This window comes from Pseudopodoces humilis, chromosome 1, assembly GCF_049639895.1.
Source record: "Pseudopodoces humilis isolate 2021_Gansu_Grassland_sample_001 chromosome 1, ASM4963989v1, whole genome shotgun sequence".
NCBI classification, from domain to species: Eukaryota; Metazoa; Chordata; class Aves; order Passeriformes; family Paridae; genus Pseudopodoces; species Pseudopodoces humilis.
Genome location: NC_142200.1, coordinates 38,795,149 through 38,918,380, shown reverse-complemented (window position 1 = coordinate 38,918,380; position 123,232 = coordinate 38,795,149). Strand labels below are relative to the sequence as shown.

The window sequence follows — 123,232 nt, the reverse complement described above, 5'->3', positions numbered from 1 at the left end:
ATTTCCCTGTAACTTTTCTGTAACCTCAGAGTGAGGCATACTGGTTGAAAGTATGCATCTATTGAATTAACAGAAATGTAAAGAGGGGAGAAATAATTGTAATAGTGATTACTTTTTTTTTTTTTAACAGATTCCATCAGGTATTTAATGAACTATGAGGGTAAGCATGACATCTGTGCCAGGCAAGGTAACAGAATCTCCAGCAGAGGAATCAAAGTAGTGAAGCCAATGTGCCTCATTAAATATATAAATTAAATATATATGCAAATAATATATTGCTCCTGGATATACCTGTATACAGTTATATTTAATTTACATATTCTTCTATGCCACACAATGGAATAAAGGCAAAACATTAACACAAAGTTACTATAGCTCTGTAAAGGGCAGTCATGTCTCACACCCCTGCAGGGCTCTTCGTGTGTACAGACAAGGTGTGTAAGGTGTGGTATTCCATCCAACAGCTCTCCTGAATTAAGAAGGAAAGTCTGGGCATTGACTCATAACTCTTGAATGAGATACATACAGCAGAGGGTTGGAAGAAATTAACAGCTTTCAGAGTACAGAAGGGTCTTCAACAGAGTGCAAAAAGCATCTGGTTGAAGTCTGTTCTATTCAGCACACCCAGAAATGTTTGAGAAAGGAGGTGAATAGTGTAGTGGAAACTTTGCTTGTGACAGTGTTACTCCTTTGACAAATGCACAGTGGAATTGTGAACCACCTTGTTAGAGGGTGGGGGGTAAGCTACAAAGATTCACATGTGCTCTTATCGCCCCTCTTCAAACCCTTGGGCACATCTGAAAATTTTCACCAGTGTGAGTCCCATGAGGCACTCTCTGTGTGAAGGAACTTCATTGAATTTCAAGGGAAAACTTTGAGAAAGGAAACAATTGTACAGTTATTACAGGAGCCTGACTTGTGTGCCTGTCATTGCTACGACAGCAAAAGGCAATTCTCAGCAATCAGTACAAACCCATTCTGTGTCATCAGCTTGGAGCATCCCATGGTGCCTTATTTGTGCTGGTTGATTCTCTGGATCTTGCTAAAGGAAATTACTGTAAAAGTGCTGTGCGCCTATTTTTTTGGCAAGCATCTATCCTTTAGGAGTCAGGTGTGCAAAACAATTCTCATTTAGCTATTTTTGGTCACATCAGTGCTTGTCCATTAACTTCTGGCAATGCAGCTTCACTTGAAGTTGCTATGTTTAGATGACTTTATTGATGTGTGAAACAGAGTGAAAAGTGAAAAGCACATCAGCATGCAGGAATAAAAGTCATCAATTTCCTGGATCAAAAAGAATAAGAATGCTCAATAGTTTAATACTAGGAAATTAATGCAGATGAGTCATCCTCACACTGAAACTACAGACAGCTGGATCGTGAGAGTATTTTTCTGTTCTCCTTTCTTTCTTGTAATAAGAACAATGTATCATTGTCTATCACATATTCTCCAAATTACAGAGGTGTTTTGCACACCTGTCATTTAACCTTTCAGCATTCTGTGCATCACCTGGCTCCTGCATGTCTGCACAAGTATTTAACATGTATAGAAGAAAATGCTTTGAAAGTTTTTCCAAGTAAAACATGCTTAGAAGGTTAGAGAAGTGAGCACACTTCTCTAATTCACAAAACATTAAAATATTTTTTTTTTCTCTTCTAATTGTGGAGGGTTGATGAGGCCTCCTTGCACGGAAATAGAATATGAGAAGATGTGGAGTACTTCATTAGATATTTGTCCTAAGGAATTATAGCAAGATTGGCCCATTATGAACTGAATTTTTATGGCTTCATCTGTCTTTGTTTTCTCCTTGTATTTTGTCTTCATTTTATTGTGTGTGTCATGGTGGGAAAACATTATTTTGTAAGTATCCTTTTTAACAAGTAACTCCTGCTTCCTGCAGTGGATATGGACTTACCTGACTTCTAGGTCATAGATCATTTGATAGATCATAGATCACTTGGATCGTTTTTCTATTAAATTAATCAGATTCTGGCCCAAAGGATTTGGCAAAGCTAATATGCCAGAGTTGTGCATATGTTATAATAGGCAACCTTCTGATTGCTCCACCACCTCTTTGAAATTAGGTTTTACAAGCTCAGTGAAGGAACCACACACAACTTATCTGCAATAGGAATGATCTTTTTGAAAGAAATAGAAACTAACATGTTATTGTAATATATACACCTTCTATTTTTTCCCCTAGTATAATGGAACAATGCTGTAATGCCAGAAAATTGGAAGTGAAGGGCTATGCAAAAACAGGAACAGAAAGGCCAGTGCAGTACTGTTTGTAGTCTTGAGAAATACTTTATCTGGGGTTAAAATAGTAGAGTGTATTACTTTAGGGAGTAGGGACACGTGTCTCTGTCTTATGTACATTCCCTTCTCTATTGAAAGAAGACTCTATTGAAGAGTCTCCAGCCACTCTTTGAGCCCACAGCATCTCCTCCTTTCACCTCCACCTGTTGCTTTGTGCCAACAGCTTTTGTCTGTACATGGGGTTCCACACCTGGAGGTGTAGGATTGGTCTTCTCACAGAAATTGCTGCCGTACCAGGTGAAATAAAGCTTACCTCTGAGCTAAGTTTAAAAAAAAAAAAACAAAACAAAAAACGCATACATGCAAAAAAAGCCAACCAAATGAACAAACAAACAAACAAACCCAAAAAACCCACAAACAAACAAACAAACAAAACAAACAAACAAAACAAACAAACAAACAAACAAAAAACCCACCGAAACCCAGTGCTGCTGGTGGTAAGCCTGGCTAGAGGACAAAAAAAAAAAAAAAAAAGTTGTTTTCCTAAGCCTCAGCAGCAACTCTGACAAAATCAGCTGATTACTGGAGCTTATGCTACAGCTTTCTGTAAGACAGTTTACTGTACGATGACTTCTACTGCAATTTGCCTTGTCAAACTTCATTGGTCTTAGTTCTTCTCCTCAGCATTCACTGGATTTCTCTCAAAAGAGGACAGAAATGTGACCAAGGCAGCTCTTCTCACATGAGATGCTGTGTGGGCAGAGGTGTTATATCTACCTTGTATCTACAGTGCTGAATTGTCAAAACTTTGGACTCTTGGTAGAAGAAAAATGTTGGGTTAGACATATTTTTCATCTTGAAAAAGAACGTAAGCAATAGCAAGTGAATGATGTCAAAAACCTGCCAGACCTCTATACAGCTGGGAGAAATAATCTATTCATAATCTACCTGGAGTCTTAGTCTTTATATTTAATTTAAAATTAATAATTACATTTGTCTCTATCCTGAGACATGGCTGCGGCTCATGTGCTGTTTTCACTGGCGCTGCAAGGATTACCAGCAGGCCATCTGTTCAGCCAATGAGGAAAAACATGTGATTGGCAGGTACCACTGACCTAAGACAGACATCTCCATTTGGTGCTGCCTGCAGAGTATAACTGTGTGCTGAGTTCCTTCTTCTTTCAAGTTGTAAATGAAACACATTCACTCTGAGGTGATAAAAAGTGTCTCATGGTTGTTACGGCTTGTTTCTCTGGTGTGTTCAATCACTCTGTGCCTGTCCTTCTCCTTTGCAATTTACTAAAACCTACAAAGTTGTAAATCTAATCTCTAAGCCGGCACATGCTGAAGGGATGAGACACTGCAGATAATGGGGGCAGATAATCCTGTTTGTCTCCAGAACTGCAGAGGCTGCAGGAAGAACTGCCAAGCTACAAGAGGCCTGGACATTTGTCCATTGGTTTAAGGAAAGACAATCTTTATGTTGTTGTCATTCAGCCCAATGTCAGGGATTTGGTTTAGTCTCATCATTAAATATAAGTCGTGCTTTTCCAAGACAGGTCATTGTAAAATTTGATTCAGGAACAGCCTTTTTATTTCTCGATGTGGAGGCAAGTTGTGCTTTACTTCAGGACTCACAGCTACCATGCAGATAACTGTCAAGCAAAGGAGAACCTCCAAAATGAAGATGAAGCAGATATTGCAGCTGCACAGTGGATTTTCAAGGTAAGAAAAAAAGGCAGGATTAGTTATCCAAATGTCCTGTAGGAGGGGGTGAAATGGTGTATCTGGAAAAGAGGAGAAAGAAGATATTAATGTAATGAATAACAGCTATAGGCTGTTTATCACCAAGACATCACTATTCACGTAGTTTTCCTTTTTCCTGAGCCTCATCCCCTGCCCTATGTTCCTCAGCATGTTGCAACCGCAGTGACAAAGGAGGTGGTGATCTGCCTTCCCACTAAGTGTCTGCTTTAAGAATATAATAAACACATCCATCTAACAAAAATTATTCATATTTTGTGAAGCTAATCTGTTGCTAAAAGGGTGAGGGAAAATATGTTGCTTCGTGGTGTTAAGAAAATGAAGAGTTCTGCAGTTTTTACTGATACTATGTCAGATTATTTTTATCGATAGTTGACAAAAGATGATACGCCAAAGAAATCAAACTGCATAATACTGAAGTCTACTAGGGAGTTACACTAAATCCCCTTTAGTGAACCTGTAGAGTGTTCCTTAATTAAAAACAATGGTCATGTATCTTCTAGATTTTGTCAAAAGCCTGAAAGTTGCCTGAGGGTTGAGCTGATACTATTTATTTATGCATGCACCTATGCAGCACAGCAAGAGAGACAAACGCAAGAAACTGTATCTTATTAAAGCTCTGGGGCAAAAGTGGTGCACCATTATGCATGATAGGGAAAGAATGTGATAGCAAAATCCTGCACTCCTGAAACCACAAAAGTTGTCTTTTTTCAGACTTAAAGCCAGCATAGAGAGCAGCTAAGGCATCCAGTTGAGTTTGTTGGCAGGGTTGGTGAAAACTAAGACAGGGAAAGAAGCCATTCCCAATTCCACATCTGCTTTACAAATATTCAAGTTAAAGCTAAAATTGATCTCTCCATCCCATTTCCTTAACCAAAGTATATCCACTTCTTAGATGCCATTTCATTTGAATTATAGGAATGCACTCATCAAGAATCCTAAATTACTTTCATTGCTTTTGCTGATAGGAAATGCTCAGCCTGGTTTGCTGCTGTCAGAAAACTCTTTCTGATAATGAAAAAAGTACACTCTGTTCAGAATTTCATGTCATTCTGTCCTGCTTTCTGTCCATTTGGCACATGAGCCTGGGGACTTCTTGACCCTCTTGAAGGCAAAAGGGGTTTTGTCATAGGCCCAATGGCTCCTGAAGTTAACCATTGACAGTAATAGTTTCTGAAACTCAGATACTGAGTTCTTCATAACTCATGTCCACAGTCATTTCTCATTTAGCCATCCTTTAATTCACTCCAGGTGAATTGTACCCTTCAGCTTGCTGATTGCTTTTGGGTTTATCACATGAATTTGTAGTTTGTTGCTGAGTCTCTGAGAACATGGTACACAGGACTGAGTCAGCAGCCTCACAGAGGATAAAGTATTATTCCTCTATTCTGCAAAGGATTTATCTTTAGAGGGACGTAAATGCCAGTAGAAGGTTCAGCTACTGTCCACAGTTCATTAAACAGCACTGCTGCCGGCTTCCCTTCTCCTGTTTGCTATCTGTCCCATTTACTTTGTTTAGTGCTATTGTTTCTAAATGCTGCAGCTCTACTGGTGTGGCTCTCATCCCTGGTAACAGAGACAGGCTGCAGGGACTGCCCAGGAGATGCCCTGTAAAGACTTCCTGAGCTCAGTTGAGTTGCAATTGCTGTGATGTGGAAGCTCAGGTATGAGGCTACATTCTCTGGGGAAATATGTTTCCAAAACTTCATAAACCATATCAGCAAATGATCTATTCACATATGTAATGTAAGCAATGTTACTGTTAGCCAATGAGTCTGCAAGGATTGTGTTAGTGGTAGGAAGTCAGAAGACTTACTCGTCTACAAGTGTGTACAGCCCTAAGGCTGGGGAGCTAAAATAAACTGCAGGCTTTACTTTACGTGGGAGGGAAATGCCTTTCTCTTTTACTGACAGGGAACCACGGCACAGAGGCTTTATATGAATTACTAGTATTATTTAGGAAAATAAATTGAAGTTTGCAAGGTTCAAGGCTAGTTTGTCATTTACACTTCCAGAAGAGAGGAGATCACATTAAAATGTTTGGGTTTGGGTTTGGTTTTTTTTTAAATAATTCCTGGTGGCATTGAAGTGTACAGAAAATTCAGGTTCTTTTTGGTAAAACATTTATTTATGTGACACTGGTTGCTATAGAGAGATTATGTTCTTAGACCTGTAATTTGTGTGACTGACAGGGTCCTTGATTAGACTGATTCCACAGTCCTCATTATTTCCCATGTTCTTTTCCACTTTAGATGAGATTTTGGATTTGATACTTCTCAGTGTGACTTGTGGCTGCTTCTGAGAGCAAGCTGGCATCTAATTCAACATGCTAAAGAGTAAAAAAGCCAAAATATCAAATAAATATTTCAATTAAAAAAACAACTAAAAACAAAAAAAACCAACAAAAACAACAAACCTAAATATTTTAACGGAACAATTGAATTAAGTTTATTTATTCTTGAGTGTGCTTTCAAAGAGAAACTGAATTACAAAAAAAATGTTTTTAAAAAGTGGTAGGCAGAGCTTAAAGGCCTTTTAAATTCTCTTCATGACATTTAAATTAACTCAGTGAGTTGTTTGTTTCTATCTCCATTTGCATTGCTTAAAAAGCCTTTCTCTCTGGCATGTTTGCATTTTGATTTGTAAAAGTGTTAAAAAACAAAAGTGAATAAACTGCTTTTTACCACTATCAGCACAAAGATACAAGGACATTCTTAACCCAGATCTAACACAGGTGCATTCATGTGTGCTCCCAAGGAGCTTTTTGCAAGTAAACAAAATAAAATACCCCAGAAACATTACACTGCGTAGGGAGATAGAGAAAGGTTTCAAATAGATCACAGTTTTTTCCTTTATGGACAAAATTCAGCCAAAGTCCTGTTCACAGTGTTCATTGCTATCCTTTCTTCCGAAGAGGGTGAGAATGTTCCCCAGAGAGCTGCCACAGTACACAATCATGTCCAGATTACACCTGGATAGAACCTGTTTCACTTCTATAGCATAATTGTGGTTTATAAGCATACAATCTCCAGATTTGGTTGGGTTTACATGAATAATGCACCTACAGACAGCAAGTGACGGGGCAAGTGCAGATAAGAAAGCAATGTCAGGGCTCTGAGGGCATTAATAAGTGTTCATGGCCCTGAGCAGCCTCAGCTGGGGCCTCCACCCTCACCCATGGACCCAGCAGCTCTGTTTAAGTTTAGCCCACAAGGCCTGTTCCCTTGAGCTGAGCCTGAAGGAGTGATGGTCTCCAGTCATGGCCATGTAGTGGAGCCTCCCACCCTGGGCTGCCTTCCTGGTTTGACCTTGGTTGTCACTTGTCAGTGTGGGCTTGCCTGGTGGTTGTGGGACCTGATCATAAATCTGATCTGAGGAGTTGACTCCCACCTTGCTGTGATACTGTTTTATGATCTGGATCTTTCTTGAATTTGTGTTCAGTTTGCCTTGCTCAAGTAGTGGGGGTGGGATGTGGGATCCCTTTACTTCCAGCTCACCTTCTTTGAGAGAGCAGCCTTGTTCTTGCTAGGGGTTGAAGCAGAATCCTTTCCAGCTTTCTGCCATTTGCCTCACCTGCAAGGGCTTCCTTTCCTCCACAGGACATGGAGCAGAGAGGTGAAGAGAAGCATAGTGTTAAGTGAGAAGGTATGTGCCAAGGAGACACAGAGAGCAAATATTAATCCTCCTTAAACAATAACCTGTAGGCTGAGGCACAGTGATACCTGGTTATACCAGCATGGCTTTTCTGCTTGCCAAGTGCCATCCATTTAAATTCTGCACAGGAGACCAGGCAGAAATGGAAACAGCCTCAAGCATGCTGTCTGAAAGAGCAGCCTCAGGGAAATATGGCATCCTTTATGCTTTGTCTAGCTGATCTCAGCTCTGCAGGAATCCTTTGAGCCTGGAGATGTCCAACATTATTCTATTAAATGCTTGTAATGTGAAAGTCTCTCATGACCACACATAGCTCACCTAAATTATTTGGCAACTGCTGTGAATCATAATTTCTTTGATAAAATTGGAATCCATTCACAAAAAAATTCCAGAAAGGTCAAAAATCATATAAGTTGTTATTTGCAAAGGAAGACATGGCAGTTGAGTAATTGCACAGCTTTTATCCAAGTATTCCAGTGTCTTCAGCTGATGAGTGCTGTCAGTCATTAATTGCTATTATTCTTAAAAGTCCCTCTGAAGTCAGATGTTGTCTTTATCTTTTATAAGAATAGGAAAAGTCCTGGTATTAGTAAATGTACTCACCCTTTTCAGTCAATATAATTCCCACCAAGTACATTTTCATGTCAGGAATGTTTATTTGCTATAGTATGTTTTTCATACTTAGTCACGGTAGCATATGAGTGTCTGAAAGCTTGTGATTGTCAGAGGGTGTTGAGAACAAACCAAGCAGTAGCTTATACCAAGAACACACTTCTGTTCTTCTGAACAGGTCTTGTACATAGTTAAACAGGATGAAACATAATTTAACAGTCACATATTATCTCTTATGTTTGAGATGGGCACAAACTGTATAGCTGGGGATTGAACCACTTTCAGATGCAGCCAGCATTCTTTGCTTAAGCCAAAATGTATTCTTACATAGCAGATATAAAATTGATATGTTTGATGCTCTGTTTTATTCAAGAGCAAGGTCTCAAAAGGAGACAGAATTCTGGGAGAGATATAGGAGTATTATGGGGCATTTAGGACCACCAAGTTATGAGCAACTAGTCATACTGATAACTTCTTTAATGATACAGTATATTGTTTGATAGGGAAAAGAGTGGGTATTTTGCCAAATAGTTATAGATTAAAATTAATAAAGTAAAATCATATGCACTTAAAGGTAAGCAAAGTTATTTCTAGGACAAGCTGGAGAACATTATCTCTCTATTATACTCTCTGGTGGTTAATTTTGTTTTCTGGACATGTATCCTTTACAACAATAGTATATCCTGTCCCTGAAGTGCTTTCACTAGTTCAGAAAGGGCTAGTCCTGCACATTTTACAGACTCTGTCAGCCCTTACGTGACCTGCAGTGTTGTCTTGGTATCAGCTGGGATAAACTTAATTTTCTTCCAAATAGCTGGTTGAGAGCTGTGTTTTGGATTCAGTGTGAGACTAACATTATTAACAAAGTGAAGTTTTAGATGTTGTTAAGCACTGTTTGCCCTAAGTTAAGGACTTTTCCATTTGCCATGTTCTCTCAGTGAGTGGGTGCACAAAAACTGAGAGGGAGCAAGGCCAGGAGAACTGACCCAAACTGGCCAAAGGGACATTCTATACCATAGGGTATGTCATGCCCGGTGTATAAGCAGGAAACAGTTGTCCAGGAGAGGCCATTTCAGCTCTGTGGGTCCTGCTGGGAGCAGTGGAGGAGCACAGGGTACTGTGAATGGGGCACCCTTCATCAGACCTAGCCTTGAAACACATGCAGTGAGCCACTGGCTTAGCTTTTGTCAGTGCATGGGACTCATTTTCACTACTTGCTGGCTAACCCTGCACAGCCTTGCAGAGATCTTTCATGTTGGGTTTGGGGTTTTCTTCCCACATTTTCTCTAGGTGTCCATAGTATATTACTCTGTTCCAGGCAGCTCAAAACATTAAATATAACTCTTTAAGACATTATCTTTTAATCTTTAGCATTATGCATGAAAGAACAGGTGAATGTGGCTTAAGCAACAGTTGTTCTATCAGACAGAAAAAGCTGTGGGCTTTTACTGTAGGGGTGGTGGGACAGGTTTCCTAGAGAGGTTTTGAAGTCTCCATCCTCAGAGGAATCCAAACCCTGCTCATCACAGATCTAGGAAGCCTAAGGAGCAGGAGGCAGAACTAGACAACATGAAGAGGCTCCCTTCCAATCTCAACTATTCTGTGAAACAAAGAGCTCTTCAAAGAGTCTTTATTTTTAAAGAGTTCTGTAATTATATAGCATAATAATATTTTTAATTCATAAATTCTATTTTCTTTGCATCCAGAAACACTTCTCTGAGAATAGCTGGCTGTATTGCTCAGCATTGTCTATAAGCCAATAATAGCTGCATCGATGGCAATCACAGAGCATTCTTTTGTAAAAGTTCTCAAAATAATAATGTGCTACACATTAATGAGTGGATTACTTGCATATTAATGGTGTGCAAATTTTCTAGTCCTCATAGATAATTTGTATTAATTTGCAATAATGTGTTTTTCTAATTTAGTGATTTACATATTTTACTATTGAAATAGTCCTAAGGCTTCCTTTTCACATGTGCACTTCTGAAATGGGCAAAATGCAGATTCCTAGGCTGATTAAGATATTACTGTCAGAAAGAATTTAATGACTATAAAAACCAAAAGGCAAAGTGCTTTTACAGTAGTTCTGGAAATTTTTCAGCAAAACACTCCTAGACTGACCTGAATTACAGAGATTGTTTTTATTAATATGCAATGTCCCTCCCTAAGTGGAACAAAATGTCATGCTGATTAATAAATAACCTGCTCTGCCTAAGTCTAAATCAACTCATTTGAGATATGGGTAACTGCAGATTTACAAATACATTAATTTACTACATGCTTTCACCAGTAAGAATTAACAATTTAGATAAAGGACACTGGGAAAAGCAACTTTTTTCTGGAAGACCATGGAGACCTTTTTAAAATGGCTTCTAGTCTGGGTGTCTGGGTGTCAGAAGGAATTTACTTTTACTGTATGGTATAACTCTCAAGCTCAAACCTGATGAAAGCAGATGACTTCCTGTAAAATACAAAATTAAAATGACGTACCTTTCTGCATCACCAGCCCAGTGTAATGGAATTGGTGCTGCTCTGACTTGCAGTTCAGCCTCAGTGCCATGATGTGATAGAAATCACCCAAGTGTAGCATTCCCATTGTACTCTGGTTTATTTCCAATACAGCTTATTTCTAATTGAAAGAGGAATTTGTGTACGGGTTTTTTCAACTCATTTTTCTCAGGGATTTCTGAGTGCCAGAGGAATCCTGAAGTACCAGGTTAGCAAATCCTTCCACTGGAAGAAACCAGAATTATTTGGGGTGCAGTATCATGGTAATCAGAGGGCTGGAGCAGATCTCCTATAAAGACAGGCTAAGACAGCTGAGAATGTCCTGCCTGGAGAAATGAGGGTTCCAGGGAGATCTTAGGACTGACTTCCAGTACCTAAAAGGGGCCCACAAGAAAGCTAGAGAGGGACTTTATACAAGGTGATGGAGTGAAAGGGCAAGGGGAAATGGCCTGAAACTGAAAGAGAGTAGGTTTAGATTAGATATGAAGAATAAATTCCTGACTATGAGGGTGGTGAGGCACTGGAAGAGGTTGCCCAGAAAGGATGTGGAAGCCCCATCCCTGGAAGTGTTCAAGGCCAGGCTGGATGGAGCTCTATGAAATTTGGTTTAGTGACAGGTATCCCTGTTTATAGGATGTGGAAGACTGGAAATGGATTGTTTTTAAGGTCTCTTCCAACCCAACTCATTCTATGATCTAAGGTTATCAAAGACAGTTCTGGGTGGGAGTTTGAAAGTATCATCTGACATTTGCTGCTAGGATCAGCCTAAATATCCATGCCTGCTGTTTAAATTCATTACTCCTTGCTGTATATGCTATGAACATGAAAAGTAATCTACTCCTTCTCCTTGTCTGTTTGTATACAATGCACACTGTCCAAGATGCATTTCTCATGAGTGATGCAAAGACACAAAAATCATGATTTCCACACATGCTTTTTCACAGGAATTTCTTTCCACAAAAATTTCAAAGACTTTACAGGAAAATCAATGTTTATTTCAAGCCTTCTAATACTTAGTCCTATATTTGCTGGCCCCTTCTGCACAATAACAGGACAGATTTTTACTCCCCTTTATTTACATCTTTACATAAAGCAGCTTCAACCAGTCAAAACAGAGATGCAGAATAGGTCAGAATCCTGTCACAAATATCTTAATTTAAATGTCCAACTCCACATTGCCAGATGACAGCTAGGTGTGTCCGTCTGAGAAGGTCAAAGCCAAAGCCATGCCAAGCCAGGAAATGCAAGGGAGAGACTAACACACTTCTCCCAGAGACCATATGGGGGATGAAAACACCTTGTTTATGTACAGTGTGAGTAACTGTATATTTCTTCACAAGCATTAACATTTAAAAGTGAGACAGGCAGAACATTATTTTTCCATCAGACTCATACAAAACAGGGGCTGAGGGGTAACATTTGGGAAATGGCAAGGATCTCTGAGCAGGTGAACTGGTGAAGCCTGGCTTGCAGCAGTCTGTGCCTGCTTCCTGACAGTTCTGGATGTCTCAGAAGGCTTGGCCTTTCCCAAAACCCCTCCCTGTCCTAATGCTGATTCCAAAACTTTCAGGAAATTAGATGCTGAGATTTTTAACCTAACAGATATTTATTCTACCACCTTATGTGGTTGGAAACAGCCCAGGAGGCTAATTGCCTTCAGTATTATACTTCTAGTGTCATTCTCAAAATAAATCTGATCTAAAATACCGTATCAACAGTTAAAGGTAAGAACAGGCTAAAATAAATCTGGAGCTGCCCAGTGATGCCTGCCAAGCAGCAGCTGATTGTCTCACAAAATGTCACATCATTTTTTCTGGATCACTGTAGCAAGCACTTAATTACTCTCACAAGAAGGATGAAATTATTTTCAGGAGCCTAGAGATGTCAGTTTATGCTGAGGAACTCATACAGAAAAAGAGGAAAGGCTCAAATTTATTTTGTTATTTATTCAGTTCCAGTTGTGAACACAGCTTAATTTCAGGAAGTAGCTGTGATTTTTCTTGTGACATTTTGTGTGATATACTTTAGGAGTAAATAAATAAGAAAACAGTTCTCACTGTTCTGTTGACTTCACTGTTTCCTTTGAGAATAATCAAGTTTAAAGCAAAAACAATGGGTCAGGCTTAGACCAAAATAGGATAAATTATTAGTTCTTGAACTGTGTAACAATTTATTATGAGAGAAAGGCAGATTATAATATTTTAAAGTATTAATTTTCTTGCATTGCAGTGCTTCATTTTGTAAAAATGCTCTTTTCTTTTTATTACCAAACCTTCTTATGAGACAGTTGCCTTTGGGAAGAAAATCTCCTTTCAGAGCATCCTCGCTAATACTGTAGTTTGGTATCCCAGGTGAGCTTTGGCACTCACACCCTTTGTGACTTTTGGTACTTGGAACTCATGCTCAGATTTGCAGAGTTGCTCAGACTGTGCTGGAGAAGCTGCTGAGTTGCTCCTCTCTGACCCCTTGTCCTGTTTATTCATTTGCAAATTCTTGCTCCATTTGCTGATTTACATTACCCAGAATTCTGCATGGTAATGCACTGGACACCTATAACATTTATATCTGAATATGAGCTCTAAATAACAGGGTTAAACGGTGTTTCTCAGTTGACATCCAGATCTTCTGAACGGTTTGGCATGGAATAGTTTTCCAGTCATAAGACTGACCAAGTGAGTCACAGCCCCTAAAAACCAAGGACATTTCTTCCAACTAGCATAAACTAATGTTCACTGAAATGTTTGATTGTGAAAGACGGTTGCTATTTTGATGACAGACTAGTCTTTCTTGCTGTACTGCATTTATTCTGTTCATACAGACTCTGTGCAGATAAATGCATGTGCTTCATTTCAGTACAAGAATAGCATCTTATTGAATGATTTACCTCCTTAGTAAGAGATTATTCAAGGAAACTCCAAGGCTTTCTATTCACTTCCACAGGCATACTCACTTCTACATAACAGGGATAACCTGACCTCTTTAAAAGCATAATTGTTGGGTACCACTGGTGAATCAGTACACTGGGATAGATAACACCTGAAGTTTTCCCCTTCTCAAAATATGTTCACACCTTCTCCTCACTGTCATTCTTATCAAACCAGTTCCTTTTCCTCTCATCATCATTCATATGTCTTTTTAAGATGCTGGATAAATACTCCTGGTCACCAGCTCAATCTAGTTTGCAGAGTAACACAGAGTTTTCTCTTCATGCAGCACCAGCCTGCAACCTTCTTATTGATACTGCCCTTTAACCTCATACTCTTCAGCAGTCTCTCATTGCCTGCTCTTTATTCTTTTGTTCTTTTTTTCAAAGGAATTATAGTGTATTTCTCCTTTCATGTTCTCCACCACCAGTCCTATAAGTGAATTATATTTTCTCCCACCAGGCTTTTAACATGGCTGCATAATTTTCCAATTGATCCATATTTTATAAGGTCCAAAACCTGATGAAAATTAATGGCAGAAATCACGGTGCCTTTCTCAGGAATCTTGTCAAGCTGGAATGTTACTGTGCAGCCACATTGTGAACCAGGCTTTCAGACTCACTTTGAACTACTCAAAGGCTCTGAAACCTCGATCTGTTCAGGAACACTGGTTGCAAATTGCCCCGTTAATCTTCCTGTCTGAATCAGCTCTGGAATGTAACCACAATGCTCTGTAAGACCTAAAAATTGCATTCCTGGCAGTTTTGATTCCTTCTTTAATTTAACTATATTTATTACCTTGCAAGCACATGTGTTAAGGATCCTGTGTAATAATTAGGTTATGTGTGACCCAGAATATCAGAGATACTTCTGCAGGTCATGGTTGGGTAGGTACCTCTTGAGTGACAGTGATACTACAAAGATATTTTTACTTTTCCTATCATGAAAAAAAGAGAAATATTGTTACTCCAATTGATCATTTAATTTCCATACGGGCAGAGAAGAGAAGCCCTAATAGCACAAGGAGGAATAGTGCTTTGGCTCGAATCCTTAAATGTTGAGGCTCCCCATTCAAATTGTAGGTGCACAGTGACACCTTCTGGAAGCTTGTAATGAGCATCCCTGAAACGTTTCCTCCATCGTCTGGAAACTCCCAATTTTTGTATGTAGAACTGAATCTTCTTCAGATCAACATATTGACCAGAGATCTACTACAGGGTCTATCATGTCACTGGCACATACACTAACAGAATATAGTCATGATGGAAGAGATCTTTCATTTTAAATCAAGCCTGACCTGTAGGGATTTTCACTGATTCCAAATAACTCAAAAGTTTATGGGGCAAAATAGTAGAGGATAGAATTAAAGTTGTATGCTAAGCTCACGGTTTAAAACAAAATGTAGTTGGCATTAAATTTTTAATTATTTAATGTCATACATCAAGTGAGAGGATCAGAGAATATAGTAAAGATTCAGCTGTGTGTCACATTGCAGTTTCTAATTAGATCTTCTCTGCCCAAGCCACCACCTTCCTGTGTAGTCTGCAAATCCACCAAATACTCTGCATCACCAAGGATTTTGAGCACATGAGTTGGGCCACAGAGCACTGTCTGAAGGCTCACAAACCCCACAGAGCCTGCACCCATCAGAATGGATGAGAATGGGGAGCTGAACCATCACTGAGCTGACTCTGATGCTCTGAAACCTGGCATTCGGTGCTATTACTGGAGAACATATCCTTATCTCTGATATTGAATTCCATCTCAAATGTTATTTCTCTTTTAAGTTTCCTCTGCCTTAGAAGCAATAAAGATGTGATATGTAGGAGTGGAAAAGAAACAGAGTTGTGAGTGGAGACAGCAGAGGCTTCCTGCAGCTTTGGAGCAGACACTGACTGATATAAATACTGAACCTAAGGGTTGTGTCAGAGCACACATATGGGAATGGACAACCCTGAGAAAATACATCACCCTAGAAAATGACCTTACAGTGATGAAATAATTATCAAAGCACTAAGCAGAGTCACCAACTGCAAAAAATTGTGCCTGCACTGAGATCTAAATCAAGTCTAACCACTTTGATAACATTTCAAGCCCTAATGTAGTGCAGTCACAGGTTTTAGCATCAGATCTTGAGGAAATCCTCAAAATCTAATCCTCCAGCAAAAGGCTAAGAGACACCCTGTGACTGCATGAATGACATGACAGTGGGACTTTGACACTTTGGTTTACACAACATAAATTCTACTGATTAATTAACACACTGCTATCGGTGTTGATGAAAAATGAAATACTAACAGGCATCCCTACACGTAGGACATCTTAGTTAATGCTCTGTGGGACCATGCTACTCTATGGTTGGTCTTACATGTTTGAAGACACCAGTTTATTCATCCTCCCATCAACACTGAATTATATTTCCTACTTGAAATCAATCAGTGATAGATCTAAAAAGAAAAGTGGCTTATGCCTGTAAGAAAGTGATGTTGAAAAAATACAGATATTTAAAAGGTCAGCAAAGCTACTTCCCATAATATCACTGGTATTATGTTCACTTCAAAATATTGCTATTGAAATGCATCTTTTATTTTATTTTTCTTTTTACATTTTTAGTTTTCATTAAGGGGTAAGGGAAAGCAAATACTTGAATACTGCTGATACATAAAGAAAATTGAAGTTCAGCTGAAGTCCCTGGAAACTCATTCTCCTTCTGAAAATATCTCCTTTCCCAGAAAAGCCCACCAGTCTTCAAAATGATTTGTAACAAGTGCACTTTAATGTCAATGAAAAAAGTAAAAAATGGCTTCTTACTCTCTGTTTGAATTGCTCCCTCATTCACTATGAATCAGCTCCATTCAATGGTCTAGAAACTCTCTTTTTAACAATTTAAGGGAGTAGGAAACACTGAAATAGACTAGAACACAAAAGCTGCCATACAAATGTGTCCGACCTCTCCTTGGGCAGGGAGCAGAAGTTCAGGTATGAGAGCAGGAATCAGCCCTCACACCTTAAAGGCAAACAGGCCCCAAAAGAGCTGACACGTGCATTATGTCACCCATTGATGTGTGACTGCAAGAATGTTGGAATACAATGTTATTAAAATACAGGTACATGTTCTGTATTATCTTTCTTATCACCTGTTCTGAACAGTGAGAACAAATTAAAAAGAAAAAAAGAAAAAGGTGCCATGCAAGTTTTCAGTAAAAAGTAAAATAAATATAAACAATAACAGATTTCCTCATTTCCACAAAGGAAAAATTAGGAAAACGTGTAAACTGGACAAATTTGTAGAAAGAGGGAGGGTGGAGTCTAAGAAATATCCAAAGGGACAACATTAAATAGCAAAGGTACCCTCATATAAAACCATCCCTTTCTGATTTAGAATAAAAAGAAAACTACTGCATGCTGAACAGAATTTCCTCCTAAAAGTTTATCAAGAGCTTATAAGTCTAATGTGAAATATTCAGAAAAGTTAAGTAAAGGGTGGAGATGTGTTTTCTATTGCCTGCTATACTAATATTGAAACCAGATTTCCTGATTTATTATTTACCTTGTGTGTTACAGAAAAAAGGTGTCACTATATGGGATAATTAAATTAAATACACAGCTCACATGTAAGCTCTCAATTTTCCATAACTGATTTTTTGAAACAGAGATAAATGCAAGGTTAAATGCTCCCATGCCTTGCTGGATTAACTTTTGGCTTTCTCTCTGTCCCTGTGAAAATGAATTAACCTGAACAAAGTAGAACAGTGTAGGGGACTGAGAGTGAGGTCACAGAGACACATGCAGAGCAAGCTACTCTGATGACTGAGGGAACTTGCTTTGCATGCTCACATCCCTTTAGAGAGAGAGAACGGGTTCCAGTCTGTGTCTCTCTACTCTAAACCCCATTTCGTCAAAGTCCAAGCCCTTGTTTATGCAGTTCTGTCTCAAGCAGCTGGACATCAGCCTGCATCCATCACTCAGGGACAGAGGAGAAGATGACTACATTAACAATTTTGTGAGGACTTCATGCCTCCACACCATTCAGCTGTTTCAGGATGTGGTTGTGTACACATGCAGTGATGCAGAGGTCCCTGCCTGCAGAGAGAGACAGCATTGCCTACAAACCCCAATCACTGGAAGATAGTTAGCTTAGGTGGCTCTGTATATCTAACACCATTTATGCTAGAGAACAAAAATACTGTATTTTTATACAATACTGCCCACCATCACTATGCGTCATGAATTTTGAAAAAAAAAAATAAATATATAGCCTTCTTTAATAAGGTGTTAGCTAGAACCATGAAGGGTTTGGGTTAGTAAGGACTTTAAAGATCATCTCATTCCAAACCCCCTGCCATGGACAGGAACAACAGATCATGACTCTCCTGAGACAAACGGAAAGGCTGATGAAGTAAGAGCATACCTTCTAAAGGGGTTACACTCTGCCAGCATTTTAAACCTGAATTTGATCAAGCATTCCTGCTAAGATTTAGGATGCCATCTGGGACTGTAGTCTCGAGTGGTCTTAGGGGAGTCACATTTAGTCACCAGTCTGAGAAATGAATGCCTTTTCTGGTAAAGTTACCAAGAGATGAATTCAAAGGCCAGTGGTGTTTACAGGTGTTTTGAGCTTGGTCTTAAGCCACATCAACAGCCACCCCAGTACACTTACTGAGACTTTGTTCCCTTTTCTCTGCCAAGAAGTGAGGCAGTGCCATTTAGTCCTACTTATCAAACCTATAATATCTCCATAGGTCCTGTCTGGGCCTTGGCAATTGTAGTTTGGCACAGAAATCTGTTCAACATCTGTTCTGTGCTTTCTGCCACAACCAAAAGGGTAGAGATTTGCCCAAAAGGGCTCCTTGCCACGGGGCAGGAGGAATACTGGGTGGGGTTGTGGAGTGGGAATCAACCTTTCTATTTTTTCTGCTCTCCTGGGAACATTGTCCGGTTTCTGCCGTAGTTCACCTCTCCAAGCAGACCTAGGGGAACTCTCTGCTGCTAAGCAACAGAAGCTCTCCTTCTGTGTAGGAATGGCAGCTTTCCCTGCTCATTTCAGCTCTAACAAGCACCTTCCCTGGCATCAATGGCACCACAGCCATGTTCTCCCACTGCTGTAGCAGTTTCTTTGGCCTTCAAGGGCAGCACCATCACTCTGGGAAGGGTTTTCTTCACACTGTGTGGACTTCGGTTCCTCTCTGTCTCTTTGGTGTCTGGTTGTAGGCCAGAAAAAGGGACAATGTTTTGGGACGGGCTAAACCTTGATGAAAGAATGAAACCCCAAACACAAACAGTTAGAAATCATTGCTAGAGAAAAGGCAAGCAGCGGTAATTTTTGTCCGTTCCTGCTCAGGGCCCATGCTCCATCAAGGTGGCTCCATCTCTGCAGGACAATGGCACTCAGCAAGGAAGGGCAAGGTCATGATATCCTGACGGCCGCAGATCAGGGCGGGCCCGCCGAGCTACCCGGCCAGGGCGGGAGGCAGCTAGGTTCAGGACCCTCCGGTCAGGTTCAGGACCCTGGACAGGTCCGGGAGGCAATGGCTCGGTTCCGCTCCCCGCCGCCGCTGCAGCTCCGTCCGTCGTCTGCGGCTGGCTTTTCGGGTGGGGATTTTTTGGGGGATGCTCTTTGGGTGTAGGTTTTAAGTGGCCAAATTGGTCCCCGTGCTCCTCTGGTACTGTGGGCAGCCCCGAACCGCAATGGGCACTGGCTGGGTACGAGAGCTGTCCTCCAGCCCTCACCTGAAGGACCGGTTTAGAAAAGTTAAAAAGACAGAGTGTACATGGGGGCAAAAGGGGGAGCGAGGACAGCAGGGTGTGGGTTCACGGCTGTCACCTCTCCAACCCTCATCTTAGCACCGTGGGGTTCTGCTGGGTGTGCTGGCCCCCCGCCTGCCCTCTCGGTGATGCTCACTTTGTGTTTCTCTCTCTTTCTCTCTCTCTTCCCGCCCCGTCCCTCCGCTCCCACACCTCCCCCGCTCGCCGCAGACTCCGAGGCCTGCCAGGCCCCTCGCCTCGCTGTCAGCTCTGCTCTCCAGCCCTTTCCTGCGGCCGCAGCTCCCTGCCCGCCGGCCTTGCCCGCGCTTCGTCTCGGCGCCCCGTCGAGACGTCCCGGAGCCCCGCTTCTGTCCCGCGGCCTTGGCGGCGCTGCTGGCCGGGAGCGGGGCTCCCGCCCGCTGCCCGCTCGCCGCCCTGCTGCGGGGCCGCTGGGCTGAGCCGCCGCCGGCCCCCGCCCCCGCCCCGCCGCCGCCCAGCCGCCTCCCCCCGGAGCGCCGGAGATGCCCGGCGTGCCACGGAGCCGCGCCGCCGCAGCCCCGCGCTGCCCCCGAGCCTCCCGGCGCCGTGAGTACCGCTCCTGGGCCCGCGTCCACCCCTTCCTTCTCCTCCTCCTCCTCCTACTCCCCGCACCAGGGAAGCCGCTGTCCGCCCACGTGCCCTCAGCCGGCACCGGCGTGGGAGTCTCGGGGGCGCAGGGCGAGCTCCCGCGGCAAAGCCCCCGGGCGCCACAGGGAAGCCCGCTGGTCCCATCTGCCATCCCCAGCGCCCCCGGGTCCGCTGGCTCCGGCAAGGAGGCTCCTGCGGCCGCCCTGCTCCGCACCCGGTGCGCGGGCGGGAAGGGAACAGCCCCGACGGCAGCCGGGTGCCGAGCTCCGGGATCCGGGAACGCGTAGGGCGTTCACGCACCGGATCAGTCTTGGTTTCACGGGAAGACAGTGTCGGTCTGCCCGGGAACGGCAGAGGTACTAGCAAGCCGCAGTCGTCCCATTAACCCTTGTCCCGGCAGACGGCTGCCCGGGGGGTGGAGGCGGCGGATCGTTATAGGTGAGAGAATCCCCTAAACGTGGCGATGTTCCTAAGGGCGATCTGAGGAGCGGGGTGAGCGCCCAGCCCGGCGGCCCCCGGCACACGCCTCGCACGGAGCCGCGCTGCGCGGCTGCCGCAGCCGTGTCACACCTGCCCCGCTGAACGGGAGAGCGAGCCCGGGAGAGCCCGGCGGCGGCGAGCCCTGCCGGGAGGCGGCTAAGAGAGGGAAGACGTTTATCCTAACACGCAGTTACTTAAAATGCGAGCACGTTCCAGCTCCGGGTTGAGAAGCCCGGCTCTCTTGTTTGGCATCTGTGAACACTGAAGCACCAGCACCGAGCCCCACGGCGGCACCGCCGCCTCTCCAAGCCCTTCCCACTCCCTCCCATCAGCGCGCACACACACACACACACACACACACACACACACACACACACACGCACACACCCAGAGACACACGCACACACACACTCTCCACTCACACGCTCTCACGCCGGTCTCTCCGGCATTTCTCCCTGCGGCGCCTGTCCCATGGCTCCCCCCGCGCCCTGCCCAGTCCGCCGCCGCGGTGCGGGCGCTGCTGCGTTTAATCCCTTTGTACACCGGCCCTGAGCCGTAGCAGCCCCCCTGTGTTCGCCTGGCCAGGGGCGACCCGGCGCCAGCCCATCCCGTCGGGCCGTGCCGGGGCGGGGAGCGCGGGCTGCCGGCCTCGCTCCCTCCGGCTCCAGCCACGGCGAGCGAACCCACCCGCGGCCGCACCGTGAGACGAGCCCGAGGGGGCCGGGCGCATGCGTGGGGCTGGCGAGCCGCCGCTCCCGGTCGCCCAGCCCGCCGGGACCGGAGGGGAAGCGTGCGAGGACGCCCGGCCGGGCTCCGCCGCCGACACCGTAAGTAGCGCTCGGTCCCGCTCGGCGGCAGCCGGACACCGCATCCCGCGCTCCGGGAGGGCTCGTCGCCGGCAGCCGCGACCCCCGTGCCGCAGCTGGAGCCGCCGAGGGTGCAGCGGGACGGGACGGGACGGGACGGGACGGGCTGCGCTGCCGGCGGTGGTCCCCGCGGCCGGGGCTGGACAGAACCTCCCCGGGAAGAACCACCGGGACTCGGCGCGAAAGGCGTTTCCCCCGCTCTCCCGGAGAGTCTGGAGCTGCAAGCCGAGAGCTCCCGGAGCTCGGGTTCTCACCTCCATGTCCCTCCCCAGGGGCTCCCCGCGCAGATCCCGGGTAGCACCGTGCTGACCTCGGCTCCGGGAGCGGGGTCAGGATCCCGCCTTGGGAAGGGGTCGCACCCCTGGCCGTGCCACCTCCCTGGCCCCAGCGCAGGTAACGCCTCGGCTCGGCCCCGCCAGGCGCTCAGGGGCCCTTCTGCCTCGTCTCACGAGTGCGGCCGAAGATGAGTGTCACCCGTGCCCCCGCCCCACCGCGAAGGGGATCCCGCGGTGCGTGTGCTCTCGGAGCCCGGGGCTCCCCTGCCAAGTCAGAGAGATAAGCAGCAACAGGCGAGTTCTTCCGTAGAGAGTCTTCCAGTACCAGCCTGCCTCATCAAGCATCCTTAGAGAAAAGAAAGCTCTTCCTGAGCTCTGACATTAGGTAACGTCAGTCGGTAAGAAAAAGCAGGTAAAAAATTGGACACAAATACAGAAAGTTAGATAGGATTATCCTTGTACACTCCAGTAAAAACCTACAGTAATTTAATAGCGGTGTAATTTACTTGATGCAACCGTTCCATTATTCCATTTTTGCTGTTGAAAAATGTAAAATGAAAACTTCTCCTATGGCACTTGTCGCTATGACATAATGGCAAGGAGTCTCCTTGTACCTCTGTTGCACAAACAGAATGTCACCATCGAATCCAGTGTTCTGCAGAGCTATGGGCTGTGGAGGCAGCTACATGACTGCTGTATTACAGGGCCAGAAGCAGTACACACCAGTTCGACTAAACAGAACACCAGAATCATCATCCACTAGGAGATTCCTAGTTGTGGTTCCTAAAATTAGGAACGTCATATTAAAATTAGGAGTGTCTCTCTAAAGTCAGAGCCAACTGAATGTAAAACTAGCACTATGTTTTATAAAATGTTCAAAGGTGAGAGAACAGTTACTTTATTTCCCCTTTAATTTTTTATCTACTCTTCACATCTATACTTACTTTGATATCTTTACTCTGGGTCCCAAATTCTTAATAATGGAAGCATCACCTAAGCTGTTATACAACTCTATACCCCTTGTTTAGAACAGTGAACATATTTCAGAGAGAGTAGTGATGTCTGAGCTTGAAGTAGCGGGAAGGAGTATTCAGGCTGTGGGTGCCTGTGTCACTTGGAGCTCAGGTCAAATGTTGATGAACTTGAAGCATATAAGCTACTATCAGTACTCAGTCACCCACAGAAACTCGTCCCATCTTTTTGTCACTAAGAAAAGTGATAAAGGAGACAGCCAATCTTGGAAATACTCCAGAGATCTCCTGGCACTCAGAAGTAAGAGGATTCTTAGCTGGAGGTTCATTACTCCTCACTTGCTGTTTCCAAAACTTTTCAAAGCCAGGTGAAGCAAAGAAGCCCAGAAAGTGTCATGGCCAAAGTGAATGTGTGCTAAGCCGAATTCTGACCTTCCTTCAGCATTAAATTCAGTTCGGTACTCCTCCTCCTGTCTGACGCTGCCGGCTGGCACTACAGCCGAGCTCACCAGGCAGAGGGTTGCTATCACAGTGCCTGCCCTGCAGAGCAGCCAGATGCCAGCGTAGTACAATCCGAAGTGAATCGCGACAATCGGAATCAATAGGAAACAGTGTGTGAATCACCGCTTAATGAACTCCGGGGTGAGTCATCCCGATTCAAACCAGCTTTCAGACCAGTACAATGTCAGTCAGCTTCTCACACAGTTCAGTGTGAGTCAGATCTCAGCACCGAGTACAATGTGAAATGAGTCACTGACTAATACAGCGCCATGTGCCTCCAGTACTCAGTGCGAGTTGTCAGAGCTTCTGTGTGATATGAGTCACTTCATAGTACAGTAAAACGGGCTTTTTGGAGGCCATTCATAATTAAGCACAATGCAACCAAGCTCTCAGGAGGAGATAATGGGAGTGAGCAGAGTAAACTGCTACAGGCACCAGTTTCACTGCACAGTAGAGGGGTTTGTAAAATATTAGGATGAATGTTTTTTTTAAATGTTATTGTTTCTTACAACAAGCTGCAGGAAAGTAACTAGAAGCCATTACTTTCTCTGACATCAGAGCCAGCAAAAGCAGGGTTGAAGCAGTGGTAAAAATCCCAGCACTGGAGAAGCCTGTGGAGTTTTATGTTGGTTTTTCTTCCAAGAGAGCTGATCAGTCAGTGTGACTGACATACATCCACTGAGGCTGACCCCAGATGCCACAGAAGTCGAGGCAAGGGATTCTGACAGTTTGTGCTGTGCAGAGGAGAAGATCCTGACACTGATTTAACTTAATTGCAGTTTGCAGTGACCTCGTTTGTGAAGGACTCAGCATGGGATAAAGTTATATCCATACTTAAATTCATACTGCTCCACTGTCACAGCATCCACATAATCAGCTGGACAGAAAAAACAGGTTGCTTTTGTTGCTTTTTCTATGCAACTGGTAAGGAATTCTTTCATGTCTTTCCCTTATTACTGGAGAAATAATGACAGTGACCCTGTTAATTACATGTTGAGTAACATTTTCAATGAAGTCTCATGATAAAATCAAAACTAAAGAAATTCTTTATCCAGAGGAGATATAAGACATCTCTCTAAAAAACAAACAAACAAACAAACAAACAAACAACCCAAACAAAAAAAAATCCACACAAAAATCCCATTGAAGCCCCAAGTAACTCGGTTTCTAACAGGAAAGTCAGATTTTACTCAGAGAAAGACTTAAGTGCAGGAAGGTTTTGGAGAGAATGGCCTCGTGTGGTGGCCAGCTGGGCAGAACTGAATACCAAAGAAAAAAGAGCAGAAGACATCTAAGGCATTGGTAGAAAAATACCTGTTACCGGTGACATGATCAAGGCACCATTACCTGTTACTATGTGGGTGTGACACCCTTTCAGCCATCCCTTTGGAAATGTAACACAATGCTTTCAGCTGGGTAGATGAATGCTCCTCTGAGCTTCTCTGGAAAAATAAAGTAAAACAAGCAAAGGTACTCAGTTTCTGGACATTTGACATGAAAGAGTCCCAGAGCTGCTAGTTACAGGATAACACTTTCACTTGCAGCTTTATCCACTGAAGCCTTTAGCAGACTTGGGCACAGCAGTGAAGCAAAAAGCTGATTTATTCTATGTGCTGCCAGTCTCCCTTCTGCTAACCTCTGTCTTGCAGTTACAAACTCTCAACCATCTCAGCCACCCCACTACAATATGTCAAATCTGCAATAATACAAGATAACTTTTGAGGAGCTCTTGCTCTTAACCTACAAAAGTGGGCAATCTGATAACTATGCCTAAAGCATGTGCATATGTGTGGGCGAGTTCATTAACATATATTAGAATTCTTCTCTGTCTAAAATAGCACACTGCTTGATGCAGAAAGCCTGCTTGTCACATTTGTCAATGAAAAGGAAGAAGCATGAGCATCAAGTTTCCTGTTCATATTTCAGTTGACGGTGAACTGCCACAGGCTTCAGTGGGAGTTTGTTGCAGCCCCAAATATATCTGAATTGTTAAAATATAGATTTAGAGATTTATTTGGAACTTGACCCCAGTTGCAAGCCTCTTATGACATTAGTAGATAAGAACAGAATCTCTTCCAACTCACTGGTTATCATTACTGGGAGGATCCAAAGTCAAAGCAACAACTGTGAGAGTTACATAACCTCACCTAAAGCTTGCTGACACCAAGAAGTGGCTTTCATTACTTTAGTGGAGTTTGGGTCAGGCCTGAAGTATTTACTGAAAAATAACTGGACTATATGATCCACATCTGTGTCCTCACTCCAAGTGGCTGTCAGCTAGTGTTCCAGCAGAAGGCTTCCCAGGCTGTGGAATTACTGGGAAAGCTTCATGCTGTGGCCATGCAAATCAGCCCCAAGGACAAGCTAAAGGCTTGCACACCTGCCTGATTGTAATGTGTACAAGGAGGAAATATTAAGTCTCAGTAATTAAGTTTAAGTAATAGAATCTTTGCACTTAGAGCTGAAAAAATGTCATTGTGTTTTAGTATAAAGTGGGGATAAAAGTATAAAGTTTTAGCTACAATCTTCTGTGTATTCCTGGGTTTGGGGCTTTTTTAAAATTTGGTTAAGGTTTTGTTTTATTTTTTAAATTTTCATTTGTGGCTTAGATTTTAAATATTCCTCCTTTGAGAATGCTATTTTCTTAGTAGCCCACCTTTCTGCTGAGAAATTAGCAAATACTATAAATGTTACAACTAAGCCAAATATCACCTGAGGTGTTTTTAACCAGGGAAATAATTTTCACTCCTGACCTTTACACTCCTTCATGTTTATAAGGTTATATGGAGAAATGCTTCATAATCTGAATGTCAGATAAGTATGCTTTGGAGTGGAAAAGATATGACAGACATTCTTATTTCACCACCTCAACATTACTCTTAAGGCATACAGTGATTTTGCCACTATTGTCAAAAGTAGCATCTCAGATGTTTGCTTAAATCCTTGGACTTTTTTTAAATTACTTATTAGCATGCAATAATATGAGCACATACTTTTTTACATGATTTTATATGAGATAGATAGATAGATAGATAGATAGATAGATAGATAGATAGATAGATGCTATCTAGTGGGATAAGAAGCAAGAAGAAGAATTAATGCCATTAATTTTCCTTTATTTTTGTTTCATTGCTCTTTTAGGGACAATTTTATAATGGACTAAATTTGTTGTTATTATTACATAGAGATGGACATCTCTTTCCTTGGGAGATGCAGAAACTCTGCACCTAGGCATCTGCAGAGATGCTACATTAGACTGACTTGAAATAATGGACCAACTGGAGACAAGCTCAAACCCAGTTCTCATTTAAGTATTTGACTAATTGGCGCTCTCCATGTGGAATTTGAATGGTTCTGTGGATTCTTCCAGGCAGGACACTCTGTGCCTAGTCAAGTTCCTTTGTGTTCCAATGTGCTGATTAATATCCTGCATGAAGAATATCCAGAATCTCCAAAGCTACAAAATCAACCCAATTCTGCACAGACTGCAGGAAGTCAGAGGAGTGGCTAGTCACTGGTCCGTAGTCACAAGAAACTTCCTGCAGATGCAAAAATGCTCATGCAGGACAGACTCATGCACAATTTAGGGAGGTAGATGATTTGTAGCTCTAGACAACCACCAGAGATGGATCATGTGCACACTGGAGCGGTCCCAAGGCACATGAGACAGCTGGGTGTAGGATCTGAGCAGTAATGCATGTCCCAGAGCCTCACATGCTCAAGCCAACACCACCACTATGAGGACCTGTGCAACAGAAACCCCTCTTTCCATTTATACACTGACTGTCCCATTCAAGGATTTGATTCCTCACAGTGAGTCAATATTGGCAAAATTAGACCCTACTGATTATTTGTGTTATACCCAGAAACTGGCTAATACCGTACCCAGTCTGAGTATAAGCAGAGCATGAGATGGTATGGGTTGAAGTCCTTTGGTTAAAAGTATCTTACATCACCCCATCACTAACCTGAAAGTATTTTTGGATTCCTCAGAAAACATGTACAGGATAACAGTCCATCTCCAGTTTTCTAATCCTCAGTGTTTTCTTCTCTAACACATTTTCAAACAAGGCACATTGCTGCTTCAGATGGTGGGGACAGAGAAGGCAGACTCCAGTCCTTAAAGTGCAGAGAACATCCAGTACAGAGGGTTCTCATACAATTTTTTCATTCCCATAACACCTTCAGAGAGGTCTGGAAATCTGATGTCCCAAATTAACAACTGTAAAATTACATGACTAGAAGACCCTTTCACTACAAGGTCTAGAAATACCCTCTCCTTTTTGCCCTGAAGGATCCTGAAGGCAACATAATAGCCATCTCAATTCCCAGAGAGCCACAAACCAATCAAGCAATTGCTTAAACTGTTGCCAATGTGGGCTCTACTATAAAGGAGCAAGGAATTTTGTTAATCCCTGCAAATAGTGTTCACTGGAGTAATTGATAAATCTACTACCCATTCCTGCACACAGCAGAGCTCAAACCCAGCAACTGCCTGGCAAGGCTCACTACACAGCCCTGGTGGCTGCAGCAAGAAGCAGCAAAGTGTGAGGGAAAACTTCCATGTCCTACAGTGAAATTCTGGATATATTAGAAGCAGCCAAAAGATACATACACACATAAGATAAGGCACTTGTGAAGTCAGGTAAACAGTGCTGAGATAGATCACTTATTGCTTGTTCTGTGAACCTGACCAGCCTGACACGGTTTTGTCCTATGGGACTTAACACCATGTGCACCAAAGGAGCTTCTACAACCCTGTAATAACCTGCATCACTGCTCAGCTCTCTACCTTGCCATCCTGTAACATGGACCCTGGATTGTATCTAGCCCAGGCTAACTCATTATTAATTTGAAACAGAGATATGAATGTGTGAAGATAAAATATCTCAGAATTAGGCTATACAAACAGCACAAGTCTGAATCCAAGTTACATTTTTGTAACCAATAATAATTGTTGTGTACTGTCCAAAGCAGCCTGAAATGTTGTTAGATATATGGTCCTTCTAAAAATGTTTTATATGCTATCCCTCTCTAATTGAAATGTGAAAATGCTCCATTTAAAAAAAATATAGGTATCTGGAAGAAAATTAATACTTATTAATTCCATTCATGTGAATCTGAACCTGACAGAAAGAAATCTGATTCTACAAATGCATACTACACTTCTGTTAAGATTCCACATTTTGAAGCAAGAAAGGTTGGGGAGGGGGAGTTGGAAACTATGTTATTTTTCTCATTTTCTATTCCTGGTCATTTAGGCATTGCTTGTCAGATTGGGCCTTCAGAGTTTCAAAACGGGTTATAGTTTCTAGCTATATTGTTGTTCTTGTATTTTATTCCACCTGATACACAGGTGCATCTTCTGCTACCATGTCATGCATTTTTCTCTTGGGAGAGTGGGTGGTTCTCACAAATACAAAAAAACTATTAAGCTCTACAAGACAGAAATAAATTCAAAATTAAAAAAAAAACCCACAGTAGCCAAAGTGCAGCAAAATATAATGCTGCACTCTGCTAAAATAGCATTCTTTCTTCTCCTGACACTTCTGTTGAGTCCATGACACAATCTGTACATTCCCCCTCAAGTTAAAACAATAGCATTTTCTAAACCTGGATGAACATTTTAGAAAGGAAAACAACTTTTAACCCTCAAGTATTTATCTCATTAGATTCAAGTCTGATATTACAGATTTTAAAAAAAGAACTCAAAATTGTTAGCAGTTAATTTTAATTCTCCTACAATTGTCATGGCCTCAAAAGAAAGTTTAGCAACCTGAAACAAACCTACACACAAAGGGATCTCGTGACACAGGAGGATGACTAGCTATGTATTCAAAAATCAAATACAAATAAAATGAAGAAAGCCATACTCATCTTTGTACAAGTTAGCATCAAAGACATCTGTCACTTATATATGGCAGAACTTTCAGCATAACAAGGAGAGCACTATTAAGTGCTGCAGAGCAAATGTAAAGCTCAGAGATAGGTCAGAAATGAACAGGGACTTCAAGGGGACATATAATTTCATCAACTTATCTGCACAATCTGCAAAATGCAGTCTCCAAAAAGGCTTCCTACAACTAGGCAAAAAAACCAACCAGTGCATCCAGCAAAAATTATTTCATGCTTTCTTCAGGTGGGGGGAGTTCAGTGAAAACCATGTAATTCTTACCATCTAGTTTTGTGTTTCCTCCTTATCTTCACAGAAGCACAGAGAAAAATGTTTTCAAAAACTGTGGCAGTCAGACCTTCCATGGAGAAATGAGCATTGGCCCTTCCCCCTTTGCTACAAAGGGAACCAGCAGGTTTGAGACAAAAGGCCAGATTTTCAGGAGAGCTCAGGTGTCTTACTCAAGCATCATGAAGCCTGTGCATAATCAGGTGAAAGGAAAAAAAAAAAAAAAAAAAAGGAAAAAAGGCCCTAGCTGCTGCTATTCTGTTTATTCTGCTATTTTCTTTAGGATGGCCTTGAAGTCAAAACCTCAGGAAATCCTTTTCAGCTCCTAGGCTTATATACCTCAGTGCCAAGAGCTCTAGCTCTCTAAGACCCCTCACTTGTACCTTTTGCTCTCTGCATCACCACTCCCTTCTCATTGTATTCCCACACTGTGAAGAATTCATTAGCCCTTTGCCTTCCATCACAGCACTTAAATGAGTGACTCTTCCACAGGATTCAACACCTAAGAACTTCCATGGGGGAAAAACAGTGATTTAGCTTTTCAGTTCCTTTGAGGCTGTGGACTTCAGCACTTCTGGGTAAGAATTTTAAAGCAAACAAAAAAAGAAAAAAAAGAGAGATGTTTCTTACTTCTCCCTTCTTTTGTTGCTTGCAGCCCATGGGATCAGAGAGGACGGAGATACGCAAACGGCAGATGGCTACGACCCCAGAGACCCCAGGTGCTGCACAGGCTCAGCTCAGCACAGGAAATCGAGGGTCCAATGCCTGCTGCTTTTGTTGGTGCTGTTGCTGCAGCTGCTCATGGTAACCCCTCTCATTCAAGCCTCTAGGGAACAGAATAGCAGGGAAGGAACACATAGCTCCTTCATAGGACAACATAAGCTACAGAAAACACTTGTATAATTCTGCAAATCTGGGACACAAAGTGTGCTCTACTACTAGACACAACCTTCCACACCAGTGTACTTGGTCTTTACCCTGCCATTGAAATAACAGGTTTTAAAAGAAATATCTGTATAGTATCTCTATTGCTTTTTTTTGTCAATACCTGTGTAATGTCTATTTTGTGCTGGACAGGGTCTCCTCAGCACTGAGCTTCTCAAAGGCTCCCACAAAAAACTGAAAGCAATACCAGAATATGTCACAGCTTTAGATTTAGATTTTGGCCTTGACAAGCAGCACTGAAGATGTTAAATGGAGTTAGGAGAAGGTAAAAAAGGATTTGTAGGTCAGGAAATGAATAACCAGGTGCCCAGCACTCTTCTTTTCCCCTGAAGGTAACTGGATCTGTTGTCATTAATTAGTACTGCCAACTGATGGCACCTGCAACTTGTATGAAGAGAATCATGGGACCAGAAACTTTAAACATGGTACATATTTACTGAAGATGAGGAGCTATGCAGAAAAAATTCAGAAAAACTCCCATTACAAAAGTCCCACTCCTGTTAAGGAAGATTTCTCAATCAAAGCAAAAGAGAGGGAATCACTTGGTTCCTTAAATTAACAATGTGTTCACCTTCATTTTTGTATCAGCTCCTCCAGATCCATGTGATTTAATTCTCAACTTAAAAAGTAAATTTACTCAAAAGCCCTGTATCTGCATAGGGTAAAGTGTTACTTAATGGGTGAGAGTAGAACTTGCATTCACACAAGCCATAGAGTTCAGCCAAAACACTGACAGCAAGTGGAATGCTTCTTAGAAATTCATTGTCCACCACATAAATACTTCAGAGCAAGCAAACCTGGCACTGAGGTGATGGGAAGTGGTCATAAATAACCTTATAGCTTGGGCTAGGAATCTACTCCACTAATGTTGTTTTCCAATAGCACCTTGTGGCAAATGCTTTGGAGAACACCATTAGAAGGCAAAGGAAGAGAAGATTTATCATTTCCTTGCTATTGGTACTCAGCTCATCAGAAGCCAAGACACACAAAATTCTGCCCTCCCTAATGCAAATAGTGAATATTTTGCAAGAACAAAATGCTGCTTGGAGGTTTGGGGTTTTTTGTGAGAAGCCAAGAACTCTGCCTCTGACCCTACCAAGCTTTTCAGCAGGTGCTTAGAGGTAAACTAAGATAGAATTTAGAGAGACATTAACACTCTTCCTGTACAAGATCAGTTTGCTACCTATTGCATCGATGTTAAAACACCCCACACAAATTCCAATGCCATTTCAACAGCTGTCCAGTGCAACTGCAAGTGGTTCAGTTCAGAGCTGCATTACACAAAAATGTTTTCAAAAATTTTTTTACACAAAAAAATGGTTTTCCATTAAGGGAAAAATAAGATATTTTTATCTACTAAGTCACAGTATATAAAATTTGCATTTTACCTTTTAAATTGTTGATAAAGTGGTTTTTGGGGTTTTTTGTTTGGTTTTTTTGTGATTTTACTTGGTATTTTCCTGGATGCTCCTTTTCTGTGCATCTCACTATTCAAACAATTCAAAGAAAGCAATTTACTCAATAGGGTTTGTGAAAGTACCCAAATTTCATGATGCTTAAAATTCCTATTTGCATTTCAGAATCATCTGGGAAACCAATACAGGCTCAGAAACAGAGCAGCTTGTTTCAGCTTTAAAATAATTTCAGATTTTTTTTTTTTAACAATTGTTTTCTAGTAGCAAGAAATGCAAAACAAACCGTAATTAAGCTATTTATATTCCCCATTCATAGACCATTTCCTCAAAATAGCCTAAGCTCTTGGAACAGAAAAATTATGAATAGGAATAAAAATAACAGTCTCCATGAGTCATGCAGCTGAGCTGCTGAACATCCAATATTCAGCATATTCTTAATAGTAGATTTAGAATGAACTGAAATGAGTCTCTCAGCTGGATGCTCAGAGCCTGTGTCCATTCCTGCAGTCAAACCCAAGCCTCCAGCCTATTACTCTTCCAGATCCCAAGAGGATACCATATTGCACTGGTCTCTTTATTTTTACTTGTAAATTTCTAGGGAAAGAGCCTACCTTTAAGTAATTTTCTGAAGCATGGCATGTTTTCTTAGGGACGCTTTTGTCATTTCTTTGGTCTTTCTCCTTTTCTATGACTGTATTCCTTGCTATTGGACCTGTTGGTTGCCCTCAATCCAAAATAGCTCTGACAAGAGTATCACTTCCTGTCTGTGTGTGAGGAATACATATCACTTTACACATTCAAAAAAGGCCAGAACCACTGGTAAAAAGGGTAGTAAAGGCTTGAGACCCATATAGCCTAACAGAATAAAGAACTAGCATTACTACTTACTTTTTTCTCTTTTTTTCCTGAAAAGGTAAGTTGAAATAATTCACTGGTTTGACGATATGGTTCAGATGTTGCTGAAAAATAAGTGGGTTTTTTTTGTCTACTCCCCATCTTAGCAATACAAAAGCTTTTTTATGTCTTCAACATATGGACTGCCATGGCAAAGAAAAAAGCAGGTCTCTGCAGACTATGGGCTACAGTAAACAAAGATGGAGAATTAGATGCCCAGTAAATAATAAGGCACAGATAAGACTTGACCAAAAGTTTGGAAGGCAAAAGAGGCAGAAAAATCCACTGGTTTAACAAAAAACCTTCCTAGAGATAAATGAAATTCTTAGTGATTAAGGCAGCAAAACTCAGAACATTAGCATGAAAGAAAGGTGAGATACAAATGAAGAAATTAAGTTGGATATTTCCTTAGAAGTTATAGTGTCTGTATTGCCTTGTTTCAGCTGGAGGGCCCATTTCATATAAGTAACAGGTTATTCACTGCAACCTTTTCTTCTTTACATATTTTAAGCAGCTTTACAGATTATATGACTGCATGCATATATGCATGTGCATTTCACACTAAGCTACCACAGCCAGGATGAACTGGAATGTAGTACAGTACTCTCTAAAATATTTATATTTTCATATCCAGTTTCAAATGAAAATGAACCATCTACAACTACAAAAGAGATTTTAAAAAACTAGAGCTATCTTAAATAATATTTTATGAAAGAAGCAGGAGTTGACAGCAACCCTTCCATGGGACATCAAAACCTGTCAGTGATCACTAGTGATTGCAGAAAACTTTGGTTTTGTAATGCCACAAACAAGTGTTTCCACTCAGACATACTCAAAATGTTATTCAGCAATGATAGGTCTGCTCTTTGTGCTCCAGACCTCACATTTTGATGCATGTATTAGCAATTTCGTAAGATGCAATCAATCACTGCACAATCTGGCTGTATCTACATCTGAACTCTGAAAGATGCTTACCCTTCCAACATCACATACAGAAAGAAGTCTTTAGCTCACTTAAATCTTGTGTCCTGCTTCTGAACTCTGGCTTCCCTATAACATGGTATCACCACTCCAAACCAGAGTCTTGGTCCTCATCACAGCCAAGGAGGAAGAAAATGGAAACAAACAAATCTAAAGACACCGACCTTGAAATCAAACTCACGTAAAACCAGTGCATTAGGTCCAGCTTAAGTAAAAGCATTGCACTGAGCATACACAGAAAAACACACAAAAATCAATGGAGAATAGATTCGGTGTATGACAAAGGGCATGCATGTATACATATATATCCCATATACATATGTATAAACACTTGTATATATATATATGTATGCAATGTATATATATATATATATATATATATGTAATTGGACCTGACAATCCTTATGGGTCCCTTCAAGTTGAAATATTTTATGAAGCTTTCCTCCTTTAAAAAATCTTTATTATAGAATATTAAACAGAATTCAGCTACACTCAAGGTTTATACAGTTGCAAAATTAAGGTAAGAATGTAACTATGGGTAATGTGCCCATCATTAGCTTTTGTCCTTTTAGAATTACATTTTTTTTTAGTATACAAGGAAAAGTATCTGGTGTATGTTCAGCCTTTTCCTCTATAAAGTTTGCTAAAACTTTGTTTGCTGCTTTGCAGTCTTACTGTTAGAAATCAAGAAGAAGAGAGAGCAAGGAGAACATCTCATGAACTCCAAGCAGAGGGTATTCCAAACTGTGAGGAAAGGTATGGTCTTTATTAAGTGTTCTGTCAAGCTAAAATGAAACAAACCCAACAAACCATACTAAGTAATTGCAATCATTTACATGAAATATGAAAAGAACTATTATCTACTTGTCATTTACACTCAATTTGCAAGTCATCTGGTTTTTACCTCCTAATGAACCAAAGGTCTGATCTATAATATTTTACATTATTTATATGCAGCACATCCCCACTCTCATGACAAATTAAAACCAGCATTTTAAACTGTCTTCCTTTTTCCTGGAATAATTTAAAAATACATCCGGCTTCCACCCAGCACGTATGCAGTGAGCTTAACCAGCAGTGCTCAGCCTTACAAAAACAATAAAGCAGAGCTTAGATCCTCCCAAGTCAGGCAACAGTTTCTTCAGAAATGCTCAAACAGGTAAAAGCACCTGCAAAATGGTAACATAGAGGTGGGTACCTTTCAGAGTGTTTAAATCATTGCTTTTTTATATGTATTTTCATTCAATTTTTAACCACAATTTAACAAGGAATATTAGGGATAGGAAAAATATCTAGCTGTTGCACAGGTACTTCTTTGTTGCAATTACTCTGAGCAGTAATCTGCAATTTCTGCATCAAAGCATAGACAATCACCTGCATCAGAGCTTTTGACAGCCACACTTTCAAAAAACATCTCATAAATGTGTTTATAAGAGTTTGCACTTGGGTTGTTCCAGTAAGGAATCAGAACCCCACGAACTTAACAATTTTGTTCTATTGTGATGGCAGATGCCTCCTGCCAGTTGCAAACAGCTTGAGTAACAACCATTCATTTCTCTCTTCTTTTGCTCTTCTTCCTCCTTAAGCCCTGCTCCCACTCTCGAAGAAGTAAATGCCTGGGCTCAATCATTTGACAAGTTGATGCTTACTCCAGCTGGCAGAAATGCTTTTCGTGAATTTCTACGAACAGAATTCAGCGAGGAAAACATGCTTTTCTGGATGGCCTGCGAGGAACTAAAACAAGAATCCAACAAAAGTGTCATTGAAGAAAAAGCAAGACTAATTTATGAAGATTATATTTCTATCCTTTCTCCAAAAGAGGTATATTGCTTTCCCTAATACATTCTTTGATGCTTCTTTGCATAGTTAGTTCTAACGTGTTTAAAGCTACAGCAATACTAACGGAGAAGTTCTTCTCCCCCACCATCATTCCACTACCATCAAGTAGATATTTAGGGGAAGAAGGCACCCATCGTTGAGGTGAGATGATCAAAACTACTTTCCTTACTTTGTAAGGAAGCTCTTCCTATGCTACACTTGCTGATGTGGAATATTTAGTCTGAGGCACAATATATGGCTGATCATGTTATCCTTGCGCAACTCAAATTTTAGTTGTTGGACAAATCAGTTCCTTTTTTTGTTACACTCAGAAGGGGGTGTATGCGTCTCTCCAGAAACACAGTAACCACAAATAAAGTGTTATTTTTAAAGCATGAATTTCTCAAAGAGCAGCTGACAATATATGGCGTAGAATAAACACAGTGACTTCCCCAAAATTTTCAAAACTACTTGTCACTTTGCTGTTAGCAAATATGTCAAGTTTCAAAGACACCTCAGTACAGTCTGAATATAATCCTGCCAGGCAGGCTGGAATTTTAAACCTTCCAACATCCTTGCAAAATTGCAATTTAATTTTTTTTGGTGCCAGCTACATTTATGCACTTATAAAAATGCTGCTTAAATCTACCCAGTCTGTTCCTGCAATACTAATATCTGTATACAGACACTAGACACTCGCAGAAAAAAAAAATGACATCACTGAATGTTGTATGGAATCATTATATAGCCCTACCTGTGGTTCACATCAATTCATTCTGATTTTAAGAGCAATTTGATTAAGCAACAGCTTCCCAGGTTACATTGTCCGCCTGCGTCATACTCTTACTCCAAACTCAGTCTCTTTACAACAGCACTAGGCTCTCCAGGAAATGCACTGTCACCAAAAATTACAAATGCTCTCTTCTAGAGAGCAGGAAGTTAGTCTGGAAATAACCCATTAGTCTCAGTAATAATGGGACTGCAGACAGACTTGTTCAAATAAGGTACCTCAGTGAGGACATTTCTCTACCCATACTCAAGTTATTACTCCATTCCAATTTTAACAGAATAATTTTTTGCTTATTTAGCAATTTTTACAGTCTTGGAGGACATCAGCTGAAATGCTTAAAAAAGATGGCTTTTTCAACCAATAATAAAAAATTAAGACCCCCCCACCTGTACTGTTCACCACTATTATTTAATTATTTACATGACTTTCTATTTTAATATGCAGGTCAGTCTGGACTCCAGAGTAAGAGAAGTTATTAACCGAAATATGCTGGAACCTTCACAACACACCTTTGATGATGCACAGCTCCAAATTTATACCTTAATGCACAGAGACTCTTACCCACGGTTTATGAACTCTGCTATTTATAAGGACTTGCTTCAGTCCTTGTCTGAAAAATCCATCGAAGCATAGAATTTTTTCTTATATGTATTTATTTTAAAAAAGACAGGACTCTGGGCTACAGAAATCCACAGGGAATTTAGAATTAAGCAGATATTTACCTGAAAATAACTCAGGCAAATTTTACTACAGACTATATAATTTAAATCTGCACAAAGCTCTGACACAATCAGCTAAGTACAGTTTCTGATTAAATTCAGTATTACTTTTCAAAAGGAAATGAAGAGAATGAAGAAGAAACATTGTTCAAAAAATGCAGTATTTTTTCAAACACATCAGACAATTTAGTCACAAAGCTATTACAACTTATATCTGAGGTACAAATACCAACTGTGCATGAAACTAAAACTGATTTTTGAGTGTTAGAATTTTCTTGAAAACCAAACCAGTTGCCCCATCCACACTGTGACCAAAGTAAAAATATTACTGTTAGTGCTGTGTTACTCTAGGCAGTGCCATCACACCTGGCATAGGTACATTCCACTTATTTTGTTTCCACATATATGTAGTAATGCATATATGGTGCACTAATGGAAATTGGCATGCAATCTCAAGTTTATGGAAGTTTCTGGTTGAAATAATGCTGCTTATAAAAAAAAAATCCTTTGCTGAAGAATTATTATTTTAGCATTAGAATCTGCTGAAAGCATTAAGTTCCCTTTGTTGATGTTCATAAAGTTAAATTATTTATTTCAGAGGAAGACAAGCCTGGGCATTCAAATTCCAAAATAAAGCACAAGAATTCTAACATATTTTTCTCTTCTCTCAGTAGGTGTTTGTAAAACTCTTCACTATTTGCTCTCAAGAGTATGGCAGTTTCAGCCATCTTGGGTTTGTAAATATGAAATTATCCCATTCCCTGACAGATCTTGTAAAGTTTCCATTAGAGATATACACACAATTTACTTAATAAAAGCAGAAAGATGGAACTTGTGCTCTGATACAGCACTATTTCAGACTGTCCAACAGCACCAGCTCTATTCAGTTATAAACCACGTTCATTTACAGTATACCCAAAGCATTACACTTAATTCCTGGCCATATCTCGATATCAGTAATCACAGGAAATACTAGGAAGAAAGTAAATTGAATCCACATAAACTATCTGTAGATCTGTTACTCTAATGTCTTCTTTCTTCTAAATTAAACTCTGGAGTTTATAGTGGATTTCCACTGAATTGTATTTTCTTCCTGTGTATTTATTTAATTGGTCAAATGACACATACAGGTTGGAAAAAGACATATGGGAAACAGAAAGACAAAAAAAAAAAAACAAAACAAACAAAAAAAAAACCCTAGAAGGGAGAACCAGACAGGCATAGTTCAGTGATGTGTACTGTAGCCATTCCAAAACATACTCTTTGCCTAATTCCAGCACTGGAATGTATGGAAAACACTAAATGGGAACTTTCTCTAAAAAAAAGGAAATGGGAAGAACAAAACAGAATTTAAGAGAGCAATTTACTTATTTCCCCAATGCACTTGACAGGAGACATGTAGTGCCCTTACTGCATTTGGATTTTGAAGCACATAATGATTTGATTTTTTCCAGCACATAGCACCAGGGGAGAAGAGCTGGTACATGGTGACTTATCAATGCTATGGGCTGGTTCAAGCCAGGTTGGATGGGGCACTGAGCAACCTGGTCTAGAAGAAAGTGTTCCTGCCAGTGAGGTTGGTACCTTCCAACCCAAATAATTTATGATTCTATGATGTTTTCATCATCTTCCAACAACAAAACACTATTCAATGTGTCAGCACAAAAAAGTAAACCAAAAAAACTACAGAGAGCAGAGCAAAGCAAAGTGCTTTTGCCCACTGTAGCACAGTGCTGGATGGCTAAGTTAAGAGGAAAGCCTTCACATACCATTAAAGACACAGTTCATGTACTGTTTGCCACTGCTTAACCTATCAATGCTGGTTACCTCAGCTGAATTTCTATTTAACACACCCAAAACACTACCAATACACTATCAGTTTATGTGAAATATTACAATGTAAGTAGCAACTTCAGCAAAACAAACTAAGTATCTTCAAAAGGCAGCACTCACAGGGAGCTTGCAGTCACACAGATGATGCTGTACTAATTTTAATCAGGGTGGGTAAAGTGCTCTAAACCTTTAAGTTGACAAATTAAGTTTAACTAGGTCAAATTCAGCTTGATGGAAAGATATGCACACATCAAAAAAAAACAAACTTCAAAGCATGTCACCTCACAAAATGGAGAATTTGATTTCTTTTAAGTTATCTCTCTTCCCTGAAAAGGTATTTCATTAAATGCTGCAAGACAGACTGAACACTCATAGTCCATATCAAACAATATATTCTATTATTCTGCAAGAAAAATGAAGAAAAAAGATGCAATGAAGTTAGACAGGACAGAAAACTATATTGGTTTGGGCAGTTTTATGGTTAACATTAAATTATGAAAAGAAGAAAATAGTAATTTCTAAGCTTATTTTCCATATGCCACAAGTTCTAAGCAATAGATACCCTCTAGGCAATTTTCATTTTACTTCTGCATTACAATGTGTTGACATTTGCAATGTGCATTCTTTCCTGAAATATTTTAACAAATGTTAATGCTGTGCTTCAGGCTTAAGCTTATGCCCATCACCAGTGGCAGAATGCTAGTCCCTAGATATCCCAAGAATACCTCCTAAAAACACAAACAACTCACTCCCTTAAATATCTTATTATATTGAGACAGGTTAATGCTGGATTTAATTGATGCCATGGAGGCAAGGAGTGAGGGAGGGGGAAGATGAAAGCAAAAACGCACCCACACAGACAACAAATTGTTAATTACATTTTATCGCTATATACCTGCTCATGGTGCATAAACTTCTCAGGGCAAAAGAAGAGCACACCAAAAAGGAAAAGTTTCCATAGACAAGCTGTTACATGAATAGCAGGAGAAAATAATCATATTGACATAAGACATTATTTAATCATGTAAAAAATTATCACAAAATCAATTTATCCTAGGTTGAAAATGAGCATGGTTGGTTTGCCTTGGCATTTATCGAACTGCAGGATATCATTAAGCTGTAACAACTTTCCAGTCCACTGGCATTCTTCCTTCAATGTCTGCACATCATAAAGCAGTAACTCCTACAGAACATGCATACTGTTAAAGACTGCTCTTTTAACCAGCCTGCTAAGCACTATTAAAATTGCATGGGCTCCTTCAGCCAACATATTGTGCTTTAAATATTGACCTTTAAATTCCAAAGTCGTTAGCACAGTACAAATGGAGAAAAATATATATATATATTCTGAAGGGCTCTACCATATAAAGGTAGATTAAAATTCATCACACAAGCATAATGTATTTTTGCAGTTTCTGATTACAAAGGATATCAGAAAAAAGATAAAGTGATGAGAAAGACTATCATATCACATTTAGTAATTTTTAAACAACTTTGCTGTAAGCAGTTCTTAAGAAGATGTGTCTTCTGCCATAAAAGGTATGAGTATCATTTCAATGACATTGTGAAAGATTTTTTTTATACTAATGTTGTAACTAAATTAATCCCAAACTCTTTGAAATGGTAAAAGAATTCAAGAGTAGCGATGATCTAGTGAAACAGAAGCTAACATGCAGTTGTATAAAATTGTGCTTAAAAGAAGTGAGATTCCTCAGATTTGTTTATATGAATGACTACTATTTCAAGATCCATTTCCAGAGACATGTGTTTGGAAGGTAATACAACCACATTTTAGAGAATTAAGACTTCATGTTGATGACTTAAGTCCTGTCAAGGCTGGCAAGAGTTGTGAGTTGCAATTTAAAATTCTTGTATGTGATCACAAGTGGAATCCTGAACTCTGGATAAAAACTAGGCTCTCCCTTGGATTCACAACAGCCATGATCAGTGGGCAAGTATTTCCCTTCTGCTTAGTGAGTCAAAAAGAACCATTCCGTGTAAGATAGTTTAAAACTCATACTTTCTCCTGAACAAGATAATATATGAGCAAATGTATTATATATGAGAAAATGTCTTCTAATGAAGGATCCAGAAGTTGTGTTTTCTGAGCAGCAGGATCCTCTGGCCTTGCTTACAGAAGACTGGATCCTTAAAAAACACACAGTTTAGAAGAAACGTGGTCTCCTCTTTCTCTCTGTTAGAATTGTGTACAAACTACCTTAACTTGAAAGACAACTCTGTTCCATCTGAGAGAATTTAAGTGTCCATAAAGGTAACCAAACCTGCTATTCTAAGATGGGAGAGATTCATCACCAGTTCTGCTGGCACGTTTCAGTGCATGAAATATCCCAGTGTACTGGGTCAGTCATAGCACAATTGGCAATCCAGTAGACAAGCCAGCCAGCTGGAGAAATGAGACAGTCTCAGCCCCACCTTTGCATCCTCTCTGATACAGGAGGCCAATTTCAGACAGCTGTGAAAACTGCAGCAACTATTAAACAGAGGTCCATCCAAAGATCAGTACCAGAAAGTTTTATTTTTGGATTTGAGTAACAAAAATAAGGCATGAATAGAACAGATGCATTTTTGGATCTAGTTGTTGCACTCCATCTTTCACTGGGCAAAAGAAACACTTCTTTTTACCGTGGGAGAGAAAGATGAAGGCTGCAACTCAAGTATCATCAAGTGAAATAACATTTTATTTCAACTCCTACTTGGATACACCTGCATCACAGAAAGTGCTACCACAGTTCTGGTTCTTTTAGTAAAGTCCAGATATAATCTGGTGACTATAGAAAGACAATTACTAAATTTTCTCAAAAGGTATTTCTTTTCTAAGTGTCACAATCAGACACAAAGATTAAAGGACACACAGTGTGAGGAAGCTTATGCAAACCAACCAGTGCCGGCCCCGTATATATAAGCTGTGAAAAGCTGTGCAAATTTAGGTCTACTTGGCATCCAATTTGCTGTCATTTTTAACACAATTTTTTGGACTTGTTCTTTTAGAAAGATTCCCAAACAAAACACTCTAATTGATAGTAAACATCTGTAATTGGTTTGTTGTCCTCAACAACTTGAAAAAAAAAAATTTTTTGTAACTTCTAGTAACTCTTAAGCAATCCTGCCAATAGACCTACACACGGACTAAAAATTAACCCATGCTGCTAGCAGAAAAAAATGTTTTCTAAAGGGCATTAGTATAAGTTGAGTTAAAGTGTTTATATACTAAAAGCTATGCAAGAAATTTTAAATGGTAAGCAATTTTCTGCCTAAAAAAATAGTTGGTAACAAAGCTGCTTCTATTTTAATAATTTTTTTCCCTTCAGCAGAAAAGCCACGCTTTCTTGCATAAGCTGACTGGATAAAGTTCTAACTGGATAAAGTACTGCTGCATAAAGTACTAACCAGACATTTCTTGTCTCTCAAAGTTCAGGTGTCATCATACTATTTCCAACTCATTTGTTATATTTGCCACCATCACATAAAAAACATTCAACATAGAAAAACTTGTTTTTCCTTTACATTCAAGGAATTTATTCACCAGGAGCTGTGCATACTCTTCCCATTCCCTTATGAATAATTTATACAGTGCCAAAAAAGACCACCTCAGCCCCAAACTCCAACAAATTAAGTAATATAAAATCAGATATAATGAAAGAGTTTAATCTTTTCTAAAGATTTTGACATGTTTTCCCTTGAAAACACATTTGCAAATATTTCTAAACATACACTGTTAAAAAGCAGACTCTAAAAAAGCAGCATTTATACTACTTCTCATATGAAAAAGATCATAACTTTTATAATTTATTCCCACTTGCAGGTCTATGATTGACACCGGATACCCTACATCTCAGAAATAATTTCATGAACAAAATCAATGCCATTTAAATGAAGGGAGTATAGTATTAACTCCCCAGCCAGTTTAATGTAATGAACTGGTTAGCTGGTGTTATTAGGATAGCCTACAACACAATGCCTTTGCTTATTTACAAAGTCTAAACCCAAGCTGGTTGTCAAGCACATTAAACAAGACTGAACACTCAAATCAGATTTAACCACTATTTTAAGACAGTCTTAGAAATAATGCCTTACTGATAGAATGTAAAATACATGCTTTGGGCAATAAAATATATTGCATTGATCAAAGCTGGTTACATAAACAAGCTTAACCAACCACTGCAAAAGAGGTCATCATATCCACTAATAAATATCCAAACCCCATGACTGCAAATTTAGTCCTAGTCCAGAAAGAGCACAAACAAACTAGAGAGTTAATTAATTGTGTTTTAGTTGACAGCTGAGTTTAATGTTATGATGAACTTATATACCTTTCTACTTGCAAAGCAAAGTGAACAGAGCAGAGAGAAACAAATTCCATTCTAACAACTGAGCAAATGTGGAGAGGCAAAATACACACAGGAGGAGTGTGTATATTTCAGACCACAAAAAATACAGTACATTACTCACACAGTTAGAAAAAAACAAGACAGTTACAAAATGTTTAACTGGTAAAAGTTTAATGTCAACTTACTTATAAAAATGAAAAAATATTTTAAAATTCACCAAACAATTGAGCAACCTGGCCCTACTGACTACCAGCTATAGGAAGGCATTAGAGGAAATGATGGTTGTGTCAAAACAAAGGCTAACTTGAGGCATGTATGCTGTTTTGAAATAAAAGAAAAAACAAAAAACCCTCTCATTTGCAGGAAGCTAGATGCTTAGCCTAATTTTTAAAGCTAATTACAAAATCCTCGTTCATACTGGTCCAGATGTCTTGACAACTTCTTCTTCTAACAGAACTGTCAAAAGAAAAGAATTTTTTATGAGATCTTCATACAGCTTAGTTCTAAATCTTTGCAAGAGGAAAAAGAAATACAACACCATATTTAGGATATGGAAATTACTAATTAAAGCATTTTCTTATATTTTAACCATTCCTTCAGGCATCTGTATACAGACACTGCTGCAACTGCCGCCTTACAAAAGGTTTTAAGGACAAACGTACTTTTGCAGTAGTGCAAGCAATTCCATCAAACAATTTCTAAGCTTTATATATTATTTAGGTATCTCAGAGCACATATTTGAACAATATTCAGCAATAAGCTATGTAAACCAAGATGCATAAAATATTTTTTTATGTGGCAGTGTTAATGTATACCGTGCCACGGACCTACAGAGCTGCAGTGCTCTTAACGTAGAAAAATAAGAGAATGAGGTTATCATGCTTCCTATGGTATGCAATCACACCTTAACCTGTAAATTTTACAGGCCTTCAAGTAAACAAGTGTTTCTCCATTTTATTCAACTACCAGTGTTTCTTAGAAACTTTATAAATTCCTGTTTCCCGAACTTGAAAAAAATATTCAATTAAGTTATCACTGCCCTACACTTATCCTGGCACAGGAATACAACAGCAGTCATCTCTCTGTTTTTATTGCTTCTTCTTTTCAGAATAGCAAAAAAACAGAGAAAACAATAACAACAAAAGGTCTAAAAAAGGCCTTTTACACTCACCAAAGCAGAGATTAAAACCAGTTAAAAGAACTTTGGGTAAAGAAAGCAAAAACACAGTGATTAGCTTGTCACCACATGGTATGGCAAAGCAGTATTGTAACTAAATGTTGCAAGGACTAAGTCCTGACTTCTCCCCTCCTTTGGCACCAACCTACTTGAGAGATCTCACACCTTCAGTGAAAAATACATTTCTAACTTAAAGCTATTTTGCGATCTCTACTTGCAATATCACTAATGGGTTAAGAAGTAACTAAAAGTGAACAGAAAATGGTTTGTCACATTTACTGTAAACCCAAATTAACCACAGAGGCTGGCTGCCTGCTATCAAATATGTAGAGCAGTCTAACAGTCTTACCTTCCATCTGTTTCCACATTCATTACAGACAACAAACGTTGTCATGGGTTCATCAGCACTGCGGGTTTGAACCTTTGGCAAAGGCAAGAGCCAGAGCGGAAAAGGAAAATTAGTATCTTCAATTTTTGTTAGTGTGTGTTCAATGTAACTGTTTAAATCAAAGTTTAGCATTAAGGAAATGAATTTGCATAAAAATACAAGTTAACTTTATGTATCAACTGAAACTGGGCTTTTTGCCTCCCTATATATATTCGGATTTTGAGAGATTTAGTAGCAGTAAAATACCAATTCCTGCATTGAAACTGTGCACGTATTTCTAGGAGCAGATTCTGCACTAAAAGTACAACGTCCAGTACACTTTCACATACATTTACTGATGCAAAGGCTTAAAAGTCTCATGACTGAAAAACAGCTTGCTATTTAAAGCAGTTGATAAATATAAAATATAAACGCAGCTGATCCTATGATGAAAATTACATTCCCTGAAGCACTGTTAAACAAATTAAAGCACCCTTTCTGTGGCTGTAGGAATGACTGTAAATCAGGGTCTAGTGTTGCTCAAATGGCACATTAAATATATACAAAAAATATGCATGTGTATCTATGTATATATAATTTTCTGCTATTTAGTCCCTCTGTAAAAATAAGCTTATGCACATTAAAAACAGTATCTCTCCTCCACATAAACCCCTTATCAATATGATGTATTAAGAAGAGTTAGCAAAAATTCAGCACTGCAAAGAAAGTGAAGTTTCAATCTATACAGATACTCGGCTTCGATCTACATAAAATTTTTGGCAAATAAATACAACAAACTTGCTTTACATAAGCACAACTAAGTAGATCCAGCTATCTTCACATTTTGTAATTTGTCAGCATTTCGTTAAAAGTTCATTTTGCAATACCAATTTTTTTCTCTGAGTATCTTTATATAGGACTTAAGGTTTGAAAAAGGAAAATTAGGAGTCTGAATAATCACACACCTGGGTGTATGTACAGTTCTTCTTTTTGCACTTGCCACATGTAAACAGATCAGTTTGGGTACCTCCTGTTTTAGCCATCTGGTGCTCTCTGATGGCTTCTTTGGTCAGATTTTTGCGCATTTCTTTCAGCTCATCACTTGCCATTTCCTATAAAGGACAAAGAGCATACAGAGTTTACTAGAGAGTTTTAGCTTTAAAACAAGCTACCACAGTGCCAGCCAATACAATTTTTTATTTAGAATCCATGAACAACAACTCTGTTGAAGAGCAATGTAATTCTACACATTTTTAATTTTACAAGACTTAAGCTGGGATATTTCACAGCACAGAAGCTACTAGAAGTTAAAAATGTTCTCCTTTTTAACACAGTCGGGAAAAAAAAAAGTACAACATCAAACATCTAGAAACATTTCTATGTAAATACACTTCAGAAGTTCAGAAACTTAAGCGAGGCAAGATAGAGGACTTAAAAAAGTTCTCCAAAGAGGCAAAAAAGATGCTCTCCCTAGGTCAGATCATTGGATAATTAGCTCATTGACCTACATAACATTTATTATAGAAAAAAATTTACATTATTTTGACTACTTCCATATTTGTACTGATAAATACAGTACAGCCATAATTTAGCATATGTTACCAGAAATCATATAAACTTAGTTTCTAAACACTAACAAAATAGTTCAGAATCACCCATTTTATTTTTCTCTTAAAATAGTCTTAGTGCACAAGATCCCCAGAAGGTCTAGCAATCAAGTGTGCAGAGCAAAACCAATTTATTACATTTTTATTCAATACAATTTTATTCACCATTCCATGTAGGTGTGGAATGAAAATCTTGTATCAATGCTTCACTTCAGAAGTAATCTTAACACTTAAGGGGGTTTTAGCCATTGACATTTTAATCCAAAACAATAATCAATGCACTGGACAAGAGAAAACATATGTTTGTGCATATGTACATAAACATGTAGAACAAAGAAAATGAAAATACATACTGAAGGTAAAACTTGCTTTTTTTACACATTCTTTCACCAGCCTCTGTTTGCCCTAACCTTTATGTGAAACTATAGTTAATAAAAAAGCCAACCAACAAAAAAAACCCACCACAACTTTCTTTTGGAATAAAGTTAGTCATGATTTGCACTAGTTGACCATAATAATTCCCCTCAGTCTCCAAGGCACTCCTTTATACCTCATGTGAGGGGGCAGAACCTAACACACAGAAGCAGAACTACAGAACTGAAACAAATGTTAACAAGATGCATCTTCATTTTCCTCTCCCATAAAATCTATTTCTTCATTTGACTTTCTAGATCTATTTTGACTTGTAAAGACAATTTCATGGCCTCTACCCCAACACAGCCCTGTAATTCAGATTCTGCAAGCCAGAAAAAAGCCACAGTCTTTCAGAACTGTGGGCAGCTTACACAAATTACTTTTGTGGCTAATAAACACAGGCCAGGATGTAAGACCAAGAGGGAAATAGTTCAAGACCTGCGCTTCACTTACCTCTGCTGTCATTTTGGCAAACTTGTCAGGAGGAATGTTTCCACATAATACATTTTTCCTTAGGTTAGGGTTCTTTGCATCCTTGAGATTCGCTATCCTACTTCGTACCCTATTTTTGTATTTCATATCAGTGTTTTTTAATTCTTGAAAAATAGGTGCTTTAGAATTAAGGAACAAAACATGGATAAGTAAAATAGAGCAAAACATTAACAAGTAAAACAGAGAATTAGAAAAGATTCATTTTGGGGTCAAGTTCTAAATCAGTGTACTCCTCCACTGTCCATCAAGTTCTCCCCCCACCCCAACCAACAGCTACTTTCCTGTTCAATACAGCAGAATTCACAACCTTCTGAAGCCTAATCATAGTTTAGCACAGGCTCAGTGAAATATGAATTTTTGGGCAGTAAGACCTCAACTGTAACAGTGAAAAGTCATCCATAAGTTTATGTCCAGTTTATTGACCTCATCCTGAGAATTAATTCAATTCTGAACCAAATATTCAAATAATGACAGCTCACTAACACTTTCTTCTTTTGTTAAAAAAGAAGCGCAGATCTCTGTTCTGGAACTGTTGAAACATATCACTCTTTTTAAAACTGCAAATCCATTTAGAAATAAACATGTAGAAAATTAAATAAAGACACTAGAAAATTATTAAGACTGTTAACAAGAAAAGATTTTTAAACAGTGTAGAAGAGCCCAGCATTTTATGTAAGAATGCTTCACTAAGATATAATATTGCTGCTACAAGGAAAACATATTGAGCCGAAAAGAACCCACTCACACTCACCTACATGCATTCCTACATATTTTAAGGCAAATCATTTAGGTTGGGCTGGTTTTTTAAACACTAAATTTATGTACTGATGTGTTGAACACAGTGCCATTTTTGTTTCATATGAAATACAAAAACATTCAATATATAGATCAAGTTAATTAATTTGAAAATTACTGGTTTTTAAAAACACTCCTGCTCTAGAGCACACAGATATACAACAAAGGATATCTTCTTCAATCTGAGAACCCAGCTCTTCTTCATCAGCACCAATAGCAATGTAATCATCTGAGGAAAACAAATGATAAAATATTAGCAACCTGACACTCTGTATTCTATATACCTGAGATCCCTATAGTTCCAGAACTCTGAAACTCAGCAAATTATAAAACACCTTTTTATATATGTAATTTTAATTTACTGTGTACTTAAACTTTCAAAATTTATTACTTGGAAGAACACAAATAAATGAAAGAAGCAGAACAGAAGTTTAAGAGTTAAAAACACTTAAAAACCAAAAAACGTCTGACACCTAATTGTAAACACAAATAGAAACAAAAAACATTGCTATACAGAAAAATCTAAAATATTCCAAAAGGGTTGGCATGTCTCCCATCTCCACAGTCTGTGCACAGAACAGGCTATTATAAAAGGGAAACATTTTATATTGTGTTTAATCAATTGTTTTAGTCCACACAATACAAGAATAAGCAAATAAATGTTTTGCATGCATGGAAGAGAAAGATTTCATTAGAAACATAGTAATTAAATAACAAACAATCTTATTAGACTTTTTTTTTAACTGCAAAGCAGAGACGTGTCATAAAACATGCAAATTAGAAGAAATAGACCACAGCAGTCTTGAAGGCAATACAACACTTCAACTAAAATGTCTCAAATTAACTGTTTACTGTTTCTGACCAAAACACTTCCTCACAAAGAAATCTACCTTTCCAAGACAGATTAAGAACAAATTACATACAATGTTTGCCTCCTCGTTTCAGTATGGGTGTATCTCAGTGAGTAATCCAAATATAATTTGTCCTTTGATCTCATACCAAAGGCCATAAAATAAAAAAATAACCTTTTTTTGATATGGAATATCAGTTTATATGTGCTGCAAAAAGCAACAAAGCAAAAAAGTATTTTGGAAAACTATCTAAAATGAAGACTATACAGAATAATGAATACTAAGATGCTATGATACTAAGATGTGACTGCTCCCAAAAGAAGTCTATGAACTATATATCCAGATGACCACAAATTCATGGTGTTTAGTCAGCTTTGCCTATTGTCTATACCTGAATTTATATGAATTAAAAGAAAGAATAAAGGAGTGAAGAGAGTAAACACAGATGATTCAGAAGTCTACTTACAGTGGGCCAAGTTACACTAAGATATGAACAGAGAAACAGGAGCTGGGTCATAATTGATAAAGAGAAAAATGCACCAGGAAAAAAATCAGATAAATCTGAAAAGTCTAGCTTTCAATTTGCTCTTTATCTAGCAAATCATTCAATTTGTCGGTTTAAAGACACCCAAGCATACATGAGAGATAAAAAGAAAAAACCCCAAACAGTCAAGGAATTTACAGATACCCAAAAGGCATCGAAGTTAAGAGCAATGCAAGACTCTCTTATTGCATCTTGCTGAAATGTCAAGAACAAATCAAAATAGATAGGCAGCCTTCAAAAACTAAAATCTGAAGGTTCCTAGGACCTCTGGTGTAAGAAAGGCAGTCTTGTATATAGCCACACCCTCTCAGTCAAAAAGACCGAGACAAAAAAAATAGCAGCCTCTACAAAAAGATTTAAATGAAGAATTAAGGAGGCAATAACATTCCTGAAAAGAAGATCCCCTATTGGCAAGGTATCAGATGAATTGAGCCACAAAATGTCCTGAATTAGCAGCAACAAAAATGCATTTTGAAACATTCCCATGCTGTCAAGGTTACTCATTACTTGCAGCTTGGGTGAACTGGTTTATGGGTCTACACACAAATGGACACAAAGAGGGTTTAGTCTACCCTACAGGGCAGGAGAACAGGTAGAGTGGGAAAGACAAAAACAGTGAAGGAAATAGTTAAACTTGAAAAGATAGTCTACAAAGCTCACCTCCTGTTCTGAGAGCTGCAGAGAGCATTTCTCTACATTTCACTCTTACAGAGTCTGAAGTGCTTGGTGCCCGGGGAAAAGAAGGGATGAAAGAATTTGAGGGAGCACTACCCTCCTCCTTCCTGCTGCTGGAATTGCTACTTGAACTGCTAAAGAAAGGCAAAATGAAAACCAATATCAATGTTTTTTTCCCCTTCTTCAAATAACTTTGTTTCTGGGCAAAATACGGGTCTTTTGCTACATCCATTTCATGGCATTCGAAAATAAGAACACAGGCCACCTTTTTAAAGTTATTTATAGCTCTAGAGTCAATACAATTTCTAAAGTGTCTTTAGACTATTCACTAGGGTATTCCACACAATAGAGACATAGCAGGTATTTCATTCCATTATGTGGCACATAAGCTTTAATTCTCAGTTCTTTACATTAACATGAAAGCTTTTTTTCCTCCCACGGAACTTTATAAAACAGTGACGATACATCACACCAACATTCACTCTGCAGCAAATGCCTTGCATTCAATCTGCTTACTGTACTGAAGGGGTGTCATGGTCATACCCCTCCCCCCCTCAATTTATACAGTTTTGCAAACTGTAAACCAAGTTTTCAGCTTCCATCTGGACATACAGTTAGAGGTTAAGCTTCAATTTTAAAATGGCTGCTGAACAGAGATCACTAAACTCAAAAATGTATAGAAGAAATGGGCTTGCAAATAGTCTTTTGTAAATGTTCTTCATCTCCTGCAGTGGCATTAATGTAGGCTTTTTTTCTGGTAACATATTTTGTGTTTACCAAAAAAAGTGCAATGTTTATTAAACATAAAAGCTAACATACAGAAGAAGCATATGCAATTACCACAAAGCAGAGGCTGAAAGTCGTTTTACAGTTCTCAAAGCTGGGTGCTAGTACTGAGAAAGGACAGAGTATTTGACAGACCCAACAGATGGAATAAACAATAAACTTGTCTGGCCATATCTTGACCTATGTCTTTCTTTTTTTTTCATGTCAACAGTAGCACAGTTTATTTCCCCAACAACACACTGTTTCTTGTATAGCTCTGCCTTTCAGAAAAGTATATGGCAGCTGTCTGTAATATGACAAATTTGGACCAAACAGTTTAATGTCAATTTAAACTGAGTGGGATTATTTGCACAGCCAATAAGAATTAAGCACCTTTCTTCTCTGGCTTCAGGGCTGTTTTGTGAGGAAGATGCAGGCTCCTTTTTCTTTTCTTCAGAATCTTTATCAGTTGAAGGTCCATCTGGAAATACAAAACATGAGAAACTCTCTTCTACCCAGAAATAGTAACTGATTTAAAGCAGCGGTAAAATATCATGATTTCTCCTGAACCACTTGGAAATGCTATCAGCTCCCACTCTCCGCTTTGACCTTCTCTCGCAGTACAGCCTTCCACTTCCAAACACCCTCCCAACGCAGGAAATGGAAAACATGACAACACTTCAGGATCCTTCGAGTCAAGTCCAGCATCTGCTTAAACTGGTAGTGAAAACATGATGGAAACATAGACTTCCATGATTTATTTTTTCCAACACTCCTGCATTAGGTAGACAGTAACTTCCTAGGTATTGCATCAAGTCTCTGGAATTTGTCTTCCATGCTTTATATACTTAAGTTCCTACTACATACATGCCATTCTTTTTAATTATATTGTGTAAGACACCATTGCTGGCAAAATATAAAGTAATTTTCATATTTTTGAATGAGTTTTCCAGACACACAGACAGTATCTTCTGTGATAGCACTTAAATTATTTGCCTTAGTATTTAAATATATTTGAATCTGCAATTCCCATAAAGGTTATATTTCACTACGATTTTGTAACGAATAAAGACAAAAGTCTTTATGGAAAATAGCAATCACAACATTTAACTCCAGCACAGCAAGAATGCATACACCCTTCTATTGTAAAGAGGATTTCAGAGTGGATAAATTGAGTGCCTGCTTTGATTTGTTCTCTAGAAAGGCTGGCTCTCTGCTGCCTACAGAGAAAACCTAGTGAGATTGGCATCACTGAGTGACAGATTTCGTGAATTCCTCTTTCTGAGCCCTTATAAAGCTGCTATTACACTTCTAAATTTGTAGACTGTATTATTGGAATAAGAATATATTACAAACTTTAAAATTAATTAAATGCAGAACAAGAAAAGGAGGGAAATCTGTTAAGGCTTAGTCTTGCCAACAAAGATGTCCTGAACTAAGCATGTAAATCCTTGTTTAAGCATCTATAAGCATCTTTACTTCTGGAGGAACCCCGTACCTGTGCTTCTCAGAGGAACTTGGTTGTATGTAACACACAAATTTGGGTCTCCTCAAACACTGAGCTTTTAATTTTTATAGAGTAGAAAATAACTGTACTGGCTTTCTTTTTATAGGAACAATAAACTGAACATGATTTTGATCCTTTCCTTAACCTGTGAGTTAAGGAATTTATCTAATCAAATACCACTTCATTAAAAAAAAATTATAAAAAGAGAGTAGAGACAGCACCACTGGATCAGACCAGGCACCAATCTACTATTCTGTCTCCAGCTGCACCTATAAAGAGATACACACAAAATAGAACAGGAACCAGAAAAGCACAAGATACTTCTCCAGAGTATTCCCCCAGCCTTCGAGAGCTCACCCATTGTTTGCAATGTTGTATTCAATCCTTGATGAATTTTGTTTAAGAAAAGGAAGATAATTAAACACAGATGATGCACTCAGGCTGACTGTCTTTAATAAGCTGAAGATGTTATTTAAAGAATTCCTAATAAAGATACCAATTTAATAAAATAATTTAACTAAGAAAGCAAACAAGACTATAAACCCAATGGATCACATGAGTTCTCTGCTATGACAACTAAAGTGCACTAAGAGAAAGAAAACAACTCCCATTTTTAACATGCATACTCACTCTCTCTATGGCAACAACTGATTACATGATATAATCTTTACAGATGCTCCAAATATGCACCCAATCTCATTTTACTTCATAATGTTTTAAGTACATGCTCATTTCTGTCAGAGGCTTTAAGACAAACCAGTAGATCAAACAGGTATCTTGGGGTACAGCTCACGTCTGCAAAGCAGGACCTCTGCTTCAGCCCCTTTACCTACACTTTTTTTTCTGGCACACAAGCTGTCAAATTCAGGTCTCACCTGTGTATCTCCTGTTTATTATGCAGCATACACACCACAGTGGTATAGCTGGCACACAGATCTCTTTTATCAAACACTTCCATTTAGCCCAGCACCATTTCACCACAGACAGACACCTGCCAACACCTGCCAATACCCCAATAGCTTCTTTCCCTTATGGAGGGCAGGCTATACACAAAGCACACTGATAAAAGCACAGCTCCTCCTATAGCTGCAGACCAGTCAATGCAAGGATGTCTCAAACCAAGGTCAGGCTTGAGCAGCTGAGACTGGACATCTTCACCATGTATGTCTTCAAAATGACAGCTTCTTTAATCACTTAAGAGTTTATAGATATTTTTGCTTAATCTAGTTTCAGAATGCTGAAAATAAAGTTAATATTATCCTAAGTGCTTAAGTTGCTCTTATGGATCATAAATTGGAAAGCACTAGAAAAGATGCTTTCCATCTTTAAACTCACGTATCTTGTTTTATTGAAATGCTGTATTGACAAAAGAACAGAGTGCAATTAACAGCCTGCTAGGCAGCATTTCATCTATCCTCTGGGGAAAGAAAAATTATCCTTGACAAATTAAAAGTCCCTACTAATTAGCTTATTTTACATTCAATGACCAGACTCTAATAGAAAGGAAGAAATGGGAACTATGAACAACCACAGAAATTCTAACAAAGTAAGGTGGAAAAAAACGGCCCTTCTGTGAAATGCCTTTAAAAATTCCAATGTGATTCACCTCAGGAAGTCTACAGAACATTATAAATATTTATATAATATAAACTACAAGTTGTGCAGTTCCTTTTTGTACCCCATACAGCTATTCAAACTTACTAATTTGTGCTTCAGAAACAAATGGAAACTGTCACCAATTTTAGGACTGAAAATTGTAACTTTGCGGTTTTAGCTACTGCATCTTCAGGTGGCTATTAAAAAAACTCAAAGCTTTGTTTTTTTATAAGAGAAGCTAATTTATATTAACACTTCTTCTTTAAAATACAAAGAACATGGTAGGAACAAGAACAGACTATAAGCCACTGGAATAAGACATTCAAAGTTTAACAGCTGCTCTGCAGTTTCTACCTGGACTTGCAATTAATTTGAAAGATACTTGAAGCTTCTCCAATGAAAAATTTCTCCAGGGTCAAATAAGACAGAACAGTAGCTTGTGCTATTGAACAAAAAATTTTAATGTAGTAAGATACAGCCAGATAACATAATTTATCTGAATGTTAGAGGCCATTAATAGCTTTCTCCTAAATTTTTCTAACTGTATTATAAGCCAACACTAGACATTTGCTAGTAATAAGAAAAAATAAAAATATAAAGATGCAATATTATTAATTTATAAATCTAATCTCAAATTAAGAAAAATATTAAAGTAAAAAATTTTTCCAGAAACGTTAATGAAAGGTGACTAGTTATTACCTGGAAGGACATGAAAATTTAATTTAGCAGGATACTGTGCGTTGCCTACTCAGGAATCACCACCAGGACTTGGAAAGTTTCCTGAGTATTTGGTTTAAATAAGTTAAAGAGAAGAGAGAACAGGTATCAAATTAATTTAACAATTACCTTCACATTCATTAATTATTTAGGCTTCATTTTCCAGACTCTGACCAAATAATCTTGAGATGCACAAGCAGCTACACTTGTCAGCAATTCCTCTACAAGATGTACTAAGGCATGAAGGTAAGTTCATTAAAGTTTCTTTTCAGTAGTAGCACTGGGAGGAGGAATATATAAAAATCCGTATATAAACAACCAAATTATGAACTGTTTGCTATTTTTAAAGATTTTTTTATCATCAGTGACAAAAGACCATGATACACGGACTTATTCACTATATGTGTTTTTCTCTTATATAGTATAATGCATTGTGTATTGTTATCACTCTGCTGATTAGCTTAACAAATCAAGACCTATTAACAGTACATGAACAGTTCCAAATATACACTTGACCAGAGGTGATTTCTACAGCTCATACCAGATACGAAAATGAAACTACTGAAATTGTTTTTGCACTTGATTCTGCTTGATGTCTTACAAAGACATGTACTCTTCTTATCAATAGTAAATAATATTTGTAAATGCTATTACACTCTAATTTAAGAACTTGCTTTGCCAGGAACATTTTTTTTGGCAAAGCCAGTAAGTTGAGATGTCCTTGAACAACTTCACTTATGACAGCACTAACATACCTGTAAGATAGTCCTAGACTGCACCTGCTGGCTCCAGGAGAATCAAATCCAAGTTTGAAATAACAAAGGATTTTGTGAGCAAAGTAGTATTAGTAAAATACTTCTGTGATGCCTGATTAGCATTATTAACAAATAAACACTCTTTTAAAATAAAATTACTCAGGCATGTCCTTCTTTGAAATAGGCATTTCAAAACGTTTGTGGCCTTACTTTTAGTTTTCAATATTGGCAACAGATGCTCACTTAGTGTTAAGAATATTGTGCTGTCATTCTGCATTTTTAGTTCAGTAAATAAAGTTACTATATAAAGTTTACTTAGAGGATGAAAGTTTACTTAGAGGTCTGGACATTCTTTTTCACTGTATACTCTTCAGTTCAGCACGTAGTTATTTATTATGAGAGTTATATTCCTTAAGGGATTTTTGTTGCTTTTCTAACACAAAAAACACTCCTGACAACCTAAATGAGTGTGCATAGATTAATTATCTGCACAGCATACTCTGTATACTCAGCTACTTGGCAAAACAATTATTTGTAAATCCAATGTTATAACTGAGCAGCATTTTATTTGGACAGCTGAATTTAGCTCCTTATGCAAATTGTGACCATTTCTGCTGTGTAGTTTAACTTTCAGAAAGTATCTGAAAGGGACCTTGCAATGTGGCTTCAGACAATGGTCACAAGCCCCCTGCTGCACAGCTTCCAACCCCTCCAATAAAACATTGGTAACCTGGGAAGGCCCGAGTCAAGCCACAAAGATCTGGTGATTCACAACTGACTTTGATTTGTTCTCATGTTTCCCGTGCATTCCTAAAGACTAAAATTTGATAGCATTGAACTGGAACATTACATGCAGCCTGAACAGTCAACAATTCTTGCCTAAATTCAAAATGTCATTTATAAAAATAACTCACAAAGACTTCAGAGCTCTGAGTACAATGCTTGGTACGATTAACAGCTGTCCGCTTCTGCTGCCATCTTTGCTCCATACCATTTTACATGCACTATAAACAGCATAATCGAAACTGATTTCTCAAGCAGCCCAACATACGGTATTTCGTATTCTTCCAAGAAAGTCAAAACTAATGATAAAACAGAATAAGAGTACTTTGTAAGATTCCCACCCATACTTACACCCTATCTTTCACAGTTATGAAACTTTATGTTCTAATGAGTTACTGAGCAGCGATAAAGAGGCAGAACATTTACTTTACTATGCCTTATTATCGGATCTACATTACAGCCATGGAAAACTTATCTACCTAAGTTTTGAATGTAAGCAGTGCTATATTTTCAGGATTAACTTGACTTTATATTTTAAGTGCATTACCACAACTCTACTAGAGCTAGCACAATAATTTACACACAACAATATGTTCTGTAACAAAAATTAGCACATGAACGAAGGTCACATACCCAATGCCTCAAGAAGTATTCAGTTCTGATAAATAACAAATATTTATTATTTGCTTTCCAGCTCCTTACATGTTTGACATCACCTCATGCAAAAAGCCTTAGGTAGAGTCTCCCAGCTGTGTTAAAACAATCTGATTATAGCAAACTAGGAAAGGAGAAGGTCCACCTTGCCCCAGCTGTTTGCTACTTCTACAGTCCCTGTGCAGGAAACAGTAACTGCAAACAAGCTGGACCAAAAAGTGATAGTTGAAATTTAAGCCAGAAGGAATGAAAAAAACAATTGGTTTTTAAGTGGTCAGTTCCCAGCTCTGGTCTTCTGGATAGGCACTCCAGCATTAGTTGTAACACAAGACGGAGTAAAGAGGCTCCTGTGCAGAAGGGAAGTCAGGACTGCTCCTTTGCACAGCAGCCTACACCCAGATAGACCTGCCGTGACCTTCTGGCACCACGTTCTCACCCAGACTTCTACAGCATGGAAACCCTCCAGGAAGGAGTGACACTCCCCATGTGTTAAAATGTTTGAACACTCAAACAGCAGTAAACTTTACATAATAACACATTAATACAATTGTGACTGACTTAAGGTACTCAAGTGTTAAAAAAACAAGACAATTGTTTTTAGTTTCTCAACAAACAAATGGCAAATTGTTTAGTCAAAGGACAGTGATAACCAGGCAGATCTCCCACTCCTCAAAGAGAGCAGCATCTGAGCACACTCCCAATGAGAATTCTGTTGGAAATGAGAGTATCTCCTCTGCTATGTTGTCTAAGTTAAGTTGTAGTATTAAAATTTTGAACTTCCAAGAAAAAAAAAATAACTCTCACCAAATGTTGATAGGGTTTTGTTTTTAAAACTTAGACTAATAAATTTTAATAACTTGAGAGCTGTATCACTCAGTCTAGCAGCTACTTTTAGAAGTCTTTAAAGTAACTGACACTAATACGCAAGTAAATTTCTCTACTTACATACCTTACCACTTTTACATACTGATACAATAAAGCCGGACTTCTACATTTAAATTTGAAAATAGAAAGTTTATTATTTTCACTATTTACCCGTTAATTCTGATTAGATCCTACACTAAGATCCTGATAGGCATTTATTTTTGCTATAAAGGTCATTATGAATTTAAAGGTATTTCACCAGCATGTCTAGTATCATCTAATTTTAACTACTAAAACTAACATTATTAGTAGGTAGGTTAAAAGTTTTTAACGTAGCTTAAAAAGGTTTGCCACAGAGGCTGTTGTTTCTTACGAGAGCATCAAAGTTTCAAGTTCTGACAAATTATCCACAGACAGAGTATTTTCTATGTCATTTACAAGACAGTAATAATTTATCTGATAAAACACTTCACAGTTGGTAAAAATGAGGCTGAGTTCAAATGGTAGGGGGACTCACACTCTCCTGGTATTTGGCATATTTTTCCAGATAGAATGGTAAATACCTAAATCATAATGTAAAGTGTTTTCTATTTTAAAATTTTAGCTTCAAAAATCTTAATTTACCTAAACTTACATACAAAGAAACAAAAGAGAGTGCACCACAGTGCATGAACAAAAATATCTGAACACATTTTGAGATTTAGGTGTTTTCAGCTATATTAAGTACTACCAAATACTCTTGAATAAAATCCTTACGGAAAGGTTTTAAGTGTATTAATTATTTTAAGGGAAATTAAACAAAAGGTATTAGGTCACTAATTAGTAAGCTGTTTAAAATTATGAAGGTTTTATAAAGTGCAGCTCTGTTTCTCTCTACCTGTAAGTTCTAGCAGATTTCAACATAATTTTTACTGGTTTTTTTTTCTTCACAAATCACTTCATAACCAAACTTCAAAGCCTCCACATTCTCACATGAGATTTAACACCAGTTCTTCAGAGTACTTGTTGTATTTGACAAAGACAATAATCAAGAAGAGGTCTGTTAATGCCTAGTGCTGCAGTACATTCACTCCAGCTCAACTGCAGGTAATGAGACTTCAGAAATGAATCATGTCAGAGAAGCTGATTTCCTACTGCCTGCCAGCCCAAATAAAATCCATTAACTGTTTCTCTACACACACTCTCTCGGTAATGGCCTGGTGACAGTCAAAGAGTAAAAAAACCAATTTCACCAGTGCAGGAAGTTTCAACATTCACATAAAAACACAAATATGTATAAAGCAAGGCAGGGTCGATGATGAGCACCAAGGCTACACAGTTAAAACATGCAAGAGCAGGGACATTTCTGTTGCCATACCTAACAGCTTCTTCCAAGACTTGATAAGAGATTTTGCTAAAGACGTAACCTCTTCATCTGTGCTTTGCTTGCGTATTGCATTCACTGACATTCCAATTCTGGTAGACTGCAAAAGAAATAGAAATGTACATTATCACAAGTGACATGAAGACAATTTAACAAATAAGCATATATAAATTTGTACTTTGACATTAACTTTTACAGTATCTTTTTTCTTCTGTGGTGTGTTTGTTTCCTTTTTTCTTTTGATTATCAGGACAAAATACTGCAAGCCTTTATAAAAATTATTTTAATAACATGGACATTTTAAAAATACTACTGTCTGTCTTCAGCACAAAAGTTTGGGGATGGGTGGACAGTGATGGTGGGAACAAGGGTTAAGAACTGTATTTATATTTTAGCATTATAAGAAGCTTGCTAACTTCTTCACTGACATCATACTCTTAGAATTCCCATTTAGTGGCTGTGGAAAAAGCTGTAATACCAGCTGGGAGAAAGCATGTTTTAGGTACCTAAAAGTTTTGGTGACACTGAGATTCTTTAGAATCCTAAGCACAGAGAGTTCTGACTTTAGATAGAAGCAGAACTCTCTGTGTTTCAGATTTTAAAGAATGAGCTATCCTATCAGAAAAGGCCAAGACAAGCTTTAAGTCTTTGCCGCTACTGCCACCTACAGAGTGATTATGAGAGTGACAATGCATGCCTTTCAAGACTCAAAAAATGAGGACATAAATTAAGTGCAACAGTAACATTTTAGAAGTTTTATGGCTAATGTGTTCATGTATCAAGGAGAAAATTTCCACCCTTTTAGCTTCACAATAGGAGAAAAGCATTTAACAATACAAAGGATTTTATTATCTTTTTGTATTTTGACTGAGGACTACACATTTTTATTTGTTAAGATACTCAGTTTTGTTGCATTACCATTTACAGAACTCAGTAAATATAAATTACTCAATTTTGCAATAGATCATCATAAACTTCCTTCTTCTTAAAAGGAAAATTTAAATCTTTGTAGCTTGCTAAAAATGGAAATTACTTCTTACAACCCAAACAACACTTTCTGAGGCACCATGGATGTGCTAAATGACTGGAAACATACTTAAATAATCCGTAGCTATTTCAGCCAAGGAAACAATCAAACCTCAGGCCTGAGCATCAGGTCTAAACACATATTTTGGATTAAAGAAAACAGATGGTTACTCACCTGTAACTAAAGTGTTCCATGATGGACTCTGCTCACTCACATTAATGGTACTGGCCATTTCTCTTGATATTTTGAATACTTAAAGCTCAACATTACTTTCAGACAATAAAGAATAACATGTCCTTGAAAATCCATAAAATACCACATCTAGATGTAAAAAAATTATCTACCAAAAATCCCAACCTTCAATTAATACCTGGGCACAATGACAGCCTATGCTCATCAGCAAAGGGAAAACACACAAACTTACAGACTTACTTAGCTAAATAAAATCCAAAAAATTCAAGTAAAACTCAAAACTAACTAGAGAAATTTCTTCTTTTGATCACACGAGACATTTTATGGGAACTGTCTGAACTGCCAGCTTTCTTAAAGCGGTACATAAAAACAACTCATTTGTTTGCTTTTATAGAGCACTGGATCAAGACTTCAACCTCCTACCTGAAGAGAGGAAGTAATGATCTACTAATTTATCTGCCTGCTAACTGGCACAGGTAGTCACAAAAGATCAGTGCTATATTCTCAAAATTACTATGTTTTAGTGGCAAATCAGCTGACTGTATTTGAAATTTCCTTAGTCTTCCTGTCTGTTCCTGTGATTGCCATTTTTAAGTGAAAAACTCCAGTATTTTCATTCTTCCCCACTTTAAATTCTAGAGCACTTTTCATCTGCTTTCAGAGTAAAGACAATCAAAGACAGCGTAAGACAGCTATTTTCACCCTGAAGCACTGAAACTGTGGCCAGCAGCCTTCAGTAGGTGCAAATAGCACTGAGCAGAAGTAATCTATGACTGAACCCAAAGCAGAGCACACGGTGGCAACAGGTGTTCTCTAAACCAGAAAAAAAGCAAAAATGTAAGGAACACAGCTGGGGAGGAAGAGCAACCATTGAAGCAAGCAGAGGTGCTACCAACTTTAAATTCTAAGTGCATGAGGGTAGAGAATTGGTGAGCACTTGGACCAAAGCAGAGCCAAACCAACCACGGGAGAATAACCACCTCTGGATTCCCAGGTCTCCACAGCTTGCTTGCCAGTGAACTAGCCTGAAGCCATTAACAAGGGCTGCATATCACAGCCTAGCTCTGCACATGTGTGTGTAATTTCCTGTAAAACCTGTTTGTTAAAATAAAGCCTGACTGTCTCACTGTTTAGCTGTGCACTAACCACAATTAGCACCAGGGACACAATGCCTCTAATGCCATCAAGCTGCTGAACAGATTTGCAAGTCAGACCACCAGATAAATTGTGTGAGGAAACCTACTGGCTCACTGCCTAGCTGAGCAAGGATCAGCTTGCTTACATAAAACTCATCAGATGTAACACAGTGGTATTATTGCCTGTAATCACTTCAGCTTTCTGTGAAAATACATGTGGCAAGAAAAACAAAAGTCACCAGCACAAGCCCAGACTACTAATATGCACCTTCCTATTGCACATGCCTGTAAAACTAGTCAGAGGACCTCATCATTTCAGGCTGCAGTAGCAGTGGTATTACACAGGAATAACAGCTAGCAGGGCTTTTCTTGATGTAGCCAGCTTTCAAAACTTCTTAAAAATGGGTATTGAAGTATGCTTTTAATTTATGTTCTGCATTTCATCAATTCAAACACATTTCTCATAAGTCTTGATCTACACAGAGGAAGATAGTGCCTCCACTAACTCATGATCATCACCCTTCTTGACAGTGGCACACTAATGATCCACGGCCAGAGCAATGAGTAAGATTACTTCGCATTTCAACTCTTACTCCAAGTCCACCATTGCTTCAAAAAAAAAAGTAAATTTGAGTCCAAACATGTTGCTAAATCCAAGCTTATGCAGTGGAACTGTTTTGAATACAGCAATGGATATTTATGAAAAGATTCCTAACTAAGATACAGTCAATGCACTTTGCAAGAGTATCCCAGAGTACTTGAATTTCCAGAGCACTTGAAGAGAGATTTTTAATTCCAAAGGCAGAGGAACATCATTATACTTATGCAAAATATAATTTGCATTAAGACTTGCAAAAAGAAACTCCAAAGAATCAGGTTAACCAGAGGGGTTTCCTTGGTTTTGCTCTTGTTTTGTGTGGGGTATTTTTTCTGTGGGGCTTTGAGTTTGTTTTCTTTTTAAAGAAGAAGATTGAACATAGGGGACAAAGTGTTAGAGTTGTACTAGCATTCATGCATAAAAGTTCCTGTTGTCTGTCAGAAATAGTATCAGTAATAACTTACTAAATACATTCTGCAAGTATATAGGACACATGAATCAAAAATGTCATTGCTTCTGACACCTTTAAAATTTGAACTTTATAGCTAATTCTTTATCTGTGACCATTACCTGCCCCTTAGAAAAAAGTTACTTTTTGGTCTCCTCCAATTTAAATGGCTACTACAGCAAATCAGGTCTCAGATTTAACTCTTGACATTTTAAAATTTGCACAGATAGGAAATCTCTGGCTAGTTTGGAACAAAAGTTGCTCACTGATGAATTACAGGACAAGCTCTAAAACTTGACATGTAAGGAAAGTTGACCAAGTTTATTTTTTGAAAGAATTTACAAATAATATATGAAATATTGTTAAAGATGTAAATCTAAACAACATTAGTGAGAGCATCCGTGCAACTGGGAGAGATTGTACCCCTCCATCTCCAGCCCAGGAGAGTAAAAGAGGAATATACTTTAAGAAATACATTCCTCAGAGTGATGGAGGGGCGATGTGGAGTGTGTGTCAAATAAAACTTGCCTAAAAGGTATCACCTATGTTTCTCCTCACTTACAAGGCAAAACCAGAACTAACTACATAAGAAAAGATGTTTTCAGCTGTAATCAGGTGCATTCTTCTTCAGGAGGAAGGAAACACACCACATTTGTGTTAGAGTTAAAATGTAAGATTCTGTGTCTGGTAAATTTGTAAGCAGCTCTTCTCCTTTATCCATGACAAAATTCACTACTCTCAATCAGAAAAATAAGCTTTAAGAGTTTTCTACTGGAAAAAAACACTTATTATAAGTGTCCTAAATCAGATGAAGTGAGACTAGATTACCACTGATACTTCCAAGGACTTTGGACCTAGGAATCTACTTTAAAAGTGTAACCTTCTTTCAAATCTGCTGGCTCCACCTTCATTACAGAGTTAACATTTGCAACATAACAACAATGAGAAAATCATACCTGTAGTAACTCAAGGGTCATGGGAATATTCTTAAGCTCCTTCAATAGATCAAGAGCTCCAGCCTAAAAAAAAAGAAAGAAAATAAAAAAGTTAACTTAGCAATCAGGAACTTCAAATATATTATCAACAATAAAATCTGACTTCAGGGTCACACACTGGGTTCAAACCACCAGTTCTCAATTTATCCACAGAACATAAAAAAGAAATGTTCCACTTCACACACTCTAAACATTAACAGGCCTTAACTTGGAAATCAAAGTATTCACTCAAAGACTAGGGGAGTTTTACCCCATGTAACTCAAATGACAGTCAAAGCATTCTGTCAATTACTATTTAACGCACACATCTTCAAGGGTGCTTCACTTAACAGCGTCAGATATAATCCAAACAACAGCAGCAATCTTCAGTTCAGAACAACCACATCAGTTTTAGCACAAGAACTTGGAATTGAGAAGCTCTGCACAGCCCATCAATAGTGCACATATATATATATAGAACATACACAGACATCATCCTTAACTGTATTTGTGGTGATGTAGTAAAGCCACATGTTGTGGGTTTTTCTTTTTTCCCTGCTAAGACTGTTAGGAAAGGTACTAATTAAATCTGTGTAAGCATCTTTCTAGATAGATGATTCAAGTTCAGAGATTGTACTATTAGACATTATAAAAGTCTATACCCAGCTACTCTAACAATTCATTCCTTAGCAATACAGGCCTTACTTTAAAAAAGTTTGCATAAATGTGAGCTCTGTAATTCTCTTTAACCTCTCCAACCCTGATGATTTATGAACTCTACTTCAGCAAAGCTCTGCACCATTCACTTCTGACTGCACACGTGGGCTGTCAGCCTACACAAACCTCCCAAAGGCTGAGATGATTTGGCTGTTATTCAAGTGCACGTGGTGCTGAACCTGGAAGCTATAAACAGAAGGGAGGCAACAACTACCTGTGCATCCAAGAGGCCATTTGTTTCACTCAGGCTTAGCTCATTACCTTTTCTTTTTTTTTTCTTTTTAATTCATGAGGTTTAGAAATAAATCCCACAAAATTTCCATTTGCAAATCTGTGGAATTTGATTCACTTTTCTTTTCTTACCTCTCAACTCATCCTGTGTTATTTTGCATTTTTCTTGCTTTTGAATTCTCCCTAATCAAATTCTAATATAACACCTGTTGCAAGGAAACTTAAAATATTCTGCTACGTCTGCAGTCTTACACCTTTATCACTAAAGATAAAATAACCATCAGGAGGTTGAGAAAGATGGAAGTGGAACTTCAGTGTCGCATCCAAAAACCTTCAGCTTTGGACACCTTCAAATGTCTGCTACAACCTTTGTCTTTCAAACACTTCTGATCCAAAGAAGCCTCCAAACCCAAACATTTCACCAAATACCACCTTACACAAATTCAATTAACGTATAAAGCTAAAGTTTTACTATTTTGCCATGACAGCAAAAGCCTCATTTAACTTTTATTCATGATATACAAAACTTCTCTAGTTCTAACCACAGAATTTTAGTAGCAATGATGCAAGACTGAGAAATGTCTTCAGGTGCTAAATTGAGTTGGCATACTAAACCATCTTTCTCTCAACAACCATAGGCGTGGTTTCTTCTGTGCAAACACAGATCTAAATAAGTTAATTATTTTCACTGCTATAAAACAAAATCAAATTCAAGAAAATTTTCTTAGCCAAAACTAATGACAAAAGTCAATGTGCCATTTTGAAAAATATAATCCGATTAAGACTTACCTCCAAACCAATTAAATTATTAACACACTGTACACAGCATGCAATTTCAAAATAAACACAGCTTACTGTTGTCTGCAAATTCAGTGAAAGTAACACTGTAATGCAAAATAACACTCTCTTCATCTCATCTTAGAAATAGTTTAGTCAAACTTTCTTTGACTGTTATATCCTTCCAAACTGCACATGTGAAAACAAATTATTCCCCAAGTGAATGTTTTCCAATACTAGCAACTTGATACACAGCAGGTTAACAAACCATGCAATAATTAAAAAAAAAACCAGAAAGCAAACAAAACCACAAAAAAAATCCCACAAACAAGAACAACAAAAAAACCAAAAAACAAAAAAAACCACAAACAAAAATCAAAAACAAAAAAGCCAAACTCAACAAAAAAAACCAAGTTAACAGATGTTATCTACATTTTATGCTGGTTTCTGTATCAAAGTACCAAAATTGATAATGCACTAATCCTTTCTAAGCCTTCACTTCTCTAAACATACTGTGCACCAAGAATTAGATGCTTTAAAGTTAAATTTAAATTTGCTTTAAACTCATACCAACTGAACAGTTTTTCATAATCACTTCTCTTAGCATAAAGTCAAATGCTCTCTGTATCCCAAAACTAGTGTGGAAGTTGCACAGTATAACTTGTAATTACTTTTCTCCCAATGTAAGACTTCTGTGTTCAAAAAAAAACCACAACCATTTAAGACCATTATTATAAATGGTCTTCTTTTAAAGGCATTTCTATAATTTTATAGAAAATGAAAGGCAATGTCCCATTCTCCTAGGCTAGCTGACTTTCAATTTACCTTGTCACTTAAATTAATCAAAGTAATTTTCATACAGATCCAGTAGATTACTCCTCTCAGCTTCTTTCAGCTGGTCAGATCACAACAGCACAGAATGGTATTCTATAGTCATATTTTAAACCTGAGCTTCAGGCAATAGAAAATGGAGTACATTTTTGAAGACAGCAGAGATATCCAGTTATAATTCTGTTCTATTTGAAGGAGTATACATTTAATAACAGACTATTTTATTTTCTTCTTTAAACTTACTCAAGCATTCTTGATTTCTTTAATCCATGGGTGCAGCCTTAGTTTTCATACCTATTCATTACAGCAGCTTAATGAAAGAAAGGTGTACTTACATACAACAGAAGCTCAAAGGAAGGCACTACAGGTTTTAATCCAATCACAGTTCTGAAGGAGGAGTAGTATCTATTTCAATTTGAAGCAACAGCAGAAATACGTATCGCACAGTGCATTAAATACTAAATCATATTATTTCCTCCTTCAAAACAAAAGAACTACATATATCATTTCACTAACATAGTTATGAAATCTGCACAGCTACAATTAAATTCTTAGTCAAGGCAAATCACCAAGAGTCTGACTCAGAAAGAGTGTCTGCATGGCCTGTCCTTTTAACTCATCAAAAGAAATGCCACAGAGTGCTGTGCCACAAGCCAGAGTCACCTTTGTATGAGAGATCAAACATTTCTTGTCATCTGACTCTTGACAGCTTCAGAACGAGCAAGTATCAAAGCTTTTCTTTTTTCTTTTATTATTAATGCATCTCATCAAAATATTCTCATTCAAAGACACCGACCAAATACCAGTTCCTGATGAGTAAAAATGGAGAAAGGAACACAAGAGGTTGTCAAGAGCATCATTATTCAGTGGGTACTTGTGTAAAAATGCATTTCTCATTTCTTCTTCATCCTTGTGAGACAATAAAATACCTCTTCATACAGAGTACCTTAATAATTTTGCTAAAGTTCACATTTTAACTGCAGGGCAAAATTAAGTAGCAAAACACTTTGTGCAATTAAAGAAATACCTTGTAAATGACAAAGACTAGTAAGAAAACACAGAGACATTTCCTGGTTTGAACGGTAACGTACATCGTCTCCTCCGACACAGCTAAGGGTTTTTATCATGCTACACACACGTGCTTTGGAACTGTCACATCTCCACTCTTGGCCACAGTGGCACTTCACTGAGAAAACATCAACCCAACAATGGAGCCACTTGTGAGTAGTAAGGAGCTGGAATGAAGGAGCTCTGTTTCAACACAGTACAAAAGCCCAACACCTTTGGTGCTCCCACATTCTCACTCCTCTGATACAAAAGAAAATGAAGGTCCAGCTCTGGCTCCATCCAGGCACAGCCTGGCCCAGCTGTGCCTGCTGTGTTCAGCCACATCAGACCTACACTGACCCCAAGGAAGTCACTACACCGCTCCCCAGAGCTTGGAAAGTTAATTATGTTACACATGCTAGTGTGAATACATCTTCCCAGCTACTGTTAGAAATTTTATCCAAACTCCTAAGCTTCTCAGATCACAGAGAAGTGATGGTGGCTCTGTGGTCACCTGCAGCATCCCTGGTATGGCTACTCCCCGGGACCAACATCATTCTCATACTACCTGAGAGCTATTGTTTTGTTTCTGTTATCAGAAGTTTTCCAAATAATATTAGGCTGGTTGCCCTTTATCATTCTCATGATCATGATATTTAAGCATTTCAGTCAATAAGTTTTCACCCTTTCAACACCTTGTATGAGAGAGCCACTACTTCAGTTTTAGAGAAGGTGAAACAGCAAATGTTTTTGTGCTCAAACACATGAAGAATACAAATAAAAACAAAGAGGGGAAAATAATGGAATTGATAAATGCCAGTCATGAAATATTATTTCCTCTAGACAAGGGTCTTGCCACCACAATGTATCATTTGAGAGTTCAAATATATCAGAGCTAAACCATGACATATTATGGAACCTCAGAGATTGAAACATGGCATGTGTGCACTTACAATGAATTTTTTGTATTCTGAACAAATCTCATTGGTTTAATACAATGAGTATTTCTATAAACATGCAAATATTATTAATAATGCTCTTTATACTGTCCAGTATTAAGCAATAATAAAACTACTTCTATAAAGTGGATTTCCACAGTGTTGAGTTCTGAACTATTACTGATACTAAGCTTTTAATGCACTGTCATAACACGCAGAAAAAAACCCTTAGCTTTATGTATATAATGGTACCTTGTAGGAAGAACAACAGTCACATATACAAGCAAAAATTTCCAGAGAATAACAATGTGCCACCCGATAAAGAAGTAGTAAACAGAGTTTACAACCTACTTATATGTTATTTAATGTATAACCATGATCAGTTATCTGGCTGTTGCTCTACACTCCGATTTTACTTACTTTGATGTGTTTGTAGGCAAGGTACAAACACCATATGTTATCTGAGTTCTGTACGAAGGGCATACATGGCAATAACACTTAAGACAACTGAATCCTATCTAATTATATTCTTCCTCCGTTCTGAGGCACAAGTTATTCTCCAGATTAATAAATACAATTAGAAGTGTTGCAGGTTAAAGACAAAAAGAAAAAAAAAAAAAAAAAAAAAAAAAAAAAAAGACACAAGGCTCACATTCCTCATCTGTTTGTGAAGTTTACCCACTCAACTCCGGCCCTGCCGCAGCTGGGTTTGGGCTCTTCACTCCTATCTTAGCTTTTACATCCCACCAAAAACTCCAGCCTTCAGACCTAAAAGCGACAAGCCCCCAGCACAGGAGGCCATCTCCGCAGGCGTTCTCCTCGGGGTGACAGGTTTTCCCCCGCGCAAGGCCAACACCGCGGCTTCAGCCAGCAGGAAACGGAGAGCGCAGCCGCTCCCAGCCAGGGCCGCTGCCCGGGCGGGAATCTCCTCTCGGCCGAAGGCGCTCCCGCCGAGGAGCAGAACCGGCTGCCGGCCCCCCTCCTCTGGCGGGGCCGGGGCGAGGCGCCGCAGCCCCGCGGGGAGGCGAGGGAAGCGCCGAGGCCGCCGGGCAGCGCGGGGAAACGCGGCGGCGGGAAGGGACAGGCCCCGCGCCCGCGGGAAGGAGGGAGCGCGGGGCCGGCTGGGGCCGCGCCGGGGCCCGCGGCACCGCCGCCAATCCGCCTCCCGCCCCGTCCCGTCCCGTCCCGGCGCTCACCGCGTTCTTCTTCTGCACCATCTTGTCCATCTTCTTGGCGATGCGGATGATCTCGTCCTCCGTGGCCATGGCGGCGGCGGCCCGGGCGGCGCCAGGCAGCGCGGATCGAGCGCCGGCCGCGGGAGCCAGGCAGCGCTGCCGCTCGCCGAGAGCAGGGGCGGGGCTGCGGCCGCTCGCGCGCCGCGCTCCCCATAAAACAGCCCCAAACCCAGCAAAAGCACAGCGAGATGTCTGACCTCTGCCTACCTTCTCTGGGCACTGCGCCAAGCCTGACCGAGGTCAAGAGGCGTTTGGACAACGCTCTTCAGGCCTGTGGTGTCATTCTTGGGGCGTCCTGTGCGGCGCCCGGAGTCGGACTCCATGAGCCTTAGCGGATCCTTCCCAAAGCAGGATAGTCTGTGATTCTGTCTGTGACCCTCTTACCCTCTCCATGCCCCAGCAATGCTGCTGACGCTGCCCCTGCTCGTACCCGCTAACACAGAGCGAACCATGCCGCCCGGAATCCCCTCCCTACAGCCGAGCTTTTCTTCGGCTGCCACGAGGCTCAGAATTACAGCAGACAATCGATTTGTATTAGTCAAAGGGATGGCGAAAAGCCCATGGCCCCTCTAACAGAAAAGGTTTTTAAACATTCATCTTTTTAAGAGGTTTAAGAGTTACTTTTATATAAAATGGAGGGTTTCAAATTGCAGCTTCAGAGTGAAGCTCGGAAGATACAAGTCCCGAGGCAGTACAACAGACCTGGAGACAAACTTTGGCATTGGCCAAGCATCACACTGTGAGGTGCCGCCGTGCTTCTGAGTCTTAAATCTAGTTTAAATCTCGTGTGTGTTCCAGTGGGACATATCACACTTATAAAGTCTGACATATAAATATTACACATCATTACTAATGGAATTCTGTTCATCAGCTGAGCTAGATGGCTTGTTATTGTGATTTTTGAGTGAGAACAGCATAATTAAACCATTTTTGCTGTAAAACAGGAGTGTTTACTTCACAAAAACAGTAGGCACATGTGAAGGTTACAGGAAGATTATCCCTTCTTAAGATCCAGGAGGGTGCTTACATAGCCACTCAAATCCATTACAAGTAAGCAGTCGAATGCTGTGGATGTCCCAGTTGTGAACTGAGGACTGTAAAATATGGACATTTTGGAGAACAGACAAGGCAGATCTTTTCCTCCAACAACACTCAAGGAAGCCATTACAGCAAGAACTGTCAACACACTTGTCTGTCATGCACTGGGCAGCAAGATTTTCTTGTGTTTTGAAGCCAGATACAGGGGGTTTAGCCACTTCTACATCCTGCTCAACGGACACAATGGTCAGCTCTAAGGCCTGCACATATTAGAAGCAATTAAAATTATTTGGGATCTACAGGATCTTCCCCCAGGTTCAATCTGGGCCATGAATAGGACAAGCACACAGAAACTTGGCCTGCTGCTTTTTTGTTTATTCTGCCCAACAGGGAGTAAAAAACCCAAGAACAAAGAAAATATTTTTAAAGGAAAATAATACCTATTTAATAATACCTATTTTTTTTGGAAAATAAATTCATTCAGGAGCAGATTTTGGGGAGACAAAAATAAAACAATGCTGCTTCTCACATTTAAAGGATCATGCCAGCTCAGGTTTAATTCCATTTTGTCTAGATTTAGTTACCTAGTACCTGTAATAATCAAACACCATATTTAACCTGATGCTAACCTCAAATGAAGATTGGCATCATTGTTCCCCACAATCACATCAATGATAAAAACAACACACAGGGTGTTGGCAACTCAGAGGTATTGGTACGCTACAGGATCAACAAGCTTGTACCTGTTCTACAGTAGGTACAAGTTAGGTCAGGGACAACACAATCACAAAACTAGAAATCTCAAATCAATCACTTTGATTTGTTTAAATGCATTTAATCTCTGGAATAAAGTCACCCAGACTTTTCTAAAATTTCTTTTAAAAATACAATTCAACACCTACTTCACTGGAAATGCATGGAAGAGCTCAAAATGCAGATTAAATCTATTAACATGCAAAATGTACCAGGTGAGAAACTGACAATTATAAATTAAAACCCATGAGAGCACTTATAAAAGGCAAAGCACATCACACTTATCTAATCTTAAAAAAGTAGCATCAGAGAAATATTTCAGTAGGGAAATCGAAGAATAATCAGATGGCAATGCATATCCTTTTTATTTTTTCAAGTAGATGCATTAAAATAAAACATAATACAGCTCACATTGTTTATACTGTATGCTACAATAGCAGAATGGTATCAATTAACTGAATTGGTACTAACCAAATTCTTTATATCTTTATCTGCTCCACCAACCTTGAGACAGCAAATCTTTATCAAAAAAGGAACACACAGCCCTCCACATGCTTGTTCTCTTGTTTTAGCTGGTTCTAAACCAGGCAGGTTTGTACAGCACCAACCTCTTCTGTAAATGTCACTCCCAGTCCAAAGCAGGAGAGGGAAAAGCAACCTCATTGACTTTTTCCTTTCTGTTTAGCACCTTTCTCCTAAATTAAAACATTAGGAAGAAGAAATAACACACTGTTCACTGTTTGTTGCACTGCACTTACCTGTTATGGCACATCCTCACCATTCTTTTGCAACCTTTTTTCTAAAGGGTACTGCAAACCTGCTCATGCTGAAAGCCTATGTCCAACCCACATTTGCTGGACCATGGGGCCTTCTATAATACTAAGACTTAGCAGGCAGAGATGACTCTTCCTAAAAGAGTGCACATATGAAATAATGTAGATTTTTACTAACTAGTCTCATTTGATATGAGACAGCATCTTCAGAAATTTAGGGCAGGAGGGGCAACACACCAGCACATTCACAACTGCAGAATGTGAAGTAAAGCATCCCTGAACTGCTGTCAAGGCACTTAAAATCCTACTTTTTCAGGACTCATATTCTGTATGGAAAAATCTCCTCTAATCAGGTAGAAACACAACTGTGCAAAATACAACATTCACAGCATTGTAGAAGATTTTATGTAACCATGTTATGGCTATTAATCCTCTCCTCTTTATTTGAGCCCTGAGTGCAACATCTTAGATCTTCCAAAACAGAATCTCAGCTGGTCTGAATCAGCTAACCCTTACAGAGGGAGATGAGTCCAATTACAGACACATAAGGGGGGGGGGGGCTATAGCAAAAGGAAGTTCCAATTTCTCAGAACCAAATTTTGTTCAAAAATTTCTGAAATAGCAATAAACATCTATTAGTTGTTCTATAGCTATACAACAGATGGGCTAGGGTTTTTATATTTATTTTTTCAAAATGTTTACATTTTCAAAATGTCTTCATTTTTTTCAACTTAGAAGCAGTAACTGCAGGCATTTAAATATTAAAAAAATTAAGCTAATGTTTTAGGATGTTTTACTTTTTTAGTTTCTAGAAGTCTTCTAGACTTCTCTATTCTGTGGCAACTTTATCTATTTTTTCCATATAGACTTCAAATATTTAAGCCTTTTAAAGATCCCCTCTGATAATTTCAAATACTGCAACACAGCTAGCAAATTATTTCAAGCGCACAAACTACTTTAAGAGTTTGCTTGTTATTCACAGCTGAGGAACATTCTGACTCCAACTGCTCCATCTGTTAATAGAGAAGTAACTCTTTAAAACAAACCTTAGATGAGGGAGGTCTATCTTCTGCTCACAAACTAAACCTCACACTTAGATGCCTGAAGCAAGTTCACTATACCGCAGCAAACTGGCTGGAAGTTTTAAGTTTTACTAGTTTTGCAGATAAAAAAGGAGGCAATGTGTTGCTCTTTTCTAGTAATTGGTCCTAAAAGAAAAACATTATCTACTGGCTCACTTTGTGGATGTCCATTAAATTATACAAGTACTTTGTTTAAATCAACTTTAATCAGCTACATCAAAGCTACCTGTTCAACTCAAAGAGAATTAATAAAATCTATTATCCCAAAGGCAAATGTGGTAAGATGAGAGTGGCAAGCAATGAAAAGGAAGGAAAAAAAAAAGTGGGGGGGGAGCCAGGAAGGGGGAATCTGTTCTACAGCTATTAAATCTTCAAAGAATCCCATTTTCAATTTAACCAACAGACATTCTGAAAACTTCTTGAGTCATGTTCTTCACTTATACCACTGCTCTCATACTATATTTGATAAAGTTTAATACACTATATTGTCTTGTTTGGGGGGTTTTTACTATGCTAGTTTTAGGCAATTTTTCCCCTCACAATTACCTTATCAGGGATGCCAGGGCTGAAAGTAAATAGAAACTGAACATTACTCAAAATGTTTTTTTAAAAATATACTATATTAGCAGATAACTCTGTGTGATATTGCATTTTCACTGTTACTAGCTGTTCTTAGATCTTGATTTGCAACAACAAATTCACACAGCACTGCATCTACCATGCATTCTCATACATTCATGAAATTCCTCACTGTACTCCACACTGACTTTTGGGCATTGCAGTCTGTGGAGACAAGCAGCCTTTTAGCTGCTTTAAGCTGCTTGAAGGGGGAAATCTGCCTTTACCACACATACACCCCATTCCCTCTCTTCCCAGATAATCCCACATTTTCTCTAGAGTGCCCTGCACAATGTATAGCACTGAGTGCCCTCAAATATTAAACTAAATAGCACATGTAACCCCTGACCTGAAAATTGTTTCTTTAACAAATCTGTTAAGTGGTGCATATGCCAAACCTTAATCAACTTCAAAGCCTTTCCAACAACACAAAATACCTAGAGAAAGACGCAAAAACGCAGAGTGAGAAGACTTTGGCTCTTCAGTGTCCTAGAATAACTCTACTAGAAAAATACCTTAATTTCTTTTATCTTTAAAAATTATTGCAAATTCCAAGAAAACAAGTTAAAATTAAATCAACCCAGAATATGAAAACTACCCTCCAGTCATATTTAGCATTCTTTCAACAAAGTAGCAAAACCTAACTTCTTAACTGATTTTCAGTAACTACAAAACTTTGTTTTTCTGTATTACAGTAGGCATACATTACCATGCAATACATTTTCAAGGAGGCTCTAGAGTGCCTGTTTCACAGCATGAGTAAAAGCTCAACTTCCTTCAGGTAAGTATGGAAAAAATCTTAAGTACTTGCCCAAATGCTGATTGAAATTTATTTCACAATGATTAAAAATGGAAAGCTTTTACATTTTCCCTACTATAGAAATAATTTCTGAAGTTAAGATTTATTATCATAAATAAAATTAGTAAAATAAATTACATTTTAGATGTTTTTAATAAATATAAGTGACTTATATTTCTTAACACAAGGAGTGTTCAGTATTTGTTTATAAAATTTAAGAGACACAGGCCTTGTACATATGGGTTCATTAGCATCTTACAGTTTGCCTTAAGTCATCATATGCAGCAACCCAAACAGCACCTCTACATACAAGATGCATCCAAATGATTTCAACGAAGTGCAGTATACTCCATTAGAGAGAACATGTTTTAATTAACAGTTCAATACCAATTACAGTGTACAGTACTTTTACCAATCTACTGTGTTGTAATTATACAAGATAGGACAAAGAGACCACATCATACAGCCCTCACCAGAGTACAGACCCCAGTAAAGTTTTATCTCAAGAACAGCTGGAAAAAATTGGCATATAATATGCAATTCAACATGTTTATTCAAAAGTGGGCAACATATTCCAACAAGAAGTCAGACTTTTGACAGCACAAAACTGCAGTCCAATTTAAGTACCATTTTGAAATTAAGAACACACTAAGGAGTTAGATACCCATTGAAACAAACTGATCTGCAAGAAAGGTATTTTCTTATCAATGCTTTCACAGGTTTGATAGACATCATCTCCTTTCGTGGAAAGTCTAACATTATAAAAAAAAACATTATTGGACAGTTTAAAATTGTAGTTTACAAGGATAGTACATTCATATTTAGAACACTGATAGTCCAACTTCTCCATTTTAATAGCATACTATGAAAACTCCTCCATCAGACTGAGCTATTATTCAGCCCCAAGTACAGGCATTATAACAACAATCCCAGCATCAAATCACTGCAGGTAGTGAAGAAGTTCAGCTACAAGATCATACACAAAGCTTTCAAAGCAACTGGGAAGTTACAAAAGACAGGAGCTCAACACACACACAGTGTAATAAACACGGGAGGCCACATAGACTTGAAGTTTCCTCTAGCTTCTGGGTTCTTTAAGAACTGCCAACTACAATATAAACATACACTCCTGAATAAAAAAAAAATTAGGAGAATTCTTCCTAGAATACAGAAATTCAAAGCAAGTCAAAACATTTACTTATACTGACTTTGGTAACACAGGTTTGTAGATAAAGCAAGCAGCAAAATAACAATAAGAAAAATAATTTTGTTATGATAGCTGAATGTTTGAACAAAGTTAACACATAAAAAGCTTTTGTAGAAAAACATCTGAGAGCATCATAACAGTGACAATTGAAGGTGATATGTATTAGAGTGTCTAAGTACTCAAATTTGACCACAAACTGTAAACACAGTTCACCAAGTTGAAGTGTTACGAAGATAACACAGAAGGAAGCTAGGGCAGATCTCATTTTAACATCTTAGAAATACTTTTTTAAACCAGTTCTTGAAGAAGGAAAAATATGTGAAATGAGCACACAGTCAATTAGAAGTTAAGACAGATGAACAGAGTTATCAACAAATCTACAAGCAGAACATGAAAATAATGAAGGAAAAATTAGAAGCTTGTGCAAGAACTTTGGAAACACACCAATACTCAGGGAATTATTTAAACAACAGGGGAATGAAAATAAATCTAAAAACTAGGAGAAAAAACATATAGTTTGCTTACCAAGACTGCAATTCAGTAGAATTGCAAAATCAGCTAATGCAATTTTGGAATGACTCCAAGCTAGGACATAATGTTTTCTCAAGAGAACTTTGGCACAACTACAGTAAGAATATTATGGTTTCTTCTGTGAACTAAATTAACTGAAAGACAAATTGGCAGATCTATAGAAGAGAGTGACTGAAAGAAATTACTAATTAAACTTCAAAGTTAATAAAAATTCCCTCTTAACTACACAGATGGAATATCTAAAACTGTTTCATTACCATTTAGGAAAAAAAACTCCTTTTCAATTTTGCATATAAAGAGATGTTTAATAATCCAGAGAAACTGGATTAGAAAATAAGCAGCTTCCTAAAAATGAAGTGCAACATTAAAAAAAAAAGCACTGAAAACTGGTAACTTAGACTAGGTAAACAGGTCAGATCTCTGGCAGCAGCAATGTTAAAGGAGAGATATAAAGGTGCAATTCCTCACATATGTATTTGTACTGGCAGATACCTCATGTAAATCCACATACACTCCAAGAGGGCCCCTGGGAGAGAAGTACCTTAAATGCAGGTGAGAAGCACAATGCTGACATGACAGATACATCCAAAATAGAAATATTCTTTGACTGAAAGCATATTACAGGATAGAACATTGTTATACAGCAAATTATGCAGTAAAAAGTGTAGTGCATTGTTTTAAACATTCCTAGTGTGGTGACAGCCTCTGAATGTTACATAACAGCCGTTTCCAGCAGTAAATTATGGCTCTTAACTGAAAAAAGCTATTGAGTGTGCATCAATTCCTGTAAACCAGTGCATTCTACAATTTTAAGGTTCTGAAAGAAGAAACATTCTGTATCTTGTAAATTTACTCTTTTTTTTCCAGGATAGGTCTTCACATTCCTAGGCTATACTGATCTGGGGAAATGCAGAAGGATAGATTTGAAAAGAAAATGCTTTGTTCCTACTCAGAAAACAAAAAATCAAGTATCAACATGTAATAAGAGAAAGTATTATATGGTATCATCTAAAACTATCACTTTAAAGTTTAGGTAAATTATATCTCAATTGCACTTATATTTCTAGTAAAAAATAATTCAAGGAAGTGTGTCTTACAGATGAGAGTTCAACAAGACACAGAACTACGCAGCTCCATTATTTTCAGTTATTTACTCCAAAGCACAGAGAAAAAAAATCAAAACAATATTCTGTAATTGTTCATGTGAAACACATAAACAAATGAAAACTACAACAACTAAAGCATCAGATGAATATTCAGTATGAAAACAAGATTTTTTTTTAATGAAACTCAAATTAATCCTATGCACTTCTTCAGAATTCTGTTCCAAGTCAACATTTGCAATGAGTTTAAAAGAAAAAAGAATAAGTGACAAACAACTGTCTAAAAAGAAATGAGTCCCTTTAGAATTTCCACAGTATTTATCTATATGAACATTTTTAAAACTGAGGTGGTTTAAAGATAAGAAATACCTTTGCAGACTTATAGCCATTATAGAACAACCCTCCTTATCTGTTAAACAATTAACATATAATCCTTAAAGCTTTATCCTTGGTAGCATTTATTCTACCATCATATGCCCACTATGTTACATGTTCTGTACTTTATGCCCACTGTGTTTTATGTTGTATTCTTTGTGCATTCATTACATAAAATAAATGTCTTATTTTTTCAATGAGTATTAAGAATAAATCATGTCTCAAGTAAAACTAAACTGGTCACATCTATGATGCTCACTTAAATTTAGTTTTTGTTACTTGTACAAATAGTTTGAAATTCTGCAATCAAGAAAAAAAATAATCAGACATCTTAAAACAGTTACATTCTGTCATTGTTACCTAATTCCCTCATTCACATCCTTCCCACCACTGGGTGATAAATACTAAAAAGATTATAATTTCTTTTACTTGTGTAGTATTTAATCTTCATTGTAAGTATAAATTTGCAACACAGTAGTAACACTGCAGGTATAGAAACAATGTTTCCTATCAGGCATATGAAAAGATTTAACACTCTACCACAGTTGATGCTGGTGTATTTATATAGAAGGCTTCTTACAGATCAGTTCAGTCTATGGGAGGTAGATGTTTGTCTATGAACTGTTTTACATCCATCATCTCCTGTTTAAAGATAAAAATATGTATTAGTTTAAGTCCTTTGCTACTACATAATCAGTTACACTAAATTATGCTTTAACATTTGACTTATAATGAGCACCTGGGATAGAAATATTGAGCAATTAGTTACTTGATTACCACTCTACACACAAGTGAAGGCCGATAACTTCATGGCACAATGCACTCAGAAGAGGCTAAAATATAAGGAAAAAAACAAAGACTACTTTTTCTCTCCCTCTGAAGTTGAACAGGGAAGCTACACATTAATCATCAAGTGATCTTGATAGCACCAGCCTATGTATAGGGTTTCAATGTAGCTAAGGCCATCGCCTCCTGTGTACTTTAAACTTTTACAAGTTAACAGCAGCACGAAAAGCCAGCAACTCCTCCTCCTAACCATTCAGCTTCATTTTCAGCATGCTTCCTTCCTTAAGGAAAAGCAATACAGCAAACTAGACTGAGAAACCAATCCGTGGTAATCTTTTTTTTTTAAATTAAGTCGATGTTGAAAGAAAGAACACATTACTAACATATTTGTGTAACAACTCAGCAATATTGCAGTCTAAATACAATACTACTCCGTAAATGTTACAAAGAGGTTGTTCAAAGGAACAGTTCCTACAAGATGCAACAATCTAAATTAACAATGTTACTGCTGCTGACAAATGGCAAATCTGTTCTTAACTCCACTTTTATTTCTTGCTCCTATCACTTACTTTGTGTGAGTTCTGATGCTCAACCTCCCTATAGCTGCAAACACTGCAGGCTGCAGGTTTTTTGCCATTTGAGCAAATTCAAATGATTCAGGGAAGTTTCTGATCTGCCCCAGAGCCAGTATAAGGAGGAAGTGAGAGCCACAAGGTCACGAGCAGAGGGAGTCCACCCCTTTCTGGCAGCAGGAAGTTATTGCATCAGCTCAGCTGTCTGCTGAGCCAGAACCATAAATACAGGTTCTGAGGCTGCCTCTTTCATAGCTTCAGCCCTCCCTGCCTATTCCTTCAATGTCTCCCTCTACAAAACTACCAGGATTCTTCTCTCCAAAATCCTATCTTGGATTTATGCCATGAGAATTTTTCTTTTAATTAGTTTTTTAAACTAAGCAAATAATAAAAATTTGGGGGAAAATAGTATTTTATAGACCAAGTTACCTAGTCCCCAAAATACAATCTTATGAGGAAATTCTCACTAGTCATAAATTTTTGCTTTGGGCGTTTTTTTAGCCCAGAATTCAGTTACTCATCAAAATAAGTAGCATGAAGCATTTGTTAATAAAAAAAAAGGAAAAAGAAAAAAAAAAAGAAACAAAACCAACTGAACAAACAAAAACTACCACCCGCAAAAAAAAAGACTATAAATATTAGTTTTGAGGGAAAATAATTAACTATACCCAGCTAAAACAGGATGTATTAAGAAAATTACCTCAAGAGATGAACTATGCATCATGCCAGAGTAAGTCTTGAAGGTTATGTTGGCTGGATTTATCATAGTCTTCAGCTTCTCAACAGTAAGGGAACCGAACATTATAGGAACCAGGGGGTCACAGTCCCCATGGCACTGAAGAACAGCAATGTCCTTGTTGACACCACTGATAGGGCCCTGGGAGGGGTAGAATTAGATAGGAGAAGAGAAGAAAGAGACACTAAGTGGAAATAAGGCTAACACCTTTGAAATAAAATATCCCCATGGCACTGTAGCCTGTGGCATGACAAGCAAACTGAATTCTGAGGGGAAATAGTACAATGTATAGTCTGCAAGCAGCTCCTTATGAAGTAAGCTCTGTACCTGACAGCACATTAAGCTCAAAGACCTGCAAATAAAATTCTGGCAAAAAGTTTTATAACAGAAAGTCATAATTTCTGGCCAAGTAAAAAACCTGAAACTTTGCTCCAACACCTAGTCTCTAATAAGATAGTGCCTTGCAGACAGAACAAATGGCAGACAGAAAAGAAACCGTCAAGGAAAATTTGTTATATTCTTTGAATTTTCTAGTAGCCTCATTTTAAGCAAAAATAGCTAGTGAGTGTTTCTTCACTTTCCTTACTTGACAAAATCTAAAATTTTAGGGCCCTGTTTTAAAAACTTCCAAATTATCAAACAACAGTCATCATCCGGTAATATTGATGACCACTAATTCTTGCACAAGATTCAATCTTCAGATATACTCATTGCCCAAGTGCAAATCATCTTAGGAAAGAAACAAATACCTGAGGAAAAGAGGCCCGTAGAGGAAGCCAACAGCTGAGGGCTACAACACCTGCTAATTTTTGATGTGTTGTGAGAGCTGTATACAATGATAAAGCACCTCCCTAAAATAAAGAGAAGTATTAGAATAATGACAGTAAAGTTCCTTTAATGTTTGCTTCAAAATCTCTGATTTCTCCTTAAAAAGTCTTTTCCTATTGCAATTTATTCTTCTTTAGAACCAACAACTAAAACCAGTATTTATGTACAACATTTGTTTTGCTATTTCTCCTCCCTTCCAAGTCCATGTGGTCAATTCAGAAGTAAGCCAGCAAATTTACTGTAACTAACAGTTGTCAAAAAACAAAACAACAAAACCAAAGACTATTACTCACAACAGCATTATGACTATTTTAATATTTATTTATTTGCATGTAGACTGAGGGATTTGACATATGGACCAATTAATCTACTAACCTACCTACCACAGATGCCTTACAAGTATGAAGGAAAAGATTTCCCAAATAAATCCAGACCTCCAAATATCTACCAAATTCAATTAAAAATACTACCAAAATTTGCAAGCAAAACGATGTAGGTTATGTGCATAAAGATTTTAAATAGACTATTTATTTTAGTACCTTTTTTACACATGCATGTTCATTTTCCAGTGAACAGTAATTATTTCCATAAAACCGAAAAACTTCTTTTGTTAAAGCAAAATTTTGACACCTTAAAATTTTAGAGGCCTCTAACATCAGCTGATTTCAATTGAAGTGTCTGGGTTTCCCAAGTTAATAAAGCTAGGTTACTTCCCTAGAAAAAAGATAATAGTTCTTTCCAACCATACCTTACCTGAGAAAAGCCTCCCAGAATAATTCTATTAGAAGGAATTCCATTTTTTACTTCTTGATCTATCAGTGCTTTAACTGCAACATAAATAAAGGCCAGTTGTTAAAATCCACTCCATTCTCTAGGAAGTCCAGAAGAGGAAAGATGCCTTCTTCCTGGCATCAAGAGAAAGCTAATGAAATGAAATTCTAGGCTGCTATATGTTTACCAGATCTAGAGCACAATCGGAAATTTCAGTGCCACTGTATCATTTCCAAAGAGAAAAACATGCAAATAGGTCTTGCAATAGCACCAGTGGTGGGAAGATGGTATCCTCTTCCAAGCAAAAGCAACACAACTGGATGCTAATACTGCTCTGACCTGCTGCACTACCCAAAAGCTCCCAAAAGTTACCAAATTACATTTGTTCCCATATTTCAGAGTATGAAGTGCTTATACTGCTGAATTATTCTACTTACTAATAAAGTTTAAAAAACAAACAAATAATAAACAATTACTCTAGCTAAACTTTGGTCAGTGATAATACCATATACTCATATTATTTTCCTTAAAAAAATACTGTGTTTGGAAAATCTGTTTCAGATAGATAGTTCATTTTCAAGAATACCTGGAAGTACTTTTAAGACATAAAAAATACTCCTAAGTATACCATTCTCCGCCGCCTGCTTGATCCCAGCTTCATCTTCCTGTGAATCTGGAGAAAGTCCAATGATATCAAACCTTACAAAAACATCAACAAGAGCATTACTCATTTGAGCATCCATTCCACTTCCTTAATACACAAATAATGAAATTTGGATATTTTCCAGACAAAAATGTTAGCTGTCATATTGTTTAGTACTAACTACCCACAGATCACAAGAAACAGTGCACAATCTGTGAAAGTGGCTTAAAAGACTTAGATCTAGTCAACAAGGCTTTTCTGAGTTTTGACATCTTCTGTAATTTACTGTAGATTAAGCAGCACAGTTTTGATATTTGCTCAAAAAATATTAGCAGGAATTTTGCTGCATGTACAAATTAAAATATGGTTTGAAGAAATACAAGAAAAACAAACACAAGTTACTTTGGCGGGGGGTGGGGGGAAGCCCAAAATCCAATAAAACTGAAGACTGGTTTAAGATCATTGAAATCTACCATGTTCTTCTTGTTCTCTATTCAGAATGGATGTTCTAAAGGACAGTTTCTATATATCCTACTGACCCACCAAATATTACTTTCTAGTCGCAATAGTGTTTCCACTCCAAATCTCTACCTCTACTGACTCTGAATTCAGACACAATGCATACTACAGACCACACCAGTAAAATAAATTGGGGTTTTGTTCTAAGACATACGGATTAGTCCTGAGGTATAATCACTACCACAGATACAAAAGATAATAATTAAGAGTGTACTCATGACAGCCCTTTTATAAGAACAGAACTAAAGCAAAAAGGTTTTCACACTTGCACGTGATTAAAACCAGATACTCAGTTATTCATGATTTTAAATTAGGAACAATGAGTTCATAGCCCCAGATATGATTTGATTTGAATTGTCTGCATTTGAACAAATACTTACCATGATGGCATAGACATGTTCATGTTCAAAGAAACAGGCATAACTGGACTAGAAATAAAAATGAACATTCCTGACATAAGATATATACTGAAATTCAATAATGCAAATGCAGTAACATCAAGAAATATATCCTCTAACTCTGTCTTACTTTTAAGCAGTAATTAACATTAGTTTCTTTGCAGCATCTGTTGAAGAAACTCTCTTCAACAAAAAAAACCAGAAACCTGCCAGCCCAAACACATTTAATATTCAGGGTTGAATTACCACTCTCTATGGAGAGCAAGCAAAATATTAATGGGCTGCTTTAAATGTGTGTGTGTGAGTGCATATATTTCATATACATATTTTTAATATGCATGTATTATTTACTTATATGTAATTAGGAGTAATTTTTGACAGTTCCATTCACATGTTCAGGGGATTAAGGCACCTCATACAGCAGCATCACCAGGAAGCAGCCAAAAGCAGCACGTGGTGGAGCCTGGCCACACATGCTTCTGTCAACAGCTGAATCTGCTTAGGCAGTGCCTGCCTTCACTTCTGGACTCCTTCCCACTCCTGTGCTGCTGTGTGCCATCTTTTCAGCCACAGCAAGACAGCGTCAATGGATATTGCCATGGATCAAATCTGGCTTCAGTTTTAATCTACAGGAATTGAGCAGCATAAGTTCTGTGGGGAAGGACTGAAAGAAGACAAAGGGCAAGCAAAGAAAACAGCAGATATTGCTAAGCTGCTTTTGAATGGTTCAGCAAAGCTTGGCCATGTGGTAAAACAAATGAATAAACCACAGCTCAGTAATACACCAAAACATTGCTTCCTCGTCTCCCTGCACATCTGCCAAGACCACTGGAGCAAGAGACAATCTGAATTTTGTCTTAAAAAAAATTAAGATTATACTTTATTAGTTTTTCTACCAAGTCAATAGTAAACAGATCTTACTGCCTTATTTACTGATGCCTGACATGCTTAGAAGTATTTAACTTCACAAATTGCACACAAAGGCAGCTCAAATTGCATTGTTTGCTGAAATTATCAGTATCTTGTCAATCTTTAAATTTCTTTGTAATCTACATCAAGTTTCAATCTACTATACACACACCTAAGTTTAAGTACATGAGGCTAATGCAAATTAGTAAGGAAAATACAAAAAAAAAATTAGTTCTGGAAAAAACTGTTTTTGACAAAAGGCTGTTGGGAAAAAAAACCAAAAACCTAACAAACAACTCAATCCACTGAAAAAAAAAAAAAGTCAATATAACTTTGTACCTAAAACTTTCCAAATATGCTTTTAGTCTGAATAAATACCAGAACTTTTGCCTCAAAGTAAATCACACAGAATTTCCCTCAAAACAAAAAACATTTAATAGCATTGACACTACTTTAGAATGGGTTTTTAAAAAAAAACGGAATGCAGAGATAGCCAGATACCATCTCACTTCTGAGATGTCTCTCTGACATGTTTGCAAGTGTCTTAACAGATGATGTCTCTACAGAAAAAGGTAGAACAAGAAAGTTACAAACTTACGCATGTGGGCAAATGTATTTCACATGGGGGCTTTTGATACCAGCAAGTGCTTCTGACCATCCGTGCCTGTTAACAAAAACATATTCAATTGCATTTATGTTTTGGCTTAGCTCTTATTTCTGGTGCATCAGCACAGACCAAGTATGAAACATGCTGAATTAGATCAATATAAACAGACTTCTGGAAAATGTTTACACCAACCACAGTAAGTTATGAATATAGCACTAAACTTAGGCTTCTTCAACCCTTGAATGCTTGTGGCATATATAGTCAGGATGATTCAATCTAATTTGGCTGCCATAGTTGTGGCACAGCTACAGAAATACCACTGGCTCCAGGCAAAGCCCACACTATCTTTGTTAATTTGTGTGCCACAACAGATGCACACAGGTATCCTGCTTCCAGGCAGCTCAGAGGCTGCTTTGCTGCTCCTGCAGAGTTAAGACAGCTTCTCTGACAGCCAGCTTGGCATTCTGTGAACCACATTTCTTGACTTGGGACAGTAGCAAACTGACACCTAAGATAACTCCTTAACTAACCTAACCACCATGTGGAGCCAACCCAATCAATCAGCCCTATTAACTTCAGCTCAGCTTGAATGCTTTTGGATTCAGGCAATCCTGAACACCACAGGTTGCAGCAGCTTTTTAATCTCAAGCAGATACTGTATATGAATGTCCATAACAAAACAAGATCTGCACAGGAGGTGAGTTAATGAGCTTCCTCCAAACCAGAACACTGGAGAGCGTAAGGTCAAGACTCACTCCAGGCCTCATCTAGAGAGGAACAGACCTTGACCCAAATCTGAACCCATGCACAACCACTGCATGTGCCTGCACTTGGCTTTCAAGAACACTCAATAGCACCTGTATTTCCTGATTTTTCTCATAATTTAGTATTTCTAACTCACCCATGAAATTAGATACTGGAAATTTGGTTCTAAGCAGGAAACACCTCTAACAAATTTGTCACTGATACAGTTGAACTAATCAGACCAACAGCAGACCAGCCATAAAAGCATGTTTGGTTTAGTTTTAATATCATCCTGAGAAGTTAATTAATCTATGCTACCTAAAGTTGAAGGCATTTCGAACACACTGACATCACAGACATATGAAGCACTGACTGTATCTCAGCCTACTTCCTATCAGTACTTTTAGATATATTATTAACAAATTGCAGGAAATATGACTTGCACAATATTTGCAGTATCACAGAAGGTCAAATAAGAATCTAAAGGAGAAATACTACTGATAAAAAAATGGTTACCCAAAAATTTGGGGACATGTTTTAGCCAATTACAAAGTCTAATTTGACAATTTTGGAAAGCAACCTTGTGTACATATTAATGCAGACTGCTTAGAACATTTCTCTGTGTTGCATCTTTTGTTCAGATTTTGACAAGTATGTACCAATCTTTAAGTGCCATTTATATAGGAGCTAAGACAGAAAAAGCATGTAACCTCTGTTAGACACTTTCCAGAGTAAGAAAAATACAGCTGGTAAATGGAAGTGATCAATTTAGAAATTTATGTGAAGTGGAACAGGTCAGTTTAAAGTGGGGGAAGTTATAAAATTGTTAATAGGTTTGCTTCAGACAATTTTTTGGGTCACTACTACAACTTTTACTTGAAATAACCCCAAACAGCAGTATGCCAAAGGCAGTCTACCTAATCTAATCTGCAGCAAACTAGAAGAAATACACCTGAATCACTGTATTTCCACAGACGTGTCATGTCTTGTCAAATGAGACATTCCAGTATGCTCAGTGCATTGGCAAGATTGAGGCCGTGCATTAGCTCTGACACAGAAATGGAAATGCCACCTTGTCTAGCGAATACAAGTTAGGTTAAAGAGAAAGTCTCTGTTTTTTACCCCTTGCCAAAACCAACATCAAGCCGATTTGCAAGGATTCAAATTCCAAAAGCTCGAAAGAATCTGCAATCACTTGCTGAACATTTGGTGCCAAGATGCAGGCAGTACTGCTGCCTCAGCTGCGTCCTACCAGCAGAAAGGAAGAGGGGTAAGGCAAACAAGGTGTTGTGTCAGCACAACAAATCACAGCAAAAACCTCCACTTGTAGAATACTGCCAAGTGCATGGACTCCACTGGTTTTTAACTTACTAAATGCTCAGGTTATGCAAGTTTTAATTCTGACTGCTAACTTACGTTAGTTCTTTGAAAAAAATAACATAGCAGGTTTCAACCTAGAGGCAATAGTCAAGTTCCAGGTAACAAAATAAAAGTTCTTAAAAAAATATTACGTAATTTTGGCCACAAGGGAGCACAACAGACAAAGCGTTCATGCTACTTATTTTCAGTATCTAAGTGCCAATTCCTTTAAAGTCTTCCACTAAAAAGGCTTCAACACTCTCTTGTTAGTTCAATGGCTTTAATGAATGCATGCTTATTTCTGGGCACACACAAGCTTCAAACAGAAACATTACACCAGAGCTAGAATGCCTCCCAGAAATTGTCTACTCTCTCCATTTCTACTCAAACATGGAAATAACAGGAACAAGGCAACAGAGCATCACACATTTTATTTGAGTGGGGGTTTTTTTGAATCTGAAGACGGTATTTGAGAGAAAGCAATCTGTAGACGTTAGATGACTACTTTGGAGTTTGCTTATATAGATCAAAGAGGTCTGGATTTTAGTGTAAGTATGACATTGATGAAGAAACCACGGGCTAACTGCAGCTATTGGCAAACCAACAATCCACAAGTCTGGAATAAAAAAGAACTCTAAATTTAGACAAACACAGGAATAACCAGAAACCCACTCTCAGGAAAGCAAATTATCAGAAAAACAGAGACTTCTTTTTCTACAAAGTTTGTCTCAGGAACAAAAGAGAGATTGCATTCAGACCAAATTCAATAAGTCAGTAAAGTTTTCGAGGACTTAGTGGAAAATTTTAGTTAAATAGTTGTCACCATCATCGCAGGACACTTGAAGTTTTATCTGCTGTTGGCCGCTGCATTCAGTAAAGGGCAAAATGAGAAGCTGAAGTAATTTTTAACTGCTCACGTATTTAAAATATGCAGGTTGTATTTGAAAGTATAATAACTACTGAGTATGCAATAGATCAGAATACACACCCGGTATCTCCTAATCCGTGAAGAAAAATGACCTGAGGGAAATAAAACAACAACAAAAAAGACAACAAAGGTAGAGGTTTAGGATCACTAAACAACCAAAGGCACCTCGCCCACGAGCCCCGGGCGCCCACCCAAGGTCAGGCACAGTTCGGAGCACGGCACCACTTTCTCCCAAGAAAACTCCGCTTCGCTCACTTCCCCTCCCCGGCCCCGCCGCCATCAGCGGCCGCTCCCCGCGGGCACCGCTGACCTTCCAGGTGCCGAGGCGGGCCCGCCTCTGGCAGGGAAGGAACGGGAGAGACCCGCCCGGGCCGGGCCGGGGCCGGCCGGGCCGTGCCGCCCGCCATCCCCCTCAGCCGGCGGCGCGGCCGCGCCTCGCCCCCCGCCCGCCCGCCCGCGGCCGCCGCGCCAACAAAGCGGGGCGGCGGCGCTCCCTGCCCGCACTCACGGCGGCCGTCGCCTTCCTGGCGGCCGGGACGATGGCAGGCAGAGGAGCCGACATGTTGTTGCCGCACATGCACCGGGCTGCGGGGCGGCCGGCGGGACACGGGCCAGCGGCGGGGAGGCGGCGCGGGAGGGCGGCGGGAGCCGGGTGGGAGGGGCGCGGGCGGGCGGGCGCCTTGCGCTGTGGTATAAGGCCCGGGGGGGAAAAGGAAATTACGGTATTTTTAAATAGGTAAAATATAAAAGGCGAAGTCACGGGAAGGCAGGAAAACCAGCACAAATATAGCAAACAGCACGGTTAGACGGAGCTCATGTGCCCTCATCGGGTCAGATGCCTTCACCACCGAATTAAATCTCTTGGCTTACAGCTCACAAGTCACCGATTCTTGCTCATCTTGAAATGTGTTAGGCTATTCAGGCACTCTGGTTGAAGTTACTGGATCATTCCAGTCTATTCCAAATACTTAGACCGACTCTGAATATGTATGGCAAACACATTTCCATCGAAACGGAATACTTTGTTCTTTGTCTTCTATTCCATACATCTTTGTCAGATATTTACTCCCAGAAAATCAATATGCTCATTGTATTTGTCCGGTGGTAAATGGCTGGCGTGGATGCTTGTTTGGCAGCTCCAACAGCAGCTGAACGCACACTATACTTCTTTCACATCCTTCCCACTGCTGTGTTCCATACCAAACAGGGACAAATTTTCACAAAGCTTTTGCTCATCAACATCACCAGCATTGGCTGCAAAAAATTCATTGGAGGAGCCTTTATGCCAGCCGTGTAACATTGAATACGCATCCTCTTTTACCACGATTTTTAGGCTGTTTTGATACATGGTATTGATGCCAGGGCATTCCTGTTATTGCTAAAATTTGGCTATTTTCACAGGTAATTTTTTGTGGTTTGATTTGTCTCTAATTTAGCATGTGCTGCTGCCTCATGTACTGTACCCATTTCAAGTCTGTTAAGAAAATACAGTTTATGCATAAAAAATTCCTCAAAGATTAGGAGCTTCACATTATATCAAGTACTTATTAAGTATGCCGAACCTGACTCTTGCTCTAGATCATCTTTTTGGGACATGAACAAATTTTTGCTTTCCTTCTCTACTCTGCTATTTACCATGTAAATGTCACTTCCATAAGGTGAGCTGCTGCTGAACCTCCAGCCTAGGAAGTAATAGTCTGCTAATAAACAGAACAAGATTTTAATATTTTAGTCAATAGCTGGAATGAACTTACTTCAATTCCCAGTTGCTGCTAGCATGGCCCCAGGGGCACTGGGGAAAAGTGAGTTCTGCATGGATTGGGCATGGGGCAGCCTGCTGGTTACAGACAAGTGTTCAAGAAACTGACCTGCAGGAATTCCAAAGGAATTGCTGAAAACATCTGAGCTGTGAACCTTTCAAAAACTGATACATTGGCTGTCCCTTCAGAGTGAGATATCTGTCGTAGGTATGATAGTTTTCTACCCGATTTGAAAATTCTGTTTAAAGCAGTGAGAGTTTTACAAGGCAAAGCATGCTCTAAATTATGTAGTTTTCCCTGCCCTAGAAGCTAAAACGGGCTTAGATAAGATGGCTTTCCATACCAGCATCTTGTGTATTGTTACAATGTAATTTTTCTTAATTTTTTGGGGGGTAAGTTCACACTGAAACTCACAGATTTCTGCAGCATGATTTCCATTTTACCTCCATTTATTCTCAGGGCTGGCAGAGCTGCTGCCTGATCCCTTCTCCAGTCTAAAGCAGACATTCAACATGGGAGAAGGTACCATCAAACAGAAGTTTCAGGATGGAAAGCAGGCTATTACACTGAGGAATATCAGCTTTCACAACGGAATCTGTCCTTTCTGCTCTGTAACTCCACAATGGCAGCTTCTACAATTCAGTTCTTCACTGCACTGAGCCTGAACCCTGCACACCCTTCCCACCAGACCAATATACCCATGGAAGCTGCTGTATGGTTTTCCAGTAGGCACACATTTAAATTTAAGACTGAAATAATACATGTGATCAATACTGCAGCAGTACTAGGAACATCTTGGTCTTGACTGCAGAAATTTTCTTCTCAATGGCTGGTGAGGGGTTCTGTTTTGGATTTGTGCTGAACAACGGAATGGTGATATAGAGATGTTTTTGTTTGTTGAGTAGGGCTTACACAGAACCAAGGCCTTCTCTGCTTTTCAGGTTGCCATGCTCTTGGGAAGACTGGAGGATGGGAGGAGACACAGCCAGGACAGGTGACCAAAGGGATATTCCAGACCTTATGACATCATGCTCAGTATATAAAGTGGGAGGAAGAAGGAGGAGGAGGAGGAGTGACGTTTTGGGTGATGGCATTTGTTTTCCCAAATAACCATTACACATGATGGGACCCTGCTTTCCTGGAGATGGCTGAACACCCGCCTAACCGTGGTAAAAGTGAATTAATTTCCTTCTTCTGCTTTGCTTGGGTGCACAGCTTTTGCTTTCCCTAGTAATCTGTCTTTATCTCAACCCACGAGTTTTCTATCCTTCATCCTTGCGGTTCTCTCCCCGATCCCGCTGGTGAGCCTGTGTGAGGCTCGGCTGATGTCTGCGGTTACACCACGAGCGTCTCCAAGCGCAATGGATATTTCAGTGCCTGCACGGGGTGCGCCTGAGCAAGGACCGCTGCACTAGTCGGGTTTAGATGCAGCCTGATGGTTTTAAAGACTCGGCTGGGAAGGCTGAGGCCTCAGTAATAAAACAGCAGGCGCTGGGAGACGAAACGTAACGAGCGCCCTTTTGCTCAACCATTGCAATCCTGAGCGCCGGCACCGCCGGCTGCGCGACACCGCTGGGACGGCGCGGCAGCTGCGGTTTACGGCGCTGCCGTAAAGCGCCGCGCCCGGGCGTGATCCCCGCGGGCGCCCTTGGGCGGGAGCGGCCATGAGCGGGAGCGGCGCGAACCGGGCCCTGGAGCTGCTGCGCTCGCTGCCCAGGGTCAGCCTGGCCAACTTAAGGCCCAACCCCGGCTCCAAGAAGCGGGTGAGTGCCTGCAGCCCGCCGGGTGGGCCCTGGCGGCAGGAGCCACGCGCCCCGTCCCGGTGTGGTTTTTCCCCCAGGGTTGTCAGAAGGCCATCATCCTGGCACGGCCAGGAGAGCGGCCTGGCCAGAATAGGCGTGGGAAGGCAGGGGAGGGGATGGCACTGCTGTGTGTGTGTGTGTGTGTTGGCCCGATGCTTGCCCTTTGCGTGCCGCGTGGCCGATGTGTGTGGCCGTCCCCACAGAGAGCTGGCATCGTCACTCAGATGAGTGGTGCTCGCTGAACCTCAGCGCCATTCCAGGGACTGGAAGGGAATAGTAAAAGGTTTTTACCTCCACATGTTTATGGGGTGCAGTAATATGTTTGGAAGTGGAAGGTTAGAAGGCGTACCAAGAAAAGGAATGTGATGCCAGCTAACATTCTTACTATTTCTCGAAAACAAACCTGTGATCTGTCTCCTTATAAAGCGGCAGAGAAATTACGAAAAGAAACCAGGGAGAAACCATTGTGGTATGAGGGGAATATTAGTGAACAGGGAGATGAGGTTCAAAGGCTGAAACCATGGAAACAGAAGGGAACAGCAAGCAGTACTCTCCTAAAAGTCCTGAAGACTCCCTAAAATTACTCAATAGTACAGAATTCAAGTTCAGTTTTGTGCTAGACTCGACCATCCCTGCCACCAAAGAAAGCTGAGTTGTCCCCAGACTGTTTGTGGTGCCAGCCTAAAGCTGTGCTCTGCAAAAGTCATGTTAACTGCTTTTCTATTTTTCCACTTAGTAATGGTCTATAACTTAACTTTTCCTCAAGAGTCAGCATTTTGCTCAGTTGCTTGTATCTCTGAAATCTAATGCTTTAGATTTATTACTAATTAATATAATAATTAAGTAACATTATTACTCTGAAGTAATTGTTTAGTAGTTGTTTAAATGTATCACTGATTGTTTTGAAGGAAAGAAGACGTGGCCGTGGAAGATACGGAGGTAGGAAGTGTGGCCGAGGTCACAAAGGAGAAAGACAAAGAGGGAATCGCCCCCGATTAGGCTTTGAGGGTGGTCAGACTCCATTTTACTTGGCCATACCAAAATACGGGTTTAATGAGGGACATAGGTAAGTTTCTAAACATTTGCTTGGAAATAAATCATTGTCTCCTTTTCTTGATCTTTCTCCTGAAGCAAGAATCTTAATATGCTGAAACAGGCCTAACTGAAAAAGCTTGGCTTCCCAGATTCCTCTCAGGTTGTTAGCTACCTTACCTGAAGAATCTCCCATTTCTTGTAGATTATTCTTTTAATTAATTATTTCCTGTTTTACACATCTGCTTATTTACTCTCTTCTCAAAATCCTTCATGTGTAGCAGGCTACCCTTCCTCTTCCAGCTGAGTGAATTTTTCTTTGAATCTATTCCTTCATTCCTGCTTGATTTTCCTTTTTTCTCATAACCCAGTGAACTGACTGGGAACAGTCCCAGTGACCGGAGTGAGGATGTTGGGCATGGAAGTGTAATCCAAAGCCTTGCTTTGTTGTTTCTCCTCGCTTTATTCACCAGAAACTCTGATCTGCTGCCAGCCCAACAATTCTGCTTCTCTTCATGGTTCTGCCTTTTCAGCCCTCTGACACTGTGGTGTTTGTCTGTCTGTGCCCTGCCTGTTCCATCTAGAGTCCTAAAAAGCTTCTTAATACCAAATGTGCTGGATGAAGCATTAAATCACCTTTCACAATTGTTCTTCTTGGGCATTTTGCCTTGTTTATTACTTCTGTCCTTATTTCACTTCGTACTTGTTTGTGTCATGTCCTTATTCCATCTTTTTAATGTTTAAGGTTATTCTAACATGTCGTTTCTCCAGTCACTGTCCTTACCTGGAGAGATGTATGTCAGCGTCTTCCAAATATCCTTCACTTATATTGATAATCTAAAACTATGAATTAATTTTTTTTATTTGTTTGGGTTTCTTTTAAAGCTGAGTTTGTTTCATCAGATAGCATTTGTGTTACCTGGGTCAGAAACCATTTTGTTGCTTTTTGATCTAGTTTTGCAAACTTCTGTGTCTATAGAATGCTGTTACAGGCAGTAGTAACAAAAGCCTGCTGCACCAAGCAGACAGTTCAGGGATGAAAAGACTAATGTGTATTTGTGAGTTGTTAGACTTGATTTCATGTTTCATTTCCTGATACCACTTCATCAAATAGCTGAGCACTTTATATTTCCATTCTTCATGCATGCAGTAGAACTTACAGACTTGTCCCAGTTGTTAAAGGGTTTCCTCTGAATCTTAATAATTTTGAAATGTGACTCAAATTCTATTTCGAGGTACTATTATTTCCTCCTGTTTGTTAAATTATTGTAAGAGTAAACGAGAAGCGCTTTGAATAGCTGAATGCAGAGTGTAAATCTTACCACAGTCCTGCAAAGGAAAAGCTGCAGAATGCAGACACACATCTTCTTATGTTAATATTGGTCAAAAGTTCATGAATAACCAACAGCAAAAATCCAGCCTCCCATAGTGACAATAAATTATTAGGATCTTGCTATTTTTAGCAGCATATGACAGCATGTGAAAACAAAAAAAGTACTCTGTAGATTCAATGCTGTTTGCAAAATTTCAGTGTCAGGCTATTGTAAATGTTGCTGTGGTCACCACTGTAGGTGCACTCAAGTGATGCTGTTGGGGCAGGGGGGAGCATGCTGAACAAATATCTGCCTGTTTATCTTCAACTCTTCCTTCTGCCTCCACTTCTTGAACTTTCTGTTTATAAGGGGTTGTCTGACAGCACAAATTCTTGTCTTTGTACATGGCTTGGAGTAACAGAGATCAGCTGCTTCCCAGTTCTTGAGCTACCACTCAGAGACTTCCGATAGCAGCTGTCAAACGGATTGTAGGAGGAAGTTTTGGGTATCAGCATAAGTGGTGTGCATAGACAGGAATGGACTCTGTCGTTGGAAAACTGTGCTAGGGATTGGTTTGTACAGTAAAGTTAGAACTTGATTAAAAACAAAAGTAGGTTCTGCTGAAGCCAATGGCTGTTGACAAGAGATTCCAGCTACCTTTTGGGAATGTAAATTAATGCATATTTTCTCAATATTTCTCTTCCTTAATGGTGTTTTGAGGGAGACTACTTTCAGTACTTTCTGAGATGTTTGGTACAGTACTAAAGGATCAGAAAATCTTGTTGTATGTAAGCTGTGCATGTACAGAATTCTGCTGATAGTCTTTGACTAAGTTTGTATGGGAGGAGATGTCTATCAGTGAAGCACCCAAGGTAGATTCAGTTTGAAAATGGTAGTTATTTACAGTCTTGCCAAGAAATGTTGACACTCTAATGTCTTAGTATTTTTTTTTTTTGATTTAGGAGCAGATAAAAACCGTTATATATCAGTTGACCAGTTGCTACTAAAACTCCAGTTTTGTAAATTTCTCTCCTTTTTTTTGGGTTATTTGGGCTTTTTTTGTCTTTCTTTCCCCAGCCTCAGACGTCAGTACCAACCTCTGAGTCTTCAGAGGCTGCAGTACCTGATTGATTTGGGCAGAGTTGACCCCACGCAGCCGATTGACTTAACTCAGCTCACTAATGCCAGAGGTGTGACAGTGCAGCCTCTCAAGCGGGATTACGGTGTCCATCTGGTGGAGGAGGTATGCAGACAACACACTTGCTACTTCAGGTTGTCATTCCCATGGTTTGGAAGCATCTGAGTTTCCCAATTAGTTTGCTGTGGGACTTTTGTGGATCATAAATCCACTAGAGGGCACTGTGTATCAGCAAAAAAAGAAGCAACTTGGGAGGATGTCTTCATACCCAGGGGACTGCAGAAATGAGAGTTAAGGAGTACATAACAAAAGGCTGAAGAAGTACTTTGCAACAGAAAACTAAAATGTACTGAAAAAAATGTATGAATATCTTGGAAATGGTAAGGTTTTCTTTATTCAACCGAAGTGCCTTAGAGCAATTAGATTACCTATCTTGGTGCAGGGAACAGACAATTCATAATATTTTGCAGGATTTAATGTTCCTTACAAGTTTTCAGAGAAGAATAAATGTGTGTCCTAAAATACACATTTTAATGTTACTGTAATGTGTGTTGAAATTTACAGGGTGCTGATATTTTTGCAGCAAAAGTAAATATTGAAGTGCAGAGGGCATCGGAACTAGCAATTGCAGCCATAGAAAAAAATGGAGGCGTAGTAACAACATCGTTCTATGACCCAAGGAGCTTGGGTAAGAACTTCTTTTAATTTCTGCCCTTTTTTTTGGACATGCAAAGATTAAATGATCCAAATCAAAGTTTCCAACACAGTTCTTTGTGGAAAGTCATCAGCTTCTAAAAGCTTTAAAAACAGTTACATGTGTATTTATAGAATCATAGAATACTTTGGGTTGGGAGAGACCTTAAAGATGATCTGGTTCCAGCCCCCAGTAATGAATGATAATGCATCCTCAGTTTTACCTTTTTTAACCATTTAACCTGTTTAATCCTCCCAGTATTAGTAGTTTTATACCAATCAACCAGTTAAGGAAATCTGAATAGCTTTGTAAATAGAGGAACTAAAAATATTGTTTTGCTGAATTTTTGTCTTCTGTTTCCCATGTTTAATAGCACTAAGAAAACTCAGGAAAAAATAGATTTAAAAAACACTTTGGATGTTTATATTTTTAATTTAAAATGCTTTTCCACTTGAAGTGAGGAAGTAAGTTACAGAAGCTCAGAATCACTCCAGTTAAAATGGCTATTGTTTTCAGAACACTTTCACTGAAGAATGAGGCTTTGCTTTGCTTGAGGCTGCATCCTGCCTAACATTCATTCATGCAGTTCTTATTGACAATAAGTCAGCTTTCATGTGTGAATGAAGCTGAAAAGAAGAGGAATAGACATTTTTAGTGTGCAAAATATGTTACCCATGAGTGATACAACTTCTGGGATTTTTTTAATTCCACAAAGTAATAAAAATAATAAGCTTAAAAGGTTCTGGAGTACAATTTGCTAAGATCAGTAAAATTCAAAGAAGAGAGGATACTCCCACAAAAGACTAAATAGGTGCATATGCCATTGATACTTCAGTTAAAATACTTATAGAAGCACTGAAATTGACATTAGTTGGTACACTTTGTAAATAGCTGTGCAAATGCATTGCTTCAAACCTGGAAATAGTAATTTAAATAAGCTTAGTTATGGTTATCTTTCCCAAGTAGGCATTCTAAATGTATTAGAAGTAGCAACTCCTCCAGACTGACACTATAAATACCAGTTAAAACAGAGTTGTTTGCATGGTTAAGTGAAACTTGCAAACCACTATCTCATTCTGATCAAGAATACTCTTGATGGTCGATTTTTTGCTTGGTACTTTTTAATGTGAACGTAGTAATTAATTTAGTACAAAATAAGAAGGTGTCATTTAATGTCTTCAAATCTATGTTATGAAGTGTAGTCACTAATCTTCTCTCATGTTTGCCCACAGAAATTTTATGCAAGCCGGTAGTATTTTTCCTGCGTGGCAAACCGATCCCAAAGCGAATGCTCCCACCTGAAGACCTCGTCCGTTACTACACAGATCCCAGGAGTCGGGGCTACCTGGCAGATCCATCTAAGGTTGCAGAAGCCAGGCTGGAACTTGCTAAGAAATATGGCTATGTCTTACCAGACATAACTAAGGATGAACTTTTTAAAATGCTAAGTGCACGCAAGGATCCTAGACAGATATTTTTTGGTCTTGCTCCAGGATGGATCGTAAACCTGGCAGACAAGAAAATTCTAAAACCAACTGATGAGAGTCTGTTGAAATACTACAGCTCATGAGTTCAGGACTGGACACAACTGCAGGTGTACAGGAAACATCTGGGTATGAAATAATGGATAGAAGTGGTGTGTGTTTGTTTGTTTTTGAGACTCCTGTTATACTAGAGAAAATGTTTTTTCTTCATGTAATCTTCTGGTGTACCTCTCAGCTTTTTTATTGTCATAATAGAGTGTATCAGAAGTCTTAATATTTGAAAACAATGTCAAATCTGACATAAAGTGTGGGTCTGGGCACTTTCTCTTCCAATGGTTTGCCAGTTATTTTTTCAGACAAAATTGTTGCATTTGTTTCATAGGATAATTCCGAAGAGTCATTTGACCTAATAATTAGTTTATATTTCCCCCCTCAATTTAAAATTGGAAACATGACTGTACAAAACTAAAATTAGTTTTACAGTCATATTGCATAAAATTTTAAGTTCTAGAAAATGTATCTTGGATACCTCTAAGAGTTATTTTTGGTTGGGGAAAAATAAAAAGAACTAGAAATGAAAAAGTACTAACGATTGCAATAACCTCTTCAATTCCATAGCTATGTTTTGGATGTTGCCATTGCCATCAATAGCACTAGAGCTTGAGAGATCTTCATTTTTCTATTTTTTCATATGCAATTGGGGAAGACAGAGTGTGCAGTTTAAAACAACTTTCTATCTAAATTTGAGGCTGGGAGGAGAAGATAGCTGTCTTAATTCAATGGCTTTTATTATTCAAACAGAATTTAAAACTTGTCCTGACACAAATGTAATCTTACTAATAAAAATGCATACCAGAATCCAGAGTCAATTAATGGCAGTGACAGCAGATTATGAAGGATGGGATGTGATGGACAAAGTACACAGTTAGAATTCAGTTTTCAGCTGATCACAGATTGCATGTGTGACAGTGGACAAATGAATTTAAATGTTGTGGAAAGATATGAACAAATTGTATTTATGGGAAATAGCGTTTTAATCACACAAACTTGATTAAATCTTGAAGAATATTTTCATCTAAGGTTTGTTTTATCAGTCTCTCCAGAATACTGCATTATTACTATACAAGAGTATTGTAGGTTTTGTGTGGAAGCTTAGTATTGGGCATTTGAGACAGTGAAGCAGACAGTAAAGAGGGATGAGAGGGGAGACCAAGATAATGTATCAGAATGTGCTCTGACTGCTCTGAAGTTAATAATCTGCTTCATAATTATGTGGTTTAATGGAAGCTGAATGTGGCTTTAAAATAGTCCTAATTTGATTGTAAGAATGCGGGAAATGGTCCAGGAGACCAGAACACAAGAAGTCATCTTGCTTTCCAATTTTCACGTACCTTTGGAAATGCTACTTAGAGTTTCCTGTAGCTGCCAAACCATCCCATCTTGTAGGGAAAGTCCTCTGTGTGCTAGAATCTCCTCTTTCTCTTGTATGGCATCTGTATTTTGCTGCTATACCTCAGTGGGGGAGGATTTAAGAAAAACCTTCTTTTTCTTTCAGACAATAAAACAAAAGCGGATGAATTTTTGTTGGTGTTCGTCAACCAGCCCAGATTTTTCCTTCACTCAACAACCTGCCTTACTATGACCATCTGTAATCACATAACAAAATAAAAGAAGTCTTCTCATTCTAATTAAATAATCTGAAATCAAGAGATTAAGAATAGAAGTCATTAAATTTTGACGATTTACTCTTCAACTTGTATTGTTCCTTGTTAATATGTGTTAAATGCTATCAGTAATGGTTATGCCCCTTACTTGGGTCTTAAGTATAGGTGAAACATAGCAAAACAGCAATATAAAATTGGACTATGAATAGCAGGAATTTTGTTTTAGTGGCATTAACATTAATATTTTATACGGTGCCCAACACTTTTTTGGCACATTAAGAATAATACTGTGTGCCAAAAAAAGTACAGTTGGTGTTAACTTGAATGTGAAGTAAATAACTTTCTCACTTTAGATGTATCCTGTTCTGCATCCTGATGATTGTTGGTTTGGAACCTTAAATGACAAGCAATACTTTCTGCTTTTTCTTTTTTTTAAAGTTTTTGTTATTACAATAACTTTACAATAACAATATTACTACTGCCTCCATTTGGGAAGGAGTTGGAGAGGGAGGGAAGAGTATTTATTGCCTTCCCTTATTTGTGCCATAATGTTTCTGTTTTTATGAATCAATTCACAATTGTATTTTGTGGAGGTGGTGGTACTCAACAGGAAAGCTACTTAACTGGAAGTGAAGAAGGAAGTTAGTCATATTAGTGAAGACCAGAAGACAAAAGTGTTTATGTATCATTGTGTATTTTGGGGAGGAGAAGAAGGGGGAAGGCAAGTTTGTTTCCATTTCTGCTCTTTGTATTAAAATGAACAAATTGCTCTCAGCAATTTTTTTTCTAAATCAACTTCTTTGATACACACACGCATGCACACGCTGGTTTCTGTAGGTTTCTAAATGGCTTTCAGGTGAAAGGGTAACTTGGATAAAATGATAACAGTGAAAGAAAGAATGAAAACAGGAAACAGATGTCTGGTGACGTCGAGGGATTGGATAGCACTTATTCAGTGAACGATGTCTTACTCACAAGGCAGCTGTATCCTGGCTCTGATGCTACAACACTACAAATACCTTGGAGCCAAAACAGCCACGTTCCACAAAATCCGGTCATTCTACTTCTTAAAGGTGATCTTTTATCATCTTATAGTTAGAGAGGGAAAAAAAGGGCTATATGTTCCTTTATTTAAAATATGCAATGCTTGTCTTTTTTTCTCACTTCTGTTAACAGTATCCAGTATTTTGTATCAGTTGTTTGAATTTTTATTTACTAGTGCAAAAAGTCACAAGGCTATAGAGGATTTCCTGTTCATTTTATCTCATCAGGAACACAAGTCTCCTAGCAACCAAATACACAATTATCAAAAGCACAAGTGAGTTATTGACAAGGTTTCTAATAAATCCATTATAAAGCGTCTGAAAGGACTGTTGTTTACATGTCAGGCTTACTGGTGCAAGACTTAAGTCAATGCTGGCACCTAAAGCCATTCTCATTACTTAGGTACATGATTTAGGACCATAAATGCATGTTTATAAGATAAAGGATTGTCTTGGTTATCTTGTGTTGAGAGTGGTTTTGCATGTGCCATAGCAAGAAGTACCCAATCTGCTGTAGGTGGAAAAGTATTAGAGGGTAACTGAGGAAAAGGGACTTTTATTTGTGTCACAAAATGCTGAAAGCCATGTCAATTTTTATCGCCAACATCAAACTTCTGAGTGATTACTTGATAAAACTGATTACAGATGTGAGACTGCTGTCTAAATAAAGGTCTGTAAACAAGTACATACCTTGTTTCATATTGTGATAATTAGAAATCACCTGTTCCTAGGAACAGATTCTACTGACTGCAGCCACTCAATGCTATACTTACAAGTAGCTGACTGCAGACTCAAAATGAAGTGGATTAAACTTCTCACGCATACAACGGTGATAACCTGGCTTCATTATACTTTATATAGAATTTGTGTTTAACAGTCAAAAGCTAACTGTACAATCCACTGAGTTCCAAAAATGAATAAATTAAATCAGTGGTCCTGATCTGAATCTTCACTGGCAGTGTTCCAGCATTGTTTTGATATAGAAGCATAATTGATGTTAGTCCTCCAGGAAGTCATATAAAAGTGATCAATTATGAAGAGAGCTTCTCATTACTATTTTATTATTTTATGCTATTATTTCTATTTTCTGTTATTTTCTATATTAAAACGTCAAATGCTAATGCAAAACTAATTTTGCACTAACACAAGTTCTACAAGGAATCAGAAATTGTTGCACAGGTCCCTTATTTTAAATATTTAACTGTTCTATTTATGTATATCTAAAACAAGAAAGATGCTGTGTATATGCAAAATGTTCAGTTTAATATTCTATATGCAGCTTTATCTCGATTTTCTGAAAATGTGATCAGCCAGGAATAGTTTCATGTAACTCACACCCTGAACTTCAGTTTAAGGTTATGGTTTAGTCTATGAGAAGAGGTCCAAATGTGACAGGGTTCTTGCCCATTAGAGGGAAATGATGATCTTTTTAATCTCCTTTATCTCCCACTGAGGTGACTTATCTTTGTCTTCTGTAGCAGAAATATATTGTCTAAAGAAGTATGGTTTCTCAGTGAAGCTATCCTCAGATGTATTGTGTCTCCTGTGCTGAATATTCCCTCTGAAGCATCCGCATCTTCCCAAGGTCTCTTCTCACCTTTCCCGTTGTAGCGGTGGGAACTGCAGGACTCAATCATTCTCACAGTGTCATCCTGTCTGGCCCACTCTGGGTTTGAAAATCTGGTTGTTTTATGTGCCTCTGGAGCAGGAAAAGTGTTGATCATTCCTGCATCTGTTTATGGGGGGGGGGGGGGGGGGGGTTGGCCTGAGTTTCCTGGACTGGTGTTGCTTTTGTTTTTAAAAATGTCAACAGCAATGTTGTTTACTTGTTAACCTTGTGGATTCCAAGCCACATGCCAAGCGACTTGGAGGGCCCTTTGAGCAATGGATTTGGTGTTTATCAGTCAATGAACACTCCTAGAAGAGTGCCTGTGCACTTACCTCAGAATTGCACTCACTAGATACCAGTAAGAAAGGATAGGCAATTTTGCATTCGATGGACCAATGCCCAGATCTGTCTCTCCTTACACTTTTCTTCAGCCTCTGTAAGATTCATTCTGTCTCATGGTATCATTGTCCTGTCTGGGGTTTAGTCTATAAATATGGAAAGATTAGTCCATATTTAGCTTGAAAATCTGCCATTTTTTATTCCTTGGGCAGGTAATGATAGCTAGAAGCTTGTGGAGATAGAGCGGGCCTATGAAAAGTAAGTTGATGTGGAAATTTATAGTAAACTAGTTCTCTAGGGGTTTTTGTGATGCTGGTGTAGTTTGCTCCCTGTGCAGAGTACCTTAAATTAAGAAAATAAATTCACTTGATATCTTGCAAGGGAGATGCATTTTTAGTTGAATGAAGCTGTGGTTCAGTGCTTCAAAAACTGGAATCCGAGTTCCGTATGAAGTTATTGTAGTGAGGTGTTGTGTTAATTTCAAAATTAATGCAGGTCTAAATTTACATTTCCCCCATGTAAACGGTGCTTCAAACTCCTCTCATAGGAATCTCGGTGCTTTTGTGGTAATGTGATTGATACAGTTGGTATCTAGAGCCTAGAGAAAAGTCATCTTCAGCTTGGAGCAGACATCCAAGCAGTTTAGTGACACTCTAGATTCCACTGACTGTGACGGGAGTTGTAACATAGCACTCTTGTACACACCCAAAACTTCAGCATCTGGAGCTGAATCCTGCTATTTGTTTTCTCTGACCCAAGGTTGAAGTTAATGGTCAGAATTTCTCCATAGGATCAGCGTATCCCCAGTGTGTGTTGCTTAGCTTGCCATTGAAAGAACTTGTGAAACCTAATGTATGAATATGTATGTATGTATGTAATGAATACTAGGTTGTATTTGTCTTGGAAAATAAGCATGTTTTTAAAATTATTTAGTGAAAAAAAGCAGTCTAGGGGATATATTGCTGCCACAAGAGGTGAGATGCTAACAATCAGTGTTATTTTAAAACTATTGGAGACAGTAGCTTCTCCAGGATACAGAGATTGGTGACATCCCCAACTGGCAGCCTCTGACTTTCAAGGTGGATGACTCCCAGTTCTCAGCCCTGCACTGATAGTTCCACTCAAAATTTGTCTGCCTGCCTTCTTTGACCCTTGTGTAATACATGCTGATGTTTGTTCTAGTTCTAATGTATATGTTTATAAGCGAAGCACAGAAATGAAACTCACCTCCATTTGCAAAATCAAAAATGGGAGATCAGGATGGGGCCTCTCTTGAGGTGTCTGCTTTACAAGTGCTGCTTGTAATGGCTAGAGAAGGTGACCGAGGTGCTTAAAAACAGATGTCTCACTGCTATCTGAGAAGATTCATGCAGTGTGTCTCATAGGGTACACCCTACAGTTACTGTGATGGCTTGTGATGTTCATATAAAGCGCAGATTTGGTATTTATCTGCTTGGGTTTTGTGCACAGGCAATCATTTATCCCCTCTTTTTCTTTTTTAATTTTTCCTTTTTTTTTTTTTTTCTTGGCAAGACCATTGTGCTTGTTGCAGCAGGCAGTCTGAGTATGGACCATGTACTAGGCTTGAAACTGTTCCAGACAAAATATTATTCTACTGGTTTTATGTTGGACTTGGATGATGTGATGTTGCTCCTGCCCTGGCTTCTAGGCAAAATGTCTGAGCTAATTGTGACTTTGTTGTTATTGTTGTTTTTGGAAGGCTCCAGCCCTTCCAAGTTCATCATTAAGGACAGGTGTTTACTGTGGGATGATCAGGAAATTAATTACTATAGTGAGGATGTGATTGTGTAGTAAAATTCTACCTGTGTGAGTTTTTCTGCATTCTTTTGTGTGTCTCTAGGGGATCGAAGCACTGGGGTGCTCTGATTTTGTGTTTGATGTGGGAAAGCTTATCTGTCCATTAAGAGAACCTAAGAAGAAAAAGGGAGGTAAAAACCTGTCAAGTAATTTTTGCTGCATCTTGTGAAAACTGCATGTTGTTCCAATTCCAGTTGTTGTTCTTGACTGGGCTGGATGGCTTTGCTTATGGTGTATTGGGAAACTGCAGTGGCAGCAGACCATGGGCACTGTCATGCACCTATGGTACTGTAGCAGGCTGGGGCCAAATAAAAAAAATGTAGAGCCTTGGGACTGTGAAAATCAAGATATGAAAATCTGCCTGAAGAGATTCCAAACTCAGAAACGTATCCTTCAACACCACTGAAACTCTGCTGCATGTTTAATTATTCTTTGTTTTTGCTCACTATACTTTTATGAACTGTCAGTAGTCAAGAAATTATTTAAAGAAAATACATTTTAGGTTTTCTTTGTTGTCCTTAGAGTTTTTGGCTCTGCAGGAATCTTATTTCCAAGCATTGTTCCTGTATCCAGCAAGACTAGAGGCAAATTTAAGAAGTGGGAGCCAGCATTTTTATGTGATGGCAATATTCCAGAAACTGGTGCTCTAGGATAAACAGTAAATACTGTAAGGCTTGCAAAGCACTTATTCATTGCTAATACCCCGCTGATGTTTTCATTGTTAGCATAATTTCTCTGCTGTCCCTGCAGGTGACATCCAGTCACATCTCCTCAGCATGAAACCTGTCTGTTTCCAGCGTCCAAACATGAGGGTAACAAATATGATCACAAGCACCCCGCACAAACATCCTTCTCCATCTGCTCCTCTCCCCTGATTACGAGACCGCTGCGGTCGTTTTTAGTGCTGAGAGTTGCATTTGCGTAGCGGGGACAGGGAGAAGGTCCGGTGTCCTCCTGGTAGAGGCAAGGCTGACACCTAGTGACCAGACGTATTTATTCCTATGGGAATTCGCTCTCTTCTGGTTCGGTCCCTCTTCACTCTTTTCTAGGTCTGGAAGGTTTAAACTTCAAAGTGAATAGTTAGTTTATTTCATCGTCATTTTTGGCCTTTGTTTTCATTGTTTCTAGTATACTCTTCTGAAGATGGAGTTCAGCTAGCTTCCAGGCTTGTTCATGCCTGATGTTGTAGAGGATTTTGTGTGTAGACTGCTGGGAGCTGTTCATATGCTGAGCAAACTGAGGTGGCTGATTGCAGTCAACAGTAAGTTCAGAACATCATGCTTTTGGACTTATTAAAATCATGGCTGACTGCAGTATTTGTATTATTTTTGCTCATCTTGTGTTAAAGAATCCAAAATCAAATGTAGTAGAATATTCTCTGAGTTGCAGAATTTTCTTCCTGCAGATGTCTGCTGACCAGATGTAGCATCTTACAATTAGGCTGCCACCAGGGAAGCACTACCTGTTCCATTGTCATTGCAGATCCTGCTGGAAATGCTCTGAGTTCTGGGCCTTAGCAAACTGCATGTTGAAGAGGAAGAGTAAAATCTAGCTAAAAGACTTTTACAGAATGCTTTCTTTGGTTATGTAGATTAGCATTTCAAGAGGATATTATCGGTGAGAATTGCTTTTAACCTTTTCCAAAAGAAGTAGACATATGAATTTAGGAAAACAGCCCCCCAGCCTGAACCAAAGGAGTCACCTCCCACGTTGACTCCAAAAGTAGACTGCAGAGGGTCTCAGTGGTTGCCCATGCTCATGGATTTCATACAAATCCTTGTACTGAAGCCCTAAAAGACCCTTCTTGGAACAGTCCTTGGGATCAGAGAAATACTGTCTTTTAAATGTCTCTTGTCATTTAACTGAAGTATTGGAAATAAGTTTGATACATGACTGTTTGCTACTAGCACTGTGTTTGACTCCACCAAAGAGTCAGAGCTCAGTGTTTTTCTGTGCCTGAAAGGAAACTTTGATTCTTCCTGAATGAAATAACTAGGAACTTGCACAAGCCCTGTGTTGTTGAACGGAAAAGGCAAGCTTTTTTTCCTTCAGACAATCTTTTATATCTCACTCAGAGCTTTACATATGGCTCTGATTCTGTATCTGTGGCATGTTTCTAATTAGCCCATGAAAAAATAAAGGTTCTGTATTTTAAAATCTACTGATTTTTCCTCTGCTAACTGTTGTTGATAGGACAAGCCTCAGGAGAGAAGGCTAGCATATTCCCAAGGCAAATTCACCTTTGCAGTGCTGTGACACTAGAAATGAGAATAGCAAAGCTGCTAGAACACACACATACACTGAAGAATTTTTTCCATCTCTGAAAACTGATGGTCCAATTCCATGCCTCAAAACCATCACCCAATACCAGTTTTCCTGAGGTGAAAGTTGTGTTTTCTCACTTGTGCTTGCAGCCATCTTTGGTGTCTCTCACAAACAAGATTATAGGGTTGTTCATTTGCGTAGTCACTTTGAATAATTATTTTTGAAATTCACAAAACCTGACTTCCAAACTTAATTAATTAGTCTGAACATGAGCCACAGAACAGGTAAACATGGCTTTGACCAGGGGTAAGTAAGAGACTTAAAATTATTCATGTTGAAAGAGAAATATTGGGGACTCTGAAGACCTTAAGGCCTTAAATGTGATCCTTGAGTTTATAAGGAATTCTTTATATAATAATTACCCTTTCTTTCTTTTCTTTTTGATAGGTAATGGAAGTTTCATTAATTGGTCAGACTAAACCAATTGTTTTCATTATTTCACACCCCAAGTGCAGGATTCCTGCCTTTGTTCAGAGCAAAGGGGAAAAATAAAGTTCTCTAGTACCAAATAAGTAGGCACAAAAAAAGCAGGGCATTGGTTTAGAGCTCCATCTATGGAGCTCTATGTTCTGGTAGACATCACCTCTGGAAAACCTCAGAGCCTCAGACTTTGTCAGTCCTGTGTGCTTGCACTGGTAGCACTAGTACCAAAGTAGCAGGTGCCCATGGGTGGATCCAGGTCTGTATGTCTGCTCCAAAATAACATTTGGTGTGTAGCTTCAGCAGTGCAGACATGGGAACATGTGCAGGCAGAGCCAAGGTATGCTGGTTTTGGTTGGGATAGAGTTAATTTTCTTCACAGCGGCTGGTATGAGGCTCTGTTTTAGATTTGTGCTGAACACAGTGATGATATTAGAGATGTTTTTGTTACTCCCTTCTCTGCTTTTTGTGCTGCCACACTGGTGAGGGGGGCTGGGGGTGCAAGGGAGGGCGGGAGGAGACACAGCCAGGACAGGTGACCCCAGCTGACCAAAGGGATATTCCAGACCATGTTCAGTATATAAAGTGGGAGGAAGAAGGAGTAAGTGGGGAGGCATTTGATGTGATGGTGTTTGTCTTCCCAAGTCACAGTTACATGTGATGAGGTCCTGCTCTCCTGGAGATGGCTGAACACCTGCCTGCCCGTGGGAAACACTGAATCAATTCCTTGTTTTGCTTTGCTTCTGTGTTTGGCTTTTGCTTTCCCTATTGACGTCTTTATCTCAACCCACAAGTTCTTTTTCACCCTTCCAAATCTTTCCTCAATCCCAGTGGTTGGAGCAGTGGGTGAGTGGCTACGTGGGGCTTGGCTGCTGGCTGAGTTTAATGGCTGCTGTCCCTTCTTATGGCACAAGGGAAATCACGCAGAGCAATTCCCTGTGCTCAAAACTCCCCCTGAAACCTGTTTAATGTGGTGACTGCAGTCCTCCAGCATTGTACCAGCCTGGAGATGGTGGCACACAGAGAGCCCCGTTACCCAGGCAGGTGCTCCCTGGGTAACAGCAAAGCATGTTCTCTCCACTGCTGTGACCTTGATGGGGAGGAGCCTGTGTCATTCCTGCCCTGGATCTCTGGGTTGAAATGCTTTGTGGCTGGATTGGGAGCTGAAGGGCTGGTTGACCTGCCTCCTGGCCTAACAGAGGCTTTTGGAAGAGTTCTCCTCTGACAGAATTCACCTGCAAGGCCCCACTGTCAGCTGCCACATGGCAATGGGGGGTTAATTGACTTTCTTTGTGCTGTGTTAAGCCCCATCAGGACAGTTACTAGCCTAGTTCTGCATGCTTGTAAGACCAGCTGCCATCATACTAAAGCAGAGAATGATCTTTCAGACCCACATGCCTATGTCAGAACTCTGCATGAAGTCACGTAGGAACCAACAAGTAAGGCAGGTAGCTCTGTGTTGTATTGTATTGTATCCAAAATTGCCAGAGCTTTAGTACTACTTCTGACTATCCAAGGAGTCAGGCCACTTATATTTCCCTTTTATATAATAAGCTTTACCATAACTTCACTTGGATTTTGCCTGTATTTTATTGATAATGCTATTGAATTCATCATACACTTGCAAATACAAAGTACGGTGGCATTTTCTAATTTCATTCATGGCTGAAGTTGCAGTTAAATGAAAATTAAAGCTCAGTGTACCTATTTGATCTTAGTTTTTCTTCTTGTCACTCAGAATGTGTCCCCACTGCACGTTCCCTTGTATTTTACACAGATGTGTTCTAAGAATACCAATTCATGAAACTGAAGGTAGAAGAATTTACAGTGTTGAGATTATTTGTTGGGTTTTTGTTTAAAAAAAAAAACAAAATGCAAGGAAATACATAATTCTACACTGAAAAACTGTTTTGTGTCCCTGACCACTAATACTCTTTATCAGAAGTCAACTTTTGTGATAATTTCTGCCTACAGTGTTATTAACTCCTATTTGAAACAAGATTTTTAAAAAAATCCTAATTCCTCTTTCCTATAAAAGTTTATCAGCTAGTCCAAATAAAGACATCATGGTGAAGCACAGGCTTATGCATTAAGCTATACTACACAGTGTTGCTTAAATAGTGATGGAACTTTTGTGGTCTTTGGAGAATGAATAAATTTCTTTTTGTATGTCTGAGCAGCTTATTCAAGTTATTAACAAGAACAGAAAATGCTCACTAAAATAAATAGGTCACAGGTCTATTGTGGAAGAAAAAGTTGTTATGACATGGAGAGAAGTGAGAGAAATGACTGAGTCCCACAGGACATAAGTCATCCTGACTCATGGCACGTTTCTACTCTGATTAACCTATCTGTACTAATTTGTTCAGATCAATTAGATTACATATCTTTGAGATTTTTTCGCTTCCAATCTGAAAACAAATGTGTCCCTTATTTACTAAGAAAATACTGTAGTTTGTTGCCCTTTGACTGATAATCAAAATCCAATCATCAAGCTACTCCCTGGCTACTACTTTGTTCTGGTAGAAATCATAGTGTACATAAACCACTGATTTCATCGAACTGCAGCCTGGCAGCTGAAAATCCATCATCCTTGTATATGATCTTAAAGAGTTTTCAAGTAAAACTTTGACCTGGATGCCTGGCAGTCTAAAGAATTTCTGGGAGGTCGATAACTGACTCAAAGTCTGGAAGGCACAGACAGAGCAAGAGCTGCCCATTTTGGCTTTGCCACTACTTGACTAGATAGCAGAGCCCTCAGCTGCAGGCTCGCCTTGGAAGGAGGGGAAATATGCTTTGGGAGTTAACAGTAATACCAGCTGGCATTCCTAGAATATGGCAGCTTCTTATAATATCCATGTACAGTCAGAAGCTGATTCCCTTAATTGGGTTCGGAGAATGATACAGTCAAGTTTTCCTGTGTTTTCATCTGATTTCCTAAGTAAAAATGCTGTGCAGCAGCACACACTTGCCTGTCTGTGCATGCATTTATCTCTCTTGACCTTTCTTTTGAAACCTTTTGAGCTGTTTCAGCTCTGCTTTATGGAGGAGTCGAAGCATTAAAGAGGGAAAGGTCCCACAAGCCCCATGAAGACAAGTTGAAGACTGGAAGTGGAGGCTCACATGTACCCCATAAGCTGGGGCATAAAATTGAGTTTTTTTTGTTTCACCAGACAGCAAACACAGGCTCCCAGACCTCAGCTGGAGAATCCAGGCTTTAGCAGGGGTGCTGCTCCTAAGTCACAGTTGAAGGCACATGTCTGCTGCCCTTGGTGCTATTGGAAAGTTACACACACAAAGGAGAGGAGAAGGACAAAATCAGATCCACAAAATTTCCTGTCAAAAGTAAAATAGAAGCATTTTTCCCCCAAGTATTTTACATACACGGAAGTCATAATACTGCTTGTAACAGTAGTAAGAAATACTCTATCAGCTGTGCTGTGATTTGTACAAACTTAACATCCTTTAATGTTAGAAAATTTAGAACTGTAACCTTCTGCCTTCTTATCAACAGTCCTAAAATTTTTGAAAATTTTATGTGTGTATTTAACACAAATTCAGCTCTGTAATTTGAATTTTTGCATGCTGCCATGTTCCAGTTTCACCTCCACTTACATGCTGCTATGTTGTTCTTTTTCACTTGCCACTTCTAAACAAGAGAGACATTTTGTTGGTCAGTGTCAGAACAGATAAACATAAAGCACAAATCAAGACAGAGACTTAAAGTTCTCATTGGTAGCTGCTATCAGCCTAGAAGGTTCTCCTTAGAAGATAATTTCCTAAATTTCTGTGAAAGGAACATTTATCCTTCTTCCTAACTTAAGCCATGCAAGACTTGGTGGTTACTTTTATTGATCACTCAGACAATCATAAAGAATAATGTTTTGCTTAAACTGATGTTGCAGATGCAGACCAATTTCAAATTGCCTAAAAAAATATATTTCTTTTTGATGCTAACATGCTATGAGAGGAACCAGCTTCTTTTCCTCTCTGGCTGGAGCTGGGAGAATGCACCTGCCTGGGTGACTCAGTGGGAAGCAAGAAGCGAGCCAACTGAGCTGTGCATGGGGCTACCAGGGCCAACATATTTCACTGCTTGAGAGAGACCAGCTGGTAATTCCTGGCATCTGCAAAGGGGATCTAGGCACCAAAATATGTTTATTGCTAAAACACCAGCACCAGTGAGGTGGAGCAGCCAGCTGCCCTGTGAGGGCTGGGGCTGAGCTGGATGTCTCCTGCAGTCACAAGGGCCAGGAGTGAGGAAGGCAGCAGCAGCAGCAGTCTCTAGTTTGTAGGCGTGTTGTTCTGGACTGTAGGGTTTGTGCCATCGGTGGATAAGGCGGTCAAGTGCGTTTCTTTCTGACGCTGATTAATTAACAAAATCTTTTGCTCTTGTTTGGAAATGGCAAGTGAAACAAATGTGCAAAGTGGAGACAGATATAAAGCAACTTGACAAGGTGCAATTCACAGGACTGAATGTGAGTTTAATTCACTTGGAATAACTTTGCCAGCCGCGATGGTGATCCGCAGGGCTTTGCGTGTACAGCAGTACGGGCGGCTGTCGGCAGGGAGATGCACGCAGTTATACCGTGAGAGGTACACCCATCACCTCCACTGCCTTACAAGAAATTATAATTAAGGCTGAAGCGTGTTTGCTTGGGGGTTTTTTTCCTGTCCAAAATGAACATGCAAGCCCTCGGGGGAAGGAGAGCGGCCGCTGGGTGGAGATGTTCCCCCGGGCACCCCGGGCTCCGAGCGCCGGGAGAGCCGCCGGCCCCGCGTCCTGCTCGGGAGCTGGCATCAAAAGCTTCTGATTTGAGACCACACATCTTGGGGGGGCTCCCAAGCAGGAATACTTCGAAATGTGTTTTGCACCACAGCAGAGCGAGCTCTTTAAAACGGTGGGAAATGTCCCCCCACAAAGGTCAAAAGAAACTTTTTTTCTTTTTAATGAATCACCCGTGAAGGCTTTTAACGCTTTCAGTCACGCGTGGAGATTAATGAAGCAACAGCTTTGGAGGGAAGGAAAGGAGAGTTTTGAAAGATAGTGGTTAGTAAATGGGAAAGATGCCATTATATTACCTTTACTTTTCCTGTTGTTAAAAGCTGTAATCCTTGAGGATATCTGTAAGTCAGCAAGGGTAAGATGAATACTCTTATTACACTGGAATAATGAAGTGGTGGTGAACCCTTTAAGATTGCCAGGAAAAGAAGTATTACAATAGAAAAAAGCAAAGGTCTCTTGTAAAGACACCTTTTCTTTCTCTCAATAGATTTAAACGGTGATGGAAAGTAGTCATTAAGTGTGATGTGTTTGTACCACATTTCAAGAGGCTTAGAATTACATTAGGCTACATCACTCTGCAAAGAGCCCCACTGATCTGCTTGTGAAGTTACTGTTTGGTGGGAGTAAATGTATTCCTCTTGCTTGCAAGTTGAAGAATTGAGGGAAGGCTGAGACTTAATCTTCTGGGTGGAAAAACAGCACCAAGCAATCAAATATGGGAACAAGTGGCCTTGGAAAATCAGATACAATACAAATACACAACATTTTCATGTTCATTTCCATAACCAAAGTGTGGAAAACCTGTTTTGTGATATGTGGTCCCTGTTTATAACAAGATACTCTAAATATCCTACAGAAAAGGATACTTTTCACACTAAAATCAGATAATGTGCTATTCTGTGGAGCCAAGCACAAAATGGCCAATTTGAAGATGACAAAAAGTAGGAGCAGTGTATTTCTGCTTCTGATATATGTCTGATATATGACACCTCTCCAGTCTAATAGACTGGGTAGCCATAGGAAATATGATGTACTCTGCATATATATGATGAATGATGCCTGAGAGTTTTGCTGTAGTGTTCAGTAAATGCAGATTATTGTTTCAGAAGGCAGAAGTGATTCCTGAAATTCCTGACATCATCTCTTTGGTAAGATCAATCAGAATAAAAGGCTGAGCAGGCCAATAGAGGGCTTCTCAAGCTCTCCAACTGTCTGATTAATTTCTTATGATTTTGAGGTAAAACTATGCATTAGCACATGAAACATGGCCCAGATTAGAAGAGCAGTTCCCAGATTTCATGAACCTGGTTTATGAACTAAGCTTAGAGAGATCTTACTGTTCAATTACTTTGTTCAAGTGTAGACCAGAAAATAAAATCCTGCTTATTTCAGAACTGTCCTTGGTGTTTCCACAGGTTTTGTGGTACTTTCACAATGGATGGAGACTTAGAACAAAAGCACAAGGGCAGATTCAACTCCTTATGAATATAAATCTTCCTCTATGCAGAGTCTCTTGTAATATAAAGAAATTCCCTACTAAGACAGTCTCCTACTTATTTATTTTAGGATCACATGAACTGGTAGAGAATGTCCTAAACTTTCTTCCTAATTCCCAGTTTGACAAACTGTCCAGAGTCAGAATAACCCTGGCCTCATACTTCTTCCTACAGTCTCCTGCTGAGTATAAAATATGGCTGTCTTGTGGTTTGAATAAGGCTTTTAATGTGCCATGGGATGTCACGGTCCACAGAAATGGAATACAGTGTTCTACTTGCTGAGAAACAGAAAAAAAGCTAACCAAACTGGTTTCTTCCTCCTGAGTACATAGTGACTGACTGGAAATCCAATCACTGAGACTAAAAATATCAGCCTTGATCACAAAAAAAAAAGCACCTGACAGATGGATTTAGTCTTCCTTCAGCACAAACATCTATTTGCCACTAAAACTTTAGTGACTTCACTGGTCTTGTCTCCCAGTGCATCATTGACAAACTGCAGGGTAAGGTGGATGTTATTTCTTCAAATTAATCCCCCCAAGAGGGAATAGTCAGAGCTCTCATGTGAATCATGCTGGTTTATAGTTTGTACATGGCTGGGAGTAAAGGAAAAGTTAATCTGATCTGATTAACTGAAGAAACAACTTAAAAGCAGGGCTTTGTCCCTCCCCACTGCAATGCTTAAAAGAGCTGGAGTGCTGACCCCATCATCCTCACGCCTCTGCCTACAGGCACAGGCTGCTCTGACCATGCTGGGCAGGGATTTCTCTGCAAATGTCAATGAATATAGAAGCACTTCAGGAGCAGCACACAAGGAGTGCAGCATCAAACATCGCCAGTGTTGATGAGCATTCCTACAGATTTCTTACTGCCTTTTTCTCCTTCCTTCTTCCTGATGCAAAAGTTGCAGAGCCAAGTGAGATGTGAGACGGGTAAGTTCTATCCAGCCTTCTTGAAGACTCACCTGTGAAAATGGCCACCAGCTGATGATGAGATTTCAGAAGCAAAATAAATCAGCATTGCTTTGAGTCAAATTTTGTCCAATGGACTGGAAACCTCAGAAAGTGCATAATGAAGACCATGGCCACAGGTTTTGGTGCCATGCTCTAAGTGCTCAAGCATGTAGATAAAGTTGGTGATAAAATCTGGAAATCTTTGCTCTATCTCACACCTCTACCAAGATGGACTTTTGTACAGACCTGATTCTGAGAATAATACTACTTTTCAGCACTTTCTTATTTCCAAGCCAACACTGAGATGTATTTTCTTCTAGGCTTTACAGCACACTTTTTTACCGTGTTGAACTCAACCAAGGCTGGTCTGCATTTAATAGATGTATTTTCCACAGGAAATTAATGTATTGTTTCCCCAAAGCTATTTCAGTCTCTAAACTTCACTGCAGTCTGCCCAGTTGCACGATATTTCAGCCAGCCAAACAAATCTAGTGCCCCTGACAGTCCTTTTAGTAGTGCTAGCCAAGGGAATTGTGTCAGGCTCAGATTTACTACTTGAATCCTTCAAATGACAGTGCCCTGCAAGAGATCTGGTGGATTAATATCCCTGTGATTTTTTTTCCCCATCAACCCTCTATGGAGGGAGTATAGTGCTTTCCTAAGTGTTAGTTTTCTGACCATGTGTGTGCCATGGTACCCACAGGTACCAGGATATATGGTAAATACGGACAGTATGTGTATCCTGGTACCTAGATATATGGTATTTATAGACATTTATATAGATAACAGCATATTCTGTCTTTGACTGTGGATTTGGATATTTGTAGAAGTCTTTTAATTTAATATTCTGGGGATTTTTAAAATTAGCATGGGTAGTTTGATTTCTCCCATTTCTCAGGAGGCATTAATAAAATGGGTGCAGCTTCACTTTCACAGTGGCAAATGCTTGCAGCAGTGACGATCCCTTCCCTGAGCCATTCTCTGTCGGGATGACAAGTCGCTGGCGGCTGTCAGGTCTGCGTAGGAAATCTCCACAGTGGTGCTGAGAATGTTTATTGTAGGGAGAGAACTTTTGCCCTGTGAAGTCACCTCCTACTAGTCACCAGTAGGTTTCTGATATTCTATCACAGGAAATTCCTGGTGGACCACAAAAGCAATCCCCTGAGTCCAGCTGCTGGCGGGGAGCAGTGGTGCACCACACTGCCCGGCTGAGCCTCAGCCTCCAGCGAGGGGCAGAGCACCTGTGCCCTGCAAAATGCAAACTCTGTGCTCCTCAAACAATGTTAAAATGAACTATACAAAGGGGCAAAGGTCAAGTGAACCATTATTGTGCTGCATTTTATGCAAACAAAAAAAATGTATTAGAGGATGTGCTTTGTATTGTAACAAGGTACTGTAAGATTATATTTAGGCTTCATGTCTTTGAAGCCCTTGGTAACACAACTGTATAATCACAGCTCTTGATGTTAATGAGGAAGTTATATTATAAGGTACTCCTTCTAACTGGGAACAGTGTAGGAAGAATTAATAACCTTCAGGAAAGCGTATAAAACCAGCTTTCAAGACCTATCAGGTGAATATATACATACTTCTACAAAAGGAGAAAAAAGATAAACAAGCAATTGGCAATTACTTTTATCACCTTTGAATACAAAGGCATTGCTTGGCAGGTGCCAGTCCTTTTTTTTTTGCACAGCTTGGAGGGCACAACCCTCATTAACACTCCATTTTCCTCTGCTCTTTTGCCAGGGTTTCAAGCATTCAGTCACAGTAGCAAGCAAGACTGGATGAACCTTTATCAGTGTGAGATAGTGCACGGCAGGGAAGCAGCCTTGGAAAAGATGAACACCATGTATGTGGCTGGGTACTGTGGGGTAGTTTGTCTTGTAATTAAAAGACATCAAACTCTTCCTTTCTTTATGAAGATAAGGATACTGTGAAAGCAAAATAATGATCCCTGCTAAAAATGGATGACACGCCTCCAGAGAGCTGCTATTAACCTCTAATCAATGCTTAATTTCATCTGTCTGCAACCTCAGGATGCGTAAGCCCTCTGAAAAGGGCTGTCTCTGGAGCCTTTAGGGTTTTGATGCTATGCTCCTTGTTTGGCTCTTCTGAAGTTCTTCCCTGTTCATTGCCTTTTGCATCACCACACCATGGCTGACCAGCCGCATCAGGGCAATCTGTGCCAGCGTGTGCAGGTGCAAGCAGCAAGGGGCCAGAACTTCAGGTGTTGGCTCCTTTAACCAGAGCAGTGCATTGGAACAAAATTATGCTTTAAGATGTTGAGTGGTTTGGGGTTTAGGTGGTGGTACATTTTTTGAGTTAATCAGTATGGCTGCCTCATCTGTTTTTCGCAAAGAACACTTCTGGGAGGGGAAAACTATGTGTGGCTGATAATAAGCACTGTGGTAACCTGCAGCAGCTGTGCCAGCTCCTTGTAATCCCAGAGCATCATATTTCCAAGACCGAGGAGAAAGGCATAAAGATGTTATCCAGAGTCCCATGTGATTTAGAAGCACATGCACCATTTTTAAAAACTGACTTACTGAGAAGTGATGGGCTGGATAGGGCCTGTGGAGAAGTCAGATGGGCATTTTTGAAAACTGTACCCCTTATTTTAAAAGAAAGGAAAACGTGAGGCAATCGCAGCTGATTCAGCATCCGGCAGTCCCAGCCAAGTCATATTTTACCTCTTCCCTTCCCTCCCCGCACAAAACTTCCAGGAAAACCTGCAAAGAAAAGGCATATGTGGGTAGGAGGAGACCTGCTTTTAATTTCTGTACCTCCTATTCAACACAATGCCACACAATACACAGGATGCGAATATCCCAAGGCACCTTATACAATACAAGTAACAAAAGCACACACACATGCACAAGAAAAGGGGGAGCAGCAAGCATGACATGGTTCCAAAACAAAATGCAGGTAAAGCTGTCTGTAAAATGTTTATGTAAAGGGGATATGTGAAAAAAATCATCTTGCAAAAGGAGAAGGTGAGTGCTGAAGAAATGCTCAGGTGATCACAAGAATTTGATTTTCATTTTGGAACAGGGTGTATCTGTTTTTCCCTATCATGTTGAAAGTAGTGGTCAAATCTTCATTATCAACAGTGCAACCAGTGCCTCCCCAGTGAAACATCCCCTGATGCTTCTGTGGTCCTATCTACAGAGCAACCTGGAATCAGCACTGAGTCCTATAATGGTTGTAATGATAGCAAACAGCAAGTGCTGCGGTTGGAAATACATCACGACTGTTCCTCATTTCATGGTCCTTTGACTGTGGAGAGAAAGGGTGTGTAGGAGCTTCTCGTTCCCATAGACCCAACACCTTCTGTTTAAGAAAGATCATTCATGGGAGCACTATTCTGGTCAAGTGATGGAAGGTATTTGGAGAAACACCCAGCATTAAAGCTACTGTCAACACTAAGTAAGTGCATCAGAGCCTGAACAAAAAAAAAATCTAAGTTTTCTTCAGCTCTCTTGTTGATGCATTGCTCCACATTTCCACTATAGAAAGACAGTGTTGTGGATGAAGCAGCAGGAACCTTGCCTGACCTACTCCTGCTTGCAGGCTCATGAACAAGTTAGTGATGAAGGAGCTCACAAAATCTGCAAACCTACAATCTACAAAAAAACCTCCATGTAGTCTTGAGATACTTGCAGCAAGAATGTATTCTGTGGTTTTGAACAGGAATAAAAGCAAAACACTTTAAATAAAAAGTGAGAGAAAAGATCTTACAGTCTTTCTTTATTAAACGCACCATGTTTTAATGTAAAGGGGCTTGTACCTAAATAGAAAACAGTAATAATAATAATAGATGATTTTTGGTCAAAACAGCATTAACTAGGGCCTCAAAATCAAATGTGAGCATACAGAGAAATAAAGGAGAAACTGCAAGAAATTTAAGTGGTGTGTAGCTGTGAATCCCATCTCCCTATTGCACATGGTGCCTAGAGGAACTTAATATACATTACCTCTGCATTTAAGAAAAAATTGAATTGGCACTGTTTTTTTCACATTTACATGTTGGTGGGCAGTTGCTATAAGTATAATGTCATTTTAGTGGCCAAATAGGATTGTTTGCAACCTTAGCTACCTAATTCTGAATCCAAATAAAATGAGCAATAAAAAATTGTTCTTTTATAGAGGTTTGATTACCACATCAAATCCATCCTTGATGTAACATTATTAGGAAATTTACTAGGAAGGAGGGGAAAGAACAGCAAAAATACCAGGGGAGTCTTTTTTCATTACACAATGAGACAAGGCAGAGATTTTATATATTGGTTCTTGAAATCATGACTGGAAAAACCAAATGGCCCAAACCCATCTGAAATCATGCCTTCTGTGGGGTGCTCTGTTGCTGTGCTTTTAAAAGCCACATCCAAGTTTTCTGTAAAGTATGTGTGTTTACTATAAAGTATTGTATACCACTACTCCTTACATTGCACTCTAGTCTTTGATTTAGTTTTCCTAAAAGAAGGGGGGGGAAAAAGGCAAAAAATGAACAAAGTAGGTGAGTTATTTTGTTGGTTGTGATTTTTTTTTGTGTTGCTTTTTTTTTTGTACTAGGTAAGTAAATGTTACTTAAAAAATTAGTTTATCTTTGGTTTGTGTTTGTGCATTGTATCTAAAGTTTTCTATTTTGATGAGAGATTAGCTAAAGAGCCTGTCATTTGGCAGGATCCAGTCCCACTTCCCAGTGAGCTCCTCACCTACGGATTGTAGGCTGAGGGCTTCCTGCACAGCTCTGCAGAATCTGGCTTTGTCTGGCATCTCATAGTCCTGACTAGCTCAGGAAAAGGAGTCATTTGTTGCCTGGACATTGGACTGAGGGGTGAAAGTAACCAAAAATGAATCAGTAGGTTCGTTCCAGTAAGTGATTTCATTTTTTCTTGTGTTGAAAAAAAATTTACTTGGCTGAAAGCCAGTGATTTGCCTAGAAAGACGCTGAACATAAGTGATGTTTGCTCTGTGAAAATTAGCTTGTACTATGCATCAATACCCTTTTACATGTTCTAGTGTCTGTAAGCATGCACTTATAAAGTGTTTTTATAGTAAAATAGCTCCCAAAATTTATCCTATGGATACTCTGCAAATAGTTCCTTGCAGAAGATAGAACTTCTATCTCTGCATTACATTTGTTGATGTATTTCCACTCATCCAGAATCCAAATTACTTTATGGACAAGTGGTTGTAGGCAGAGTCAATTTTTGGAGGGTCTTGTCTCTTCTTCAGGAATTTAATGAAATGAATGAAAAATTCAGTGGTCTGATTACTATTAAACTTTTCTGCAGTTTCAAATTATTCCTATTTTGCACTGTGGAAAGCAAGACCTCATGGAGGGACTGAAGCTGCTGGATTTGAGTATGCAAAATCAGAAAGACTGAATCAACAAAAATAGCTGTGAGACATCAGTCCATGAATTTAAGGAATATTTCAAAAGTGTGACGATCAACAGAGCTCTGTCTGCTCCATAAAGGAGTAGCTTTGTAGAGGAGCTAGAGCCTCTCACTCATGGGCTACAGTATCACTAAATTACTTTAGGAAAAATCCACTTTTTTAAGCAATTAACCCTGTTGTTTTCCATAGGTTTACTTTTGAATGGCAGGATAACCTTTCTCTGTAGAGAGTACAAGCTACATTGGATCTGCTATGCCGTCATTCCAAATTTCCTCCATCAGATTCCAGGGCAAATCAAGCTTTAAAAAACTGAATAAAATATATAAACCTCACATAATGAAAAGCTGATACTTTTAATTGATCTTGAGAGAAGAAAGAGTTTTCTTTTGGGGCACAGAAAGGAGCAAGCTTCATGTGAGCAAAGGTATGAGGAGAATGTTTCTGAGATCTCCAGAGTGTAATAAAGCATAACCTAATCAGGGGTGACACCTTCACACAACTTAACAGGTCTGACACCCCAGTGTTTCTTTGGTGCATGCATAGCTCTGATGCTGTCCCTGGTTAAAACAGCCTCAGAACCCAGATGGACATTAATCACTGATATCGACAACCTCAGCCTGGCAAGGCAGTGGGAAATTTGTCCAACCCTCAAGCCCTCATTTTGCAGTTAAGACTTCTCTTTTGTTTTGGTTTGCTCTGGAACCACAAACATAAACATCTCCATTTTTGTGGGTTGTTAACACACAGAACCTGAACTGAAGATCAGAGTAATCTCTTTCCTTTACTTGTCTGCACTGGGTTCCACCAGAACATCACCTAAGAGTGATGACAGCGATAACAGTAAAATTTGCTTTTAACTAGCTATAGTAATGTCTTCAGATCAGAAAGAGCACTTTGGCAGTTTGTGACCCATATTCAGTTTTGACTCATGCTTTTATTTCCAACTAATAACCTAAAAAAGCCCCCAATCAACCACAAACCCTTCTGTTTCCACCCCATCCCTGCAGCACAAACATGTAGTACATTAAGTAAAATGACACTTTAAAGCTGCTGGTAAAGTGTTATGGCTTTATGATAAAGCACCTGGCTTATGCTTAGGTACAATACTCACCACTGCAGACTTTAGTGCCTGTGTCAGTTGCTATTAGGGGAAATGAACAGTTGACCATATTACTGACTCCTGCATCTCCCAGGGGTAAAATTTATTAGAATAGCTATGTGTGAATTTGAATCCCTTTCCAGTCTTGAATAATTAATCTTGGGAAGTCAGGATAAGAATGCCCTAAGTATGTCACTTAACTGCAGGTGGTGAGCATGGGATATTCTGTTTTTTAATACAGGTTTTGTCCAGGAAGCTTCATATCCAATGGACATTCTCATATTTATATAATTAGAAAAAAAATCACAGCATCTATCTAGGATTGTTTGGACAAGAATTGCATGTTATTGTCTCAGTGCAGCAGGAATGTCAGCTATGAAGAGAGGAATTCTTCACATCCCACCCATGGGAACAAGAGGGAATCTCTGACACATCCCTGTGTCCAGTCCAGCAGTGAGACAGCTTTCAGTTATTGGACACAGCACAAACTAAAAGTGAACTGCAAAGTAGCAGGGAGCATGGGTGTGTTTTGCTTTGACTGTGCTGCAGTGCACAAAGGACACATTTTCCTCCTGATTTTTTCCCCTCTTTGCTTGTGTTTCTTTTGTTTGTTTGTTTTTTAACATCAGGAATTTGGGTTTGTTTGTCCCTGGAAGACTCTGTGACTAAGCTGAACTAATAATAATACTGTAGTGAATGCTGAGAAATCAAATGGAAGGGGTCTAGTGGCAGATATGGTAGCATTAGGTAAATGGTTTCACTCAATCTTTAGGGCCTTCCAACCTAAATGATTGTATGACTTCTGCAACTGGGGTAGTGTCACCAATCCTCACAAGGCACAGCACATTATGAGCCACCTCTACCTTTGCTAACATTGCACTGACAATTGGAATACTAAATTTCTTTCCCATATAACTGTGGGGTCCTGGCTTGGCCAGTTCTGAACTAACAGCATTAGGATCCCTCTTGAGGGATCTATCTATAAGCCATTTTTTTTATTCGGGCATTCTGATGCTGGCCAAGAGAGTTGAGCTCTTTGTGTAGCTCTATAAGGATCTACTTCCATCTTTAAAATTCTCATAGTCAGGTGTACTTGATTTTTCCCTCTCTGCTGCTTGCCCTGTGCTAGAAGTGCTGGATCACATTTCAGGACACCACAGGGACCACTATATCCAGAGTATTTCTTTTGGATGGAGGCTGCCACCACAGTGCTCAAACCTTCTGTGAGGCACATCACTCACATGTGGGGTTAGACACCGTCTCCCATTTCCTCTGTATTTATCCAGCTCCAGAAAAAACATGGCCCCAGGCACAAAGTCCAGCTACAGGTCCTTATTAGAGAAATAAAAGCTGGGACTGTTGGCACCTGTAGTGCCCCTGCTAACACCTGCAATGATGAGCACAGGGCTGTGTGAATGGGTCCAGCACAAGGGAAAGGCTGAAAGGAGCTCACACCCCATAACAGCTGCCCCCAGCCCAGACAGGTCACAGCTATGGAGTGCAGCATGCATCCAGCCACACACTCTCCTTGCTGGCTCTCTGTGGAGGTGCTGGTGAGTATGTCTGCTCCCTAGAACCCAGGCTGTTTCCATGAGAAGGAGATGTGGAAGATATGTGTGATCTGATGAGCAGCAGCCACCACCTCCAGTTTTCCAGCGGGAAGAAAGCCTAGATAGGTGAGTTTGTAGAGGAAACTCTTCCAGCATTTCCTTCTTGCAGCTGTGGGCTGCCAAGTGTCATCAGACGAGTGACCATGGGCTTCTCCTGCAGGTCAGAGCGTTGCTCCTGCTGGGAGAGTTTTTAAATGTTAGCTGGGTAAAGTGTGAATGCCAGAGCAGCAGAAGCGAGGAGTCCTGTTGTGGTGCTGGAGACCTTCACACACAGAACAGGTTCCTTGGGTAGACCCTGGGGCAGCCAATTCAGGCGTGTCACAGTCTGGAGTAAGCACCAGAGTCTATAGCACTGAGCAGGGCAACAGAGTATCAGCATTGAAGTAGGGACATGGATCTGGCTCATATGTGGGTTTTGGAGCCAGGCTCAGTGCCTGTGTCATGGAGGTGTCTTCTGGCATCTTTCTGTTCCTCCTTTAGGGACTTTGTGATTGCTTCACCCCTTGAATTATACACCAAGTATTCAGGGCAGCGGTCTTTGCAATATTTCCTGGCAAGGACATGGAAGATGAGAGCAGCAACATACAAACGTAGATTCAGAACTTCTTAGGTCTATGTTTCAGGCCCCTGGTTTCCCTGGTAAAACCCCAGCTGAAGTCTGTTTCTCCTTGAAGCCATACGAAAATAGAGTCATTTTTCCATTTGATACACTGTACACCAAAAGAGAATAGACAAATAGGTGATGCAAGCTCACTTCAAGTAAAAAAAAACAAACAAACCAAGAGGGCTAATCAAGTTATATAGCTTTAGAAGTGATTATTAGACATAATTTATTTTCTGGTTCTGTAGCTGTGTTTTTTGTAGGTCACAGCAGTACCTGTAAGGATAAATTTGTCCAGGGAATCCTGGAAAGCAGCTCACAGGCAGGATGGCAGGCATAGGAATCCATGGGTGAACAGTGGCTAAGCTGGCTCAGCAATTTAACAAACTAAGGTTGATTAATACTTCTTTCTAATGCTACCTGAATGAAACATATAGGACTTAGCCATTTAATTTGATATCCATTCATTTGCCATTAGTTTAGCAGCAAATTTAAGCTTTTCCATGCCCAAGTACTGCCTTTATATTATTTGTCTGCCTATTACTTTTATCTACTTTTAAGTATAATGCCTCCTATATGAATTATTTTCTTAAAGAGTGCTTTGAGGAAACTCACAGATTACTGGAATGGGAGGTCTATCGTGGAATCCTCCAGCTTGCAAGCTTCCAGTACCTAAAGGAAACCTACAAGAAAGATATAAATAGAAAGGCTTTTTTACAAGAGCATGTAGTGACAGGACACCGGAAAATGTTTTCAAACTCAAAGAGCATTAGTTTTAATTATATTGGAAAGAAATTCTTTACTGTGAGTGTAGTGAGGCACTGGAACAGGTTGCCCAGAGAAGTTGTGGGTGCCCTATTCCCAGAAGAGTTCAAGGCCAGGTTGGATGGAGCTCTGAGTGGTCTGGTCTAGTGGAAGCTGCTCCTGTCTGTGGCAGAGGGGCTGGAAAGAGGTGATCTTTAGGGTCCCTTCCAGCCATTCTGTGGTTCTGTGATTTCATAATGCTTGTATTTAACCTATGTTTGAGCTTTCTATGAGCTTATTTCAGTTTTAACCATGATACTCTTCAGAATTTAGAACGCAGAAATTCAGTAGTTCTTTCTGAATCTACTTGTTAGTCTCATCTACCTGGAATGAGCTGATTTGGGATCTTGATTGCTCTGTACATCTCCCTTACTCTGGTTTTTCCTTTGTTAATTTAATGCCTTAAGTAATTTAAGGCTCTGAATACCAATGGCATCTCATTAATAGATTTTTTTTTTTCTTTCTTATACATTCTTCTGACCTTAGATCTGGTAACTGTGGGTCACTACCTATAATGAATAAATTTAAAGTCCAGAGTGCTGTCTGGAAGATTCAACTAAAAAGCTAGGGCTAGAGTGATGAAGTAAAGGACACACTTCCCAATGTCATCTTGTTTTTCAGTGCTTGAAGTTTCCAATAGGTGTACCAAATTATTTCTTTCAGGTACAGCATTATGCAGCTGAATAAATATCTCATGGGACTACTAATTTGCTAAAAATAAATTTATTAGCAGCACCCAAAAAGAAGTTATTCAATGGATGGGTGT

The 123,232-nt window shown here is 39.3% G+C and overlaps 4 protein-coding genes across 5 annotated transcripts; 2 read left to right on the top strand and 2 right to left on the bottom strand.

Moving 5' to 3' along the window:
- The first annotated feature begins 3,858 nt into the window (after positions 1-3,858).
- On the top strand, positions 3,859-38,012 carry RGS20 (regulator of G protein signaling 20). Its single transcript, XM_088064021.1, has 6 exons — positions 3,859-3,984; positions 19,701-20,054; positions 30,026-30,174; positions 34,275-34,361; positions 35,192-35,426; positions 36,658-38,012. The coding sequence occupies exons 1-6, from the start codon at positions 3,862-3,864 to the stop codon at positions 36,844-36,846; spliced, it is 1,137 nt and encodes a 378-aa protein (XP_087920147.1). The 5' UTR covers positions 3,859-3,861; the 3' UTR covers positions 36,847-38,012.
- Positions 38,013-43,268: 5,256 nt separating this feature from the next.
- TCEA1 (transcription elongation factor A1) lies at positions 43,269-69,284 on the bottom strand. Its single transcript, XM_005517161.2, has 10 exons — positions 69,153-69,284; positions 63,398-63,460; positions 59,035-59,140; positions 51,195-51,282; positions 50,022-50,170; positions 48,139-48,195; positions 47,133-47,287; positions 45,624-45,770; positions 44,641-44,712; positions 43,269-43,570 (listed from the first exon to the last, which is right to left on the bottom strand). The coding sequence occupies exons 1-10, from the start codon at positions 69,219-69,221 to the stop codon at positions 43,562-43,564; spliced, it is 915 nt and encodes a 304-aa protein (XP_005517218.1). The 5' UTR covers positions 69,222-69,284; the 3' UTR covers positions 43,269-43,561.
- A 5,318-nt stretch (positions 69,285-74,602) lies between these two features.
- Positions 74,603-87,908, bottom strand: LYPLA1 (lysophospholipase 1). Its single transcript, XM_005517157.3, has 9 exons — positions 87,779-87,908; positions 87,331-87,362; positions 84,231-84,296; positions 82,706-82,753; positions 81,792-81,862; positions 81,146-81,219; positions 80,314-80,415; positions 79,529-79,705; positions 74,603-78,112 (listed from the first exon to the last, which is right to left on the bottom strand). The coding sequence occupies exons 1-9, from the start codon at positions 87,845-87,847 to the stop codon at positions 78,059-78,061; spliced, it is 693 nt and encodes a 230-aa protein (XP_005517214.1). The 5' UTR covers positions 87,848-87,908; the 3' UTR covers positions 74,603-78,058.
- Positions 87,909-90,650: 2,742 nt separating this feature from the next.
- On the top strand, positions 90,651-99,887 carry MRPL15 (mitochondrial ribosomal protein L15). Of its 2 annotated transcripts, XM_014256431.2 has the most exons (6): positions 90,651-90,793; positions 91,741-91,898; positions 94,255-94,420; positions 94,880-95,003; positions 96,242-96,622; positions 98,049-99,887. In XM_014256431.2, exons 1-5 carry the CDS (start codon positions 90,695-90,697, stop codon positions 96,577-96,579), a joined length of 885 nt encoding a protein of 294 aa, XP_014111906.1. In that variant the 5' UTR covers positions 90,651-90,694; the 3' UTR covers positions 96,580-96,622; positions 98,049-99,887. The 2 variants fall into 2 exon arrangements, with proteins under 2 accessions (XP_014111906.1, XP_005517213.1); XM_005517156.3 differs by having other exon boundaries at positions 96,242-99,887.
- Positions 99,888-123,232: the final 23,345 nt, after the last annotated feature.

Excerpts from the sequence above, each read along its gene's own strand:
- TCEA1 (XM_005517161.2), bottom strand. The coding sequence starts at position 69,221 with ATGGCCACGGAGGACGAGATCATCCGCATCGCCAAGAAGATGGACAAG. Across the intron at positions 59,141-63,397 it reads TGACCCTTGAGTTACTACAG|TCTACCAGAATTGGAATGTC; the intron begins GTATGATTTTCT and ends TTTCTTTTGCAG. Across the intron at positions 48,196-50,021 it reads TGCAGCTCTCAGAACAGGAG|ATGATTACATTGCTATTGGT; the intron begins GTGAGCTTTGTA and ends TGTTTTCCTCAG.
- LYPLA1 (XM_005517157.3), bottom strand. The coding sequence starts at position 87,847 with ATGTGCGGCAACAACATGTCGGCTCCTCTGCCTGCCATCGTCCCGGCC. Across the intron at positions 84,297-87,330 it reads CACGGATTAGGAGATACCGG|GCACGGATGGTCAGAAGCAC; the intron begins GTGTGTATTCTG and ends TTTTGTTAACAG. Across the intron at positions 78,113-79,528 it reads TGCATAGTTCATCTCTTGAG|GAGATGATGGATGTAAAACA; the intron begins GTAATTTTCTTA and ends ATCTTTAAACAG.
- MRPL15 (XM_014256431.2), top strand. The coding sequence starts at position 90,695 with ATGAGCGGGAGCGGCGCGAACCGGGCCCTGGAGCTGCTGCGCTCGCTG. Across the intron at positions 90,794-91,740 it reads ACCCCGGCTCCAAGAAGCGG|GAAAGAAGACGTGGCCGTGG; the intron begins GTGAGTGCCTGC and ends ATTGTTTTGAAG. Across the intron at positions 94,421-94,879 it reads GTGTCCATCTGGTGGAGGAG|GGTGCTGATATTTTTGCAGC; the intron begins GTATGCAGACAA and ends TGAAATTTACAG.
- RGS20 (XM_088064021.1), top strand. The coding sequence starts at position 3,862 with ATGTGGAGGCAAGTTGTGCTTTACTTCAGGACTCACAGCTACCATGCA. Across the intron at positions 3,985-19,700 it reads CTGCACAGTGGATTTTCAAG|ACTCCGAGGCCTGCCAGGCC; the intron begins GTAAGAAAAAAA and ends CGCTCGCCGCAG. Across the intron at positions 30,175-34,274 it reads TGTTGCTGCAGCTGCTCATG|TCTTACTGTTAGAAATCAAG; the intron begins GTAACCCCTCTC and ends GCTGCTTTGCAG.